Raw genomic sequence first — 144,179 nt, forward strand, 5'->3', positions numbered from 1 at the left:
GTTAATTTAGGACATTACTCGTTTTCGACCTTTTTTACTACTAAGGCCATAATGTGGCCGATTTGCATTGAATCTTAGCATGTGACAATTCGTTGGATAGGTAAACAACATAACTACGACTTCCATGGGATATTTTTGCATTCTCTAAAAATTCGGCCAAAATGGAGGTTAAGAAAATCTCCTCGTTAATTTAGGACATTACTCGTTTTCGACCTTTTTTACTACTAAGGCCATAATGTGGCCGATTTGCATTGAATCTTAGCATGTTACAATTTGTTGGATAGGTAAACAACATAACTACGACTTCCATGGGATATTTTTGCATTCTCTAAAAATTCGGCCAAAATGGAGGTTAAGAAAATCTCCTTGTTAATTTAGGACATTACTCGTTTTCGACCTTTTTTACTACTAAGGCCATAATGTGGCCGATTTGCATTGAATCTTAGCATGTGACAATTCGTTGGATAGGTAAACAACATAACTACGACTTCCATGGGATATTTTTGCATTCTCTAAAAATTCGGCCAAAATGGAGGTTAAGAAAATCTCCTCGTTAATTTAGGACATTACTCGTTTTCGACCTTTTTTACTACTAAGGCCATAATGTGGCCGATTTGCATTGAATCTTAGCATGTTACAATTCGTTGGATAGGTAAACAACATAACTACGACTTCCATGGGATATTTTTGCATTCTCTAAAAATTCGGCCAAAATGGAGGTTAAGAAAATCTCCTCGTTAATTTAGGACATTACTCGTTTTCGACCCTTTTTTACAAGGAAGGCCATAAAGTGGCCGATTTGCATTGAATATTAGCATGTGACAATTCGTTGGATAGGTAAACAACATAACTACGACTTCCATGGGATATTTTTGCATTCTCTAAAAATTCGGCCAAAATGGAGGTTAAGAAAATGTCCTCGTTAATTTAGGACATTACTCGTTTTCGACCCATTTTTACTAGGAAGGCCATAAAGTGGCCGATTTGCATTGAATCTTAGCGTGTGACAATTCGTTGGATAGGTAAACAACATAACTACGACTTCCATGGGATATTTTTGCATTCTCTAAAAATTCGGCCAAAATGGAGGTTATGAAAATCTCCTCGTTAATTTAGGACATTACTCGTTTTTGACCTTTTTTACTACTAAGGCCATAATGTGGCCGATTTGCATTGAATCTTAGCATGTGACAATTCGTTGGATAGGTAAACAACATAACTACGACTTCCATGGGATATTTTTGCATTCTCTAAAAATTCGGCCAAAATGGAGGTTAAGAAAATCTCCTTGTTAATTTAGGACATTACTCGTTTTCGACCTTTTTTACTACTAAGGCCATAATGTGGCCGATTTGCATTGAATCTTAGCATGTGACAATTCGTTGGATAGGTAAACAACATAACTACGACTTCCATGGGATATTTTTGCATTCTCTAAAAATTCGGCCAAAATGGAGGTTAAGAAAATCTCCTTGTTAATTTAGGACATTACTCGTTTTCGACCTTTTTTACTACTAAGGCCATAATGTGGCCGATTTGCATTGAATCTTAGCATGTGACAATTCGTTGGATAGGTAAACAACATAACTACGACTTCCATGGGATATTTTTGCATTCTCTAAAAATTCGGCCAAAATGGAGGTTAAGAAAATCTCCTCGTTAATTTAGGACATTACTCGTTTTCGACCTTTTTTACTACTAAGGCCATAATGTGGCCGATTTGCATTGAATCTTAGCATGTTACAATTCGTTGGATAGGTAAACAACATAACTACGACTTCCATGGGATATTTTTGCATTCTCTAAAAATTCGGCCAAAATGGAGGTTAAGAAAATCTCCTCGTTAATTTAGGACATTACTCGTTTTCGACCCTTTTTTACAAGGAAGGCCATAAAGTGGCCGATTTGCATTGAATATTAGCATGTGACAATTCGTTGGATAGGTAAACAACATAACTACGACTTCCATGGGATATTTTTGCATTCTCTAAAAATTCGGCCAAAATGGAGGTTAAGAAAATGTCCTCGTTAATTTAGGACATTACTCGTTTTCGACCCATTTTTACTAGGAAGGCCATAAAGTGGCCGATTTGCATTGAATCTTAGCGTGTGACAATTCGTTGGATAGGTAAACAACATAACTACGACTTCCATGGGATATTTTTGCATTCTCTAAAAATTCGGCCAAAATGGAGGTTATGAAAATCTCCTCGTTAATTTAGGACATTACTCGTTTTTGACCTTTTTTACTACTAAGGCCATAATGTGGCCGATTTGCATTGAATCTTAGCATGTGACAATTCGTTGGATAGGTAAACAACATAACTACGACTTCCATGGGATATTTTTGCATTCTCTAAAAATTCGGCCAAAATGGAGGTTAAGAAAATCTCCTTGTTAATTTAGGACATTACTCGTTTTCGACCTTTTTTACTACTAAGGCCATAATGTGGCCGATTTGCATTGAATCTTAGCATGTTACAATTCGTTGGATAGGTAAACAACATAACTACGACTTCCATGGGATATTTTTGCATTCTCTAAAAATTCGGCCAAAATGGAGGTTATGAAAATCTCCTCGTTAATTTAGGACATTACTCGTTTTTGACCTTTTTTACTACTAAGGCCATAATGTGGCCGATTTGCATTGAATCTTAGCATGTGACAATTCGTTGGATAGGTAAACAACATAACTACGACTTCCATGGGATATTTTTGCATTCTCTAAAAATTCGGCCAAAATGGAGGTTAAGAAAATCTCCTTGTTAATTTAGGACATTACTCGTTTTCGACCTTTTTTACTACTAAGGCCATAATGTGGCCGATTTGCATTGAATCTTAGCATGTTACAATTCGTTGGATAGGTAAACAACATAACTACGACTTCCATGGGATATTTTTGCATTCTCTAAAAATTCGGCCAAAATGGAGGTTAAGAAAATGTCCTCGTTAATTTAGGACATTACTCGTTTTCGACCTTTTTTACTACTAAGGCCATAATGTGGCCGATTTGCATTGAATATTAGCATGTGACAATTCGTTGGATAGGTAAACAACATAACTACGACTTCCATGGGATATTTTTGCATTCTCTAAAAATTCGGCCAAAATGGAGGTTAAGAAAATCTCCTCGTTAATTTAGGACATTACTCGTTTTCGACCTTTTTTACTACTAAGGCCATAATGTGGCCGATTTGCATTGAATCTTAGCATGTTACAATTCGTTGGATAGGTAAACAACATAACTACGACTTCCATGGGATATTTTTGCATTCTCTAAAAATTCGGCCAAAATGGAGGTTAAGAAAATCTCCTCGTTAATTTAGGACATTACTCGTTTTCGACCCTTTTTTACAAGGAAGGCCATAAAGTGGCCGATTTGCATTGAATATTAGCATGTGACAATTCGTTGGATAGGTAAACAACATAACTACGACTTCCATGGGATATTTTTGCATTCTCTAAAAATTCGGCCAAAATGGAGGTTAAGAAAATGTCCTCGTTAATTTAGGACATTACTCGTTTTCGACCCATTTTTACTAGGAAGGCCATAAAGTGGCCGATTTGCATTGAATCTTAGCGTGTGACAATTCGTTGGATAGGTAAACAACATAACTACGACTTCCATGGGATATTTTTGCATTCTCTAAAAATTTGGCCAAAATGGAGGTTATGAAAATCTCCTCGTTAATTTAGGACATTACTCGTTTTTGACCTTTTTTACTACTAAGGCCATAATGTGGCCGATTTGCATTGAATCTTAGCATGTGACAATTCGTTGGATAGGTAAACAACATAACTACGACTTCCATGGGATATTTTTGCATTCTCTAAAAATTCGGCCAAAATGGAGGTTAAGAAAATCTCCTTGTTAATTTAGGACATTACTCGTTTTCGACCTTTTTTACTACTAAGGCCATAATGTGGCCGATTTGCATTGAATCTTAGCATGTTACAATTCGTTGGATAGGTAAACAACATAACTACGACTTCCATGGGATATTTTTGCATTCTCTAAAAATTCGGCCAAAATGGAGGTTATGAAAATCTCCTCGTTAATTTAGGACATTACTCGTTTTTGACCTTTTTTACTACTAAGGCCATAATGTGGCCGATTTGCATTGAATCTTAGCATGTGACAATTCGTTGGATAGGTAAACAACATAACTACGACTTCCATGGGATATTTTTGCATTCTCTAAAAATTCGGCCAAAATGGAGGTTAAGAAAATCTCCTTGTTAATTTAGGACATTACTCGTTTTCGACCTTTTTTACTACTAAGGCCATAATGTGGCCGATTTGCATTGAATCTTAGCATGTTACAATTCGTTGGATAGGTAAACAACATAACTACGACTTCCATGGGATATTTTTGCATTCTCTAAAAATTCGGCCAAAATGGAGGTTAAGAAAATGTCCTCGTTAATTTAGGACATTACTCGTTTTCGACCTTTTTTACTACTAAGGCCATAATGTGGCCGATTTGCATTGAATATTAGCATGTGACAATTCGTTGGATAGGTAAACAACATAACTACGACTTCCATGGGATATTTTTGCATTCTCTAAAAATTCGGCCAAAATGGAGGTTAAGAAAATCTCCTCGTTAATTTAGGACATTACTCGTTTTCGACCTTTTTTACTACTAAGGCCATAATGTGGCCGATTTGCATTGAATCTTAGCATGTGACAATTCGTTGGATAGGTAAACAACATAACTACGACTTCCATGGGATATTTTTGCATTCTCTAAAAATTCGGCCAAAATGGAGGTTAAGAAAATCTCCTCGTTAATTTAGGACATTACTCGTTTTCGACCTTTTTTACTACTAAGGCCATAATGTGGCCGATTTGCATTGAATCTTAGCATGTGACAATTCGTTGGATAGGTAAACAACATAACTACGACTTCCATGGGATATTTTTGCATTCTCTAAAAATTCGGCCAAAATGGAGGTTAAGAAAATCTCCTCGTTAATTTGGGACATTACTCGTTTTCGACCTTTTTTACTACTAAGGCCATAATGTGGCCGATTTGCATTGAATCTTAGCATGTGACAATTCGTTGGATAGGTAAACAACATAACTACGACTTCCATGGGATATTTTTGCATTCTCTAAAAATTCGGCCAAAATGGAGGTTAAGAAAATCTCCTTGTTAATTTAGGACATTACTCGTTTTCGTCCTTTTTTACTACTAAGGCCATAATGTGGCCGATTTGCATTGAATCTTAGCATGTTACAATTCGTTGGATAGGTAAACAACATAACTACGACTTCCATGGGATATTTTTGCATTCTCTAAAAATTCGGCCAAAATGGAGGTTATGAAAATCTCCTCGTTAATTTAGGACATTACTCGTTTTTGACCTTTTTTACTACTAAGGCCATAATGTGGCCGATTTGCATTGAATCTTAGCATGTGACAATTCGTTGGATAGGTAAACAACATAACTACGACTTCCATGGGATATTTTTGCATTCTCTAAAAATTCGGCCAAAATGGAGGTTAAGAAAATCTCCTTGTTAATTTAGGACATTACTCGTTTTCGATCTTTTTTACTACTAAGGCCATAATGTGGCCGATTTGCATTGAATATTAGCATGTGACAATTCGTTGGATAGGTAAACAACATAACTACGACTTCCATGGGATATTTTTGCATTCTCTAAAAATTCGGCCAAAATGGAGGTTAAGAAAATCTCCTCGTTAATTTAGGACATTACTCGTTTTCGACCTTTTTTACTACTAAGGCCATAATGTGGCCGATTTGCATTGAATCTTAGCATGTGACAATTCGTTGGATAGGTAAACAACATAACTACGACTTCCATGGGATATTTTTGCATTCTCTAAAAATTCGGCCAAAATGGAGGTTAAGAAAATCTCCTCGTTAATTTAGGACATTACTCGTTTTCGACCTTTTTTACTACTAAGGCCATAATGTGGCCGATTTGCATTGAATATTAGCATGTGACAATTCGTTGGATAGGTAAACAACATAACTACGACTTCCATGGGATATTTTTGCATTCTCTAAAAATTCGGCCAAAATGGAGGTTAAGAAAATCTCCTCGTTAATTTAGGACATTACTCGTTTTCGACCTTTTTTACTACTAAGGCCATAATGTGGCCGATTTGCATTGAATATTAGCATGTGACAATTCGTTGGATAGGTAAACAACATAACTACGACTTCCATGGGATATTTTTGCATTCTCTAAAAATTCGGCCAAAATGGAGGTTAAGAAAATCTCCTCGTTAATTTAGGACATTACTCGTTTTCGACCTTTTTTACTACTAAGGCCATAATGTGGCCGATTTGCATTGAATCTTAGCATGTGACAATTCGTTGGATAGGTAAACAACATAACTACGACTTCCATGGGATATTTTTGCATTCTCTAAAAATTCGGCCAAAATGGAGGTTAAGAAAATCTCCTCGTTAATTTGGGACATTACTCGTTTTCGACCTTTTTTACTACTAAGGCCATAATGTGGCCGATTTGCATTGAATCTTAGCATGTGACAATTCGTTGGATAGGTAAACAACATAACTACGACTTCCATGGGATATTTTTGCATTCTCTAAAAATTCGGCCAAAATGGAGGTTAAGAAAATCTCCTTGTTAATTTAGGACATTACTCGTTTTCGACCTTTTTTACTACTAAGGCCATAATGTGGCCGATTTGCATTGAATCTTAGCATGTTACAATTCGTTGGATAGGTAAACAACATAACTACGACTTCCATGGGATATTTTTGCATTCTCTAAAAATTCGGCCAAAATGGAGGTTATGAAAATCTCCTCGTTAATTTAGGACATTACTCGTTTTTGACCTTTTTTACTACTAAGGCCATAATGTGGCCGATTTGCATTGAATCTTAGCATGTGACAATTCGTTGGATAGGTAAACAACATAACTACGACTTCCATGGGATATTTTTGCATTCTCTAAAAATTCGGCCAAAATGGAGGTTAAGAAAATCTCCTTGTTAATTTAGGACATTACTCGTTTTCGATCTTTTTTACTACTAAGGCCATAATGTGGCCGATTTGCATTGAATATTAGCATGTGACAATTCGTTGGATAGGTAAACAACATAACTACGACTTCCATGGGATATTTTTGCATTCTCTAAAAATTCGGCCAAAATGGAGGTTAAGAAAATCTCCTCGTTAATTTAGGACATTACTCGTTTTCGACCTTTTTTACTACTAAGGCCATAATGTGGCCGATTTGCATTGAATCTTAGCATGTGACAATTCGTTGGATAGGTAAACAACATAACTACGACTTCCATGGGATATTTTTGCATTCTCTAAAAATTCGGCCAAAATGGAGGTTAAGAAAATCTCCTCGTTAATTTAGGACATTACTCGTTTTCGACCTTTTTTACTACTAAGGCCATAATGTGGCCGATTTGCATTGAATATTAGCATGTGACAATTCGTTGGATAGGTAAACAACATAACTACGACTTCCATGGGATATTTTTGCATTCTCTAAAAATTCGGCCAAAATGGAGGTTAAGAAAATCTCCTCGTTAATTTAGGACATTACTCGTTTTCGACCTTTTTTACTACTAAGGCCATAATGTGGCCGATTTGCATTGAATCTTAGCATGTTACAATTCGTTGGATAGGTAAACAACATAACTACGACTTCCATGGGATATTTTTGCATTCTCTAAAAATTCGGCCAAAATGGAGGTTAAGAAAATGTCCTCGTTAATTTAGGACATTACTCGTTTTCGACCTTTTTTACTACTAAGGCCATAATGTGGCCGATTTGCATTGAATATTAGCATGTGACAATTCGTTGGATAGGTAAACAACATAACTACGACTTCCATGGGATATTTTTGCATTCTCTAAAAATTCGGCCAAAATGGAGGTTAAGAAAATCTCCTCGTTAATTTAGGACATTACTCGTTTTCGACCTTTTTTACTACTAAGGCCATAATGTGGCCGATTTGCATTGAATCTTAGCATGTGACAATTCGTTGGATAGGTAAACAACATAACTACGACTTCCATGGGATATTTTTGCATTCTCTAAAAATTCGGCCAAAATGGAGGTTAAGAAAATCTCCTCGTTAATTTAGGACATTACTCGTTTTCGACCTTTTTTACTACTAAGGCCATAATGTGGCCGATTTGCATTGAATCTTAGCATGTGACAATTCGTTGGATAGGTAAACAACATAACTACGACTTCCATGGGATATTTTTGCATTCTCTAAAAATTCGGCCAAAATGGAGGTTAAGAAAATCTCCTCGTTAATTTGGGACATTACTCGTTTTCGACCTTTTTTACTACTAAGGCCATAATGTGGCCGATTTGCATTGAATCCTAGCATGTTACAATTCGTTGGATAGGTAAACAACATAACTACGACTTCCATGGGATATTTTTGCATTCTCTAAAAATTCGGCCAAAATGGAGGTTAAGAAAATGTCCTCGTTAATTTAGGACATTACTCGTTTTCGACCTTTTTTACTACTAAGGCCATAATGTGGCCGATTTGCATTGAATATTAGCATGTGACAATTCGTTGGATAGGTAAACAACATAACTACGACTTCCATGGAATATTTTTGCATTCTCTAAAAATTCGGCCAAAACGGAGGTTAAGAAAATCTCCTCGTTAATTTAGGACATTACTCGTTTTCGACCTTTTTTACTACTAAGGCCATAATGTGGCCGATTTGCATTGAATCTTAGCATGTTACAATTTGTTGGATAGGTAAACAACATAACTACGACTTCCATGGGATATTTTTGCATTCTCTAAAAATTCGGCCAAAATGGAGGTTAAGAAAATCTCCTCGTTAATTTAGGACATTACTCGTTTTCGACCTTTTTTACTACTAAGGCCATAATGTGGCCGATTTGCATTGAATCTTAGCATGTGACAATTCGTTGGATAGGTAAACAACATAACTACGACTTCCATGGGATATTTTTGCATTCTCTAAAAATTCGGCCAAAATGGAGGTTAAGAAAATCTCCTCGTTAATTTAGGACATTACTCGTTTTCGACCTTTTTTACTACTAAGGCCATAATATGGCCGATTTGCATTGAATCTTAGCATGTTACAATTCGTTGGATAGGTAAACAACATAACTACGACTTCCATGGGATATTTTCGCATTCTCTAAAAATTCGGCCAAAATGGAGGTTAAGAAAATCTCCTCGTTAATTTAGGACATTACTCGTTTTCGACCCTTTTTTACAAGGAAGGCCATAAAGTGGCCGATTTGCATTGAATATTAGCATGTGACAATTCGTTGGATAGGTAAACAACATAACTACGACTTCCATGGGATATTTTTGTATTCTCTAAAAATTCGGCCAAAATGGAGGTTAAGAAAATGTCCTCGTTAATTTAGGACATTACTCGTTTTCGACCTTTTTTACTACTAAGGCCATAATGTGGCCGATTTGCATTGAATATTAGCATGTGACAATTTTTGGATAGGTAAACAACATAACTACGAATTCCATGGGATATTTTTGCATTCTCTTAAAAATTCGGCCAAAATGGAGGTTAAGAAAATCTCCTCGTTAATTTAGGACATTACTCGTTTTCGACCTTTTTTACTACTAAGGCCATAATGTGGCCGATTTGCATTGAATCTTAGCATGTGACAATTCGTTGGATAGGTAAACAACATAACTACGACTTCCATGGGATATTTTTGCATTCTCTAAAAATTCGGCCAAAATGGAGGTTAAGAAAATCTCCTCGTTAATTTAGGACATTACTCGTTTTCGACCTTTTTTACTACTAAGGCCATAATGTGGCCGATTTGCATTGAATCTTAGCATGTTACAATTCGTTGGATAGGTAAACAACATAACTACGACTTCCATGGGATATTTTTGCATTCTCTAAAAATTCGGCCAAAATGGAGGTTAAGAAAATCTCCTCGTTAATTTAGGACATTACTCGTTTTCGACCCTTTTTTACAAGGAAGGCCATAAAGTGGCCGATTTGCATTGAATATTAGCATGTGACAATTCGTTGGATAGGTAAACAACATAACTACGACTTCCATGGGATATTTTTGCATTCTCTAAAAATTCGGCCAAAATGGAGGTTAAGAAAATGTCCTCGTTAATTTAGGACATTACTCGTTTTCGACCCATTTTTACTAGGAAGGCCATAAAGTGGCCGATTTGCATTGAATCTTAGCGTGTGACAATTCGTTGGATAGGTAAACAACATAACTACGACTTCCATGGGATATTTTTGCATTCTCTAAAAATTCGGCCAAAATGGAGGTTATGAAAATCTCCTCGTTAATTTAGGACATTACTCGTTTTTGACCTTTTTTACTACTAAGGCCATAATGTGGCCGATTTGCATTGAATCTTAGCATGTGACAATTCGTTGGATAGGTAAACAACATAACTACGACTTCCATGGGATATTTTTGCATTCTCTAAAAATTCGGCCAAAATGGAGGTTAAGAAAATCTCCTTGTTAATTTAGGACATTACTCGTTTTCGACCTTTTTTACTACTAAGGCCATAATGTGGCCGATTTGCATTGAATCTTAGCATGTTACAATTCGTTGGATAGGTAAACAACATAACTACGACTTCCATGGGATATTTTTGCATTCTCTAAAAATTCGGCCAAAATGGAGGTTAAGAAAATGTCCTCGTTAATTTAGGACATTACTCGTTTTCGACCTTTTTTACTACTAAGGCCATAATGTGGCCGATTTGCATTGAATATTAGCATGTGACAATTCGTTGGATAGGTAAACAACATAACTACGACTTCCATGGGATATTTTTGCATTCTCTAAAAATTCGGCCAAAATGGAGGTTAAGAAAATCTCCTCGTTAATTTAGGACATTACTCGTTTTCGACCTTTTTTACTACTAAGGCCATAATGTGGCCGATTTGCATTGAATCTTAGCATGTGACAATTCGTTGGATAGGTAAACAACATAACTACGACTTCCATGGGATATTTTTGCATTCTCTAAAAATTCGGCCAAAATGGAGGTTAAGAAAATCTCCTCGTTAATTTAGGACATTACTCGTTTTCGACCTTTTTTACTACTAAGGCCATAATGTGGCCGATTTGCATTGAATCTTAGCATGTGACAATTCGTTGGATAGGTAAACAACATAACTACGACTTCCATGGGATATTTTTGCATTCTCTAAAAATTCGGCCAAAATGGAGGTTAAGAAAATCTCCTCGTTAATTTGGGACATTACTCGTTTTCGACCTTTTTTACTACTAAGGCCATAATGTGGCCGATTTGCATTGAATCTTAGCATGTTACAATTCGTTGGATAGGTAAACAACATAACTACGACTTCCATGGGATATTTTTGCATTCTCTAAAAATTCGGCCAAAATGGAGGTTAAGAAAATGTCCTCGTTAATTTAGGACATTACTCGTTTTCGACCTTTTTTACTACTAAGGCCATAATGTGGCCGATTTGCATTGAATATTAGCATGTGACAATTCGTTGGATAGGTAAACAACATAACTACGACTTCCATGGAATATTTTTGCATTCTCTAAAAATTCGGCCAAAACGGAGGTTAAGAAAATCTCCTCGTTAATTTAGGACATTACTCGTTTTCGACCTTTTTTACTACTATGGCCATAATGTGGCCGATTTGCATTGAATCTTAGCATGTTACAATTTGTTGGATAGGTAAACAACATAACTACGACTTCCATGGGATATTTTTGCATTCTCTAAAAATTCGGCCAAAATGGAGGTTAAGAAAATCTCCTCGTTAATTTAGGACATTACTCGTTTTCGACCTTTTTTACTACTAAGGCCATAATGTGGCCGATTTGCATTGAATCTTAGCATGTGACAATTCGTTGGATAGGTAAACAACATAACTACGACTTCCATGGGATATTTTTGCATTCTCTAAAAATTCGGCCAAAATGGAGGTTAAGAAAATCTCCTCGTTAATTTAGGACATTACTCGTTTTCGACCTTTTTTACTACTAAGGCCATAATATGGCCGATTTGCATTGAATCTTAGCATGTTACAATTCGTTGGATAGGTAAACAACATAACTACGACTTCCATGGGATATTTTCGCATTCTCTAAAAATTCGGCCAAAATGGAGGTTAAGAAAATCTCCTCGTTAATTTAGGACATTACTCGTTTTCGACCCTTTTTTACAAGGAAGGCCATAAAGTGGCCGATTTGCATTGAATATTAGCATGTGACAATTCGTTGGATAGGTAAACAACATAACTACGACTTCCATGGGATATTTTTGTATTCTCTAAAAATTCGGCCAAAATGGAGGTTAAGAAAATGTCCTCGTTAATTTAGGACATTACTCGTTTTCGACCTTTTTTACTACTAAGGCCATAATGTGGCCGATTTGCATTGAATATTAGCATGTGACAATTTTTGGATAGGTAAACAACATAACTACGAATTCCATGGGATATTTTTGCATTCTCTTAAAAATTCGGCCAAAATGGAGGTTAAGAAAATCTCCTCGTTAATTTAGGACATTACTCGTTTTCGACCTTTTTTACTACTAAGGCCATAATGTGGCCGATTTGCATTGAATCTTAGCATGTGACAATTCGTTGGATAGGTAAACAACATAACTACGACTTCCATGGGATATTTTTGCATTCTCTAAAAATTCGGCCAAAATGGAGGTTAAGAAAATCTCCTCGTTAATTTAGGAAATTACTCGTTTTCGACCTTTTTTACTACTAAGGCCATAATGTGGCCGATTTGCATTGAATCTTAGCATGTTACAATTCGTTGGATAGGTAAACAACATAACTACGACTTCCATGGGATATTTTTGCATTCTCTAAAAATTCGGCCAAAATGGAGGTTAAGAAAATCTCCTCGTTAATTTAGGACATTACTCGTTTTCGACCCTTTTTTACAAGGAAGGCCATAAAGTGGCCGATTTGCATTGAATATTAGCATGTGACAATTCGTTGGATAGGTAAACAACATAACTACGACTTCCATGGGATATTTTTGCATTCTCTAAAAATTCGGCCAAAATGGAGGTTAAGAAAATGTCCTCGTTAATTTAGGACATTACTCGTTTTCGACCCATTTTTACTAGGAAGGCCATAAAGTGGCCGATTTGCATTGAATCTTAGCGTGTGACAATTCGTTGGATAGGTAAACAACATAACTACGACTTCCATGGGATATTTTTGCATTCTCTAAAAATTCGGCCAAAATGGAGGTTATGAAAATCTCCTCGTTAATTTAGGACATTACTCGTTTTTGACCTTTTTTACTACTAAGGCCATAATGTGGCCGATTTGCATTGAATCTTAGCATGTGACAATTCGTTGGATAGGTAAACAACATAACTACGACTTCCATGGGATATTTTTGCATTCTCTAAAAATTCGGCCAAAATGGAGGTTAAGAAAATCTCCTTGTTAATTTAGGACATTACTCGTTTTCGACCTTTTTTACTACTAAGGCCATAATGTGGCCGATTTGCATTGAATCTTAGCATGTTACAATTCGTTGGATAGGTAAACAACATAACTACGACTTCCATGGGATATTTTTGCATTCTCTAAAAATTCGGCCAAAATGGAGGTTATGAAAATCTCCTCGTTAATTTAGGACATTACTCGTTTTTGACCTTTTTTACTACTAAGGCCATAATGTGGCCGATTTGCATTGAATCTTAGCATGTGACAATTCGTTGGATAGGTAAACAACATAACTACGACTTCCATGGGATATTTTTGCATTCTCTAAAAATTCGGCCAAAATGGAGGTTAAGAAAATCTCCTTGTTAATTTAGGACATTACTCGTCTTCGACCTTTTTTACTACTAAGGCCATAATGTGGCCGATTTGCATTGAATCTTAGCATGTTACAATTCGTTGGATAGGTAAACAACATAACTACGACTTCCATGGGATATTTTTGCATTCTCTAAAAATTCGGCCAAAATGGAGGTTAAGAAAATGTCCTCGTTAATTTAGGACATTACTCGTTTTCGACCTTTTTTACTACTAAGGCCATAATGTGGCCGATTTGCATTGAATATTAGCATGTGACAATTCGTTGGATAGGTAAACAACATAACTACGACTTCCATGGGATATTTTTGCATTCTCTAAAAATTCGGCCAAAATGGAGGTTAAGAAAATCTCCTCGTTAATTTAGGACATTACTCGTTTTCGACCTTTTTTACTACTAAGGCCATAATGTGGCCGATTTGCATTGAATCTTAGCATGTGACAATTCGTTGGATAGGTAAACAACATAACTACGACTTCCATGGGATATTTTTGCATTCTCTAAAAATTCGGCCAAAATGGAGGTTAAGAAAATCTCCTCGTTAATTTAGGACATTACTCGTTTTTGACCTTTTTTACTACTAAGGCCATAATGTGGCCGATTTGCATTGAATCTTAGCATGTGACAATTCGTTGGATAGGTAAACAACATAACTACGACTTCCATGGGATATTTTTGCATTCTCTAAAAATTCGGCCAAAATGGAGGTTAAGAAAATCTCCTCGTTAATTTAGGACATTACTCGTTTTCGACCTTTTTTACTACTAAGGCCATAATGTGGCCGATTTGCATTGAATCTTAGCATGTTACAATTCGTTGGATAGGTAAACAACATAACTACGACTTCCATGGGATATTTTTGCATTCTCTAAAAATTCGGCCAAAATGGAGGTTAAGAAAATCTCCTCGTTAATTTAGGACATTACTCGTTTTCGACCCTTTTTTACAAGGAAGGCCATAAAGTGGCCGATTTGCATTGAATATTAGCATGTGACAATTCGTTGGATAGGTAAACAACATAACTACGACTTCCATGGGATATTTTTGCATTCTCTAAAAATTCGGCCAAAATGGAGGTTAAGAAAATCTCCTCGTTAATTTAGGACATTACTCGTTTTCGACCTTTTTTACTACTAAGGCCATAATATGGCCGATTTGCATTGAATCTTAGCATGTTACAATTCGTTGGATAGGTAAACAACATAACTACGACTTCCATGGGATATTTTCGCATTCTCTAAAAATTCGGCCAAAATGGAGGTTAAGAAAATCTCCTCGTTAATTTAGGACATTACTCGTTTTCGACCCTTTTTTACAAGGAAGGCCATAAAGTGGCCGATTTGCATTGAATATTAGCATGTGACAATTCGTTGGATAGGTAAACAACATAACTACGACTTCCATGGGATATTTTTGTATTCTCTAAAAATTCGGCCAAAATGGAGGTTAAGAAAATGTCCTCGTTAATTTAGGACATTACTCGTTTTCGACCTTTTTTACTACTAAGGCCATAATGTGGCCGATTTGCATTGAATATTAGCATGTGACAATTTTTGGATAGGTAAACAACATAACTACGAATTCCATGGGATATTTTTGCATTCTCTTAAAAATTCGGCCAAAATGGAGGTTAAGAAAATCTCCTCGTTAATTTAGGACATTACTCGTTTTCGACCTTTTTTACTACTAAGGCCATAATGTGGCCGATTTGCATTGAATCTTAGCATGTGACAATTCGTTGGATAGGTAAACAACATAACTACGACTTCCATGGGATATTTTTGCATTCTCTAAAAATTCGGCCAAAATGGAGGTTAAGAAAATCTCCTCGTTAATTTAGGACATTACTCGTTTTCGACCTTTTTTACTACTAAGGCCATAATGTGGCCGATTTGCATTGAATCTTAGCATGTTACAATTCGTTGGATAGGTAAACAACATAACTACGACTTCCATGGGATATTTTTGCATTCTCTAAAAATTCGGCCAAAATGGAGGTTAAGAAAATCTCCTCGTTAATTTAGGACATTACTCGTTTTCGACCCTTTTTTACAAGGAAGGCCATAAAGTGGCCGATTTGCATTGAATATTAGCATGTGACAATTCGTTGGATAGGTAAACAACATAACTACGACTTCCATGGGATATTTTTGCATTCTCTAAAAATTCGGCCAAAATGGAGGTTAAGAAAATGTCCTCGTTAATTTAGGACATTACTCGTTTTCGACCCATTTTTACTAGGAAGGCCATAAAGTGGCCGATTTGCATTGAATCTTAGCGTGTGACAATTCGTTGGATAGGTAAACAACATAACTACGACTTCCATGGGATATTTTTGCATTCTCTAAAAATTCGGCCAAAATGGAGGTTATGAAAATCTCCTCGTTAATTTAGGACATTACTCGTTTTTGACCTTTTTTACTACTAAGGCCATAATGTGGCCGATTTGCATTGAATCTTAGCATGTGACAATTCGTTGGATAGGTAAACAACATAACTACGACTTCCATGGGATATTTTTGCATTCTCTAAAAATTCGGCCAAAATGGAGGTTAAGAAAATCTCCTTGTTAATTTAGGACATTACTCGTTTTCGACCTTTTTTACTACTAAGGCCATAATGTGGCCGATTTGCATTGAATCTTAGCATGTTACAATTCGTTGGATAGGTAAACAACATAACTACGACTTCCATGGGATATTTTTGCATTCTCTAAAAATTCGGCCAAAATGGAGGTTATGAAAATCTCCTCGTTAATTTAGGACATTACTCGTTTTTGACCTTTTTTACTACTAAGGCCATAATGTGGCCGATTTGCATTGAATCTTAGCATGTGACAATTCGTTGGATAGGTAAACAACATAACTACGACTTCCATGGGATATTTTTGCATTCTCTAAAAATTCGGCCAAAATGGAGGTTAAGAAAATCTCCTTGTTAATTTAGGACATTACTCGTTTTCGACCTTTTTTACTACTAAGGCCATAATGTGGCCGATTTGCATTGAATCTTAGCATGTTACAATTCGTTGGATAGGTAAACAACATAACTACGACTTCCATGGGATATTTTTGCATTCTCTAAAAATTCGGCCAAAATGGAGGTTAAGAAAATGTCCTCGTTAATTTAGGACATTACTCGTTTTCGACCCATTTTTACTAGGAAGGCCATAAAGTGGCCGATTTGCATTGAATCTTAGCGTGTGACAATTCGTTGGATAGGTAAACAACATAACTACGACTTCCATGGGATATTTTTGCATTCTCTAAAAATTCGGCCAAAATGGAGGTTATGAAAATCTCCTCGTTAATTTAGGACATTACTCGTTTTCGACCTTTTTTACTACTAAGGCCATAATGTGGCCGATTTGCATTGAATCTTAGCATGTTACAATTCGTTGGATAGGTAAACAACATAACTACGACTTCCATGGGATATTTTTGCATTCTCTAAAAATTCGGCCAAAATGGAGGTTAAGAAAATCTCCTCGTTAATTTAGGACATTACTCGTTTTCGACCCTTTTTTACAAGGAAGGCCATAAAGTGGCCGATTTGCATTGAATATTAGCATGTGACAATTCGTTGGATAGGTAAACAACATAACTACGACTTCCATGGGATATTTTTGCATTCTCTAAAAATTCGGCCAAAATGGAGGTTAAGAAAATCTCCTCGTTAATTTAGGACATTACTCGTTTTCGACCTTTTTTACTACTAAGGCCATAATATGGCCGATTTGCATTGAATCTTAGCATGTTACAATTCGTTGGATAGGTAAACAACATAACTACGACTTCCATGGGATATTTTCGCATTCTCTAAAAATTCGGCCAAAATGGAGGTTAAGAAAATCTCCTCGTTAATTTAGGACATTACTCGTTTTCGACCCTTTTTTACAAGGAAGGCCATAAAGTGGCCGATTTGCATTGAATATTAGCATGTGACAATTCGTTGGATAGGTAAACAACATAACTACGACTTCCATGGGATATTTTTGTATTCTCTAAAAATTCGGCCAAAATGGAGGTTAAGAAAATGTCCTCGTTAATTTAGGACATTACTCGTTTTCGACCTTTTTTACTACTAAGGCCATAATGTGGCCGATTTGCATTGAATATTAGCATGTGACAATTTTTGGATAGGTAAACAACATAACTACGAATTCCATGGGATATTTTTGCATTCTCTTAAAAATTCGGCCAAAATGGAGGTTAAGAAAATCTCCTCGTTAATTTAGGACATTACTCGTTTTCGACCTTTTTTACTACTAAGGCCATAATGTGGCCGATTTGCATTGAATCTTAGCATGTGACAATTCGTTGGATAGGTAAACAACATAACTACGACTTCCATGGGATATTTTTGCATTCTCTAAAAATTCGGCCAAAATGGAGGTTAAGAAAATCTCCTCGTTAATTTAGGACATTACTCGTTTTCGACCTTTTTTACTACTAAGGCCATAATGTGGCCGATTTGCATTGAATCTTAGCATGTTACAATTCGTTGGATAGGTAAACAACATAACTACGACTTCCATGGGATATTTTTGCATTCTCTAAAAATTCGGCCAAAATGGAGGTTAAGAAAATCTCCTCGTTAATTTAGGACATTACTCGTTTTCGACCCTTTTTTACAAGGAAGGCCATAAAGTGGCCGATTTGCATTGAATATTAGCATGTGACAATTCGTTGGATAGGTAAACAACATAACTACGACTTCCATGGGATATTTTTGCATTCTCTAAAAATTCGGCCAAAATGGAGGTTAAGAAAATGTCCTCGTTAATTTAGGACATTACTCGTTTTCGACCCATTTTTACTAGGAAGGCCATAAAGTGGCCGATTTGCATTGAATCTTAGCGTGTGACAATTCGTTGGATAGGTAAACAACATAACTACGACTTCCATGGGATATTTTTGCATTCTCTAAAAATTCGGCCAAAATGGAGGTTATGAAAATCTCCTCGTTAATTTAGGACATTACTCGTTTTTGACCTTTTTTACTACTAAGGCCATAATGTGGCCGATTTGCATTGAATCTTAGCATGTGACAATTCGTTGGATAGGTAAACAACATAACTACGACTTCCATGGGATATTTTTGCATTCTCTAAAAATTCGGCCAAAATGGAGGTTAAGAAAATCTCCTTGTTAATTTAGGACATTACTCGTTTTCGACCTTTTTTACTACTAAGGCCATAATGTGGCCGATTTGCATTGAATCTTAGCATGTTACAATTCGTTGGATAGGTAAACAACATAACTACGACTTCCATGGGATATTTTTGCATTCTCTAAAAATTCGGCCAAAATGGAGGTTATGAAAATCTCCTCGTTAATTTAGGACATTACTCGTTTTTGACCTTTTTTACTACTAAGGCCATAATGTGGCCGATTTGCATTGAATCTTAGCATGTGACAATTCGTTGGATAGGTAAACAACATAACTACGACTTCCATGGGATATTTTTGCATTCTCTAAAAATTCGGCCAAAATGGAGGTTAAGAAAATCTCCTTGTTAATTTAGGACATTACTCGTTTTCGACCTTTTTTACTACTAAGGCCATAATGTGGCCGATTTGCATTGAATCTTAGCATGTTACAATTCGTTGGATAGGTAAACAACATAACTACGACTTCCATGGGATATTTTTGCATTCTCTAAAAATTCGGCCAAAATGGAGGTTAAGAAAATGTCCTCGTTAATTTAGGACATTACTCGTTTTCGACCCATTTTTACTAGGAAGGCCATAAAGTGGCCGATTTGCATTGAATCTTAGCGTGTGACAATTCGTTGGATAGGTAAACAACATAACTACGACTTCCATGGGATATTTTTGCATTCTCTAAAAATTCGGCCAAAATGGAGGTTATGAAAATCTCCTCGTTAATTTAGGACATTACTCGTTTTTGACCTTTTTTACTACTAAGGCCATAATGTGGCCGATTTGCATTGAATCTTAGCATGTGACAATTCGTTGGATAGGTAAACAACATAACTACGACTTCCATGGGATATTTTTGCATTCTCTAAAAATTCGGCCAAAATGGAGGTTAAGAAAATCTCCTTGTTAATTTAGGACATTACTCGTTTTCGACCTTTTTTACTACTAAGGCCATAATGTGGCCGATTTGCATTGAATCTTAGCATGTTACAATTCGTTGGATAGGTAAACAACATAACTACGACTTCCATGGGATATTTTTGCATTCTCTAAAAATTCGGCCAAAATGGAGGTTATGAAAATCTCCTCGTTAATTTAGGACATTACTCGTTTTTGACCTTTTTTACTACTAAGGCCATAATGTGGCCGATTTGCATTGAATCTTAGCATGTGACAATTCGTTGGATAGGTAAACAACATAACTACGACTTCCATGGGATATTTTTGCATTCTCTAAAAATTCGGCCAAAATGGAGGTTAAGAAAATCTCCTTGTTAATTTAGGACATTACTCGTTTTCGACCTTTTTTACTACTAAGGCCATAATGTGGCCGATTTGCATTGAATCTTAGCATGTTACAATTCGTTGGATAGGTAAACAACATAACTACGACTTCCATGGGATATTTTTGCATTCTCTAAAAATTCGGCCAAAATGGAGGTTAAGAAAATGTCCTCGTTAATTTAGGACATTACTCGTTTTCGACCTTTTTTACTACTAAGGCCATAATGTGGCCGATTTGCATTGAATATTAGCATGTGACAATTCGTTGGATAGGTAAACAACATAACTACGACTTCCATGAGATATTTTTGCATTCTCTAAAAATTCGGCCAAAATGGAGGTTAAGAAAATCTCCTCGTTAATTTAGGACATTACTCGTTTTCGACCTTTTTTACTACTAAGGCCATAATGTGGCCGATTTGCATTGAATCTTAGCATGTGACAATTCGTTGGATAGGTAAACAACATAACTACGACTTCCATGGGATATTTTTGCATTCTCTAAAAATTCGGCCAAAATGGAGGTTAAGAAAATCTCCTCGTTAATTTAGGACATTACTCGTTTTTGACCTTTTTTACTACTAAGGCCATAATGTGGCCGATTTGCATTGAATCTTAGCATGTGACAATTCGTTGGATAGGTAAACAACATAACTACGACTTCCATGGGATATTTTTGCATTCTCTAAAAATTCGGCCAAAATGGAGGTTAAGAAAATCTCCTCGTTAATTTAGGACATTACTCGTTTTCGACCTTTTTTACTACTAAGGCCATAATGTGGCCGATTTGCATTGAATCTTAGCATGTTACAATTCGTTGGATAGGTAAACAACATAACTACGACTTCCATGGGATATTTTTGCATTCTCTAAAAATTCGGCCAAAATGGAGGTTAAGAAAATCTCCTCGTTAATTTAGGACATTACTCGTTTTCGACCCTTTTTTACAAGGAAGGCCATAAAGTGGCCGATTTGCATTGAATATTAGCATGTGACAATTCGTTGGATAGGTAAACAACATAACTACGACTTCCATGGGATATTTTTGCATTCTCTAAAAATTCGGCCAAAATGGAGGTTAAGAAAATGTCCTCGTTAATTTAGGACATTACTCGTTTTCGACCCATTTTTACTAGGAAGGCCATAAAGTGGCCGATTTGCATTGAATCTTAGCGTGTGACAATTCGTTGGATAGGTAAACAACATAACTACGACTTCCATGGGATATTTTTGCATTCTCTAAAAATTCGGCCAAAATGGAGGTTATGAAAATCTCCTCGTTAATTTAGGACATTACTCGTTTTTGACCTTTTTTACTACTAAGGCCATAATGTGGCCGATTTGCATTGAATCTTAGCATGTGACAATTCGTTGGATAGGTAAACAACATAACTACGACTTCCATGGGATATTTTTGCATTCTCTAAAAATTCGGCCAAAATGGAGGTTAAGAAAATCTCCTTGTTAATTTAGGACATTACTCGTTTTCGACCTTATTTACTACTAAGGCCATAATGTGGCCGATTTGCATTGAATCTTAGCATTATACAATTCGTTGGATAGGTAAACAACATAACTACGACTTCCATGGGATATTTTTGCATTCTCTAAAAATTCGGCCAAAATGGAGGTTAAGAAAATCTCCTCGTTAATTTAGGACATTACTCGTTTTCGACCCTTTTTTACAAGGAAGGCCATAAAGTGGCCGATTTGCATTGAATATTAGCATGTGACAATTTGTTGGATAGGTAAACAACATAACTACGACTTCCATGGGATATTTTTGCATTCTCTAAAAATTCGGCCAAAATGGAGGTTAAGAAAATGTCCTCGTTAATTTAGGACATTACTCGTTTTCGACCTTTTTTACTACTAAGGCCATAATGTGGCCGATTTGCATTGAATATTAGCATGTGACAATTCGTTGGATAGGTAAACAACATAACTACGACTTCCATGGGATATTTTTGCATTCTCTAAAAATTCGGCCAAAATGGAGGTTAAGAAAATCTCCTCGTTAATTTAGGACATTACTCGTTTTCGACCTTTTTTACTACTAAGGCCATAATGTGGCCGATTTGCATTGAATCTTAGCATGTGACAATTCGTTGGATAGGTAAACAACATAACTACGACTTCCATGGGATATTTTTGCATTCTCTAAAAATTCGGCCAAAATGGAGGTTAAGAAAATCTCCTCGTTAATTTAGGACATTACTCGTTTTTGACCCTTTTTTACAAGGAAGGCCATAAAGTGGCCGATTTGCATTGAATATTAGCATGTGACAATTCGTTGGATAGGTAAACAACATAACTACGACTTCCATGGGATATTTTTGCATTCTCTAAAAATTTGGCCAAAATGGAGGTTAAGAAAATGTCCTCGTTAATTTAGGACATTACTCGTTTTCGACCTTTTTTACTACTAAGGCCATAATGTGGCAGATTTGCATTGAATATTAGCATGTGACAATTCGTTGGATAGGTAAACAACATAACTACGATTTCCATGGAATATTTTTGCATTCTCTAAAAATTCGGCCAAAACGGAGGTTAAGAAAATCTCCTCGTTAATTTAGGACATTACTCGTTTTCGACCTTTTTTACTACTAAGGCCATAATGTGGCCGATTTGCATTGAATCTTAGCATGTGACAATTCGTTGGATAGGTAAACAACATAACTACGACTTCCATGGGATATTTTTGCATTCTCTAAAAATTCGGCCAAAATGGAGGTTAAGAAAATCTCCTCGTTAATTTAGGACATTACTCGTTTTCGACCTTTTTTACTACTAAGGCCATAATGTGGCAGATTTGCATTGAATATTAGCATGTGACAATTCGTTGGATAGGTAAACAACATAACTACGACTTCCATGGAATATTTTTGCATTCTCTAAAAATTCGGCCAAAACGGAGGTTAAGAAAATCTCCTCGTTAATTTAGGACATTACTCGTTTTCGACCTTTTTTACTACTAAGGCCATAATGTGGCCGATTTGCATTGAATCTTAGCATGTGACAATTCGTTGGATAGGTAAACAACATAACTACGACTTCCATGGGATATTTTTGCATTCTCTAAAAATTCGGCCAAAATGGAGGTTAAGAAAATCTCCTCGTTAATTTAGGACATTACTCGTTTTCGACCTTTTTTACTACTAAGGCCATAATGTGGCCGATTTGCATTGAATATTAGCATGTGACAATTCGTTGGATAGGTAAACAACATAACTACGACTTCCATGGGATATTTTTGCATTCTCTAAAAATTCGGCCAAAATGGAGGTTAAGAAAATCTCCTTGTTAATTTAGGACATTACTCGTTTTCGACCTTTTTTACTACTAAGGCCATAATGTGGCCGATTTGCATTGAATCTTAGCATGTTACAATTCGTTGGATAGGTAAACAACATAACTACGACTTCCATGGGATATTTTTGCATTCTCTAAAAATTCGGCCAAAATGGAGGTTATGAAAATCTCCTCGTTAATTTAGGACATTACTCGTTTTTGACCTTTTTTACTACTAAGGCCATAATGTGGCCGATTTGCATTGAATCTTAGCATGTGACAATTCGTTGGATAGGTAAACAACATAACTACGACTTCCATGGGATATTTTTGCATTCTCTAAAAATTCGGCCAAAATGGAGGTTAAGAAAATCTCCTTGTTAATTTAGGACATTACTCGTTTTCGACCTTTTTTACTACTAAGGCCATAATGTGGCCGATTTGCATTGAATCTTAGCATGTTACAATTCGTTGGATAGGTAAACAACATAACTACGACTTCCATGGGATATTTTTGCATTCTCTAAAAATTCGGCCAAAATGGAGGTTAAGAAAATGTCCTCGTTAATTTAGGACATTACTCGTTTTCGACCCATTTTTACTAGGAAGGCCATAAAGTGGCCGATTTGCATTGAATCTTAGCGTGTGACAATTCGTTGGATAGGTAAACAACATAACTACGACTTCCATGGGATATTTTTGCATTCTCTAAAAATTCGGCCAAAATGGAGGTTATGAAAATCTCCTCGTTAATTTAGGACATTACTCGTTTTTGACCTTTTTTACTACTAAGGCCATAATGTGGCCGATTTGCATTGAATCTTAGCATGTGACAATTCGTTGGATAGGTAAACAACATAACTACGACTTCCATGGGATATTTTTGCATTCTCTAAAAATTCGGCCAAAATGGAGGTTAAGAAAATCTCCTTGTTAATTTAGGACATTACTCGTTTTCGACCTTTTTTACTACTAAGGCCATAATGTGGCCGATTTGCATTGAATCTTAGCATGTTACAATTCGTTGGATAGGTAAACAACATAACTACGACTTCCATGGGATATTTTTGCATTCTCTAAAAATTCGGCCAAAATGGAGGTTATGAAAATCTCCTCGTTAATTTAGGACATTACTCGTTTTTGACCTTTTTTACTACTAAGGCCATAATGTGGCCGATTTGCATTGAATCTTAGCATGTGACAATTCGTTGGATAGGTAAACAACATAACTACGACTTCCATGGGATATTTTTGCATTCTCTAAAAATTCGGCCAAAATGGAGGTTAAGAAAATCTCCTTGTTAATTTAGGACATTACTCGTTTTCGACCTTTTTTACTACTAAGGCCATAATGTGGCCGATTTGCATTGAATCTTAGCATGTTACAATTCGTTGGATAGGTAAACAACATAACTACGACTTCCATGGGATATTTTTGCATTCTCTAAAAATTCGGCCAAAATGGAGGTTAAGAAAATGTCCTCGTTAATTTAGGACATTACTCGTTTTCGACCTTTTTTACTACTAAGGCCATAATGTGGCCGATTTGCATTGAATATTAGCATGTGACAATTCGTTGGATAGGTAAACAACATAACTACGACTTCCATGGGATATTTTTGCATTCTCTAAAAATTCGGCCAAAATGGAGGTTAAGAAAATCTCCTCGTTAATTTAGGACATTACTCGTTTTCGACCTTTTTTACTACTAAGGCCATAATGTGGCCGATTTGCATTGAATCTTAGCATGTGACAATTCGTTGGATAGGTAAACAACATAACTACGACTTCCATGGGATATTTTTGCATTCTCTAAAAATTCGGCCAAAATGGAGGTTAAGAAAATCTCCTCGTTAATTTAGGACATTACTCGTTTTTGACCTTTTTTACTACTAAGGCCATAATGTGGCCGATTTGCATTGAATCTTAGCATGTGACAATTCGTTGGATAGGTAAACAACATAACTACGACTTCCATGGGATATTTTTGCATTCTCTAAAAATTCGGCCAAAATGGAGGTTAAGAAAATCTCCTCGTTAATTTAGGACATTACTCGTTTTCGACCTTTTTTACTACTAAGGCCATAATGTGGCCGATTTGCATTGAATCTTAGCATGTTACAATTCGTTGGATAGGTAAACAACATAACTACGACTTCCATGGGATATTTTTGCATTCTCTAAAAATTCGGCCAAAATGGAGGTTAAGAAAATCTCCTCGTTAATTTAGGACATTACTCGTTTTCGACCCTTTTTTACAAGGAAGGCCATAAAGTGGCCGATTTGCATTGAATATTAGCATGTGACAATTCGTTGGATAGGTAAACAACATAACTACGACTTCCATGGGATATTTTTGCATTCTCTAAAAATTCGGCCAAAATGGAGGTTAAGAAAATGTCCTCGTTAATTTAGGACATTACTCGTTTTCGACCCATTTTTACTAGGAAGGCCATAAAGTGGCCGATTTGCATTGAATCTTAGCGTGTGACAATTCGTTGGATAGGTAAACAACATAACTACGACTTCCATGGGATATTTTTGCATTCTCTAAAAATTCGGCCAAAATGGAGGTTATGAAAATCTCCTCGTTAATTTAGGACATTACTCGTTTTTGACCTTTTTTACTACTAAGGCCATAATGTGGCCGATTTGCATTGAATCTTAGCATGTGACAATTCGTTGGATAGGTAAACAACATAACTACGACTTCCATGGGATATTTTTGCATTCTCTAAAAATTCGGCCAAAATGGAGGTTAAGAAAATCTCCTTGTTAATTTAGGACATTACTCGTTTTCGACCTTTTTTACTACTAAGGCCATAATGTGGCCGATTTGCATTGAATCTTAGCATTATACAATTCGTTGGATAGGTAAACAACATAACTACGACTTCCATGGGATATTTTTGCATTCTCTAAAAATTCGGCCAAAATGGAGGTTAAGAAAATCTCCTCGTTAATTTAGGACATTACTCGTTTTCGACCCTTTTTTACAAGGAAGGCCATAAAGTGGCCGATTTGCATTGAATATTAGCATGTGACAATTTGTTGGATAGGTAAACAACATAACTACGACTTCCATGGGATATTTTTGCATTCTCTAAAAATTCGGCCAAAATGGAGGTTAAGAAAATGTCCTCGTTAATTTAGGACATTACTCGTTTTCGACCTTTTTTACTACTAAGGCCATAATGTGGCCGATTTGCATTGAATATTAGCATGTGACAATTCGTTGGATAGGTAAACAACATAACTACGACTTCCATGGGATATTTTTGCATTCTCTAAAAATTCGGCCAAAATGGAGGTTAAGAAAATCTCCTCGTTAATTTAGGACATTACTCGTTTTCGACCTTTTTTACTACTAAGGCCATAATGTGGCCGATTTGCATTGAATCTTAGCATGTGACAATTCGTTGGATAGGTAAACAACATAACTACGACTTCCATGGGATATTTTTGCATTCTCTAAAAATTCGGCCAAAATGGAGGTTAAGAAAATCTCCTCGTTAATTTAGGACATTACTCGTTTTCGACCCTTTTTTACAAGGAAGGCCATAAAGTGGCCGATTTGCATTGAATATTAGCATGTGACAATTCGTTGGATAGGTAAACAACATAACTACGACTTCCATGGGATATTTTTGCATTCTCTAAAAATTTGGCCAAAATGGAGGTTAAGAAAATGTCCTCGTTAATTTAGGACATTACTCGTTTTCGACCTTTTTTACTACTAAGGCCATAATGTGGCAGATTTGCATTGAATATTAGCATGTGACAATTCGTTGGATAGGTAAACCACATAACTACGATTTCCATGGAATATTTTTGCATTCTCTAAAAATTCGGCCAAAACGGAGGTTAAGAAAATCTCCTCGTTAATTTAGGACATTACTCGTTTTCGACCTTTTTTACTACTAAGGCCATAATGTGGCCGATTTGCATTGAATCTTAGCATGTGACAATTCGTTGGATAGGTAAACAACATAACTACGACTTCCATGGGATATTTTTGCATTCTCTAAAAATTCGGCCAAAACGGAGGTTAAGAAAATCTCCTCGTTAATTTAGGACATTACTCGTTTTCGACCTTTTTTACTACTAAGGCCATAATGTGGCCGATTTGCATTGAATATTAGCATGTGACAATTCGTTGGATAGGTAAACAACATAACTACGACTTCCATGGGATATTTTTGCATTCTCTAAAAATTCGGCCAAAATGGAGGTTAAGAAAATCTCCTCGTTAATTTAGGACATTACTCGTTTTCGACCTTTTTTACTACTAAGGCCATAATGTGGCCGATTTGCATTGAATCTTAGCATGTGACAATTCGTTGGATAGGTAAACAACATAACTACGACTTCCATGGGATATTTTTGCATTCTCTAAAAATTCGGCCAAAATGGAGGTTAAGAAAATCTCCTCGTTAATTTAGGACATTACTCGTTTTCGACCTTTTTTACTACTAAGGCCATAATGTGGCCGATTTGCATTGAATCTTAGCATGTTACAATTCGTTGGATAGGTAAACAACATAACTACGACTTCCATGGGATATTTTTGCATTCTCTAAAAATTCGGCCAAAATGGAGGTTAAGAAAATCTCCTCGTTAATTTAGGACATTACTCGTTTTCGACCTTTTTTACTACTAAGGCCATAATGTGGCCGATTTGCATTGAATCTTAGCATGTTACAATTCGTTGGATAGGTAAACAACATAACTACGACTTCCATGGGATATTTTTGCATTCTCTAAAAATTCGGCCAAAATGGAGGTTAAGAAAATCTCCTCGTTAATTTAGGACATTACTCGTTTTCGACCTTTTTTACTACTAAGGCCATAATGTGGCCGATTTGCATTGAATCTTAGCATGTGACAATTCGTTGGATAGGTAAACAACATAACTACGACTTCCATGGGATATTTTTGCATTCTCTAAAAATTCGGCCAAAATGGAGGTTAAGAAAATCTCCTCGTTAATTTAGGACATTACTCGTTTTCGACCTTTTTTACTACTAAGGCCATAATGTGGCCGATTTGCATTGAATCTTAGCATGTTACAATTCGTTGGATAGGTAAACAACATAACTACGACTTCCATGGGATATTTTTGCATTCTCTAAAAATTCGGCCAAAATGGAGGTTATGAAAATCTCCTCGTTAATTTAGGACATTACTCGTTTTTGACCTTTTTTACTACTAAGGCCATAATGTGGCCGATTTGCATTGAATCTTAGCATGTGACAATTCGTTGGATAGGTAAACAACATAACTACGACTTCCATGGGATATTTTTGCATTCTCTAAAAATTCGGCCAAAATGGAGGTTAAGAAAATCTCCTTGTTAATTTAGGACATTACTCGTTTTCGACCTTTTTTACTACTAAGGCCATAATGTGGCCGATTTGCATTGAATCTTAGCATGTTACAATTCGTTGGATAGGTAAACAACATAACTACGACTTCCATGGGATATTTTTGCATTCTCTAAAAATTCGGCCAAAATGGAGGTTAAGAAAATGTCCTCGTTAATTTAGGACATTACTCGTTTTCGACCTTTTTTACTACTAAGGCCATAATGTGGCCGATTTGCATTGAATATTAGCATGTGACAATTCGTTGGATAGGTAAACAACATAACTACGACTTCCATGGGATATTTTTGCATTCTCTAAAAATTCGGCCAAAATGGAGGTTAAGAAAATCTCCTCGTTAATTTAGGACATTACTCGTTTTCGACCTTTTTTACTACTAAGGCCATAATGTGGCCGATTTGCATTGAATCTTAGCATGTGACAATTCGTTGGATAGGTAAACAACATAACTACGACTTCCATGGGATATTTTTGCATTCTCTAAAAATTCGGCCAAAATGGAGGTTAAGAAAATCTCCTCGTTAATTTAGGACATTACTCGTTTTTGACCTTTTTTACTACTAAGGCCATAATGTGGCCGATTTGCATTGAATCTTAGCATGTGACAATTCGTTGGATAGGTAAACAACATAACTACGACTTCCATGGGATATTTTTGCATTCTCTAAAAATTCGGCCAAAATGGAGGTTAAGAAAATCTCCTCGTTAATTTAGGACATTACTCGTTTTCGACCTTTTTTACTACTAAGGCCATAATGTGGCCGATTTGCATTGAATCTTAGCATGTTACAATTCGTTGGATAGGTAAACAACATAACTACGACTTCCATGGGATATTTTTGCATTCTCTAAAAATTCGGCCAAAATGGAGGTTAAGAAAATCTCCTCGTTAATTTAGGACATTACTCGTTTTCGACCCTTTTTTACAAGGAAGGCCATAAAGTGGCCGATTTGCATTGAATATTAGCATGTGACAATTCGTTGGATAGGTAAACAACATAACTACGACTTCCATGGGATATTTTTGCATTCTCTAAAAATTCGGCCAAAATGGAGGTTAAGAAAATGTCCTCGTTAATTTAGGACATTACTCGTTTTCGACCCATTTTTACTAGGAAGGCCATAAAGTGGCCGATTTGCATTGAATCTTAGCGTGTGACAATTCGTTGGATAGGTAAACAACATAACTACGACTTCCATGGGATATTTTTGCATTCTCTAAAAATTCGGCCAAAATGGAGGTTATGAAAATCTCCTCGTTAATTTAGGACATTACTCGTTTTTGACCTTTTTTACTACTAAGGCCATAATGTGGCCGATTTGCATTGAATCTTAGCATGTGACAATTCGTTGGATAGGTAAACAACATAACTACGACTTCCATGGGATATTTTTGCATTCTCTAAAAATTCGGCCAAAATGGAGGTTAAGAAAATCTCCTTGTTAATTTAGGACATTACTCGTTTTCGACCTTTTTTACTACTAAGGCCATAATGTGGCCGATTTGCATTGAATCTTAGCATTATACAATTCGTTGGATAGGTAAACAACATAACTACGACTTCCATGGGATATTTTTGCATTCTCTAAAAATTCGGCCAAAATGGAGGTTAAGAAAATCTCCTCGTTAATTTAGGACATTACTCGTTTTCGACCCTTTTTTACAAGGAAGGCCATAAAGTGGCCGATTTGCATTGAATATTAGCATGTGACAATTTGTTGGATAGGTAAACAACATAACTACGACTTCCATGGGATATTTTTGCATTCTCTAAAAATTCGGCCAAAATGGAGGTTAAGAAAATGTCCTCGTTAATTTAGGACATTACTCGTTTTCGACCTTTTTTACTACTAAGGCCATAATGTGGCCGATTTGCATTGAATATTAGCATGTGACAATTCGTTGGATAGGTAAACAACATAACTACGACTTCCATGGGATATTTTTGCATTCTCTAAAAATTCGGCCAAAATGGAGGTTAAGAAAATCTCCTCGTTAATTTAGGACATTACTCGTTTTCGACCTTTTTTACTACTAAGGCCATAATGTGGCCGATTTGCATTGAATCTTAGCATGTGACAATTCGTTGGATAGGTAAACAACATAACTACGACTTCCATGGGATATTTTTGCATTCTCTAAAAATTCGGCCAAAATGGAGGTTAAGAAAATCTCCTCGTTAATTTAGGACATTACTCGTTTTCGACCCTTTTTTACAAGGAAGGCCATAAAGTGGCCGATTTGCATTGAATATTAGCATGTGACAATTCGTTGGATAGGTAAACAACATAACTACGACTTCCATGGGATATTTTTGCATTCTCTAAAAATTTGGCCAAAATGGAGGTTAAGAAAATGTCCTCGTTAATTTAGGACATTACTCGTTTTCGACCTTTTTTACTACTAAGGCCATAATGTGGCAGATTTGCATTGAATATTAGCATGTGACAATTCGTTGGATAGGTAAACCACATAACTACGATTTCCATGGAATATTTTTGCATTCTCTAAAAATTCGGCCAAAACGGAGGTTAAGAAAATCTCCTCGTTAATTTAGGACATTACTCGTTTTCGACCTTTTTTACTACTAAGGCCATAATGTGGCCGATTTGCATTGAATCTTAGCATGTGACAATTCGTTGGATAGGTAAACAACATAACTACGACTTCCATGGGATATTTTTGCATTCTCTAAAAATTCGGCCAAAACGGAGGTTAAGAAAATCTCCTCGTTAATTTAGGACATTACTCGTTTTCGACCTTTTTTACTACTAAGGCCATAATGTGGCCGATTTGCATTGAATATTAGCATGTGACAATTCGTTGGATAGGTAAACAACATAACTACGACTTCCATGGGATATTTTTGCATTCTCTAAAAATTCGGCCAAAATGGAGGTTAAGAAAATCTCCTCGTTAATTTAGGACATTACTCGTTTTCGACCTTTTTTACTACTAAGGCCATAATGTGGCCGATTTGCATTGAATCTTAGCATGTGACAATTCGTTGGATAGGTAAACAACATAACTACGACTTCCATGGGATATTTTTGCATTCTCTAAAAATTCGGCCAAAATGGAGGTTAAGAAAATCTCCTCGTTAATTTAGGACATTACTCGTTTTCGACCTTTTTTACTACTAAGGCCATAATGTGGCCGATTTGCATTGAATCTTAGCATGTTACAATTCGTTGGATAGGTAAACAACATAACTACGACTTCCATGGGATATTTTTGCATTCTCTAAAAATTCGGCCAAAATGGAGGTTAAGAAAATCTCCTCGTTAATTTAGGACATTACTCGTTTTCGACCTTTTTTACTACTAAGGCCATAATGTGGCCGATTTGCATTGAATCTTAGCATGTTACAATTCGTTGGATAGGTAAACAACATAACTACGACTTCCATGGGATATTTTTGCATTCTCTAAAAATTCGGCCAAAATGGAGGTTAAGAAAATCTCCTCGTTAATTTAGGACATTACTCGTTTTCGACCTTTTTTACTACTAAGGCCATAATGTGGCCGATTTGCATTGAATCTTAGCATGTGACAATTCGTTGGATAGGTAAACAACATAACTACGACTTCCATGGGATATTTTTGCATTCTCTAAAAATTCGGCCAAAATGGAGGTTAAGAAAATCTCCTCGTTAATTTAGGACATTACTCGTTTTCGACCTTTTTTACTACTAAGGCCATAATGTGGCCGATTTGCATTGAATCTTAGCATGTGACAATTCGTTGGATAGGTAAACAACATAACTACGACTTCCATGGAATATTTTTGCATTCTCTAAAAATTCGGCCAAAACGGAGGTTAAGAAAATCTCCTCGTTAATTTAGGACATTACTCGTTTTCGACCTTTTTTACTACTAAGGCCATAATGTGGCCGATTTGCATTGAATCTTAGCATGTGACAATTCGTTGGATAGGTAAACAACATAACTACGACTTCCATGGGATATTTTTGCATTCTCTAAAAATTCGGCCAAAATGGAGGTTAAGAAAATCTCCTCGTTAATTTAGGACATTACTCGTTTTCGACCTTTTTTACTACTAAGGCCATAATGTGGCCGATTTGCATTGAATATTAGCATGTGACAATTCGTTGGATAGGTAAACAACATAACTACGACTTCCATGGGATATTTTTGCATTCTCTAAAAATTCGGCCAAAATGGAGGTTAAGAAAATCTCCTCGTTAATTTAGGACATTACTCGTTTTCGACCTTTTTTACTACTAAGGCCATAATGTGGCCGATTTGCATTGAATCTTAGCATGTGACAATTCGTTGGATAGGTAAACAACATAACTACGACTTCCATGGGATATTTTTGCATTCTCTAAAAATTCGGCCAAAATGGAGGTTAAGAAAATCTCCTCGTTAATTTAGGACATTACTCGTTTTCGACCTTTTTTACTACTAAGGCCATAATGTGGCCGATTTGCATTGAATCTTAGCATGTTACAATTCGTTGGATAGGTAAACAACATAACTACGACTTCCATGGGATATTTTTGCATTCTCTAAAAATTCGGCCAAAATGGAGGTTAAGAAAATCTCCTCGTTAATTTAGGACATTACTCGTTTTCGACCCTTTTTTACAAGGAAGGCCATAAAGTGGCCGATTTGCATTGAATATTAGCATGTGACAATTCGTTGGATAGGTAAACAACATAACTACGACTTCCATGGGATATTTTTGCATTCTCTAAAAATTCGGCCAAAATGGAGGTTAAGAAAATGTCCTCGTTAATTTAGGACATTACTCGTTTTCGACCTTTTTTACTACTAAGGCCATAATGTGGCAGATTTGCATTGAATATTAGCATGTGACAATTCGTTGGATAGGTAAACAACATAACTACGACTTCCATGGAATATTTTTGCATTCTCTAAAAATTCGGCCAAAACGGAGGTTAAGAAAATCTCCTCGTTAATTTAGGACATTACTCGTTTTCGACCTTTTTTACTACTAAGGCCATAATGTGGCCGATTTGCATTGAATCTTAGCATGTGACAATTCGTTGGATAGGTAAACAACATAACTACGACTTCCATGGGATATTTTTGCATTCTCTAAAAATTCGGCCAAAATGGAGGTTAAGAAAATCTCCTCGTTAATTTAGGACATTACTCGTTTTCGACCTTTTTTACTACTAAGGCCATAATGTGGCCGATTTGCATTGAATCTTAGCATGTTACAATTCGTTGGATAGGTAAACAACATAACTACGACTTCCATGGGATATTTTTGCATTCTCTAAAAATTCGGCCAAAATGGAGGTTAAGAAAATCTCCTCGTTAATTTAGGACATTACTCGTTTTCGACCCTTTTTTACAAGGAAGGCCATAAAGTGGCCGATTTGCATTGAATATTAGCATGTGACAATTCGTTGGATAGGTAAACAACATAACTACGACTTCCATGGGATATTTTTGCATTCTCTAAAAATTCGGCCAAAATGGAGGTTAAGAAAATCTCCTCGTTAATTTAGGACATTACTCGTTTTCGACCCTTTTTTACAAGGAAGGCCATAAAGTGGCCGATTTGCATTGAATATTAGCATGTGACAATTCGTTGGATAGGTAAACAACATAACTACGACTTCCATGGGATATTTTTGCATTCTCTAAAAATTCGGCCAAAATGGAGGTTAAGAAAATCTCCTCGTTAATTTAGGACATTACTCGTTTTTGACCTTTTTTACTACTAAGGCCATAATGTGGCCGATTTGCATTGAATCTTAGCATGTGACAATTCGTTGGATAGGTAAACAACATAACTACGACTTCCATGGGATATTTTTGCATTCTCTAAAAATTCGGCCAAAATGGAGGTTAAGAAAATCTCCTCGTTAATTTAGGACATTACTCGTTTTCGACCTTTTTTACTACTAAGGCCATAATGTGGCCGATTTGCATTGAATCTTAGCATGTTACAATTCGTTGGATAGGTAAACAACATAACTACGACTTCCATGGGATATTTTTGCATTCTCTAAAAATTCGGCCAAAATGGAGGTTAAGAAAATCTCCTCGTTAATTTAGGACATTACTCGTTTTCGACCCTTTTTTACAAGGAAGGCCATAAAGTGGCCGATTTGCATTGAATATTAGCATGTGACAATTCGTTGGATAGGTAAACAACATAACTACGACTTCCATGGGATATTTTTGCATTCTCTAAAAATTCGGCCAAAATGGAGGTTAAGAAAATGTCCTCGTTAATTTAGGACATTACTCGTTTTCGACCCATTTTTACTAGGAAGGCCATAAAGTGGCCGATTTGCATTGAATCTTAGCGTGTGACAATTCGTTGGATAGGTAAACAACATAACTACGACTTCCATGGGATATTTTTGCATTCTCTAAAAATTCGGCCAAAATGGAGGTTATGAAAATCTCCTCGTTAATTTAGGACATTACTCGTTTTTGACCTTTTTTACTACTAAGGCCATAATGTGGCCGATTTGCATTGAATCTTAGCATGTGACAATTCGTTGGATAGGTAAACAACATAACTACGACTTCCATGGGATATTTTTGCATTCTCTAAAAATTCGGCCAAAATGGAGGTTAAGAAAATCTCCTCGTTAATTTAGGACATTACTCGTTTTCGACCCTTTTTTACAAGGAAGGCCATAAAGTGGCCGATTTGCATTGAATCTTAGCATGTTACAATTCGTTGGATAGGTAAACAACATAACTACGACTTCCATGGGATATTTTTGCATTCTCTAAAAATTCGGCCAAAATGGAGGTTAAGAAAATCTCCTCGTTAATTTAGGACATTACTCGTTTTCGACCTTTTTTACTACTAAGGCCATAATGTGGCCGATTTGCATTGAATCTTAGCATGTTACAATTCGTTGGATAGGTAAACAACATAACTACGACTTCCATGGGATATTTTTGCATTCTCTAAAAATTCGGCCAAAATGGAGGTTAAGAAAATCTCCTCGTTAATTTAGGACATTACTCGTTTTCGACCCTTTTTTACATGGAAGGCCATAAAGTGGCCGATTTGCATTGAATATTAGCATGTGACAATTCGTTGGATAGGTAAACAACATAACTACGACTTCCATGGGATATTTTTGCATTCTCTAAAAATTCGGCCAAAATGGAGGTTAAGAAAATGTCCTCGTTAATTTAGGACATTACTCGTTTTCGACCCATTTTTACTAGGAAGGCCATAAAGTGGCCGATTTGCATTGAATCTTAGCGTGTGACAATTCGTTGGATAGGTAAACAACATAACTACGACTTCCATGGGATATTTTTGCATTCTCTAAAAATTCGGCCAAAATGGAGGTTATGAAAATCTCCTCGTTAATTTAGGACATTACTCGTTTTTGACCTTTTTTACTACTAAGGCCATAATGTGGCCGATTTGCATTGAATATTAGCATGTGACAATTCGTTGGATAGGTAAACAACATAACTACGACTTCCATGGAATATTTTTGCATTCTCTAAAAATTCGGCCAAAACGGAGGTTAAGAAAATCTCCTCGTTAATTTAGGACATTACTCGTTTTCGACCTTTTTTACTACTAAGGCCATAATGTGGCCGATTTGCATTGAATCTTAGCATGTGACAATTCGTTGGATAGGTAAACAACATAACTACGACTTCCATGGGATATTTTTGCATTCTCTAAAAATTCGGCCAAAATGGAGGTTAAGAAAATCTCCTCGTTAATTTAGGACATTACTCGTTTTCGACCTTTTTTACTACTAAGGCCATAATGTGGCCGATTTGCATTGAATCTTAGCATGTTACAATTCGTTGGATAGGTAAACAACATAACTACGACTTCCATGGGATATTTTTGCATTCTCTAAAAATTCGGCCAAAATGGAGGTTAAGAAAATCTCCTCGTTAATTTAGGACATTACTCGTTTTCGACCCTTTTTTACAAGGAAGGCCATAAAGTGGCCGATTTGCATTGAATATTAGCATGTGACAATTCGTTGGATAGGTAAACAACATAACTACGACTTCCATGGGATATTTTTGCATTCTCTAAAAATTCGGCCAAAATGGAGGTTAAGAAAATGTCCTCGTTAATTTAGGACATTACTCGTTTTCGACCCATTTTTACTAGGAAGGCCATAAAGTGGCCGATTTGCATTGAATCTTAGCGTGTGACAATTCGTTGGATAGGTAAACAACATAACTACGACTTCCATGGGATATTTTTGCATTCTCTAAAAATTCGGCCAAAATGGAGGTTATGAAAATCTCCTCGTTAATTTAGGACATTACTCGTTTTTGACCTTTTTTACTACTAAGGCCATAATGTGGCCGATTTGCATTGAATCTTAGCATGTGACAATTCGTTGGATAGGTAAACAACATAACTACGACTTCCATGGGATATTTTTGCATTCTCTAAAAATTCGGCCAAAATGGAGGTTAAGAAAATCTCCTCGTTAATTTAGGACATTACTCGTTTTCGACCCTTTTTTACAAGGAAGGCCATAAAGTGGCCGATTTGCATTGAATCTTAGCATGTTACAATTCGTTGGATAGGTAAACAACATAACTACGACTTCCATGGGATATTTTTGCATTCTCTAAAAATTCGGCCAAAATGGAGGTTAAGAAAATCTCCTCGTTAATTTAGGACATTACTCGTTTTCGACCTTTTTTACTACTAAGGCCATAATGTGGCCGATTTGCATTGAATCTTAGCATGTTACAATTCGTTGGATAGGTAAACAACATAACTACGACTTCCATGGGATATTTTTGCATTCTCTAAAAATTCGGCCAAAATGGAGGTTAAGAAAATCTCCTCGTTAATTTAGGACATTACTCGTTTTCGACCCTTTTTTACATGGAAGGCCATAAAGTGGCCGATTTGCATTGAATATTAGCATGTGACAATTTGTTGGATAGGTAAACAACATAACTACGACTTCCATGGGATATTTTTGCATTCTCTAAAAATTCGGCCAAAATGGAGGTTAAGAAAATGTCCTCGTTAATTTAGGACATTACTCGTTTTCGACCCATTTTTACTAGGAAGGCCATAAAGTGGCCGATTTGCATTGAATCTTAGCGTGTGACAATTCGTTGGATAGGTAAACAACATAACTACGACTTCCATGGGATATTTTTGCATTCTCTAAAAATTCGGCCAAAATGGAGGTTATGAAAATCTCCTCGTTAATTTAGGACATTACTCGTTTTTGACCTTTTTTACTACTAAGGCCATAATGTGGCCGATTTGCATTGAATCTTAGCATGTGACAATTCGTTGGATAGGTAAACAACATAACTACGACTTCCATGGGATATTTTTGCATTCTCTAAAAATTCGGCCAAAATGGAGGTTAAGAAAATCTCCTTGTTAATTTAGGACATTACTCGTTTTCGACCTTTTTTACTACTAAGGCCATAATGTGGCCGATTTGCATTGAATCTTAGCATGTTACAATTCGTTGGATAGGTAAACAACATAACTACGACTTCCATGGGATATTTTTGCATTCTCTAAAAATTCGGCCAAAATGGAGGTTAAGAAAATCTCCTCGTTAATTTAGGACATTACTCGTTTTCGACCCTTTTTTACAAGGAAGGCCATAAAGTGGCCGATTTGCATTGAATATTAGCATGTGACAATTCGTTGGATAGGTAAACAACATAACTACGACTTCCATGGGATATTTTTGCATTCTCTAAAAATTCGGCCAAAATGGAGGTTAAGAAAATCTCCTCGTTAATTTAGGACATTACTCGTTTTCGACCCTTTTTTACAAGGAAGGCCATAAAGTGGCCGATTTGCATTGAATATTAGCATGTGACAATTCGTTGGATAGGTAAACAACATAACTACGACTTCCATGGGATATTTTTGCATTCTCTAAAAATTCGGCCAAAATGGAGGTTAAGAAAATCTCCTCGTTAATTTAGGACATTACTCGTTTTTGACCTTTTTTACTACTAAGGCCATAATGTGGCCGATTTGCATTGAATCTTAGCATGTGACAATTCGTTGGATAGGTAAACAACATAACTACGACTTCCATGGGATATTTTTGCATTCTCTAAAAATTCGGCCAAAATGGAGGTTAAGAAAATCTCCTCGTTAATTTAGGACATTACTCGTTTTCGACCTTTTTTACTACTAAGGCCATAATGTGGCCGATTTGCATTGAATCTTAGCATGTTACAATTCGTTGGATAGGTAAACAACATAACTACGACTTCCATGGGATATTTTTGCATTCTCTAAAAATTCGGCCAAAATGGAGGTTAAGAAAATCTCCTCGTTAATTTAGGACATTACTCGTTTTCGACCCTTTTTTACAAGGAAGGCCATAAAGTGGCCGATTTGCATTGAATATTAGCATGTGACAATTCGTTGGATAGGTAAACAACATAACTACGACTTCCATGGGATATTTTTGCATTCTCTAAAAATTCGGCCAAAATGGAGGTTAAGAAAATGTCCTCGTTAATTTAGGACATTACTCGTTTTCGACCCATTTTTACTAGGAAGGCCATAAAGTGGCCGATTTGCATTGAATCTTAGCGTGTGACAATTCGTTGGATAGGTAAACAACATAACTACGACTTCCATGGGATATTTTTGCATTCTCTAAAAATTCGGCCAAAATGGAGGTTATGAAAATCTCCTCGTTAATTTAGGACATTACTCGTTTTTGACCTTTTTTACTACTAAGGCCATAATGTGGCCGATTTGCATTGAATCTTAGCATGTGACAATTCGTTGGATAGGTAAACAACATAACTACGACTTCCATGGGATATTTTTGCATTCTCTAAAAATTCGGCCAAAATGGAGGTTAAGAAAATCTCCTCGTTAATTTAGGACATTACTCGTTTTCGACCCTTTTTTACAAGGAAGGCCATAAAGTGGCCGATTTGCATTGAATCTTAGCATGTTACAATTCGTTGGATAGGTAAACAACATAACTACGACTTCCATGGGATATTTTTGCATTCTCTAAAAATTCGGCCAAAATGGAGGTTAAGAAAATCTCCTCGTTAATTTAGGACATTACTCGTTTTCGACCTTTTTTACTACTAAGGCCATAATGTGGCCGATTTGCATTGAATCTTAGCATGTTACAATTCGTTGGATAGGTAAACAACATAACTACGACTTCCATGGGATATTTTTGCATTCTCTAAAAATTCGGCCAAAATGGAGGTTAAGAAAATCTCCTCGTTAATTTAGGACATTACTCGTTTTCGACCCTTTTTTACATGGAAGGCCATAAAGTGGCCGATTTGCATTGAATATTAGCATGTGACAATTCGTTGGATAGGTAAACAACATAACTACGACTTCCATGGGATATTTTTGCATTCTCTAAAAATTCGGCCAAAATGGAGGTTAAGAAAATGTCCTCGTTAATTTAGGACATTACTCGTTTTCGACCCATTTTTACTAGGAAGGCCATAAAGTGGCCGATTTGCATTGAATCTTAGCGTGTGACAATTCGTTGGATAGGTAAACAACATAACTACGACTTCCATGGGATATTTTTGCATTCTCTAAAAATTCGGCCAAAATGGAGGTTATGAAAATCTCCTCGTTAATTTAGGACATTACTCGTTTTTGACCTTTTTTACTACTAAGGCCATAATGTGGCCGATTTGCATTGAATCTTAGCATGTGACAATTCGTTGGATAGGTAAACAACATAACTACGACTTCCATGGGATATTTTTGCATTCTCTAAAAATTCGGCCAAAATGGAGGTTAAGAAAATCTCCTCGTTAATTTAGGACATTACTCGTTTTCGACCCTTTTTTACAAGGAAGGCCATAAAGTGGCCGATTTGCATTGAATATTAGCATGTGACAATTCGTTGGATAGGTAAACAACATAACTACGACTTCCATGGGATATTTTTGCATTCTCTAAAAATTCGGCCAAAATGGAGGTTAAGAAAATGTCCTCGTTAATTTAGGACATTACTCGTTTTCGACCCATTTTTACTAGGAAGGCCATAAAGTGGCCGATTTGCATTGAATCTTAGCGTGTGACAATTCGTTGGATAGGTAAACAACATAACTACGACTTCCATGGGATATTTTTGCATTCTCTAAAAATTCGGCCAAAATGGAGGTTATGAAAATCTCCTCGTTAATTTAGGACATTACTCGTTTTTGACCTTTTTTACTACTAAGGCCATAATGTGGCCGATTTGCATTGAATCTTAGCATGTGACAATTCGTTGGATAGGTAAACAACATAACTACGACTTCCATGGGATATTTTTGCATTCTCTAAAAATTCGGCCAAAATGGAGGTTAAGAAAATCTCCTCGTTAATTTAGGACATTACTCGTTTTCGACCCTTTTTTACAAGGAAGGCCATAAAGTGGCCGATTTGCATTGAATCTTAGCATGTTACAATTCGTTGGATAGGTAAACAACATAACTACGACTTCCATGGGATATTTTTGCATTCTCTAAAAATTCGGCCAAAATGGAGGTTAAGAAAATCTCCTCGTTAATTTAGGACATTACTCGTTTTCGACCTTTTTTACTACTAAGGCCATAATGTGGCCGATTTGCATTGAATCTTAGCACGTTACAATTCGTTGGATAGGTAAACAACATAACTACGACTTCCATGGGATATTTTTGCATTCTCTAAAAATTCGGCCAAAATGGAGGTTAAGAAAATCTCCTCGTTAATTTAGGACATTACTCGTTTTCGACCCTTTTTTACATGGAAGGCCATAAAGTGGCCGATTTGCATTGAATATTAGCATGTGACAATTCGTTGGATAGGTAAACAACATAACTACGACTTCCATGGGATATTTTTGCATTCTCTAAAAATTCGGCCAAAATGGAGGTTAAGAAAATGTCCTCGTTAATTTAGGACATTACTCGTTTTCGACCCATTTTTACTAGGAAGGCCATAAAGTGGCCGATTTGCATTGAATCTTAGCGTGTGACAATTCGTTGGATAGGTAAACAACATAACTACGACTTCCATGGGATATTTTTGCATTCTCTAAAAATTCGGCCAAAATGGAGGTTATGAAAATCTCCTCGTTAATTTAGGACATTACTCGTTTTTGACCTTTTTTACTACTAAGGCCATAATGTGGCCGATTTGCATTGAATCTTAGCATGTGACAATTCGTTGGATAGGTAAACAACATAACTACGACTTCCATGGGATATTTTTGCATTCTCTAAAAATCCGGCCAAAATGGAGGTTAAGAAAATCTCCTTGTTAATTTAGGACATTACTCGTTTTCGACCTTTTTTACTACTAAGGCCATAATGTGGCCGATTTGCATTGAATCTTAGCATGTTACAATTCGTTGGATAGGTAAACAACATAACTACGACTTCCATGGGATATTTTTGCATTCTCTAAAAATTCGGCCAAAATGGAGGTTAAGAAAATCTCCTCGTTAATTTAGGACATTACTCGTTTTCGACCCTTTTTTACAAGGAAGGCCATAAAGTGGCCGATTTGCATTGAATATTAGCATGTGACAATTTGTTGGATAGGTAAACAACATAACTACGACTTCCATGGGATATTTTTGCATTCTCTAAAAATTCGGCCAAAATGGAGGTTAAGAAAATCTCCTCGTTAATTTAGGACATTACTCGTTTTCGACCTTTTTTACTACTAAGGCCATAATGTGGCCGATTTGCATTGAATCTTAGCATGTGACAATTCGTTGGATAGGTAAACAACATAACTACGACTTCCATGGGATATTTTTGCATTCTCTAAAAATTCGGCCAAAATGGAGGTTAAGAAAATCTCCTCGTTAATTTAGGACATTACTCGTTTTCGACCTTTTTTACTACTAAGGCCATAATGTGGCCGATTTGCATTGAATCTTAGCATGTTACAATTCGTTGGATAGGTAAACAACATAACTACGACTTCCATGGGATATTTTTGCATTCTCTAAAAATTCGGCCAAAATGGAGGTTAAGAAAATCTCCTCGTTAATTTAGGACATTACTCGTTTTCGACCCTTTTTTACAAGGAAGGCCATAAAGTGGCCGATTTGCATTGAATATTAGCATGTGACAATTCGTTGGATAGGTAAACAACATAACTACGACTTCCATGGGATATTTTTGCATTCTCTAAAAATTCGGCCAAAATGGAGGTTAAGAAAATGTCCTCGTTAATTTAGGACATTACTCGTTTTCGACCTTTTTTACTACTAAGGCCATAATGTGGCAGATTTGCATTGAATATTAGCATGTGACAATTCGTTGGATAGGTAAACAACATAACTACGACTTCCATGGAATATTTTTGCATTCTCTAAAAATTCGGCCAAAACGGAGGTTAAGAAAATCTCCTCGTTAATTTAGGACATTACTCGTTTTCGACCTTTTTTACTACTAAGGCCATAATGTGGCCGATTTGCATTGAATCTTAGCATGTGACAATTCGTTGGATAGGTAAACAACATAACTACGACTTCCATGGGATATTTTTGCATTCTCTAAAAATTCGGCCAAAATGGAGGTTAAGAAAATCTCCTCGTTAATTTAGGACATTACTCGTTTTCGACCTTTTTTACTACTAAGGCCATAATGTGGCCGATTTGCATTGAATCTTAGCATGTTACAATTCGTTGGATAGGTAAACAACATAACTACGACTTCCATGGGATATTTTTGCATTCTCTAAAAATTCGGCCAAAATGGAGGTTAAGAAAATCTCCTCGTTAATTTAGGACATTACTCGTTTTCGACCCTTTTTTACAAGGAAGGCCATAAAGTGGCCGATTTGCATTGAATATTAGCATGTGACAATTCGTTGGATAGGTAAACAACATAACTACGACTTCCATGGGATATTTTTGCATTCTCTAAAAATTCGGCCAAAATGGAGGTTAAGAAAATGTCCTCGTTAATTTAGGACATTACTCGTTTTCGACCTTTTTTACTACTAAGGCCATAATGTGGCCGATTTGCATTGAATCTTAGCATGTTACAATTCGTTGGATAGGTAAACAACATAACTACGACTTCCATGGGATATTTTTGCATTCTCTAAAAATTCGGCCAAAATGGAGGTTAAGAAAATCTCCTCGTTAATTTAGGACATTACTCGTTTTCGACCTTTTTTACTACTAAGGCCATAATGTGGCCGATTTGCATTGAATCTTAGCATGTTACAATTCGTTGGATAGGTAAACAACATAACTACGACTTCCATGGGATATTTTTGCATTCTCTAAAAATTCGGCCAAAATGGAGGTTAAGAAAATCTCCTCGTTAATTTAGGACATTACTCGTTTTCGACCCTTTTTTACAAGGAAGGCCATAAAGTGGCCGATTTGCATTGAATATTAGCATGTGACAATTCGTTGGATAGGTAAATGATAGACGTGTGGCAAGTGCACCAAATACTATCGAAGTAGTAAAAATATCGATCCCACGAGGACTGTTTTTAACTTCAATAATTCAATTTCGTTATAAAAGTAGGATGTATAAAAGTTTATTTTGTTTTGCCACTAGGCAGTAGATTTGGTTTGATTTTAAGAAATCAAATAAAATAGTAAAGATTTGATTAAGAAAATAGGAGAGAGATGAGATCAGGTCTTCGAATCCTCTATGTTTCCCCTAATTGGTTACTGCACCTATTATTACTAATGATTCTCTAGTTTCACGATAGTTAACAAATTAGCCCTAATCAATCCCTTGAGTTAGGACCCTCTTTTTAAACTATAGCCCCTAATTCCTTAGGTGGTCTAATAATCATCAAAGGTTTAAGCACGTTAACCTAATATCACTAACAAACGATTATCCATTCCTAGACTAACCATGTTTATTAGAACAATTCAATTAGGTCTAAGTCGAAAGCTATGGTCAGTAGTCATTCGATCTCACAAAATCATGTTTATATTTGATCAGGATATAAAAAGCAGTAAGAACAGTTGAATTGAATGAAAACTAGAATATCATTAATAAGTAATAGAGTTTCACAGCAACATATGATCAATTAGGGTTGCATAGATTCATCTCTGACCTAATCTCTGAGAGATTTAGCTACTCATAATCGAGTTTACAAATAGCATAATCAATGAAATAATTAAAACATACATGAATTGGTAAAAGGATGAAGAAATCGCCCTTCTAGCCGTCTCTGATGTCTCAAAATCGCACTTTGCTCTCCAAAATCGTAACCCTTGTTCTTCAGCTTGAGTGCAGTATTTATAGAAGTTATGGGCCTGACCCATCAAAATCGCGCCGCGCCTTGTATTATGGCGTGCCGCGATTTCCTCTTTACAGGAAGTGTGTAATTTTGCTTCAAAAATCGCAGCACGGCTTGAAATTGGCGTGGCGCGATTTCCTTCGAACAGACTTCAAATTTTAAGCTTTTTGCACTCCAGAACAGTATAAATTGCATGAGAACTCTATCAAAATGTCACAATAAGTCCCTAATATTACGTAATGACAGGATGTCATCACAACCCCAAACTTAAACCATTCCTTGTCCTCAAGGAATTTGCTTGCAACAGTGACAAATGACAGTAAAATAACAGTTACCTGACAAAACGATAGTACCCAAAAGTTCATTCTCCTTCTAGCTAAAGATGAGCTAGTTTGACTTGTTCGCATCCACCAATTCACAACTCCTCGCATCAAATTGAAACAGGGTTCTACCAGTCGACATGCAGGTCTACATATTACCATACGCTTGAAAAGTTTCTAAATATCAATCAAAGTCAATATCATTACACACTTTTGAGGTCTTTAGGGTTATAACGGGGCTTAGGTGAAAGGTGGGATATATTTGGATGAGTAGGCTACACAAAATTTGAGTTAGGCATTCCTACGGAAATTAAAGCACAAAATTCAATCCTTCGATCATTCACCTTGTGGAAATACAATCAATGCAAAGGTACTAGAGAATATTTTTAACATTTAGGGACAATCGAGTTTGAAGTTACTCGGATTTTCAATGTTTTGTCCCTTTTTCATCATTCAATTTCTTTTTTTTTTTTTTTGATACACCATTTTTATGTGTATATTTTGCATGACAATTTCATATTTTATTCATTTTTGTTCTCTAATTCTCTAGTACCCCCACCCCAAACTTAGTTGGTTGCAAATTCCAATAGCAACCCCAAACTTAATCTTTAGCAACATTCTACAATGCCTTAACTCAGAAATTCATTAATGGACAAGTCCTAAAAGTCTCTAGGCTTGTAATGTAGTTTGTCACCGAACAAAAAGTTCTAATCCTACCGGCTCACAATTGGTTAAGAAAGGATAAATTCAATTAATATCAGGGTAGGCTTCAAAAAGGCTCACAGGACCAAGCACTTTTGCCTCAGTGTGTAATTGACAAAGACCAATCAATAATAGAGAAACAATGCAAGTTCTAGAAATGTAGTTGCATGGAAAACTAATCTAAATATAAGTAAATTGAAAAAAAAGATTTGGCAATGAACCTTATGGCTGAGATTTCTGGGAGTATGTGACTACCTAGCAACGCCGTACACTTCGCCTTTGAATCAAGTCACCCCTCCTTTAGAACTTTTGGAATACCGTTTCATCAAACAACTGTTACTAAACTGGAATAGGTCACATGAAACAAAACAAATTCATTAATAATAAACAAGTGCAGGAGCAATTACAATAGGGAAATAAGTTCAATGGACTTCGACATTAAAAAGAAAAGAAAGAAAATACATCAAAAGAAAAATGACTGAAAATAAAATACAAAGCAGAAAATGCTAATCCATCAGTAGATCAGCCCATGTTCACATCATCGTGGTAACATCTCAGCATAGGTAAGCATCCGGGACTTTTTCCAAGTAGACCCAGGCCTACACATCGTGGTAATGATGTCTTAAAATGTATCCTCTGTCATACCAAATCTCTCCCTCCTTTGTTTCTCAACCCAACACTCCTCCGGTGGTTGAACGTTCAGCCATTCATTAAGCGCTTCAGGGCTGAAATCAATGGTCTTGCCCCGAACAAAAGATTGAAAGGGTGTATCGGAAACCCGTGCATTTGCAAAGAATTCAACGATCACGGTTTTGTTGTTCGCTTCATCGATCATCTCATTCAACTTCGTCCACCCTCTCCTTCGTAACTCAGCCTCAAAGAACGGATAATTCACAAGCTTTGTGAATTCAAACTTCCTCTCCCCCACAACTTCAAAACTTTTCATGGCTTTGTGGAACTCTCGGGCTTGGTCATTGATAAAATGAATGGCGTTTTCCGGTGGTTCGGATGCGGTACGAGGGCGTTTGGCTTTGCTTGTGGATGGCTTGGGGTTGGTGGCTTTCTTTGAGCGGGTGTTTCGTTGGTTAGAGGCCATTTGTGGTTTAGGAAGATGGTGAAAGGGGAGTTTTGTGAAGTTTGGGAAAGTTGGGAATGATTGTGGTTTGATGGTGGTTTGGATTGATGAATTTGTGATAGGATTGTGATTTGATGATGTTTAGTAAGTGAATAAGGAGATGAATATGAGAAAAATTCGTGAATGGGAAGTTTAGGGAAGTTTTGGTAGAGAAAGGTAGGAAGAATGGAATGGGAAAAATGGTGGAAAAGCTGGGTTTTTATAGACTGGTAGGCGAAATCGCGGCACGCCATATAACAAGGCGCGGCGCGATTTTGATCAAACAGGGAGCATGCCTTGCTTCCTCAGGCCAAAAATTTTGTTTTCTTGAAAAATGCCTGAGTTCATTGAATTTTTGAAAAACTTTTGAAGAGAGAATCATGCAAGACATCAGTACCTTGCATGATTTTCTTGATAGGAGGTACTAGAACAATTTTTCGAAAACTTTCCTGCCTCATATTAAAAAGAAAAGAAAAATATTTTTGTGTTTTTGTTTTTGAAAGCAATAAAATCATACCTGAAAATAAATAGTGGGTTGCCTCCCACCCAGCGCTTTCTTTTACGTCATTGAGCTTGACGCTTCAACCACTGTTAGGGCGGCAAATATGTCAGAAAGAATATATCATCCTTCTTTTTCCTCTTGTTTGGTAGGAATTCCATGAATTTGTAGCAAAGAAGTAGATGCTCCCATGCTCTCACTGTTAAACCTTTAGAGTTTAAACTCTCCCACCGTAGAGAAGGACGTGCATCCATCTGCACATGAGTGATTTCCTCAACCTCCATTGGTTCAGACTTTGGGAAAATGTCAGCACTCCTCACTTTTGGATTTTCTTCCACCACAACCTTGTGACACTCAATCTCCATCTGAACCAGCTTCCTCTGAGACTCATGTGCTTTCTCAACAAGATCACCACACTGAACATCAAACTTTTCAAATAAAACTTGATTTGACACCAAGAAATCATCTAAAATATTCTGAAGTTGAGTATTGTAATCGATGTTGATCACCTCTTTCTTCCCTTCACCATCACTACCTGGTTGATTCACCTCATAATGACCACAACTCGAGATTTTGTTGTCCAAAATTTTGATCTTAAAAGATAGCATATATTTTTCATACTGCAACTTAGCAATCTCTTCTGTGTCATAGAGGAGTAACCTGTCTATTATAGCTGCAAAACTTGGATAAACTTTTCAGTAGCACAGTACAATGAGAAGAAAACAAAGAGCATAATATTTTTTTTTTTTAATATATATATACAAAAATATAAAAGACAGAAATCCTAAATAATAACGTAATTGCCAAATTGAAATGACTCAACAGTCCCCGGCAACGGCGCCAAAAACTTGATAGACGTGTGGCAAGTGCACCAAATACTATCGAAGTAGTAAAAATATCGATCCCACGAGGACTGTTTTTAACTTCAATAATTCAATTTCGTTATAAAAGTAGGATGTATAAAAGTTTATTTTGTTTTGCCACTAGGCAGTAGATTTGGTTTGATTTTAAGAAATCAAATAAAATAGTAAAGATTTGATTAAGAAAATAGGAGAGAGATGAGATCAGGTCTTCGAATCCTCTATGTTTCCCCTAATTGGTTACTGCACCTATTATTACTAATGATTCTCTAGTTTCACGATAGTTAACAAATTAGCCCTAATCAATCCCTTGAGTTAGGACCCTCTTTTTAAACTACAGCCCCTAATTCCTTAGGTGGTCTAATAATCATCAAAGGTTTAAGCACGTTAACCTAATATCACTAACAAACGATTATCCATTCCTAGACTAACCATGTTTATTAGAACAATTCAATTAGGTCTAAGTCGAAAGCTATGGTCAGTAGTCATTCGATCTCACAAAATCATGTTTATATTTGATCAGGATATAAAAAGCAGTAAGAACAATTGAATTGAATGAAAACTAGAATATCATTAATAAGTAATAGAGTTTCACAGCAACATATGATCAATTAGGGTTGCATAGATTCATCTCTGACCTAATCTCTGAGAGATTTAGCTACTCATAATCGAGTTTACAAATAGCATAATCAATGAAATAATTAAAACATACATGAATTGGTAAAAGGATGAAGAAATCGCCCTTCTAGCCGTCTCTGATGTCTCAAAATCGCACTTTGCTCTCCAAAATCGTAACCCTTGTTCTTCAGCTTGAGTGCAGTATTTATAGAAGTTATGGGCCTGACCCATCAAAATCGCGCCGCGCCTTGTATTATGGCGTGCCGCGATTTCCTCTTTACAGGAAGTGTGTAATTTTGCTTCAAAAATCGCAGCACGGCTTGAAATTGGCGTGGCGCGATTTCCTTCGAACAGACTTCAAATTTTAAGCTTTTTGCACTCCAGAACAGTATAAATTGCATGAGAACTCTATCAAAATGTCACAATAAGTCCCTAATATTACGTAATGACAGGATGTCATCAGTAAACAACATAACTACGACTTCCATGGGATATTTTTGCATTCTCTAAAAATTCGGCCAAAATGGAGGTTAAGAAAATGTCCTCGTTAATTTAGGACATTACTCGTTTTCGACCTTTTTTACTACTAAGGCCATAATGTGGCAGATTTGCATTGAATATTAGCATGTGACAATTCGTTGGATAGGTAAACAACATAACTACGACTTCCATGGAATATTTTTGCATTCTCTAAAAATTCGGCCAAAACGGAGGTTAAGAAAATCTCCTCGTTAATTTAGGACATTACTCGTTTTCGACCTTTTTTACTACTAAGGCCATAATGTGGCCGATTTGCATTGAATCTTAGCATGTGACAATTCGTTGGATAGGTAAACAACATAACTATGACTTCCATGGGATATTTTTGCATTCTCTAAAAATTCGGCCAAAATGGAGGTTAAGAAAATCTCCTCGTTAATTTAGGACATTACTCGTTTTCGACCTTTTTTACTACTAAGGCCATAATGTGGCCGATTTGCATTGAATCTTAGCATGTTACAATTCGTTGAATAGGTAAACAACATAACTACGACTTCCATGGGATATTTTTGCATTCTCTAAAAATTCGGCCAAAATGGAGGTTAAGAAAATCTCCTCGTTAATTTAGGACATTACTCGTTTTCGACCCATTTTTACAAGGAAGGCAATAAAGTGGCCGATTTGCATTGAATATTAGCATGTGACAATTCGTTGGATAGGTAAACAACATAACTACGACTTCCATGGAATTTTTTTGCATTCTCTAAAAATTCGGCCAAAACGGAGGTTAAGAAAATCTCCTCGTTAATTTAGGACATTACTCGTTTTCGACCTTTTTTACTACTAAGGCCATAATGTGGCCGATTTGCATTGAATCTTAGCATGTGACTATTCGTTGGATAGGTAAACAACATAACTACGACTTCCATGGGATATTTTTGCATTCTCTAAAAATTCGGCCAAAATGGAGGTTAAGAAAATGTCCTCGTTAATTTAGGACATTACTCGTTTTCGACCTTTTTTACTACTAAGGCCATAATGTGGCCGATTTGCATTGAATCTTAGCATGTGACAATTCGTTGGATAGGTAAACAACATAACTACGACTTCCATGGGATATTTTTGCATCCTCTAAAAATTCGGCCAAAATGGAGGTTAAGAAAATCTCCTCGTTAATTTAGGACATTACTCGTTTTCGACTTTTTTACTACTAAGGCCATAATGTGGCCGATTTGCATTGAATCTTAGCATGTGACAATTCGTTGGATAGGTAAACAACATAACTACGACTTCCATGGGATATTTTTGCATTCTCTAAAAATTCGGCCAAAACGGAGGTTAAGAAAATCTCCTCGTTAATTTAGGACATTACTCGTTTTCGACCTTTTTTACTACTAAGGCCATAATGTGGCAGATTTGCATTGAATATTAGCATGTGACAATTCGTTGGATAGGTAAACAACATAACTACGACTTCCATGGAATATTTTTGCATTCTCTAAAAATTCGGCCAAAACGGAGGTTAAGAAAATCTCCTCGTTAATTTAGGACATTACTCGTTTTCGACCTTTTTTACTACTAAGGCCATAATGTGGCCGATTTGAATTGAATCTTAGCATGTGACAATTCGTTGGATAGGTAAACAACATAACTACGACTTCCATGGGATATTTTTGCATTCTCTAAAAATTCGGCCAAAATGGAGGTTAAGAAAATGTCCTCGTTAATTTAGGACATTACTCGTTTTCGACCTTTTTTACTACTAAGGCCATAATGTGGCCGATTTGCATTGAATCTTAGCATGTTACAATTCGTTGGATAGGTAAACAACATAACTACGACTTCCATGGGATATTTTTGCATTCTCTAAAAATTCGGCCAAAACGGAGGTTAAGAAAATCTCCTCGTTAATTTAGGACATTACTCGTTTTCGACCCTTTTTTACAAGGAAGGCCATAAAGTGGCCGATTTGCATTGAATATTAGCATGTGACAATTCGTTGGATAGGTAAACAACATAACTACGACTTCCATGGGATATTTTTGCATTCTCTAAAAATTCGGCCAAAATGGAGGTTAAGAAAATGTCCTCGTTAATTTAGGACATTACTCGTTTTCGACCTTTTTTACTATTAAGGCCATAATGTGGCCGATTTGCATTGAATATTAGCATGTGACAATTCGTTGGATAGGTAAACAACATAACTACGACTTCCATGGAATATTTTTGCATTCTCTAAAAATTCGGCCAAAATGGAGGTTAAGAAAATCTCCTCGTTAATTTAGGACATTACTCGTTTTCGACCTTTTTTACTACTAAGGCCATAATGTGGCAGATTTGCATTGAATATTAGCATGTGACAATTCGTTGGATAGGTAAACAACATAACTACGACTTCCATGGAATATTTTTGCATTCTCTAAAAATTCGGCCAAAACGGAGGTTAAGAAAATCTCCTCGTTAATTTAGGACATTACTCGTTTTCGACCTTTTTTACTACTAAGGCCATAATGTGGCCGATTTGAATTGAATCTTAGCATGTGACAATTCGTTGGATAGGTAAACAACATAACTACGACTTCCATGGGATATTTTTGCATTCTCTAAAAATTCGGCCAAAATGGAGGTTAAGAAAATGTCCTCGTTAATTTAGGACATTACTCGTTTTCGACCTTTTTTACTACTAAGGCCATAATGTGGCCGATTTGCATTGAATCTTAGCATGTTACAATTCGTTGGATAGGTAAACAACATAACTACGACTTCCATGGGATATTTTTGCATTCTCTAAAAATTCGGCCAAAATGGAGGTTAAGAAAATCTCCTCGTTAATTTAGGACATTACTCGTTTTCGACCCTTTTTTACAAGGTAGGCCATAAAGTGGCCGATTTGCATTGAATATTAGCATGTGACAATTCGTTGGATAGGTAAACAACATAACTACGACTTCCATGGGATATTTTTGCATTCTCTAAAAATTCGGCCAAAATGGAGGTTAAGAAAATCTCCTCGTTAATTTAGGACATTACTCGTTTTCGACCCTTTTTTACAAGGAAGGCCATAAAGTGGCCGATTTGCATTGAATATTAGCATGTGACAATTCGTTGGATAGGTAAACAACATAACTACGACTTCCATGGGATATTTTTGCATTCTCTAAAAATTCGGCCAAAACGGAGGTTAAGAAAATCTCCTCGTTAATTTAGGACATTACTCGTTTTCGACCTTTTTTACTACTAAGGCCATAATGTGGCCGATTTGCATTGAATCTTAGCATGTGACAATTCGTTGGATAGGTAAACAACATAACTACGACTTCCATGGGATATTTTTGCATTCTCTAAAAATTCGGCCAAAATGGAGGTTAAGAAAATCTCCTCGTTAATTTAGGACATTACTCGTTTTCGACCTTTTTTACTACTAAGGCCATAATGTGGCCGATTTGCATTGAATCTTAGCATGTGACAATTCGTTGGATAGGTAAACAACATAACTACGACTTCCATGGGATATTTTTGCATTCTCTAAAAATTCGGCCAAAACGGAGGTTAAGAAAATCTCCTCGTTAATTTAGGACATTACTCGTTTTCGACCTTTTTTACTACTAAGGCCATAATGTGGCCGATTTGCATTGAATCTTAGCATGTGACAATTCGTTGGATAGGTAAACAACATAACTACGACTTCCATGGGATATTTTTGCATTCTCTAAAAATTCGGCCAAAATGGAGGTTAAGAAAATCTCCTCGTTAATTTAGGACATTACTCGTTTTCGACCTTTTTTACTACTAAGGCCATAATGTGGCCGATTTGCATTGAATCTTAGCATGTGACAATTCGTTGGATAGGTAAACAACATAACTACGACTTCCATGGGATATTTTTGCATTCTCTAAAAATTAGGCCAAAATGGAGGTTAAGAAAATCTCCTCGTTAATTTAGGACATTACTCGTTTTCGACCCTTTTTTACAAGGAAGGCCATAAAGTGGCCGATTTGCATTGAATCTTAGCATGTGACAATTCGTTGGATAGGTAAACAACATAACTACGACTTCCATGGGATATTTTTGCATTCTCTAAAAATTCGGCCAAAATGGAGGTTAAGAAAATCTCCTCGTTAATTTAGGACATTACTCGTTTTCGACCTTTTTTACTACTAAGGCCATAATGTGGCCGATTTGCATTGAATCATAGCATGTGACAATTCGTTGGATAGGTAAACAACATAACTACGACTTCCATGGGATATTTTTGCATTCTCTAAAAATTCGGCCAAAACGGAGGTTAAGAAAATCTCCTCGTTAATTTAGGACATTACTCGTTTTCGACCTTTTTTACTACTGAGGCCATAATGTGGCCGATTTGCATTGAATCTTAGCATGTGACAATTCGTTGGATAGGTAAACAACATAACTACGACTTCCATGGGATATTTTTGCATTCTCTAAAAATTCGGCCAAAATGGAGGTTAAGAAAATCTCCTCGTTAATTTAGGACATTACTCGTTTTCGACCTTTTTTACTACTAAGGCCATAATGTGGCCGATTTGCATTGAATCTTAGCATGTTACAATTCGTTGGATAGGTAAACAACATAACTACGACTTCCATGGGATATTTTTGCATTCTCTAAAAATTCGGCCAAAATGGAGGTTAAGAAAATCTCCTCGTTAATTTAGGACATTACTCGTTTTCGACCCTTTTTTACAAGGAAGGCCATAAAGTGGCCGATTTGCATTGAATATTAGCATGTGACAATTCGTTGGATAGGTAAACAAAATAACTACGACTTCCATGGAATATTTTTGCATTCTCTAAAAATTCGGCCAAAACGGAGGTTAAGAAAATCTCCTCGTTAATTTAGGACATTACTCGTTTTCGACCTTTTTTACTACTAAGGCCATAATGTGGCCGATTTGCATTGAATCTTAGCATGTGACTATTCGTTGGATAGGTAAACAACATAACTACGACTTCCATGGGATATTTTTGCATTCTCTAAAAATTCGGCCAAAATGGAGGTTAAGAAAATGTCCTCGTTAATTTAGGACATTACTCGTTTTTGACCTTTTTTACTACTAAGGCCATAATGTGGCCGATTTGCATTGAATCTTAGCATGTGACAATTCGTTGGATAGGTAAACAACATAACTACGACTTCCATGGGATATTTTTGCATCCTCTAAAAATTCGGCCAAAATGGAGGTTAAGAAAATCTCCTCGTTAATTTAGGACATTACTCGTTTTTGACCTTTTTTACTACTAAGGCCATAATGTGGCCGATTTGCATTGAATCTTAGCATGTGACAATTCGTTGGATAGGTAAACAACATAACTACGACTTCCATGGGATATTTTTGCATTCTCTAAAAATTCGGCCAAAACGGAGGTTAAGAAAATCTCCTCGTTAATTTAGGACATTACTCGTTTTCGACCTTTTTTACTACTAAGGCCATAATGTGGCAGATTTGCATTGAATATTAGCATGTGACAATTCGTTGGATAGGTAAACAACATAACTACGACTTCCATGGAATATTTTTGCATTCTCTAAAAATTCGGTTAAAACGGAGGTTAAGAAAATCTCCTCGTTAATTTAGGACATTACTCGTTTTCGACCTTTTTTACTACTAAGGCCATAATGTGGCCGATTTGAATTGAATCTTAGCATGTGACAATTCGTTGGATAGGTAAACAACATAACTACGACTTCCATGGGATATTTTTGCATTCTCTAAAAATTCGGCCAAAATGGAGGTTAAGAAAATGTCCTCGTTAATTTAGGACATTACTCGTTTTCGACCTTTTTTACTACTAAGGCCATAATGTGGCCGATTTGCATTGAATCTTAGCATGTTACAATTCGTTGGATAGGTAAACAACATAACTACGACTTCCATGGGATATTTTTGCATTCTCTAAAAATTCGGCCAAAATGGAGGTTAAGAAAATCTCCTCGTTAATTTAGGACATTACTCGTTTTCGACCCTTTTTTACAAGGTAGGCCATAAAGTGGCCGATTTGCATTGAATATTAGCATGTGACAATTCGTTGGATAGGTAAACAACATAACTACGACTTCCATGGGATATTTTTGCATTCTCTAAAAATTCGGCCAAAATGGAGGTTAAGAAAATCTCCTCGTTAATTTAGGACATTACTCGTTTTCGACCCTTTTTTACAAGGAAGGCCATAAAGTGGCCGATTTGCATTGAATATTAGCATGTGACAATTCGTTGGATAGGTAAACAACATAACTACGACTTCCATGGGATATTTTTGCATTCTCTAAAAATTCGGCCAAAATGGAGGTTAAGAAAATGTCCTCGTTAATTTTGGACATTACTCGTTTTCGACCTTTTTTACTACTAAGGCCATAATGTGGCAGATTTGCATTGAATATTAGCATGTGACAATTCGTTGGATAGGTAAACAACATAACTACGACTTCCATGGAATATTTTTGCATTCTCTAAAAATTCGGCCAAAACGGAGGTTAAGAAAATCTCCTCGTTAATTTAGGACATTACTCGTTTTCGACCCTTTTTTACAAGGAAGGCCATAAAGTGGCCGATTTGCATTGAATATTAGCATGTGACAATTCGTTGGATAGGTAAACAAAATAACTACGACTTCCATGGAATATTTTTGCATTCTCTAAAAATTCGGCCAAAACGGAGGTTAAGAAAATCTCCTCGTTAATTTTGGACATTACTCGTTTTCGACCTTTTTTACTACTAAGGCCATAATGTGGCCGATTTGCATTGAATCTTAGCATGTGACTATTCGTTGGATAGGTAAACAACATAACTACGACTTCCATGGGATATTTTTGCATTCTCTAAAAATTCGGCCAAAATGGAGGTTAAGAAAATGTCCTCGTTAATTTAGGACATTACTCGTTTTTGACCTTTTTTACTACTAAGGCCATAATGTGGCCGATTTGCATTGAATCTTAGCATGTGACAATTCGTTGGATAGGTAAACAACATAACTACGACTTCCATGGGATATTTTTGCATCCTCTAAAAATTCGGCCAAAATGGAGGTTAAGAAAATCTCCTCGTTAATTTAGGACATTACTCGTTTTCGACCTTTTTTACTACTAAGGCCATAATGTGGCCGATTTGCATTGAATCTTAGCATGTGACAATTCGTTGGATAGGTAAACAACATAACTACGACTTCCATGGGATATTTTTGCATTCTCTAAAAATTCGGCCAAAACGGAGGTTAAGAAAATCTCCTCGTTAATTTAGGACATTACTCGTTTTCGACCTTTTTTACTACTAAGGCCATAATGTGGCAGATTTGCATTGAATATTAGCATGTGACAATTCGTTGGATAGGTAAACAACATAACTACGACTTCCATGGAATATTTTTGCATTCTCTAAAAATTCGGCCAAAACGGAGGTTAAGAAAATCTCCTCGTTAAATTAGGACATTACTCGTTTTCGACCTTTTTTACTACTAAGGCCATAATGTGGCCGATTTGAATTGAATCTTAGCATGTGACAATTCGTTGGATAGGTAAACAACATAACTATGACTTCCATGGGATATTTTTGCATTCTCTAAAAATTCGGCCAAAATGGAGGTTAAGAAAATGTCCTCGTTAATTTAGGACATTACTCGTTTTCGACCTTTTTTACTACTAAGGCCATAATGTGGCCGATTTGCATTGAATCTTAGCATGTTACAATTCGTTGGATAGGTAAACAACATAACTACGACTTCCATGGGATATTTTTGCATTCTCTAAAAATTCGGCCAAAATGGAGGTTAAGAAAATCTCCTCGTTAATTTAGGACATTACTCGTTTTCGACCCTTTTTTACAAGGTAGGCCATAAAGTGGCCGATTTGCATTGAATATTAGCATGTGACAATTCGTTGGATAGGTAAACAACATAACTACGACTTCCATGGGATATTTTTGCATTCTCTAAAAATTCGGCCAAAATGGAGGTTAAGAAAATCTCCTCGTTAATTTAGGACATTACTCGTTTTCGACCCTTTTTTACAAGGAAGGCCATAAAGTGGCCGATTTGCATTGAATATTAGCATGTGACAATTCGTTGGATAGGTAAACAACATAACTACGACTTCCATGGGATATTTTTGCATTCTCTAAAAATTCGGCCAAAATGGAGGTTAAGAAAATGTCCTCGTTAATTTTGGACATTACTCGTTTTCGACCTTTTTTACTACTAAGGCCATAATGTGGCAGATTTGCATTGAATATTAGCATGTGACAATTCGTTGGATAGGTAAACAACATAACTACGACTTCCATGGAATATTTTTGCATTCTCTAAAAATTCGGCCAAAACGGAGGTTAAGAAAATCTCCTCGTTAATTTAGGACATTACTCGTTTTCGACCTTTTTTACTACTAAGGCCATAATGTGGCCGATTTGCATTGAATCTTAGCATGTGACAATTCGTTGGATAGGTAAACAACATAACTACGACTTCCATGGGATATTTTTGCATTCTCTAAAAATTCGGCCAAAATGGAGGTTAAGAAAATCTCCTCGTTAATTTAGGACATTACTCGTTTTCGACCTTTTTTACTACTAAGGCCATAATGTGGCCGATTTGCATTGAATCTTAGCATGTGACAATTCGTTGGATAGGTAAACAACATAACTACGACTTCCATGGGATATTTTTGCATTCTCTAAAAATTCGGCCAAAACGGAGGTTAAGAAAATCTCCTCGTTAATTTAGGACATTACTCGTTTTCGACCTTTTTTACTACTAAGGCCATAATGTGGCAGATTTGCATTGAATATTAGCATGTGACAATTCGTTGGATAGGTAAACAACATAACTACGACTTCCATGGAATATTTTTGCATTCTCTAAAAATTCGGCCAAAACGGAGGTTAAGAAAATCTCCTCGTTAATTTAGGACATTACTCGTTTTCGACCTTTTTTACTACTAAGGCCATAATGTGGCCGATTTGAATTGAATCTTAGCATGTGACAATTCGTTGGATAGGTAAACAACATAACTACGACTTCCATGGGATATTTTTGCATTCTCTAAAAATTCGGCCAAAATGGAGGTTAAGAAAATGTCCTCGTTAATTTAGGACATTACTCGTTTTCGACCTTTTTTACTACTAAGGCCATAATGTGGCCGATTTGCATTGAATCTTAGCATGTTACAATTCGTGGGATAGGTAAACAACATAACTACGACTTCCATGGGATATTTTTGCATTCTCTAAAAATTCGGCCAAAATGGAGGTTAAGAAAATCTCCTCGTTAATTTAGGACATTACTCGTTTTCGACCCTTTTTTACAAGGACGGCCATAAAGTGGCCGATTTGCATTGAATATTAGCATGTGACAATTCGTTGGATAGGTAAACAACATAACTACGACTTCCATGGGATATTTTTGCATTCTCTAAAAATTCGGCCAAAATGGAGGTTAAGAAAATCTCCTCGTTAATTTAGGACATTACTCGTTTTCGACCCTTTTTTACAAGGAAGGCCATAAAGTGGCCGATTTGCATTGAATATTAGCATGTGACAATTCGTTGGATAGGTAAACAACATAACTACGACTTCCATGGGATATTTTTGCATTCTCTAAAAATTCGGCCAAAATGGAGGTTAAGAAAATGTCCTCGTTAATTTAGGACATTACTCGTTTTCGACCTTTTTTACTACAAAGGCCATAATGTGGCAGATTTGCATTGAATATTAGCATGTGACAATTCGTTGGATAGGTAAACAACATAACTACGACTTCCATGGAATATTTTTCCATTCTCTAAAAATTCGGCCAAAACGGAGGTTAAGAAAATCTCCTCGTTAATTTAGGACATTACTCGTTTTCGACCTTTTTTACTACTAAGGCCATAATGTGGCCGATTTGCATTGAATCTTAGCATGTGACAATTCGTTGGATAGGTAAACAACATAACTACGACTTCCATGGAATATTTTTGCATTCTCTAAAAATTCGGCCAAAATGGAGGTTAAGAAAATCTCCTCGTTAATTTAGGACATTACTCGTTTTCGACCTTTTTTACTACTAAGGCCATAATGTGGCCGATTTGCATTGAATCTTAGCATGATACAATTCGTTGGATAGGTAAACAACATAACTACGACTTCCATGGAATATTTTTGCATTCTCTAAAAATTCGGCCAAAATGGAGGTTAAGAAAATCTCCTCGTTAATTTAGGACATTACTCGTTTTCGACCCTTTTTTACAAGGAAGGCCATAAAGTGGCCGATTTGCATTGAATATTAGCATGTGACAATTCGTTGGATAGGTAAACAACATAACTACGACTTCCATGGGATATTTTTGCATTCTCTAAAAATTCGGCCAAAATGGAGGTTAAGAAAATGTCCTCGTTAATTTAGGACATTACTCGTTTTCGACCTTTTTTACTACTAAGGCCATAATGTGGCCGATTTGCATTGAATATTAGCATGTGACAATTCGTTGGATAGGTAAACAACATAACTACGACTTCCATGGAATATTTTTGCATTCTCTAAAAATTCGGCCAAAACGGAGGTTAAGAAAATCTCCTCGTTAATTTAGGACATTACTCGTTTTCGACCCTTTTTTACAAGGAAGGCCATAAAGTGGCCGATTTGCATTGAATATTAGCATGTGACAATACGTTGGATAGGTAAACAACATAACTACGACTTCCATGGGATATTTTTGCATTCTCTAAAAATTCGGCCAAAATGGAGGTTAAGAAAATGTCCTCGTTAATTTAGGACATTACTCGTTTTCGACCTTTTTTACTACTAAGGCCATAATGTGGCCGATTTGCATTGAATCTTAGCATGTGACAATTCGTTGGATAGGTAAACAACATAACTACGACTTCCATGGGATATTTTTGCATCCTCTAAAAATTCGGCCAAAATGGAGGTTAAGAAAATCTCCTCGTTAATTTAGGACATTACTCGTTTTCGACCTTTTTTACTACTAAGGCCATAATGTGGCCGATTTGCATTGAATCTTAGCATGTGACAATTCGTTGGATAGGTAAACAACATAACTACGACTTCCATGGGATATTTATGCATTCTCTAAAAATTCGGCCAAAACGGAGGTTAAGAAAATCTCCTCGTTAATTTAGGACATTACTCGTTTTCGACCTTTTTTACTACTAAGGCCATAATGTGGCAGATTTGCATTGAATATTAGCATGTGACAATTCGTTGGATAGGTAAACAACATAACTACGACTTCCATGGAATATTTTTGCATTCTCTAAAAATTCGGCCAAAACGGAGGTTAAGAAAATCTCCTCGTTAATTTAGGACATTACTCGTTTTCGACCTTTTTTACTACTAAGGCCATAATGTGGCCGATTTGAATTGAATCTTAGCATGTGACAATTCGTTGGATAGGTAAACAACATAACTACGACTTCCATGGGATATTTTTGCATTCTCTAAAAATTCGGCCAAAATGGAGGTTAAGAAAATGTCCTCGTTAATTTAGGACATTACTCGTTTTCGACCTTTTTTACTACTAAGGCCATAATGTGGCCGATTTGCATTGAATCTTAGCATGTTACAATTCGTTGGATAGGTAAACAACATAACTACGACTTCCATGGGATATTTTTGCATTCTCTAAAAATTCGGCCAAAATGGAGGTTAAGAAAATCTCCTCGTTAATTTAGGACATTACTCGTTTTCGACCCTTTTTTACAAGGAAGGCCATAAAGTGGCCGATTTGCATTGAATATTAGCATGTGACAATTCGTTGGATAGGTAAACAACATAACTACGACTTCCATGGGATATTTTTGCATTCTCTAAAAATTCGGCCAAAATGGAGGTTAAGAAAATCTCCTCGTTAATTTAGGACATTACTCGTTTTCGACCCTTTTTTACAAGGAAGGCCATAAAGTGGCCGATTTGCATTGAATATTAGCATGTGACAATTCGTTGGATAGGTAAACAACATAACTACGACTTCCATGGGATATTTTTGCATTCTCTAAAAATTCGGCCAAAATGGAGGTTAAGAAAATCTCCTCGTTAATTTAGGACATTACTCGTTTTCGACCTTTTTTACTACTAAGGCCATAATGTGGCCGATTTGCATTGAATCTTAGCATGTGACAATTCGTTGGATAGGTAAACAACATAACTACGACTTCCATGGGATATTTTTGCATTCTCTAAAAATTCGGCCAAAACGGAGGTTAAGAAAATCTCCTCGTTAATTTAGGACATTACTCGTTTTCGACCTTTTTTACTACTAAGGCCATAATGTGGCAGATTTGCATTGAATATTAGCATGTGACAATTCGTTGGATAGGTAAACAACATAACTACGACTTCCATGGAATATTTTTGCATTCTCTAAAAATTCGGCCAAAACGGAGGTTAAGAAAATCTCCTCGTTAATTTAGGACATTACTCGTTTTCGACCTTTTTTACTACTAAGGCCATAATGTGGCCGATTTGAATTGAATCTTAGCATGTGACAATTCGTTGGATAGGTAAACAACATAACTACGACTTCCATGGGATATTTTTGCATTCTCTAAAAATTCGGCCAAAATGGAGGTTAAGAAAATGTCCTCGTTAATTTAGGACATTACTCGTTTTCGACCTTTTTTACTACTAAGGCCATAATGTGGCCGATTTGCATTGAATCTTAGCTTGTTACAATTCGTTGGATAGGTAAACAACATAACTACGACTTCCATGGGATATTTTTGCATTCTCTAAAAATTCGGCCAAAATGGAGGTTAAGAAAATCTCCTCGTTAATTTAGGACATTACTCGTTTTCGACCCTTTTTTACAAGGAAGGCCATAAAGTGGCCGATTTGCATTGAATATTAGCATGTGACAATTCGTTGGATAGGTAAACAACATAACTACGACTTCCATGGGATATTTTTGCATTCTCTAAAAATTCGGCCAAAATGGAGGTTAAGAAAATCTCCTCGTTAATTTAGGACATTACTCGTTTTCGACCCTTTTTTACAAGGAAGGCCATAAAGTGGCCGATTTGCATTGAATATTAGCATGTGACAATTCGTTGGATAGGTAAACAACATAACTACGACTTCCAAGGGATATTTTTGCATTCTCTAAAAATTCGGCCAAAATGGAGGTTAAGAAAATGTCCTCGTTAATTTAGGACATTACTCGTTTTCGACCTTTTTTACTACTAAGGCCATAATGTGGCAGATTTGCATTGAATATTAGCATGTGACAATTCGTTGGATAGGTAAACAACATAACTACGACTTCCATGGAATATTTTTGCATTCTCTAAAAATTCGGCCAAAACGGAGGTTAAGAAAATCTCCTCGTTAATTTAGGACATTACTCGTTTTCGACCTTTTTTACTACTAAGGCCATAATGTGGCCGATTTGCATTGAATCTTAGCATGTGACAATTCGTTGGATAGGTAAACAACATAACTACGACTTCCATGGGATATTTTTGCATTCTCTAAAAATTCGGCCAAAATGGAGGTTAAGAAAATCTCCTCGTTAATTTAGGACATTACTCGTTTTCGACCTTTTTTACTACTAAGGCCATAATGTGGCCGATTTGCATTGAATCTTAGCATGATACAATTCGTTGGATAGGTAAACAACATAACTACGACTTCCATGGAATATTTTTGCATTCTCTAAAAATTCGGCCAAAATGGAGGTTAAGAAAATCTCCTCGTTAATTTAGGACATTGTTTTATCTTGGTTTTCGGGTGTCAAACATTGATTACGTTTGAACCTTTTTAACCGGTGATATCTTATTTTTTCTTGGGAAGGGAAAAAGTAAGCAAAACCCTTGAGAATCGAGGTCCGGGAGTTGTTTTCGCTACGGGAAGGTGTTAGGCACCCATAACGACTATAGTAACCTATAGGAACCGTCTTTAATTTCTACGCGCGCGCTTTATTTTTAAATGCTATTTTGAAAGTGTTTATTTAAACCTAAGAGTTTCTAAGTGAAGAATTGGAGGGAGAAGAATGTTTTTGGATTTTTATTTTAGTTGAATTGAAGGAATTTTGTTCCTTGCCTACGTACCCGATTAAGGGATCAAATCCACCGTAGTTCTCTCTCAAAAAATGTTTTTGTTTTTGTTGGTTGATTTTAAGTTTGAAAATTGGATTTTGAAGAATAGAAAGAGGCCTCAAGGGCATGAGATTAGGAAATAGTGAGGTTGGATTAGTCATTTGCAAAAGAGGTCAAAGTTTGATTATTTTCATTGAAATTTGATTAAGAAAATGGAAAAGAAAATACAATGGGATGTTGGATCCCATGGTTTATTTGGAAAAGCTTTGAGTGAAGTTGTTCACATTTGTTTGGAAAATTGGTTTTCTCTAAGTATAAGTCCTAGGCATTCATCTAAACATACAATCCTAAGCATACATCTAAACATGCATATTCTAGCTATATAGTGATGTGTGTGCATGTGTCGGTGCTTGTGTCGGTGTACATTATTAGAGTCCATTGTCCTTTACATCATACCCTAGATACATTCTATGGCCTCTTTGCCAAGAAGAATAAAAGCATGAAAGTAAAAATATTACAAGAAGCTCCTAAATGTTTACTGATAGATCTCTGGCAAGTGCACCAAATACTATCGAAGTAGTAAAAATATCGATCCCACGAGGACTGTTTTTAACTTCAATAATTCAATTTCGTTATAAAAGTAGGATGTATAAAAGTTTATTTTGTTTTGCCACTAGGCAGTAGATTTGGTTTGATTTTAAGAAATCAAATAAAATAGTAAAGATTTGATTAAGAAAATATGGAGAGAGATGAGATCAGGTCTTCGAATCCTCTATGTTTCCCCTAATTGGTTACTGCACCTATTATTACTAATGATTCTCTAGTTTCACGATAGTTAACAAATTAGCCCTAATCAATCCCTTGAGTTAGGACCCTCTTTTTAAACTACAGCCCCTAATTCCTTAGGTGGTCTAATAATCATCAAAGGTTTAAGCACGTTAACCTAATATCACTAACAAACGATTATCCATTCCTAGACTAACCATGTTTATTAGAACAATTCAATTAGGTCTAAGTCGAAAGCTATGGTCAGTAGTCATTCGATCTCACAAAATCATGTTTATATTTGATCAGGATATAAAAAGCAGTAAGAACAATTGAATTGAATGAAAACTAGAATATCATTAATAAGTAATAGAGTTTCACAGCAACATATGATCAATTAGGGTTACATAGGTTCATCTCCGACCTAATCTCTAAGAGATTTAGCTACTCATAATTGAGTTTACAAATAGCATAATCAATGAAAGAATTAAAACATACATAAACTGGGTTAGAGATGATGAAATCCTCTCCGCTGCAGCCTTCTGGGTGTTAAAATCGCACTTTCGTTCTCCAAAATCGTAACCCTTGTTCTTCAGATTGAGTGCAGTATTTATAGAAGTCATGGGCCTGACCCGTCAAAATCGCGCCGCGCCATGTATATAGGCGTGCCGCGATTTCCCTCAAACAGGGAGGATGTAATTTTGCTTCAAAAATCGCAGCACGGCTTGAAATTGGCGTGGCGCGATTTCCTTCGAACAGACTTCAATATTTAAGCTTTTTGCACTCCAGAACAGTATAAATTGCATGAGAACTCTATCAAAATGTCACAATAAGTCCCTAATATTACGTAATGACAGAATGTCATCATTTACATTCTAACTTTGGTACAAATCATATTGCAAGAAGAATAGAGATGAAAATGGGATGAAATGATGATGCTTATGGTGAATATGAAATATGAAATGGAAAGGTTAGTAGCATAGAGCAATATCAAAGGAAATAAAGCAAGAGAAGTACTAGGACATGAAAAATAGAGGCAAAAGAGTGCAAATATAGCTAAAATTTATTCATAAAATGCAAGAACCAAGTGACCTATAATTCTCACATTCCAATTTCATTTTAAAAGGTTTATAATAAAGTCTTGGAATGGAAATTAAGGCCACATGATTTACTTGACATTTTAAAACAAATTTGAGGCATATTTACATCATTTAACTACACAATTAACTTGTAAGCTAAGTAACCTATCAAGACTCATATTCATGCATTAATACCAACACAAACAGTAGCTAAAACTCCCTCAAAATCATATAACATATATCACACACAACTATCAAGAATTTGAAATGGAATTGGACAAAATTTTCATGAATTTTCAAACAATCAAGGAAATAAAGCAAGAAAAATGCAATAATATTTTTCATCAAGATTTTCAGTAAACAAAATGCACAAAAACATCACAACAATTAACAAGAACATGTACAAAAATTTGTAGAATTTTTCAAGTAATTTTGATCATAAACAGAGGTGTAAAAAGGAAAATAGTGTTAGGAAATAGCAAAAGTGCATAAGAAAGAACGAAATCTGCAGAAACACAAGCCCAGGCCCAAAGTCTTGATGGATATGGACTATCCAAACGCATCAGGAGCGTTAGATTGATCCAGATCCATCAAACCCTAGATCTGAGAGTCCAGGACAAGCAGCGCATGACAAGCTCAGATAGACACGCAGCAAAAACGAATCAGGACCACACATCTAATCTGAATACAAGATCAACGGTTGACATGAAGTCTAGAAATGAACCAAACCGGTTTCTATGAACCAGACCGGTTCACCTCCGTATAAAAAGCAAGCACAACCGGTTCAGTTCATTTCTAAACCCTATCTCTTTCCTTCTTCTCTTCGTTCTCTCGTTCTCTCATCCTAACCCTAACGGCGCCGTTCATCTTCTTCCTATCACTCATGGATCCACACACGTATGATGAACAAAACCACACACTTACATAGCCTGGCCAAAACGCTTACGAATCTGGGTACTTTTTCGAAGAGGATCCATTCGAAATGCTTCGATGTTGTTGCTTTCTGAAGGAAATCGTTTGAAACGTTTCGATCTAAGCATCTCTCCAAGGAATCAGTATGAAACGTTTCGATTCTTGCTCTTTTTGACGAAAATCACTTGAAATGGTTCGATCTGGATACTTTTCGTTTTGAAATGCTTCGATTTGGAAACTTTTGAAGAAAACCACTCGAAACGTTTTAAACTTGGTGTCTTCTTGAAGAACACCGTTTAAAATGTTTCGATCCAGATTTTTCGAAGGAAATTTGTTTGAATCTCTTTAAACTTGATGTTTTTTGTGGAAAATTGAATTGAAACGTTTCACACCATACTGATTCGAACAGATTCTATCCTAATTCTTCGCAAGTTCGAAGCGTTTTGGATTTTGAGGCTTTCTTGGAACTGAAACCCTAATTCGATTCGTAAATGATGAAATTACATTCTGGATTGAAAAGTGAACGGTGAATCTTCCTGATTTTGTGTTTTTTTTTTTTAGGGTTTCAATGTTCAATTTGTTCGAATTTTTCAAGTTTTCAAACGAATTCACCGTTCATTTTTCAACACGAAGTTTCGATGATGATTATGAGAAAGTTTCTTTGTGTTTTTACCTGAATTACTTGGAGATTTGAACAATTGGATCCTTGCGAGCTTTTGATCCCTCTGGTAAGCTTTGAAACCGAAAATAAATCGGTATTCAAACTTCTTCTTCTTCGAACCGGTTTGATTCTTCTTCAATCTCTCTTCTTCTCTTCCTCCAATTTTCTTGTGATCGTCCTTTGGACTTGAATTGCGAGAAAAACGAAGGAAAACCGTTCAGTGATGATGATTTTCGCAGAAAATCTCTGAGAACGAACCAAACTCAAAAGAACTTCGTTGAATTTTTCGCCTCCGTTTTGATTTTCCAAAAGTTCATGTTGATTCTGTATTTTTGATGATGAATGTGGTGGAACTGGTATGCAATTGAGAATTTGTGCGGTGGTTTTGATTCTATTACGGTGGTTCAAAGGCTGAAAAAGTTTGTTAGAGTTTTTGTTAGGGCGGCGCGTGGGCGCGTGGAAATGAATGGTGTCAGTTTTTTGGTGAGTTGGCAATGAATGTGTGGCTCTGTGATGATGATGTGTTGTATTTATAGCTGACATGTGTACTTGTGAGCCAGTGGCAAGCTGCCACGTGTTTCTTGACTTGCTTGGACTGAAACCTGGACTTTTGGGCCTGAGGGACTAATCTGCAATTTAAGAAAACTAAAGGACAAAACTGAAACATGGAAAAAGGACTTAATTGCAATAATAAAAAAAACTTAAAAAGAAAATTGAAATAAGAAGGACCATTATGCAGAAAATGTGAAATTAAAGTCCTAAAAAGAAAATTACGAGGGACTTGAATGAAATTTTGGACATTTTGGACTTAGAGAGAAAAAAAACTAAAAATAAAATTGTAATAAAAAATGGTAACTTGACTAAACGTAAAGCGAAACGTCTAAAATTTGACAAAACGGACTAAAACGAACCAATGGCTTAAATGAGGTACTTTAAAGTACCTCTCTGCCGAAATTTTGTGTGAAATGACCAAAATGCCCCTGGGGCTAAAACGACTGAAAATGACTCAGATGCAAACTTAAAATGGATTTTTAACAGAGAAATGAAACAAAGGCTTATACAAGCAAAATTAAAAGACTGAGAGACAATTTTTAGGATTTAAACAGTGACTTGACACTTGAAATGACCAAAATGCCCCTAGGGGCAAAAACTGACTCAAAATGACTTCAAATGCAAATTTTTGAGATGGATTTTGACATAGAATGATACAGAGACTTATTCACACTACTTGAAAGGACTTCAAACAAAATTTTGAAAGACTGAGAGACACTTGACATAGGAAATGACTAAAATGCCCCTGCATGTGAATTTTGCAAATAAAATTGAAATAAAATGCAGAGAAAGATGCAACTGATCAGAGACATATCAAATGACTTATAATGCAAGAAAAGAAGAATTGGACTAGTATTTTTAGGTCCAAAATTAGGGTATAACAGCTGCCCCTATTTAAGTTTCTTTGTCCGGAGAGTCAAGAGACGAAGTCTTAGAGTTGACGGGACGAAGATACTTAAATATTAGCATTTGCACCGTTTTTGGACGTAAAAATACGCTTTCAGATTTTCAAAATTATGAATGCTACGCAATATTTGATTATGAATGCAAGACAAGCAACTGGAGTCTATGGAACCTATCATGTCACTGGGGATTCAGGTGGCCACTAACAGGGTAGAGAAACCAGGGATAGAAAATAAGGTACAAGTTGTTCTTTGGGTCGAACTAGTCACTTGACCGAGGAATACGAAACAAGAGATAGGTGCAAGCTGTTCTTGGGATTGAACTTGGCACTTGACCGGAAACATAGACATATAGGCAGATACAAGCGGTTCTTTGGATCGAACTTGACACTTGGTTGAAAACACGAACAGATAGGCAGACACAAACTGTTCTCTTGGATTGAACTGGCTGTTTGGCTGGAGACATAGACAAAAGGATTGATACAAGCTGTTTCTTTGGATCGAACTTGCTTGTTGGATTATCACCACATCATGTGGGAGAGTGCAGACTGTTCTCTTAGAACGAACTTGTCGTTTGACCGATACAAAGCATAAGCTGGGGTACAAACTGTTCCTCAGGTTGAACTTGTCGTCTGACTGATAACAAAGCATGATCTGGGTACAAACTGTTCTTTCAAATCGAACTTGCCGTTTGACCGATAACAAAGCATAAGCTGGGTACAAACTGTTCTATCGAACTTGCCGTTTGTCCGGAAGCATAGGTATACAAGCAGGTACAGGTGGTTCTTTTTTGGATCGAACCTGGCACTTGACCAGTAACAAGATACCAATTGAAAGTCTGGCTTAACAAGATACCAATTGAGGGTAAATTGTCATTGACTTGATTTGAACGTAGACATGACCATTTTTGTTGGCCCAAGAGTAAATTGAGAGTAAATTGACATTGATTTGAACTGAATTGAAAGTTGAAATTGACATTGACAGTTGAGATTGAACAGAGACATAGACATAGACATTGGAAATTGGAATTAGATTGAGACATAGACATTGACATTGGATTGGAGAGTTGCAATTGATATTGAAATTGGATTGAAATTGGATTGAAAATTGACATTGACATTGGATATTGACATTGACATTGAAATTGGAATTGAAATTGGAAATTGACATTGAAATTGACATTGGAATTGGAAATTGGCATTGGAATTGGAATTAGAGATTAGCATTGGAATTGGAATTGGAGATTGACATTGACACTGTCACTGGATGTCAACATTGGAATTGGAGATTGACATTGACATTGTCATTGGATGCCAACATTGGAATTGGAGATTGACATTGACATTGTCATAGGATGTCAACATTGACATTGTTATTGAAGTTGAGATTGCTTCGGATTCGACATTTGACATGGTTTGGAATTGAGATTGGAAGGTTGAGATTGCATCGAATTTGACAATTGACATTGAGTTGAATTTGACAGTTTGACATTGAAATTGAGATTGGAATTGACATTGGAGATTGGAAATTGCTTCGAATTTGACAGTAGACATGATTGGATTTGACAGTTAGTATTGAAATTGAAATTGACAATTGGAGTTGGAATTGAAATTGACAGTTGGAATTGGGTTCGACAGTTGAAACTTGGGTTGAATTTGGCAGTTGAAAGTTGGATATGCAATATGTATGTATGGTATAGCAAGATTATTGGATGTATGAGCACATAAAATGCATGATTATGCATGTATGAATGCTTGGAATGCATGATTGGTTGGCAGTTTGACAGAGAAGTTTCTCAAAGGCAGACGAAACATTGGAAGATTGGGCACGTAGTGGCTCGTGCCGCAACATATTCACAGGGGAAAAACCTCTTTGGAGAGACCGTCGTTGAGAGACGTATTGAATCCATGGCTGAGGGCAATAAAACTTGTAAAGGAGGAACCTTCGGAAAGTCCTTGGATACAGGTCGCCGTTGCTAGGCGTGTCAGTGCTGGGTAGACATTGGATGTTCGCATCTGTGGTCAATGCTTTTATATTTTTCATTCTTTCATTTTTTCATTTTCAAACCCCACTTTTGCCTGAACCGCCCTTTCGGGTTTTCGATTCACCGGGGAATAAATTCTTTTCATTGCCCCATTTTTGCCTGAATTGCCTTCATAGGTTGTCAATCAGCGGGGTGCTCATTTTTGCCTAAGCCACCCTTTCGGGTTTTCAACTTAGTGAGCTTTTCACTTTTATTATTTTTTTCAATTTTTCATTTCCATTCTGTTTTTTCATTCTTGCCATTGACCACAGATCATCCTGGGGAGTAACCTGCTTGTAACATGTATTGAAAGGGACATTGACACTCATTCATTCATGCATATTTCATTGAAATGTACCCTGTTGCTCAGGTTTGCTTTCAAAATAGACAGAAAAAGATTTTTTTTAATTTTCAAAAATGTTTGTTTCAGACATTAACATTATCAAAATAGAAAGAAAACATTTGTATATAGTATTGAAAGTAGCAAGAAAAACAGAGTTTCAAACAATAGCACAGGCTCAAATTGATGTAGAAGAGTGAAAGTTAGCCAAAGGCATGACTTCACGGATTTACAAAGCTTGGAAAATGGTAATTTTATTGGTTGGTGATACATTGAACACGATGACCGCTACATTTCATAGAAATTTTGAATTCACAAGTACAGAAGCCTCTGATGAAGACGATCATTGACAGTTGCAGATGTCCCAAGGGGTGATGGTGATTTGCCAGATATAGTTACTTGTCTTTTATTGTTAACCTCATTTTTGCATGAACCGCCCTTTCGGGTTTTCGGCTCATCGAGGCGCCCATTCTTGCCTGAGTTGCGTACAATCTCAGCGAGCTCTTTCATATTCATTTTTTTTGTCCCTAACTTTTGCCTGGATCGCCCTTTCGGGTTTTCGATCCACCGGGAAGCGCATTTTTGCCTAGGCCGCCCTTTCGGGTTTTCGACCTACCACGCTGTTCTTTTCTTTTTAGACAAAGTATTTCTTGACTATATCGGCATTAACAGGATTTGGGAGTTCAACACCATCCATGTGTGTGAGAATCAAAGCACCACCAGAGAAGGCCTTCTTGACAACATAAGGACCTTCATAGTTAGGTGTCCACTTGCCCCTTGGGTCGGGTTGCTGACTTATCCTTCGTTTCAATACAAGTTCGCCTTCCTTGAATTCTCGAGGTCGGACTTTCTTGTCAAAAGCATTCTTCATTCGCACTTGATACAACTGTCCATGAGCCATAGCATCCATACGTTTCTCTTCGATCAGATTCAATTGATCATAACGACTTTGACACCATTCAGCCTCAGTTAATTTTGCTTCCATGATTACTCGAAGAGATGGAATCTCCACTTCCAGAGGGAGGACTGCTTCCATACCATATACAAGAGAGAAAGGAGTTGCCCCGGTTGAACTGCGCACTGTAGTACGGTAACCATGCAGGGCAAAAGGTAGCATTTCATGCCAGTCTTTGTAAGTAGTGACCATCTTCTGAACAATCTTCTTGATGTTCTTGTTAGCGGCCTCAACTGCACCATTCATCTGAGGTCTATAAGGAGAAGAGTTGTGATGTTCAATTTTGAATTCTTCACATAAAGCCTGCATCATGCTATTGTTCAGATTGGAACCATTGTCAGTGATGATCTTGTTGGGAACACCATATCGACAGATGATGTTATTCTTGATAAACTTGACAACCACTTGCTTGGTCACATTGGCATAGGAGGCAGCTTCAACCCACTTGGTGAAGTAGTCAATTGCCACTAGAATGAAACGATGTCCATTGGACGCTTTTGGTTCAATTCTTCCGATCATGTCAATGCCCCACATAGAGAAGGGCCATGGGGAAGATATAACATTGAGAGCGTGTGGAGGCACATGAATCTTGTCAGCATAAACTTGACATTTGTGGCATCTTTTAGCATGTTTGTGGCAGTCACGCTCCATGGTTATCCAGTAATAGCCGGCTCTTAACAGTTTCTTTGACATGGTGTGGCCCGAAGCATGGGTCCCAAAGGTACCGTCATGTACATCATGCATCAGTTTCTCAGCTTCTTGTTTGTCAACACATCTCAACAAGACCATGTCATAGTTCCTCTTGTATAGGATTTCTCCGTCCAGAAGGAACTTGCTAGCCCATCGTCTCAAAGTCTTTTTATCCCTGTTGGAAGCACCAGGTGGATATTCACGATTCTGCAAGAATTGTTTGATGTTGTAATACCAAGGCTTTTTGTCATTCACATCTTCATTAGCTTGATCTGGCATATTTTCAACAGTAAACACGTGAGCGGGTCTATCAAGACGCTGCACTTTTATCACAGGCACGTCATTCCAGTGATTGACACGAAACATAGAAGACAAAGTAGCAAGCGCGTCAGCCATTTGATTTTCATCCCGAGGGATATGGTGCAGCTCAACCTTTGTAAAGTACGTCAACAGACGTCTTGCATAGTCACGGTATGGGATCAGCTTCTCATGATGAGTCTCCCATTCACCCTTTATCTGATTGATAACAAGTGCAGAATCTCCATAGATGTCAAGGTGCTTAATTCTCAGATCAAGGGCTTCTTCAATGCCCAAGATGCATGCTTCATATTCAGCTATGTTGTTTGTGCATTCAAAAGTTATTCGAGCAGTGAAAGGGATGTGGTGCCCCTGCGGAGTTACAATGATGGCTCCAATTCCTTTACCATAAGCATTAACAGCACCATCAAACACCAATCCCCATTTGCTATTGGGATCCGGCCCTTCATTGATCAGTGGTTCTTCACAGTCTTTTGCTTTCAGATACATAATCTCTTCATCAGGGAAATCAAACTTAATTGGCTGGTAATCATCAAGAGGCTGACAAGCAAGATGCTCAGCAAGGACACTTCCTTTGATTGCTTTCTGAGCTTTGTACACAATATCATATTCGGACAACAACATTTGCCAACGTGCGATCTTTCCAGTAACAGCAGGCTTTTCAAAGATGTACTTGATTGGATCCATTCGGGATATCAACCAAGTTGTATGATTCACCATATAATGACGCAGGCGTTTGGCAGCCCAAGCTAAAGCACAACAAGTCTTTTCGAGCATTGTATACCGAGTCTCGCAGTCGGTGAACTTCTTGCTCAGATAGTAGATAGCATGCTCTTTCTTACCAGTCTCATCTTGTTGACCGAGAACACAGCCCACTGAATCATCTAACACTGACAGATACATAATCAAAGGCCTTCCTTCCACTGGCGGGACAAGGATAGGTGGCTCTAACAGGTATTCTTTGATGCTATCAAAAGCTTTCTGACATTCATCATTCCATACAACAGGCTGATTCTTTCTGAGCAATTTGAAAATTGGACCACAGGTAGTAGTCATGTGAGATATGAATCTTGAAATATAGTTTAGACGTCCGAGGAAACCTCTGACTTGCTTCTCAGTTTGAGGGGCCGGCATCTCTCTGATAGCTCGAACTTTGTCGGGATCAACTTCAATGCCTCTTTGGCTGACAATGAAGCCTAGCAACTTTCCAGATCGTACGCCGAATGTACACTTGTTAGGATTCAACCGCAGCTTGTACTTTCTCAGTCTTTCAAACATCTTTTCCAAGTACACAACATGCTGCTCTTCATCACTTGACTTCACAATCATATCATCAACATATACTTCAATCTCTTTGTGAATCATATCGTGAAACAGAGTTGTCATACCCCTTTGATAGGTAGCACCAGCATTTATCAGGCCAAATGGCATAACTTTATAACAGAACGTTCCCCACGGAGTGATGAAGGACGTCTTTTCTCTATCTTCAGGAGACATTCGTATCTGATTATAGCCGGAGAAACCATCCATAAAAGAGAATACTTTGGATTGAGCAGTACTGTCAACAAGAACATCAATATGAGGCAATGGGAAGTTATCTTTTGGACTGGCTTTATTCAGATCTCTGTAATCAACACACATTCGAACTTTCCCATCTTTCTTTGGTACTGGTACGATGTTGGCAATCCACTCAGGGTATTCAGCTGTCATGAGGAAACCTGCATCAATTTGCTTTTGTACTTCAGCCTTGATCTTAAGAGCCATGTCTGGACGAGACCTTCTCAATTTCTGTTTGACAGGAGGACATTCAGGTCTTGTCGGTATCCGATGTTCCACAATCTGGGGATCTAGACCCGGCATATCTTCATAAGACCATGCAAAGACATCTGGATAGTCATGGAGAAGCTGAGTAATCTTCCTTTTCACTTCTGGCTCAAGTGCAGCACCAATCTTGATCTCTTGCTTGTTTTCTTCAGTACCCAGGTTGATAAGCTCAATCTCTTCCTGGTGAGGCTGAATGGCTCTTCTTTCTTGCTCAAGCAGTCGAGTGATCTCGTACGGTATCTCTTCATAATCATCATCCTCATCTTCAGCTTCATATACAGGGAATTCAAAATTTGGAAGAACCATAGGGTCACTGTGTTCAACGGGTTTATTATGGTTCAATCTGCATAATATGATTGGGATGATTTTAGAAAAGGTTTTTCATGCAGATTTTTGAAATTAATAGGAAAATACAAATGTTTTGGTTTTTTCTGGCATTACCATTATTTCCAAGAAAAAGGCACTAAAAAGTAAAAAACAAAGAGTCGTGAGAAAGACGACAACTTTTTATTGATTAACGGCAATGCCGAAACAAACACGCCCTTACAAAGATATCACTTTCGCCTTGGGCAGAGCGAAAGGATTGTTATTTTGAAAACAGAAAACATGAGCAACAAAACACATTACATGGAAGCATGCATGACCAAAGGAACATCAATGGCTTCCCAATTTCTCACAGTGCCTCCTGGTATAACAAATGCAGGCACGTGACCACCTTCAGCAGCATCTTCAGTAATAGCATTGATGAACCCAGCACTGTAAAAGGTTCCCTTTGAAACAGCAGATGTTGGGGAGAATCCAAGGCCTTCTTTACGCTTGTTTTCCAAAATCTGAATCACTTTGCCCCAGCCAGCAGCTTGTCCTGCTTGAACAGCCTTCTGGGCGTCTTTCAGCGAAGCTATGCTAGCACCAGCTCTCCGGGGTTCTGCACCCTCGACAGTCAAGCCTTGAAATGACGTCCCTTCTGCGGACCCTGCTTCAACACAAGAGAACGATGATATTTGGCTAACCAGAAATGCCTCCTCACCATATACGGTGACAACCTTACCGTTTCTCATGAACTTGAGCTTCTGATGCAAAGTGGATGTGACTGCTCCAGCGTCGTGGATCCATGGTCTTCCGAGGAGACAGCTGTAAGAGGCATTGATATCCATGACTTGGAAGGTTATTTGGAATGTCTCGGGTCCAACGGTAATTGGCAAGTCCACTTCCCCGAGAACATCCTTGCGGGATCCATCAAAAGCTTTAACCAGATAACTGCTACCCCTCAGAGAAATTCCATGATGGCTCAATTGCCTTAGCGTGGATTCGGGCATTACATTCAGAGACGATCCAGTGTCTACCAATACGTTGGATATCAGGTCAGATCCACAATGTACTGAAATATGTAGAGCCAAGTTGTGGCGTTTCCCTGCTTCGGGGAGCTCATCGTCACCGAACCCCAAGTTGTTGCAGGCAGTAATATTACTCACTATCCCATCAAACTGATCCACAGAGACCTCGTGGTCAACATAAGCTTGCTCGAGTATCTTCATTAACACTTTCCTATGAGCCTCAGAGCTCATGAGCAGAGACAGGATGGATATCTTTGAAGGAGTCTGTAGCAGCTGGTCAACAATCTTATAGTCACTTTTCTTGATAAGTCTCAGGATTTCGTCCAGATTGGACTCTTCAATAGATTGGCCTGCTGGGCCGGTGTTCTTGTCAACAGGAGGGACAACTGGTGGAGTTACCGTAGCAATGGGTGTTACTACCTTCTTTTGAAACAACGGTGGACGGACTTTTCCACTTCTCAGAGTTGTAATTTCACTAGCAACATTATCAACTGTAGCTGGGGATACGAGAGGCACCTCCACTCCATTCTCAATCATGGTTGCATTGTATTTGTAGGGAATTGCTTTGGTAGAGGTATACGATACCGGACCAGGTAGCCTGATCACCAAAGGCTCAACATTCTTTGCCTGAGATACACTTTCAACAGGAGAGTCATGGAACACTGGCACAATCACACATACATCACTGGCAATCAGGTACTTGTCATCCATCAGGCTCTGGATATCATTTTGCACAACACAACAGCCCATAGGATTCTGCAGACATTCTGAACAAGAATCATGATCATGTTTGAACAGAGAAGCCTGGCAAAGCTTGACATGTAATGGCACCAAGGGAGTAACGACATTGCGGACATCCAGCATGGGATCCTCTTGAGGAACGGGAACCCCTTCAAAGGCCTCAATCATGTTAACAGCAGCATGGTTTGGGAGCGGATTGTCAAGGACATGAGGAACACTGTTCTCAAAAGTCAAACGTCCTTTTTCTATCAGATCCTTCACAATATATTTCAGAGCAAAACAACCTTCAACATCATGGCCTTGAGCACCCTGATGGAATTCACATGTTAGGTCCTGACGGAACCTGGGAGGCAATGGATTAGGCGGAGGCTTGCCTGGTCTAGTAACACAGTGTCCCTTAGCTAGTAGAGTTGGGAGTAGCTCACCATACCGCATTGGTATTGTTGGAAAAGAAGGTTTGGGTCGGGGACCCTGTTGTTGCTGCCGTTGCTGTTGAGCAGGAGGCTGTTGTTGTGCTTGCTGGGGGATAGCATTGACGGGCATTGGTGGTTGACCCGGTGGCAGAGGATATTGCTGGTAGAATGGTGGGAAAAAAGGATGCTGAGAGTATTGCATGTAGTGATAAGGCAGGGGTAATTGTGTGGCTGCTGCAGACGGGTTACCAGACACCATCCCTACGTCAGATTCTTTCCTCTTGTGGTGACCGTTACCGTACTTCTTTGGTGCACTGTTTGAAGATTCACCCTTCTCAAGGACAATAATACCATCTCGGACGGCCTCCTCTAGACGGGTTCCCATTGTAACCATATCAGAGAAGTTGTTCGGAGCAGAGACTATCATTCTCTCCTTATATTCCTTCTTTAGAGTCTTCAGGAATGTCTGCGTTAATTCTTCCTCATCAAGTCGAGGAGAAACACGAGCAGCTGCCCCTCTCCACCTCTGAGCATATTCTCGGAAGGTTTCATCTGATTTCTGAGATAGGGCTTTGAGAGAGTCCCTGTTTGGCCTTAGACGGGTATTGAATTCATATTGACCTTCAAAAGCAGCAGCGAGTTCCTCAAAGGTATGGATGTTATCTTTGCTCAGACTAGTGTACCAATCTGCTGCATCATCTGTCAAGCTACTCTGGAAGTAGTGGATCATCAGTGCATCATTGTCGGCATAGTTAGCCATCTTTCGGACATACCGGATAACATGGTTATGTGGGCAAGAAGTCCCATTGTACTTGTCAAATTCTGGCTCTTTGAATTTCTTCGGAACCTCAAATCGGGATACCAAGCACAGGTCACGAGCTTTAGCAGGAGCACCATTGTTTCCTCGGCTAGCCTTGACCTCACGGAGTTCTCCAGCCAACTCCCTTAACTGTCTCTTCATAGCTTCCATTGCGGGATCTTGTCCACGCGGAGTATCAACATCAACCACCTGTTGCACAGTGTGTACAATAGGGTCGGTAACAACAGTGGTTACTTGAGGCATAGCAGTAGACACAGGAATCTGTCCTTGACCAGCAAAACCAGAGACACCAGCAGCAGTATTAGGAGAGTAGTAAGCTGAGAGGCCATAAGGACGGCCGTTGGGCATAACAAAACGAGCATCAGTAGCCACAGTAGATAGTGGGATAGAGGGAATCACCTCAGCAGTAACTGGAATAGAAGTGGCTGGCTGTTCCTGTGAAGCCATCATAGCGGACATAGCGTCATGAGCCTTAGCCAAGTCTTCTTTCATAGCAGCCAGTTCGGCACGGAGCTGAGCATTCTCTTCTTCAAAATTAGCCATCATCCTTCTCTTGTGAAATCTTGTTTGATGAATTCTATCTGGTTGGTAGACTTTGCGAATACGAGCCACCTTTCAGACTGCGGCGGACAAAACCAGGAGGCGATGAGCACGAGAGAAGTTTTTTGTGGTCGATGAATGCATATGATGCATGAAATGTGTTGATGTATATGCAAAAAGACTCTTTTTAGGTTATCGAAGGGTTTTAGACAAATTATGAACTCGTAAACATTACTAAACAACAATTAACATAAACGGGAATCAAACAACTAACATATAGTTTTACAAGACAAATCCAACATGGAAATAACAACAGGAAATGGAAATCCTCAAGCATAGGAAGTGGAAGCGTCGTCCTCAGAGTCGGACTCATAGTCGCAGTATCGTGCGTAGAAGTCACGGGCACCCCTAGCTCTCTTGGAGTCCCTCATAAGCAACCTGTCTTTCTCCTCGATCTCTCTCTTAGCCTTAGCTAACTCTTTCTTCAGTGTCAAGACCTCATGAGTCTGCTGCTCACCTTTTCCATCCAAAGTCATGATCAAGTTCTCAGCCTCATAGTATCTAGCTCTCCACTGATGCTTCTCCCGACTCTCCATAGCTAGGTGCTCCTGATACATCTCCTGGGTAGGTGGGAGTAGAGGCAAAGGCATGGTAGGGACAGATGCAGACACATATCTCATAGAGGGGTAAGGCGTACCAGCCTCCTCAGCTCGGTTTATCACCCACTGTGTATAGGCCTCATGAGCAATACCGGACCTTACACCCATATGCTTTACCTCTTTCTTCCGAAGCTTAGTCCAAGCTTCCATGAAATCCTCTCTAATTCCCGTGGGGGCATTGGAGTAGTGAAAGAAGTAGGGAGCTGTAGCAAGATTGATGGGCTTATCTTTCATCGGAAAACCAAATTGTCGCAAAGCAAGCTCCGGGTTGTAGTTGATTCCACCCCGGGTACCAAGAAGAGGTACATTAAGAAACTTTCCACCACCAAAGATGATTTCCTTGACTCCAGAAGCGGGAGTGAGCCAAACCACTTCATTAGGAGTGAGAGCCATAATCCTCTGTGAAATAGACCAATTCCTCGGATTGTCGTGGAAAGACTGCGGAAGGTGCGAAATAAACCACCTATAGAGGAGAGGCACACAACAAAGAATGTATCCACGACCTTTGTTGGAACGATCGTGAATAGCATGGTATGTGTCAGCTAGCAAAGTAGGAACCGGATTCTTGGAGTGGAAGATCATAATAGCATTCATGTCCACGAAGCCATCAAGATTCGGAAAGAGAATAAGCCCATAGATGAGAAGTGCAAGAATAGCCTCAAGAGTGTCCTGACAAGTGGTATTGAGGTTGGCCTTCCCAAGAAGATACTTTGAAGTGAACCCTCGGATGTGTGCCTTAGTGACAAGATTCTTGGAGACATCGGTGGTCTTGAGATAGAGGTCCTTAGCAATAACCAATGGAGGAGGAGGATTTTCAGGTCCTGAGAAAGGTATCCCCTTAGCAATAGATAAACCCATCAAGGAAGAATAAGCCTCTAGAGTAGGCACCAACTGAAAGTCTGGAAAAGTGAAGCACCGATACCCCGGATCATAGAATTGCACTAGAGTGTGCACAAGCTTCTCATCCACATTAGTATGGAGAATAGGAAGTAAAGCCCCGTAACGGCGTCGGAAACCAGTCGGATCCTCAATCTTGAGTGCCAAATCCCTCAAACTAGCCAAATCCACTTCCTTGAACTTGTAGGACTTAGTCATCTTCATCCCTACAATGTTTACAATTTCAACTTGTCTAAGCCCTTCGATAACGATGCATGACAAAAAGTTTATGCATGTATGCATGTATGCATGATTATGTTCAAGTTCGGAGAAAACATGGTGGGTTAAAGTTCAAAGTCGAGGAGTCATGGGTGGACACGGTGTCCGGTGAAACTAGGGTTTTAGGATAATAGTAACCGGGTTCTAAAAAGGTTCCCAAGTTGCAACCTCTCCGACGTATCTCATGGTGTCACGAGACAACCCTCGCTCCATGATTATACGTGGAAGGTCTAACTTGAGTGTAGTATCGCGTGACTACTAAAACTCGAGACAACACCCGGTTTAGCCTCCGCATTACATCCTAGAAAATGGCCATGGATGGGTTTGGTTATCTACGGTTCATAGCGTCATAGAACAATTAGAAGCAAAGTGCCTAAACGCGACAACTCGCGCCGACAACATCACCCCCAAAATGCCTCAGCTATGTGGGATTGATCGCGTAATCCAAAACACGAGGCAACCCCCGAAATGAATTGTCGATTATATCCCTCCTAAATCCTAAGTTCACTCAGCCCGGGTGCATGACTTTTTGATATTCTCACCCCACACGTTTGCAAGAATTTAAACATTTATTCACATAGGAAAGCAAGTAAAGAAACAAGTAAAAAGAGCGCAAGCGTGGAAATAAAGACTAGGCGTAACTCTCGAATCTCCCCAGTGAAGTCGCCAGCTGTTTTATCTTGGTTTTCGGGTGTCAAACATTGATTACGTTTGAACCTTTTTAACCGGTGATATCTTATTTTTTCTTGGGAAGGGAAAAAGTAAGCAAAACCCTTGAGAATCGAGGTCCGGGAGTTGTTTTCGCTACGGGAAGGTGTTAGGCACCCATAACGACTATAGTAACCTATAGGAACCGTCTTTAATTTCTACGCGCGCGCTTTATTTTTAAATGCTATTTTGAAAGTGTTTATTTAAACCTAAGAGTTTCTAAGTGAAGAATTGGAGGGAGAAGAATGTTTTTGGATTTTTATTTTAGTTGAATTGAAGGAATTTTGTTCCTTGCCTACGTACCCGATTAAGGGATCAAATCCACCGTAGTTCTCTCTCAAAAAATGTTTTTGTTTTTGTTGGTTGATTTTAAGTTTGAAAATTGGATTTTGAAGAATAGAAAGAGGCCTCAAGGGCATGAGATTAGGAAATAGTGAGGTTGGATTAGTCATTTGCAAAAGAGGTCAAAGTTTGATTATTTTCATTGAAATTTGATTAAGAAAATGGAAAAGAAAATACAATGGGATGTTGGATCCCATGGTTTATTTGGAAAAGCTTTGAGTGAAGTTGTTCACATTTGTTTGGAAAATTGGTTTTCTCTAAGTATAAGTCCTAGGCATTCATCTAAACATACAATCCTAAGCATACATCTAAACATGCATATTCTAGCTATATAGTGATGTGTGTGCATGTGTCGGTGCTTGTGTCGGTGTACATTATTAGAGTCCATTGTCCTTTACATCATACCCTAGATACATTCTATGGCCTCTTTGCCAAGAAGAATAAAAGCATGAAAGTAAAAATATTACAAGAAGCTCCTAAATGTTTACTGATAGATCTCTGGCAAGTGCACCAAATACTATCGAAGTAGTAAAAATATCGATCCCACGAGGACTGTTTTTAACTTCAATAATTCAATTTCGTTATAAAAGTAGGATGTATAAAAGTTTATTTTGTTTTGCCACTAGGCAGTAGATTTGGTTTGATTTTAAGAAATCAAATAAAATAGTAAAGATTTGATTAAGAAAATATGGAGAGAGATGAGATCAGGTCTTCGAATCCTCTATGTTTCCCCTAATTGGTTACTGCACCTATTATTACTAATGATTCTCTAGTTTCACGATAGTTAACAAATTAGCCCTAATCAATCCCTTGAGTTAGGACCCTCTTTTTAAACTACAGCCCCTAATTCCTTAGGTGGTCTAATAATCATCAAAGGTTTAAGCACGTTAACCTAATATCACTAACAAACGATTATCCATTCCTAGACTAACCATGTTTATTAGAACAATTCAATTAGGTCTAAGTCGAAAGCTATGGTCAGTAGTCATTCGATCTCACAAAATCATGTTTATATTTGATCAGGATATAAAAAGCAGTAAGAACAATTGAATTGAATGAAAACTAGAATATCATTAATAAGTAATAGAGTTTCACAGCAACATATGATCAATTAGGGTTACATAGGTTCATCTCCGACCTAATCTCTAAGAGATTTAGCTACTCATAATTGAGTTTACAAATAGCATAATCAATGAAAGAATTAAAACATACATAAACTGGGTTAGAGATGATGAAATCCTCTCCGCTGCAGCCTTCTGGGTGTTAAAATCGCACTTTCGTTCTCCAAAATCGTAACCCTTGTTCTTCAGATTGAGTGCAGTATTTATAGAAGTCATGGGCCTGACCCGTCAAAATCGCGCCGCGCCATGTATATAGGCGTGCCGCGATTTCCCTCAAACAGGGAGGATGTAATTTTGCTTCAAAAATCGCAGCACGGCTTGAAATTGGCGTGGCGCGATTTCCTTCGAACAGACTTCAATATTTAAGCTTTTTGCACTCCAGAACAGTATAAATTGCATGAGAACTCTATCAAAATGTCACAATAAGTCCCTAATATTACGTAATGACAGAATGTCATCACAACCCCAAACTTAAACCATTCCTTGTCCTCAAGGAATTTGCTTGCAACAGTGACAAATGACAGTAAAATAACAGTTACCTGACAAAACGATAGTACCCAAAAGTTCATTCTCCTTCTAGCTAAAGATGAGCTAGTTTGACTTGTTCGCATCCACCAATTCACAACTCCTCGCATCAAATTGAAACAGGGTTCTACGAGTCGACATGCAGGTCTACATATTACCATACGCTTGAAAAGTTTCTAAACATCAATCAAAGTCAATATCATTACACACTTTTGAGGTCTTTAGGGTTATAACGGGGCTTAGGTGAAAGGTGGGATATATTTGGATAAGTAGGCTACACAAAATTTGAGTTAGGCATTCCTACGGAAATTAAAGCACAAAATTCAATCCTTCGATCATTCACCTTTTGAAATAACAATCAATGCAAAGGTACTAGAGAATATTTTTAACATTTAGGGACAATCGAGTTTGAAGTTACTCGGATTTTCAATGTTTTGTCCCTTTTTCATCATTCAATTTCTTTTTTTTTTTTTAATACACCATTTTTGTGTATATTTTGCATAACAATTTCATATTTCTTTTCATTTTTGTTCTCTTATTCTCTAGTACCCCCACCCCAAACTTAGTTGGTTGCAAATTCCAATAGCAACCCCAAACTTAATCTTTAGCAACATTCTACAATGCCTTAACTCAGAAATTCATTAAGGGACAAGTCCTAAAAGTCTCTAGGCTTGTAATGTAGTTTGTCACCGAACAAAAAGTTCTAATCCTACCGGCTCACAATTGGTTAAGAAAGGATAAATTCAACAAATTAAAACAGGGTAGGCTTCAAAAAGGCTCACAGGACCAAGCACTTTTGCCTCAGTGTGTAATTGACAAAGACCAATCAATAATAGAGAAACAATGCAAGTTCTAGAAATGTAGTTGCATGGAAAACTAATCTAAATATAAGTAAATTGAAAAACAAAATTTGGCAATGAACCTTATGGCTGAGATTTCTGGGAGTATGTGACTACCTAGCAACGCCGTACACTTCGCCTTTGAATCAAGTCACCCCTCCTTTAGAACTTTTGGAATACCGTTTCATCAAACAACTGTTACTAAACTGGAATAGGTCACATGAAACAAAACAAATTCATTAATAAAACAAGTGCAGGAGCAATTACAATAGGGAAATAAGTTCAATGGACTTTGACATAAAAAGAAAATAAAGAAAATACATCATAAGAAAAATAACTGAAAATAAAATACAAAGCAGAAAATGCTAATCCATCAGTAGATCAGCCCATGTTCACATCATCATCCGAGTGTCCAGCCCCTGGTGTCCTCAATCCTTCAAAGATGCCATCCCCTTGATCTTGCTCGGTAGCATTGAAACCATCAGTGATTTCCCTCCTCAATTTCTAAACCCAACACTCCTCTGGTGGTTGAACATTCAGCCATGCATTAAGAGCTTCATGGCTGAAATCAATGTTCTTGCCTTGTACAAAAGATTGAAAGGGTGTATCGGAAACCCGTGCATTTGCAAAGAATTCGACGATCACAGTTTTTTTGTTCGCTTCATCGATCATCTCATTCAACCTCGTCCACCCTCTCCTTCGTAATTCAGCCTCAAAGAATGGATACTTAACAAGCCTTGTGAAGTCAAATTTTCTCTCCCCCACAACTTCGAAACTTTTCATGGATTGGTGGAACTCTTGGGCTTGGTCATTGATGAAATGGATGGCGTTTTCGGGTGGTTCAGATGCGGTACGAGGGCGTTTGGCTTTGCTTGTGGATGGCTTGGGGTTGGTGGCTTTCTTTGAGTGGGTGTTTCGTTGGTTAGAGGCCATTTGTGGTTTAGGAAGATGGTGAAAGGGAAGTTTTGTGAAGTTTGGGAAAGTTGGGAATGATTGTGGTTTGATGGTGGTTTGGATTGATGAATGTGTGATAGGATTGTGATTTGATGATGTTTAGGAAGTGAATAAGGAGATGAATATGAGAAAAATTCGTGAATGGGAAGTTTAGGGAAGTTTTGGTAGAGAAAGGTAGGAAGAATGGAATGGGAAAAATGGTGGAAAAGCTGGGTTTTTATAGACTGGTAGGCAAAATCGCGGCACGCCATATAACAAGGCGCGGCGCGATTTTGATCAAACAGGGAGCATGCTTTGCTTCCTCAGGCCAAAAATTTTGTTTTCTTGAAAAATGCCTGAGTTCATTGAATTTTTTGAAAAAAACTTTTGAGGAAAGAATCATGCAAGACATCAGTACCTTGCATGATTTTCTTTGCAGGAGGTATACTTGAACAATTTTTTTAAAAACTTTCCTGCCTCGTATTAAAAAGAAAAGAAAAATATTTTTGTATTTTTGTATTTGAAAGCAATAAAATCATACCTGAAAAATAAATAGTGGGTTGCCTCCCACCAAGCGCTTTCTTTTACGTCATTGAGCTTGACGCTTCAACCACTGTTAGGGTGGCAAATATGTCAGAAAGAACACATCATCCTTCTTCTTCCTCTTGTTTGGTAGGAATTCCATGAATTTGTAGCAAAGAAGTAGATGCTCCCATGCTCTCACTGTTAAACCTTTAGAGTTTAAGCTCTCCCACCGTAGAGAAGGACGTGCATCCATCTGCACACGAGTGATTTCCTCAACCTCCGTTGGTTCAGACTTCGGGAAAATGTCAACACTCCTTACTTTGGGATTTTCTTCCACAACAACCTTGTGACATTCAGTCTCCATCTGAACTAGCTTCCTCTGAGACTCATGTGCTTTCTCAACAAGATCACCACACTGAACATCAAATTTCTCAAATGAAACTTGATTTGACACCAAGAAATCATCTAAAATATTCTGAAGTTGAGTATTGTAATCGATGTTGATCACCTCTTTCTTCCCTTCACCATCACTACCTGGTTGATTCGCCTCATAATGACCACAACTCGAGATTTTGTTGTCCAAAATTTTGATCTTAAAAGATAGCATATATTTTTCATACTGCAACTTAGCAATCTCTTCTGTGTCATAGAGGAGTACCCTGTCTATCATAGCTGCAAAACTTGGATAAACTTTTCAGTAGCACAGTACAATGAGAAGAAAACAAAGAGCATAATATTTTTTCTTTTTTTATAAATATATACAAAAATATAAATGACAGAAATCCTAAATAAAAACAAAATTGAAAAATTGAAATGACTCAACAGTCCCCGGCAACGGCGCCAAAAACTTGATAGATCTCTGGCAAGTGCACCAAATACTATCGAAGTAGTAAAAATATCGATCCCACGAGGACTGTTTTTAACTTCAATAATTCAATTTCGTTATAAAAGTAGGATGTATAAAAGTTTATTTTGTTTTGCCACTAGGCAGTAGATTTGGTTTGATTTTAAGAAATCAAATAAAATAGTAAAGATTTGATTAAGAAAATATGGAGAGAGATGAGATCAGGTCTTCGAATCCTCTATGTTTCCCCTAATTGGTTACTGCACCTATTATTACTAATGATTCTCTAGTTTCACGATAGTTAACAAATTAGCCCTAATCAATCCCTTGAGTTAGGACCCTCTTTTTAAACTACAGCCCCTAACAAACGATTATCCATTCCTAGACTAACCATGTTTATTAGAACAATTCAATTAGGTCTAAGTCGAAAGCTATGGTCAGTAGTCATTCGATCTCACAAAATCATGTTTATATTTGATCAGGATATAAAAAGCAGTAAGAACAATTGAATTGAATGAAAACTAGAATATCATTAATAAGTAATAGAGTTTCACAGCAACATATGATCAATTAGGGTTACATAGGTTCATCTCCGACCTAATCTCTAAGAGATTTAGCTACTCATAATTGAGTTTACAAATAGCATAATCAATGAAAGAATTAAAACATACATAAACTGGGTTAGAGATGATGAAATCCTCTCCGCTGCAGCCTTCTGGGTGTTAAAATCGCACTTTCGTTCTCCAAAATCGTAACCCTTGTTCTTCAGATTGAGTGCAGTATTTATAGAAGTCATGGGCCTGACCCGTCAAAATCGCGCCGCGCCATGTATATAGGCGTGCCGCGATTTCCCTCAAACAGGGAGGATGTAATTTTGCTTCAAAAATCGCAGCACGGCTTGAAATTGGCGTGGCGCGATTTCCTTCGAACAGACTTCAATATTTAAGCTTTTTGCACTCCAGAACAGTATAAATTGCATGAGAACTCTATCAAAATGTCACAATAAGTCCCTAATATTACGTAATGACAGAATGTCATCATTTACATTCTAACTTTGGTACAAATCATATTGCAAGAAGAATAGAGATGAAAATGGGATGAAATGATGATGCTTATGGTGAATATGAAATATGAAATGGAAAGGTTAGTAGCATAGAGCAATATCAAAGGAAATAAAGCAAGAGAAGTACTAGGACATGAAAAATAGAGGCAAAAGAGTGCAAATATAGCTAAAATTTATTCATAAAATGCAAGAACCAAGTGACCTATAATTCTCACATTCCAATTTCATTTTAAAAGGTTTATAATAAAGTCTTGGAATGGAAATTAAGGCCACATGATTTACTTGACATTTTAAAACAAATTTGAGGCATATTTACATCATTTAACTACACAATTAACTTGTAAGCTAAGTAACCTATCAAGACTCATATTCATGCATTAATACCAACACAAACAGTAGCTAAAACTCCCTCAAAATCATATAACATATATCACACACAACTATCAAGAATTTGAAATGGAATTGGACAAAATTTTCATGAATTTTCAAACAATCAAGGAAATAAAGCAAGAAAAATGCAATAATATTTTTCATCAAGATTTTCAGTAAACAAAATGCACAAAAACATCACAACAATTAACAAGAACATGTACAAAAATTTGTAGAATTTTTCAAGTAATTTTGATCATAAACAGAGGTGTAAAAAGGAAAATAGTGTTAGGAAATAGCAAAAGTGCATAAGAAAGAACGAAATCTGCAGAAACACAAGCCCAGGCCCAAAGTCTTGATGGATATGGACTATCCAAACGCATCAGGAGCGTTAGATTGATCCAGATCCATCAAACCCTAGATCTGAGAGTCCAGGACAAGCAGCGCATGACAAGCTCAGATAGACACGCAGCAAAAACGAATCAGGACCACACATCTAATCTGAATACAAGATCAACGGTTGACATGAAGTCTAGAAATGAACCAAACCGGTTTCTATGAACCAGACCGGTTCACCTCCGTATAAAAAGCAAGCACAACCGGTTCAGTTCATTTCTAAACCCTATCTCTTTCCTTCTTCTCTTCGTTCTCTCGTTCTCTCATCCTAACCCTAACGGCGCCGTTCATCTTCTTCCTATCACTCATGGATCCACACACGTATGATGAACAAAACCACACACTTACATAGCCTGGCCAAAACGCTTACGAATCTGGGTACTTTTTCGAAGAGGATCCATTCGAAATGCTTCGATGTTGTTGCTTTCTGAAGGAAATCGTTTGAAACGTTTCGATCTAAGCATCTCTCCAAGGAATCAGTATGAAACGTTTCGATTCTTGCTCTTTTTGACGAAAATCACTTGAAATGGTTCGATCTGGATACTTTTCGTTTTGAAATGCTTCGATTTGGAAACTTTTGAAGAAAACCACTCGAAACGTTTTAAACTTGGTGTCTTCTTGAAGAACACCGTTTAAAATGTTTCGATCCAGATTTTTCGAAGGAAATTTGTTTGAATCTCTTTAAACTTGATGTTTTTTGTGGAAAATTGAATTGAAACGTTTCACACCATACTGATTCGAACAGATTCTATCCTAATTCTTCGCAAGTTCGAAGCGTTTTGGATTTTGAGGCTTTCTTGGAACTGAAACCCTAATTTGATTCGTAAATGATGAAATTACATTCTGAATTGAAAAGTGAACGGTGAATCTTCCTGATTTTGTGTTTTTTTTTTTAGGGTTTCAATGTTCAATTTGTTCGAATTTTTCAAGTTTTCAAACGAATTCACCGTTCATTTTTCAACACGAAGTTTCGATGATGATTATGAGAAAGTTTCTTTGTGTTTTTACCTGAATTACTTGGAGATTTGAACAATTGGATCCTTGCGAGCTTTTGATCCCTCTGGTAAGCTTTGAAACCGAAAATAAATCGGTATTCAAACTTCTTCTTCTTCGAACCGGTTTGATTCTTCTTCAATCTCTCTTCTTCTCTTCCTCCAATTTTCTTGTGATCGTCCTTTGGACTTGAATTGCGAGAAAAACGAAGGAAAACCGTTCAGTGATGATGATTTTCGCAGAAAATCTCTGAGAACGAACCAAACTCAAAAGAACTTCGTTGAATTTTTCGCCTCCGTTTTGATTTTCCAAAAGTTCATGTTGATTCTGTATTTTTGATGATGAATGTGGTGGAACTGGTATGCAATTGAGAATTTGTGCGGTGGTTTTGATTCTGTTACGGTGGTTCAAAGGCTGAAAAAGTTTGTTAGAGTTTTTGTTAGGGCGGCGCGTGGGCGCGTGGAAATGAATGGTGTCAGTTTTTTGGTGAGTTGGCAATGAATGTGTGGCTCTGTGATGATGATGTGTTGTATTTATAGCTGACATGTGTACTTGTGAGCCAGTGGCAAGCTGCCACGTGTTTCTTGACTTGCTTGGACTGAAACCTGGACTTTTGGGCCTGAGGGACTAATCTGCAATTTAAGAAAACTAAAGGACAAAACTGAAACATGGAAAAAGGACTTAATTGCAATAATAAAAAAAACTTAAAAAGAAAATTGAAATAAGAAGGACCATTATGCAGAAAATGTGAAATTAAAGTCCTAAAAAGAAAATTACGAGGGACTTGAATGAAATTTTGGACATTTTGGACTTAGAGAGAAAAAAAACTAAAAATAAAATTGTAATAAAAAATGGTAACTTGACTAAACGTAAAGCGAAACGTCTAAAATTTGACAAAACGGACTAAAACGAACCAATGGCTTAAATGAGGTACTTTAAAGTACCTCTCTGCCGAAATTTCGTGTGAAATGACCAAAATGCCCCTGGGGCTAAAACGACTGAAAATGACTCAGATGCAAACTTAAAATGGATTTTTAACAGAGAAATGAAACAAAGGCTTATACAAGCAAAATTAAAAGACTGAGAGACAATTTTTAGGATTTAAACAGTGACTTGACACTTGAAATGACCAAAATGCCCCTAGGGGCAAAAACTGACTCAAAATGACTTCAAATGCAAATTTTTGAGATGGATTTTGACATAGAATGATACAGAGACTTATTCACACTACTTGAAAGGACTTCAAACAAAATTTTGAAAGACTGAGAGACACTTGACATAGGAAATGACTAAAATGCCCCTGCATGTGAATTTTGCAAATAAAATTGAAATAAAATGCAGAGAAAGATGCAACTGATCAGAGACATATCAAATGACTTATAATGCAAGAAAAGAAGAATTGGACTAGTATTTTTAGGTCCAAAATTAGGGTATAACAGACATTACTCGTTTTCGACCCTTTTTTACAAGGAAGGCCATAAAGTGGCCGATTTGCATTGAATATTAGCATGTGACAATTCGTTGGATAGGTAAACAACATAACTACGACTTCCATGGGATATTTTTGCATTCTCTAAAAATTCGGCCAAAATGGAGGTTAAGAAAATGTCCTCGTTAATTTAGGACATTACTCGTTTTCGACCTTTTTTACTATTAAGGCCATAATGTGGCCGATTTGCATTGAATATTAGCATGTGACAATTCGTTGGATAGGTAAACAACATAACTACGACTTCCATGGAATATTTTTGCATTCTCTAAAAATTCGGCCAAAACGGAGGTTAAGAAAATCTCCTCGTTAATTTAGGACATTACTCGTTTTCGACCTTTTTTACTACTAAGGCCATAATGTGGCCGATTTGCATTGAATCTTAGCATGTGACAATTCGTTGGATAGGTAAACAACATAACTACGACTTCCATGGGATATTTTTGCATTCTCTAAAAATTCGGCCAAAATGGAGGTTAAGAAAATGTCCTCGTTAATTTAGGACATTACTCGTTTTCGACCTTTTTTACTACTAAGGCCATAATGTGGCCGATTTGCATTGAATCTTAGCATGTTACAATTCGTTGGATAGGTAAACAACATAACTACGACTTCCATGGGATATTTTTGCATTCTCTAAAAATTCGGCCAAAATGGAGGTTAAGAAAATCTCCTCGTTAATTTAGGACATTACTCGTTTTCGACCCTTTTTTACAAGGAAGGCCATAAAGTGGCCGATTTGCATTGAATATTAGCATGTGACAATTCGTTGGATAGGTAAACAACATAACTACGACTTCCATGGGATATTTTTGCATTCTCTAAAAATTCGGCCAAAATGGAGGTTAAGAAAATCTCCTCGTTAATTTAGGACATTACTCGTTTTCGACCCTTTTTTACAAGGAAGGCCATAAAGTGGCCGATTTGCAATGAATATTAGCATGTGACAATTCGTTGGATAGGTAAACAACATAACTACGACTTCCATGGGATATTTTTGCATTCTCTAAAAATTCGGCCAAAATGGAGGTTAAGAAAATGTCCTCGTTAATTTAGGACATTACTCGTTTTCGACCTTTTTTACTACTAAGGCCATAATGTGGCAGATTTGCATTGAATATTAGCATGTGACAATTCGTTGGATAGGTAAACAACATAACTACGACTTCCATGGAATATTTTTGCATTCTCTAAAAATTCGGCCAAAACGGAGGTTAAGAAAATCTCCTCGTTAATTTAGGACATTACTCGTTTTCGACCTTTTTTACTACTAAGGCCATAATGTGGCCGATTTGCATTGAATCTTAGCATGTGACAATTCGTTGGATAGGTAAACAACATAACTACGACTTCCATGGGATATTTTTGCATTCTCTAAAAATTCGGCCAAAATGGAGGTTAAGAAAATCTCCTCGTTAATTTAGGACATTACTCGTTTTCGACCTTTTTTACTACTAAGGCCATAATGTGGCCGATTTGCATTGAATCTTAGCATGATACAATTCGTTGGATAGGTAAACAACATAACTACGACTTCCATGGAATATTTTTGCATTCTCTAAAAATTCGGCCAAAATGGAGGTTAAGAAAATCTCCTCGTTAATTTAGGACATTACTCGTTTTCGACCCTTTTTTACAAGGAAGGCCATAAAGTGGCCGATTTGCATTGAATATTAGCATGTGACAATTCGTTGGATAGGTAAACAACATAACTACGACTTCCATGGGATATTTTTGCATTCTCTAAAAATTCGGCCAAAATGGAGGTTAAGAAAATGTCCTCGTTAATTTAGGACATTACTCGTTTTCGACCTTTTTTACTATTAAGGCCATAATGTGGCCGATTTGCATTGAATATTAGCATGTGACAATTCGTTGGATAGGTAAACAACATAACTACGACTTCCATGGAATATTTTTGCATTCTCTAAAAATTCGGCCAAAACGGAGGTTAAGAAAATCTCCTCGTTAATTTAGGACATTACTCTTTTTCGACCTTTTTTACTACTAAGGCCATAATGTGGCCGATTTGCATTGAATCTTAGCATGTGACAATTCGTTGGATAGGTAAACAACATAACTACGACTTCCATGGGATATTTTTGCATTCTCTAAAAATTCGGCCAAAATGGAGGTTAAGAAAATGTCCTCGTTAATTTAGGACATTACTCGTTTTCGACCTTTTTTACTACTAAGGCCATAATGTGGCCGATTTGCATTGAATCTTAGCATGTTACAATTCGTTGGATAGGTAAACAACATAACTACGACTTCCATGGGATATTTTTGCATTCTCTAAAAATTCGGCCAAAACGGAGGTTAAGAAAATCTCCTCGTTAATTTAGGACATTACTCGTTTTCGACCTTTTTTACTACTAAGGCCATAATGTGGCCGATTTGCATTGAATCTTAGCATGTGACAATTCGTTGGATAGGTAAACAACATAACTACGACTTCCATGGGATATTTTTGCATTCTCTAAAAATTCGGCCAAAATGGAGGTTAAGAAAATCTCCTCGTTAATTTAGGACATTACTCGTTTTCGACCTTTTTTACTATTAAGGCCATAATGTGGCCGATTTGCATTGAATATTAGCATGTGACAATTCGTTGGATAGGTAAACAACATAACTACGACTTCCATGGAATATTTTTGCATTCTCTAAAAATTCGGCCAAAACGGAGGTTAAGAAAATCTCCTCGTTAATTTAGGACATTACTCGTTTTCGACCTTTTTTACTACTAAGGCCATAATGTGGCCGATTTGCATTGAATCTTAGCATGTGACAATTCGTTGGATAGGTAAACAACATAACTACGACTTCCATGGGATATTTTTGCATTCTCTAAAAATTCGGCCAAAATTGAGGTTAAGAAAATCTCCTCGTTAATTTAGGACATTACTCGTTTTCGACCCTTTTTTACAAGGAAGGCCATAAAGTGGCCGATTTGCAATGAATATTAGCATGTGACAATTCGTTGGATAGGTAAACAACATAACTACGACTTCCATGGGATATTTTTGCATTCTCTAAAAATTCGGCCAAAATGGAGGTTAAGAAAATGTCCTCGTTAATTTAGGACATTACTCGTTTTCGACCTTTTTTACTACTAAGGCCATAATGTGGCAGATTTGCATTGAATATTAGCATGTGACAATTCGTTGGATAGGTAAACAACATAACTACGACTTCCATGGAATATTTTTGCATTCTCTAAAAATTCGGCCAAAACGGAGGTTAAGAAAATCTCCTCGTTAATTTAGGACATTACTCGTTTTCGACCTTTTTTACTACTAAGGCCATAATGTGGCCGATTTGCATTGAATCTTAGCATGTGACAATTCGTTGGATAGGTAAACAACATAACTACGACTTCCATGGGATATTTTTGCATTCTCTAAAAATTCGGCCAAAATGGAGGTTAAGAAAATCTCCTCGTTAATTTAGGACATTACTCGTTTTCGACCTTTTTTACTACTAAGGCCATAATGTGGCTGATTTGCATTGAATCTTAGCATGATACAATTCGTTGGATAGGTAAACAACATAACTACGACTTCCATGGAATATTTTTGCATTCTCTAAAAATTCGGCCAAAATGGAGGTTAAGAAAATCTCCTCGTTAATTTAGGACATTACTCGTTTTCGACCCTTTTTTACAAGGAAGGCCATAAAGTGGCCGATTTGCATTGAATATTAGCATGTGACAATTCGTTGGATAGGTAAACAACATAACTACGACTTCCATGGGATATTTTTGCATTCTCTAAAAATTCGGCCAAAATGGAGGTTAAGAAAATGTCCTCGTTAATTTAGGACATTACTCGTTTTCGACCTTTTTTACTATTAAGGCCATAATGTGGCCGATTTGCATTGAATATTAGCATGTGACAATTCGTTGGATAGGTAAACAACATAACTACGACTTCCATGGAATATTTTTGCATTCTCTAAAAATTCGGCCAAAACGGAGGTTAAGAAAATCTCCTCGTTAATTTAGGACATTACTCTTTTTCGACCTTTTTTACTACTAAGGCCATAATGTGGCCGATTTGCATTGAATCTTAGCATGTGACAATTCGTTGGATAGGTAAACAACATAACTACGACTTCCATGGGATATTTTTGCATTCTCTAAAAATTCGGCCAAAATGGAGGTTAAGAAAATGTCCTCGTTAATTTAGGACATTACTCGTTTTCGACCTTTTTTACTACTAAGGCCATAATGTGGCCGATTTGCATTGAATCTTAGCATGTTACAATTCGTTGGATAGGTAAACAACATAACTACGACTTCCATGGGATATTTTTGCATTCTCTAAAAATTCGGCCAAAACGGAGGTTAAGAAAATCTCCTCGTTAATTTAGGACATTACTCGTTTTCGACCTTTTTTACTACTAAGGCCATAATGTGGCCGATTTGCATTGAATCTTAGCATGTGACAATTCGTTGGATAGGTAAACAACATAACTACGACTTCCATGGGATATTTTTGCATTCTCTAAAAATTCGGCCAAAATGGAGGTTAAGAAAATCTCCTCGTTAATTTAGGACATTACTCGTTTTCGACCTTTTTTACTATTAAGGCCATAATGTGGCCGATTTGCATTGAATATTAGCATGTGACAATTCGTTGGATAGGTAAACAACATAACTACGACTTCCATGGAATATTTTTGCATTCTCTAAAAATTCGGCCAAAACGGAGGTTAAGAAAATCTCCTCGTTAATTTAGGACATTACTCGTTTTCGACCTTTTTTACTACTAAGGCCATAATGTGGCCGATTTGCATTGAATCTTAGCATGTGACAATTCGTTGGATAGGTAAACAACATAACTACGACTTCCATGGGATATTTTTGCATTCTCTAAAAATTCGGCCAAAATGGAGGTTAAGAAAATGTCCTCGTTAATTTAGGACATTACTCGTTTTCGACCTTTTTTACTACTAAGGCCATAATGTGGCCGATTTGCATTGAATCTTAGCATGTTACAATTCGTTGGATAGGTAAACAACATAACTACGACTTCCATGGGATATTTTTGCATTCTCTAAAAATTCGGCCAAAACGGAGGTTAAGAAAATCTCCTCGTTAATTTAGGACATTACTCGTTTTCGACCCTTTTTTACAAGGAAGGCCATAAAGTGGCCGATTTGCATTGAATATTAGCATGTGACAATTCGTTGGATAGGTAAACAACATAACTACGACTTCCATGGGATATTTTTGCATTCTCTAAAAATTCGGCCAAAATGGAGGTTAAGAAAATGTCCTCGTTAATTTAGGACATTACTCGTTTTCGACCTTTTTTACTATTAAGGCCATAATGTGGCCGATTTGCATTGAATATTAGCATGTGACAATTCGTTGGATAGGTAAACAACATAACTACGACTTCCATGGAATATTTTTGCATTCTCTAAAAATTCGGCCAAAACGGAGGTTAAGAAAATCTCCTCGTTAATTTAGGACATTACTCGTTTTCGACCTTTTTTACTACTAAGGCCATAATGTGGCCGATTTGCATTGAATCTTAGCATGTGACAATTCGTTGGATAGGTAAACAACATAACTACGACTTCCATGGGATATTTTTGCATTCTCTAAAAATTCGGCCAAAATGGAGGTTAAGAAAATGTCCTCGTTAATTTAGGACATTACTCGTTTTCGACCTTTTTTACTACTAAGGCCATAATGTGGCCGATTTGCATTGAATCTTAGCATGTTACAATTCGTTGGATAGGTAAACAACATAACTACGACTTCCATGGGATATTTTTGCATTCTCTAAAAATTCGGCCAAAACGGAGGTTAAGAAAATCTCCTCGTTAATTTAGGACATTACTCGTTTTCGACCTTTTTTACTACTAAGGCCATAATGTGGCCGATTTGCATTGAATCTTAGCATGTGACAATTCGTTGGATAGGTAAACAACATAACTACGACTTCCATGGGATATTTTTGCATTCTCTAAAAATTCGGCCAAAATGGAGGTTAAGAAAATCTCCTCGTTAATTTAGGACATTACTCGTTTTCGACCTTTTTTACTATTAAGGCCATAATGTGGCCGATTTGCATTGAATATTAGCATGTGACAATTCGTTGGATAGGTAAACAACATAACTACGACTTCCATGGAATATTTTTGCATTCTCTAAAAATTCGGCCAAAACGGAGGTTAAGAAAATCTCCTCGTTAATTTAGGACATTACTCGTTTTCGACCTTTTTTACTACTAAGGCCATAATGTGGCCGATTTGCATTGAATCTTAGCATGTGACAATTCGTTGGATAGGTAAACAACATAACTACGACTTCCATGGGATATTTTTGCATTCTCTAAAAATTCGGCCAAAATGGAGGTTAAGAAAATGTCCTCGTTAATTTAGGACATTACTCGTTTTCGACCTTTTTTACTACTAAGGCCATAATGTGGCCGATTTGCATTGAATCTTAGCATGTTACAATTCGTTGGATAGGTAAACAACATAACTACGACTTCCATGGGATATTTTTGCATTCTCTAAAAATTCGGCCAAAACGGAGGTTAAGAAAATCTCCTCGTTAATTTAGGACATTACTCGTTTTCGACCTTTTTTACTACTAAGGCCATAATGTGGCCGATTTGCATTGAATCTTAGCATGTGACAATTCGTTGGATAGCTAAACAACATAACTACGACTTCCATGGGATATTTTTGCATTCTCTAAAAATTCGGCCAAAATGGAGGTTAAGAAAATCTCCTCGTTAATTTAGGACATTACTCGTTTTCGACCTTTTTTACTACTAAGGCCATAATGTGGCCGATTTGCATTGAATCTTAGCATGTGACAATTCGTTGGATAGGTAAACAACATAACTACGACTTCCATGGGATATTTTTGCATTCTCTAAAAATTCGGCCAAAATGGAGGTTAAGAAAATGTCCTCGTTAATTTAGGACATTACTCGTTTTCGACCTTTTTTACTACTAAGGCCATAATGTGGCCGATTTGCATTGAATCTTAGCATGTTACAATTCGTTGGATAGGTAAACAACATAACTACGACTTCCATGGGATATTTTTGCATTCTCTAAAAATTCGGCCAAAACGGAGGTTAAGAAAATCTCCTCGTTAATTTAGGACATTACTCGTTTTCGACCTTTTTTACTACTAAGGCCATAATGTGGCCGATTTGCATTGAATCTTAGCATGTGACAATTCGTTGGATAGGTAAACAACATAACTACGACTTCCATGGGATATTTTTGCATTCTCTAAAAATTCGGCCAAAATGGAGGTTAAGAAAATCTCCTCGTTAATTTAGGACATTACTCGTTTTCGACCTTTTTTACTATTAAGGCCATAATGTGGCCGATTTGCATTGAATATTAGCATGTGACAATTCGTTGGATAGGTAAACAACATAACTACGACTTCCATGGAATATTTTTGCATTCTCTAAAAATTCGGCCAAAACGGAGGTTAAGAAAATCTCCTCGTTAATTTAGGACATTACTCGTTTTCGACCTTTTTTACTACTAAGGCCATAATGTGGCCGATTTGCATTGAATCTTAGCATGTGACAATTCGTTGGATAGGTAAACAACATAACTACGACTTCCATGGGATATTTTTGCATTCTCTAAAAATTCGGCCAAAATGGAGGTTAAGAAAATGTCCTCGTTAATTTAGGACATTACTCGTTTTCGACCTTTTTTACTACTAAGGCCATAATGTGGCCGATTTGCATTGAATCTTAGCATGTTACAATTCGTTGGATAGGTAAACAACATAACTACGACTTCCATGGGATATTTTTGCATTCTCTAAAAATTCGGCCAAAACGGAGGTTAAGAAAATCTCCTCGTTAATTTAGGACATTACTCGTTTTCGACCTTTTTTACTACTAAGGCCATAATGTGGCCGATTTGCATTGAATCTTAGCATGTGACAATTCGTTGGATAGGTAAACAACATAACTACGACTTCCATGGGATATTTTTGCATTCTCTAAAAATTCGGCCAAAATGGAAGTTAAGAAAATCTCCTCGTTAATTTAGGACATTACTCGTTTTCGACCTTTTTTACTACTAAGGCCATAATGTGGCCGATTTGCATTGAATCTTAGCATGTTACAATTCGTTGGATAGGTAAACAACATAACTACGACTTCCATGGGATATTTTTGCATTCTCTAAAAATTCGGCCAAAATGGAGGTTAAGAAAATCTCCTCGTTAATTTAGGATATTACTCGTTTTCGACCTTTTTTACTACTAAGGCCATAATGTGGCCGATTTGCATTGAATCTTAGCATGTGACAATTCGTTGGATAGGTAAACAACATAACTACGACTTCCATGGGATATTTTTGCATTCTCTAAAAATTCGGCCAAAATGGAGGTAAAGAAAATCTCCTCGTTAATTTTGGACATTACTCGTTTTCGACCTTTTTTACTACTAAGGCCATAATGTGGCCGATTTGCATTGAATCTTAGCATGTTACAATTCGTTGGATAGGTAAACAACATAACTACGACTTCCATGGGATATTTTTGCATTCTCTAAAAATTCGGCCAAAATGGAGGTTAAGAAAATCTCCTCGTTAATTTAGGACATTACTCGTTTTCGACCTTTTTTACTACTAAGGCCATAATGTGGCCGATTTGCATTGAATCTTAGCATGTTACAATTCGTTGGATAGGTAAACAACATAACTACGACTTCCATGGGATATTTTTGCATTCTCTAAAAATTCGGCCAAAACGGAGGTTAAGAAAATCTCCTTGTTAATTTAGGACATTACTCGTTTTCGACCTTTTTTACTACTAAGGCCATAATGTGGCCGATTTGCATTGAATCTTAGCATGTGACAATTCGTTGGATAGGTAAACAACATAACTACGACTTCCATGGGATATTTTTGCATTCTCTAAAAATTCGGCCAAAATGGAGGTTAAGAAAATCTCCTCGTTAATTTAGGACATTACTCGTTTTCGACCTTTTTTACTACTAAGGCCATAATGTGGCCGATTTGCATTGAATCTTAGCATGTTACAATTCGTTGGATAGGTAAACAACATAACTACGACTTCCATGGGATATTTTTGCATTCTCTAAAAATTCGGCCAAAATGGAGGTTAAGAAAATCTCCTCGTTAATTTAGGACATTACTCGTTTTCGACCTTTTTTACTACTAAGGCCATAATGTGGCCGATTTGCATTGAATCTTAGCATGTGACAATTCGTTGGATAGGTAAACAACATAACTACGACTTCCATGGGATATTTTTGCATTCTCTAAAAATTCGGCCAAAATGGAGGTTAAGAAAATCTCCTCGTTAATTTAGGACATTACTCGTTTTCGACCTTTTTTACTACTAAGGCCATAATGTGGCCGATTTGCATTGAATCTTAGCATGTTACAATTCGTTGGATAGGTAAACAACATAACTACGACTTCCATGGGATATTTTTGCATTCTCTAAAAATTCTGCCAAAATGGAGGTTAAGAAAATCTCCTCGTTAATTTAGGACATTACTCGTTTTCGACCCTTTTTTACAAGGAAGGCCATAAAGTGGCCGATTTGCATTGAATATTAGCATGTGACAATTCGTTGGATAGGTAAACAACATAACTACGACTTCCATGGGATATTTTTGCATTCTCTAAAAATTCGGCCAAAATGGAGGTTAAGAAAATGTCCTCGTTAATTTAGGACATTACTCGTTTTCGACCTTTTTTACTACTAAGGCCATAATGTGGCCGATTTGCATTGAATCTTAGCATGTGACAATTCGTTGGATAGGTAAACAACATAACTACGACTTCCATGGGATATTTTTGCATTCTCTAAAAATTCGGCCAAAATGGAAGTTAAGAAAATCTCCTCGTTAATTTAGGACATTACTCGTTTTCGACCTTTTTTACTACTAAGGCCATAATGTGGCCGATTTGCATTGAATCTTAGCATGTTACAATTCGTTGGATAGGTAAACAACATAACTACGACTTCCATGGGATATTTTTGCATTCTCTAAAAATTCGGCCAAAATGGAGGTTAAGAAAATGTCCTCGTTAATTTAGGATATTACTCGTTTTCGACCTTTTTTACTACTAAGGCCATAATGTGGCCGATTTGCATTGAATCTTAGCATGTGACAATTCGTTGGATAGGTAAACAACATAACTACGACTTCCATGGGATATTTTTGCATTCTCTAAAAATTCGGCCAAAATGGAGGTTAAGAAAATCTCCTCGTTAATTTAGGACATTACTCGTTTTCGACCTTTTTTACTACTAAGGCCATAATGTGGCCGATTTGCATTGAATCTTAGCATGTTACAATTCGTTGGATAGGTAAACAACATAACTACGACTTCCATGGGATATTTTTGCATTCTCTAAAAATTCGGCCAAAATGGAGGTTAAGAAAATCTCCTCGTTAATTTAGGACATTACTCGTTTTCGACCTTTTTTACTACTAAGGCCATAATGTGGCCGATTTGCATTGAATCTTAGCATGTTACAATTCGTTGGATAGGTAAACAACGTAACTACGACTTCCATGGGATATTTTTGCATTCTCTAAAAATTCGGCCAAAACGGAGGTTAAGAAAATCTCCTTGTTAATTTAGGACATTACTCGTTTTCGACCTTTTTTACTACTAAGGCCATAATGTGGCCGATTTGCATTGAATCTTAGCATGTGACAATTCGTTGGATAGGTAAACAACATAACTACGACTTCCATGGGATATTTTTGCATTCTCTAAAAATTCGGCCAAAATGGAGGTTAAGAAAATCTCCTCGTTAATTTAGGACATTACTCGTTTTCGACCTTTTTTACTACTAAGGCCATAATGTGGCCGATTTGCATTGAATCTTAGCATGTTACAATTCGTTGGATAGGTAAACAACATAACTACGACTTCCATGGGATATTTTTGCATTCTCTAAAAATTCGGCCAAAATGGAGGTTAAGAAAATCTCCTCGTTAATTTAGGACATTACTCGTTTTCGACCTTTTTTACTACTAAGGCCATAATGTGGCCGATTTGCATTGAATCTTAGCATGTGACAATTCGTTGGATAGGTAAACAACATAACTACGACTTCCATGGGATATTTTTGCATTCTCTAAAAATTCGGCCAAAATGGAGGTTAAGAAAATCTCCTCGTTAATTTAGGACATTACTCGTTTTCGACCTTTTTTACTACTAAGGCCATAATGTGGCCGATTTGCATTGAATCTTAGCATGTTACAATTCGTTGGATAGGTAAACAACATAACTGCGACTTCCATGGGATATTTTTGCATTCTCTAAAAATTCTGCCAAAATGGAGGTTAAGAAAATCTCCTCGTTAATTTAGGACATTACTCGTTTTCGACCCTTTTTTACAAGGAAGGCCATAAAGTGGCCGATTTGCATTGAATATTAGCATGTGACAATTCGTTGGATAGGTAAACAACATAACTACGACTTCCATGGGATATTTTTGCATTCTCTAAAAATTCGGCCAAAATGGAGGTTAAGAAAATGTCCTCGTTAATTTAGGACATTACTCGTTTTCGACCTTTTTTACTACTAAGGCCATAATGTGGCCGATTTGCATTGAATATTAGCATGTGACAATTCGTTGGATAGGTAAACAACATAACTACGACTTCCATGGGATATATTTGCATTCTCTAAAAATTCGGCCAAAATGGAGGTTAAGAAAATCTCCTCGTTAATTTAGGACATTACTCGTTTTCGACCTTTTTTACTACTAAGGCCATAATGTGGCCGATTTGCATTGAATCTTAGCATGTGACAATTCGTTGGATAGGTAAACAACATAACTACGACTTCCATGGGATATTTTTGCATTCTCTAAAAATTCGGCCAAAATGGAGGTTAAGAAAATCTCCTCGTTAATTTAGGACATTACTCGTTTTCGACCTTTTTTACTACTAAGGCCATAATGTGGCCGATTTGCATTGAATCTTAGCATGTTACAATTCGTTGGATAGGTAAACAACATAACTACGACTTCCATGGGATATTTTTGCATTCTCTAAAAATTCGGCCAAAATGGAGGTTAAGAAAATCTCCTCGTTAATTTAGGACATTACTCGTTTTCGACCCTTTTTTACAAGGAAGGCCATAAAGTGGCCGATTTGCATTGAATATTAGCATGTGACAATTCGTTGGATAGGTAAACAACATAACTACGACTTCCATGGGATATTTTTGCATTCTCTAAAAATTCGGCCAAAATGGAGGTTAAGAAAATGTCCTCGTTAATTTAGGACATTACTCGTTTTCGACCTTTTTTACTACTAAGGCCATAATGTGGCCGATTTGCATTGAATATTAGCATGTGACAATTCGTTGGATAGGTAAACAACATAACTACGACTTCCATGGAATATTTTTGCATTCTCTAAAAATTCGGCCAAAACGGAGGTTTAGAAAATCTCCTCGTTAATTTAGGACATTACTCGTTTTCGACCTTTTTTACTACTAAGGCCATAATGTGGCCGATTTGCATTGAATCTTAGCATGTGACAATTCGTTGGATAGGTAAACAACATAACTACGACTTCCATGGGATATTTTTGCATTCTCTAAAAATTCGGCGAAAATGGAGGTTAAGAAAATCTCCTCGTTAATTTAGGACATTACTCGTTTTCGACCATTTTTACTACTAAGGCCATAATGTGGCCGATTTGCATTGAATCTTAGCATGTGACAATTCGTTGGATAGGTAAACAACATAACTACGACTTCCATGGGATATTTTTGCATTCTCTAAAAATTCGGCCAAAATGGAGGTTAAGAAAATCTCCTCGTTAATTTAGGACATTACTCGTTTTCGACCTTTTTTACTACTAAGGCCATAATGTGGCCGATTTGCATTGAATCTTAGCATGTTACAATTCGTTGGATAGGTAAACAACATAACTACGACTTCCATGGGATATTTTTGCATTCTCTAAAAATTCGGCCAAAATGGAGGTTAAGAAAATCTCCTCGTTAATTTAGGACATTACTCGTTTTCGACCTTTTTTACTACTAAGGCCATAATGTGGCCGATTTGCATGGAATCTTAGCATGTTACAATTCGTTGGATAGGTAAACAACATAACTACGACTTCCATGGGATATTTTTGCATTCTCTAAAAATTCGGCCAAAATGGAGGTTAAGAAAATCTCCTCGTTAATTTAGGACATTACTCGTTTTCGACCCTTTTTTACAAGGAAGGCCATAAAGTGGCCGATTTGCATTGAATATTAGCATGTGACAATTCGTTGGATAGGTAAACAACATAACTACGACTTCCATGGGATATTTTTGCATTCTCTAAAAATTCGGCCAAAATGGAGGTTAAGAAAATGTCCTCGTTAATTTAGGACATTACTCGTTTTCGACCTTTTTTACTACTAAGGCCATAATGTGGCCGATTTGCATTGAATATTAGCATGTGACAATTCGTTGGATAGGTAAACAACATAACTACGACTTCCATGGAATATTTTTGCATTCTCTAAAAATTCGGCCAAAACGGAGGTTTAGAAAATCTCCTCGTTAATTTAGGACATTACTCGTTTTCGACCTTTTTTACTACTAAGGCCATAATGTGGCCGATTTGCATTGAATCTTAGCATGTGACAATTCGTTGGATAGGTAAACAACATAACTACGACTTCCATGGGATATTTTTGCATTCTCTAAAAATTCGGCGAAAATGGAGGTTAAGAAAATCTCCTCGTTAATTTAGGACATTACTCGTTTTCGACCATTTTTACTACTAAGGCCATAATGTGGCCGATTTGCATTGAATCTTAGCATGTGACAATTCGTTGGATAGGTAAACAACATAACTACGACTTCCATGGGATATTTTTGCATTCTCTAAAAATTCGGCCAAAATGGAGGTTAAGAAAATCTCCTCGTTAATTTAGGACATTACTCGTTTTCGACCTTTTTTACTACTAAGGCCATAATGTGGCCGATTTGCATTGAATCTTAGCATGTTACAATTCGTTGGATAGGTAAACAACATAACTGCGACTTCCATGGGATATTTTTGCATTCTCTAAAAATTCTGCCAAAATGGAGGTTAAGAAAATCTCCTCGTTAATTTAGGACATTACTCGTTTTCGACCCTTTTTTACAAGGAAGGCCATAAAGTGGCCGATTTGCATTGAATATTAGCATGTGACAATTCGTTGGATAGGTAAACAACATAACTACGACTTCCATGGGATATTTTTGCATTCTCTAAAAATTCGGCCAAAATGGAGGTTAAGAAAATGTCCTCGTTAATTTAGGACATTACTCGTTTTCGACCTTTTTTACTACTAAGGCCATAATGTGGCCGATTTGCATTGAATATTAGCATGTGACAATTCGTTGGATAGGTAAACAACATAACTACGACTTCCATGGGATATATTTGCATTCTCTAAAAATTCGGCCAAAATGGAGGTTAAGAAAATCTCCTCGTTAATTTAGGACATTACTCGTTTTCGACCTTTTTTACTACTAAGGCCATAATGTGGCCGATTTGCATTGAATCTTAGCATGTGACAATTCGTTGGATAGGTAAACAACATAACTACGACTTCCATGGGATATTTTTGCATTCTCTAAAAATTCGGCCAAAATGGAGGTTAAGAAAATCTCCTCGTTAATTTAGGACATTACTCGTTTTCGACCTTTTTTACTACTAAGGCCATAATGTGGCCGATTTGCATTGAATCTTAGCATGTTACAATTCGTTGGATAGGTAAACAACATAACTACGACTTCCATGGGATATTTTTGCATTCTCTAAAAATTCGGCCAAAATGGAGGTTAAGAAAATCTCCTCGTTAATTTAGGACATTACTCGTTTTCGACCCTTTTTTACAAGGAAGGCCATAAAGTGGCCGATTTGCATTGAATATTAGCATGTGACAATTCGTTGGATAGGTAAACAACATAACTACGACTTCCATGGGATATTTTTGCATTCTCTAAAAATTCGGCCAAAATGGAGGTTAAGAAAATGTCCTCGTTAATTTAGGACATTACTCGTTTTCGACCTTTTTTACTACTAAGGCCATAATGTGGCCGATTTGCATTGAATATTAGCATGTGACAATTCGTTGGATAGGTAAACAACATAACTACGACTTCCATGGAATATTTTTGCATTCTCTAAAAATTCGGCCAAAACGGAGGTTTAGAAAATCTCCTCGTTAATTTAGGACATTACTCGTTTTCGACCTTTTTTACTACTAAGGCCATAATGTGGCCGATTTGCATTGAATCTTAGCATGTGACAATTCGTTGGATAGGTAAACAACATAACTACGACTTCCATGGGATATTTTTGCATTCTCTAAAAATTCGGCGAAAATGGAGGTTAAGAAAATCTCCTCGTTAATTTAGGACATTACTCGTTTTCGACCATTTTTACTACTAAGGCCATAATGTGGCCGATTTGCATTGAATCTTAGCATGTGACAATTCGTTGGATAGGTAAACAACATAACTACGACTTCCATGGGATATTTTTGCATTCTCTAAAAATTCGGCCAAAATGGAGGTTAAGAAAATCTCCTCGTTAATTTAGGACATTACTCGTTTTCGACCTTTTTTACTACTAAGGCCATAATGTGGCCGATTTGCATTGAATCTTAGCATGTTACAATTCGTTGGATAGGTAAACAACATAACTACGACTTCCATGGGATATTTTTGCATTCTCTAAAAATTCGGCCAAAATGGAGGTTAAGAAAATCTCCTCGTTAATTTAGGACATTACTCGTTTTCGACCTTTTTTACTACTAAGGCCATAATGTGGCCGATTTGCATGGAATCTTAGCATGTTACAATTCGTTGGATAGGTAAACAACATAACTACGACTTCCATGGGATATTTTTGCATTCTCTAAAAATTCGGCCAAAATGGAGGTTAAGAAAATCTCCTCGTTAATTTAGGACATTACTCGTTTTCGACCCTTTTTTACAAGGAAGGCCATAAAGTGGCCGATTTGCATTGAATATTAGCATGTGACAATTCGTTGGATAGGTAAACAACATAACTACGACTTCCATGGGATATTTTTGCATTCTCTAAAAATTCGGCCAAAATGGAGGTTAAGAAAATGTCCTCGTTAATTTAGGACATTACTCGTTTTCGACCTTTTTTACTACTAAGGCCATAATGTGGCCGATTTGCATTGAATATTAGCATGTGACAATTCGTTGGATAGGTAAACAACATAACTACGACTTCCATGGAATATTTTTGCATTCTCTAAAAATTCGGCCAAAACGGAGGTTTAGAAAATCTCCTCGTTAATTTAGGACATTACTCGTTTTCGACCTTTTTTACTACTAAGGCCATAATGTGGCCGATTTGCATTGAATCTTAGCATGTGACAATTCGTTGGATAGGTAAACAACATAACTACGACTTCCATGGGATATTTTTGCATTCTCTAAAAATTCGGCGAAAATGGAGGTTAAGAAAATCTCCTCGTTAATTTAGGACATTACTCGTTTTCGACCATTTTTACTACTAAGGCCATAATGTGGCCGATTTGCATTGAATCTTAGCATGTGACAATTCGTTGGATAGGTAAACAACATAACTACGACTTCCATGGGATATTTTTGCATTCTCTAAAAATTCGGCCAAAATGGAGGTTAAGAAAATCTCCTCGTTAATTTAGGACATTACTCGTTTTCGACCTTTTTTACTACTAAGGCCATAATGTGGCCGATTTGCATTGAATCTTAGCATGTTACAATTCGTTGGATAGGTAAACAACATAACTACGACTTCCATGGGATATTTTTGCATTCTCTAAAAATTCGGCCAAAATGGAGGTTAAGAAAATCTCCTCGTTAATTTAGGACATTACTCGTTTTCGACCTTTTTTACTACTAAGGCCATAATGTGGCCGATTTGCATGGAATCTTAGCATGTTACAATTCGTTGGATAGGTAAACAACATAACTACGACTTCCATGGGATATTTTTGCATTCTCTAAAAATTCGGCCAAAATGGAGGTTAAGAAAATCTCCTCGTTAATTTAGGACATTACTCGTTTTCGACCCTTTTTTACAAGGAAGGCCATAAAGTGGCCGATTTGCATTGAATATTAGCATGTGACAATTCGTTGGATAGGTAAACAACATAACTACGACTTCCATGGGATATTTTTGCATTCTCTAAAAATTCGGCCAAAATGGAGGTTAAGAAAATGTCCTCGTTAATTTAGGACATTACTCGTTTTCGACCTTTTTTACTACTAAGGCCATAATGTGGCCGATTTGCATTGAATATTAGCATGTGACAATTCGTTGGATAGGTAAACAACATAACTACGACTTCCATGGAATATTTTTGCATTCTCTAAAAATTCGGCCAAAACGGAGGTTTAGAAAATCTCCTCGTTAATTTAGGACATTACTCGTTTTCGACCTTTTTTACTACTAAGGCCATAATGTGGCCGATTTGCATTGAATATTAGCATGTGACAATTCGTTGGATAGGTAAACAACATAACTACGACTTCCATGGAATATTTTTGCATTCTCTAAAAATTCGGCCAAAACGGAGGTTTAGAAAATCTCCTCGTTAATTTAGGACATTACTCGTTTTCGACCTTTTTTACTACTAAGGCCATAATGTGGCCGATTTGCATTGAATCTTAGCATGTGACAATTCGTTGGATAGGTAAACAACATAACTACGACTTCCATGGGATATTTTTGCATTCTCTAAAAATTCGGCGAAAATGGAGGTTAAGAAAATCTCCTCGTTAATTTAGGACATTACTCGTTTTCGACCATTTTTACTACTAAGGCCATAATGTGGCCGATTTGCATTGAATCTTAGCATGTGACAATTCGTTGGATAGGTAAACAACATAACTACGACTTCCATGGGATATTTTTGCATTCTCTAAAAATTCGGCCAAAATGGAGGTTAAGAAAATCTCCTCGTTAATTTAGGACATTACTCGTTTTCGACCTTTTTTACTACTAAGGCCATAATGTGGCCGATTTGCATTGAATCTTAGCATGTTACAATTCGTTGGATAGGTAAACAACATAACTACGACTTCCATGGGATATTTTTGCATTCTCTAAAAATTCGGCCAAAATGGAGGTTAAGAAAATCTCCTCGTTAATTTAGGACATTACTCGTTTTCGACCTTTTTTACTACTAAGGCCATAATGTGGCCGATTTGCATGGAATCTTAGCATGTTACAATTCGTTGGATAGGTAAACAACATAACTACGACTTCCATGGGATATTTTTGCATTCTCTAAAAATTCGGCCAAAATGGAGGTTAAGAAAATCTCCTCGTTAATTTAGGACATTACTCGTTTTCGACCCTTTTTTACAAGGAAGGCCATAAAGTGGCCGATTTGCATTGAATATTAGCATGTGACAATTCGTTGGATAGGTAAACAACATAACTACGACTTCCATGGGATATTTTTGCATTCTCTAAAAATTCGGCCAAAATGGAGGTTAAGAAAATGTCCTCGTTAATTTAGGACATTACTCGTTTTCGACCTTTTTTACTACTAAGGCCATAATGTGGCCGATTTGCATTGAATATTAGCATGTGACAATTCGTTGGATAGGTAAACAACATAACTACGACTTCCATGGAATATTTTTGCATTCTCTAAAAATTCGGCCAAAACGGAGGTTTAGAAAATCTCCTCGTTAATTTAGGACATTACTCGTTTTCGACCTTTTTTACTACTAAGGCCATAATGTGGCCGATTTGCATTGAATCTTAGCATGTGACAATTCGTTGGATAGGTAAACAACATAACTACGACTTCCATGGGATATTTTTGCATTCTCTAAAAATTCGGCGAAAATGGAGGTTAAGAAAATCTCCTCGTTAATTTAGGACATTACTCGTTTTCGACCATTTTTACTACTAAGGCCATAATGTGGCCGATTTGCATTGAATCTTAGCATGTGACAATTCGTTGGATAGGTAAACAACATAACTACGACTTCCATGGGATATTTTTGCATTCTCTAAAAATTCGGCCAAAATGGAGGTTAAGAAAATCTCCTCGTTAATTTAGGACATTACTCGTTTTCGACCTTTTTTACTACTAAGGCCATAATGTGGCCGATTTGCATTGAATCTTAGCATGTTACAATTCGTTGGATAGGTAAACAACATAACTACGACTTCCATGGGATATTTTTGCATTCTCTAAAAATTCGGCCAAAATGGAGGTTAAGAAAATCTCCTCGTTAATTTAGGACATTACTCGTTTTCGACCTTTTTTACTACTAAGGCCATAATGTGGCCGATTTGCATGGAATCTTAGCATGTTACAATTCGTTGGATAGGTAAACAACATAACTACGACTTCCATGGGATATTTTTGCATTCTCTAAAAATTCGGCCAAAATGGAGGTTAAGAAAATCTCCTCGTTAATTTAGGACATTACTCGTTTTCGACCCTTTTTTACAAGGAAGGCCATAAAGTGGCCGATTTGCATTGAATATTAGCATGTGACAATTCGTTGGATAGGTAAACAACATAACTACGACTTCCATGGTATATTTTTGCATTCTCTAAAAATTCGGCCAAAATGGAGGTTAAGAAAATCTCCTCGTTAATTTAGGACATTACTCGTTTTCGACCCTTTTTTACAAGGAAGGCCATAAAGTGGCCGATTTGCATTGAATATTAGCATGTGACAATTCGTTGGATAGGTAAACAACATAACTACGATTTCCATGGGATATTTTTGCATTCTCTAAAAATTCGGCCAAAATGGAGGTTAAGAAAATCTCCTCGTTAATTTAGGACATTACTCGTTTTCGACCCTTTTTTACAAGGAAGGCCATAAAGTGGCCGATTTGCATTGAATATTAGCATGTGACAATTCGTTGGATAGGTAAACAACATAACTACGACTTCCATGGGATATTTTTGCATTCTCTAAAAATTCGGCCAAAATGGAGGTTAAGAAAATGTCCTCGTTAATTTAGGACATTACTCGTTTTCGACCTTTTTTACTACTAAGGCCATAATGTGGCCGATTTGCATTGAATATTAGCATGTGACAATTCGTTGGATAGGTAAACAACATAACTACGACTTCCATGGAATATTTTTGCATTCTCTAAAAATTCGGCCAAAACGGAGGTTTAGAAAATCTCCTCGTTAATTTAGGACATTACTCGTTTTCGACCTTTTTTACTACTAAGGCCATAATGTGGCCGATTTGCATTGAATCTTAGCATGTGACAATTCGTTGGATAGGTAAACAACATAACTACGACTTCCATGGGATATTTTTGCATTCTCTAAAAATTCGGCGAAAATGGAGGTTAAGAAAATCTCCTCGTTAATTTAGGACATTACTCGTTTTCGACCATTTTTACTACTAAGGCCATAATGTGGCCGATTTGCATTGAATCTTAGCATGTGACAATTCGTTGGATAGGTAAACAACATAACTACGACTTCCATGGGATATTTTTGCATTCTCTAAAAATTCGGCCAAAATGGAGGTTAAGAAAATCTCCTCGTTAATTTAGGACATTACTCGTTTTCGACCTTTTTTACTACTAAGGCCATAATGTGGCCGATTTGCATTGAATCTTAGCATGTTACAATTCGTTGGATAGGTAAACAACATAACTACGACTTCCATGGGATATTTTTGCATTCTCTAAAAATTCGGCCAAAATGGAGGTTAAGAAAATCTCCTCGTTAATTTAGGACATTACTCGTTTTCGACCTTTTTTACTACTAAGGCCATAATGTGGCCGATTTGCATTGAATCTTAGCATGTTACAATTCGTTGGATAGGTAAACAACATAACTACGACTTCCATGGGATATTTTTGCATTCTCTAAAAATTCGGCCAAAATGGAGGTTAAGAAAATCTCCTCGTTAATTTAGGACATTACTCGTTTTCGACCCTTTTTTACAAGGAAGGCCATAAAGTGGCCGATTTGCATTGAATATTAGCATGTGACAATTCGTTGGATAGGTAAACAACATAACTACGACTTCCATGGGATATTTTTGCATTCTCTAAAAATTCGGCCAAAATGGAGGTTAAGAAAATCTCCTCGTTAATTTAGGACATTACTCGTTTTCGACCCTTTTTTACAAGGAAGGCCATAAAGTGGCCGATTTGTATTGAATATTAGCATGTGACAATTCGTTGGATAGGTAAACAACATAACTACGACTTCCATGGGATATTTTTGCATTCTCTAAAAATTCGGCCAAAATGGAGGTTAAGAAAATCTCCTCGTTAATTTAGGACATTACTCGTTTTCGACCCTTTTTTACAAGGAAGGCCATAAAGTGGCCGATTTGCATTGAATATTAGCATGTGACAATTCGTTGGATAGGTAAACAACATAACTACGACTTCCATGGGATATTTTTGCATTCTCTAAAAATTCGGCCAAAATGGAGGTTAAGAAAATGTCCTCGTTAATTTAGGACATTACTCGTTTTCGACCTTTTTTACTACTAAGGCCATAATGTGGCCGATTTGCATTGAATATTAGCATGTGACAATTCGTTGGATAGGTAAACAACATAACTACGACTTCCATGGGATATTTTTGCATTCTCTAAAAATTCGGCCAAAATGGAGGTTAAGAAAATCTCCTCGTTAATTTAGGACATTACTCGTTTTCGACCTTTTTTACTACTAAGGCCATAATGTGGCCGATTTGCATTGAATATTAGCATGTGACAATTCGTTGGATAGGTAAACAACATAACTACGACTTCCATGGAATATTTTTGCATTCTCTAAAAATTCGGCCAAAACGGAGGTTTAGAAAATCTCCTCGTTAATTTAGGACATTACTCGTTTTCGACCTTTTTTACTACTAAGGCCATAATGTGGCCGATTTGCATTGAATCTTAGCATGTGACAATTCGTTGGATAGGTAAACAACATAACTACGACTTCCATGGGATATTTTTGCATTCTCTAAAAATTCGGCGAAAATGGAGGTTAAGAAAATCTCCTCGTTAATTTAGGACATTACTCGTTTTCGACCATTTTTACTACTAAGGCCATAATGTGGCCGATTTGCATTGAATCTTAGCATGTGACAATTCGTTGGATAGGTAAACAACATAACTACGACTTCCATGGGATATTTTTGCATTCTCTAAAAATTCGGCCAAAATGGAGGTTAAGAAAATCTCCTCGTTAATTTAGGACATTACTCGTTTTCGACCTTTTTTACTACTAAGGCCATAATGTGGCCGATTTGCATTGAATCTTAGCATGTTACAATTCGTTGGATAGGTAAACAACATAACTACGACTTCCATGGGATATTTTTGCATTCTCTAAAAATTCGGCCAAAATGGAGGTTAAGAAAATCTCCTCGTTAATTTAGGACATTACTCGTTTTCGACCTTTTTTACTACTAAGGCCATAATGTGGCCGATTTGCATTGAATCTTAGCATGTTACAATTCGTTGGATAGGTAAACAACATAACTACGACTTCCATGGGATATTTTTGCATTCTCTAAAAATTCGGCCAAAATGGAGGTTAAGAAAATCTCCTCGTTAATTTAGGACATTACTCGTTTTCGACCCTTTTTTACAAGGAAGGCCATAAAGTGGCCGATTTGCATTGAATATTAGCATGTGACAATTCGTTGGATAGGTAAACAACATAACTACGACTTCCATGGGATATTTTTGCATTCTCTAAAAATTCGGCCAAAATGGAGGTTAAGAAAATCTCCTCGTTAATTTAGGACATTACTCGTTTTCGACCCTTTTTTACAAGGAAGGCCATAAAGTGGCCGATTTGCATTGAATATTAGCATGTGACAATTCGTTGGATAGGTAAACAACATAACTACGACTTCCATGGGATATTTTTGCATTCTCTAAAAATTCGGCCAAAATGGAGGTTAAGAAAATCTCCTCGTTAATTTAGGACATTACTCGTTTTCGACCCTTTTTTACAAGGAAGGCCATAAAGTGGCCGATTTGCATTGAATATTAGCATGTGACAATTCGTTGGATAGGTAAACAACATAACTACGACTTCCATGGGATATTTTTGCATTCTCTAAAAATTCGGCCAAAATGGAGGTTAAGAAAATGTCCTCGTTAATTTAGGACATTACTCGTTTTCGACCTTTTTTACTACTAAGGCCATAATGTGGCCGATTTGCATTGAATATTAGCATGTGACAATTCGTTGGATAGGTAAACAACATAACTACGACTTCCATGGGATATTTTTGCATTCTCTAAAAATTCGGCCAAAATGGAGGTTAAGAAAATCTCCTCGTTAATTTAGGACATTACTCGTTTTCGACCTTTTTTACTACTAAGGCCATAATGTGGCCGATTTGCATTGAATCTTAGCATGTGACAATTCGTTGGATAGGTAAACAACATAACTACGACTTCCATGGGATATTTTTGCATTCTCTAAAAATTCGGCCAAAATGGAGGTTAAGAAAATCTCCTCGTTAATTTAGGACATTACTCGTTTTCGACCTTTTTTACTACTAAGGCCATAATGTGGCCGATTTGCATTGAATCTTAGCATGTTACAATTCGTTGGATAGGTAAACAACATAACTACGACTTCCATGGGATATTTTTGCATTCTCTAAAAATTCGGCCAAAATGGAGGTTAAGAAAATCTCCTCGTTAATTTAGGACATTACTCGTTTTCGACCTTTTTTACTACTAAGGCCATAATGTGGCCGATTTGCATTGAATCTTAGCATGTTACAATTCGTTGGATAGGTAAACAACATAACTACGACTTCCATGGGATATTTTTGCATTCTCTAAAAATTCGGCCAAAATGGAGGTTAAGAAAATCTCCTCGTTAATTTAGGACATTACTCGTTTTCGACCCTTTTTTACAAGGATGGCCATAAAGTGGCCGATTTGCATTGAATATTAGCATGTGACAATTCGTTGGATAGGTAAACAACATAACTACGACTTCCATGGGATATTTTTGCATTCTCTAAAAATTCGGCCAAAATGGAGGTTAAGAAAATCTCCTCGTTAATTTAGGACATTACTCGTTTTCGACCCTTTTTTACAAGGAAGGCCATAAAGTGGCCGATTTGCATTGAATATTAGCATGTGACAATTCGTTGGATAGGTAAACAACATAACTACGACTTCCATGGGATATTTTTGCATTCTCTAAAAATTCGGCCAAAATGGAGGTTAAGAAAATCTCCTCGTTAATTTAGGACATTACTCGTTTTCGACCCTTTTTTACAAGGAAGGCCATAAAGTGGCCGATTTGCATTGAATATTAGCATGTGACAATTCGTTGGATAGGTAAACAACATAACTACGACTTCCATGGGATATTTTTGCATTCTCTAAAAATTCGGCCAAAATGGAGGTTAAGAAAATGTCCTCGTTAATTTAGGACATTACTCGTTTTCGACCTTTTTTACTACTAAGGCCATAATGTGGCCGATTTGCATTGAATATTAGCATGTGACAATTCGTTGGATAGGTAAACAACATAACTACGACTTCCATGGGATATTTTTGCATTCTCTAAAAATTCGGCCAAAATGGAGGTTAAGAAAATCTCCTCGTTAATTTAGGACATTACTCGTTTTCGACCTTTTTTACTACTAAGGCCATAATGTGGCCGATTTGCATTGAATCTTAGCATGTGACAATTCGTTGGATAGGTAAACAACATAACTACGACTTCCATGGGATATTTTTGCATTCTCTAAAAATTCGGCCAAAATGGAGGTTAAGAAAATCTCCTCGTTAATTTAGGACATTACTCGTTTTCGACCTTTTTTACTACTAAGGCCATAATGTGGCCGATTTGCATTGAATCTTAGCATGTTACAATTCGTTGGATAGGTAAACAACATAACTACGACTTCCATGGGATATTTTTGCATTCTCTAAAAATTCGGCCAAAATGGAGGTTAAGAAAATCTCCTCGTTAATTTAGGACATTACTCGTTTTCGACCCTTTTTTACAAGGAAGGCCATAAAGTGGCCGATTTGCATTGAATATTAGCATGTGACAATTCGTTGGATAGGTACACAACATAACTACGACTTCCATGGGATATTTTTGCATTCTCTAAAAATTCGGCGAAAATGGAGGTTAAGAAAATCTCCTCGTTAATTTAGGACATTACTCGTTTTCGACCTTTTTTACTACTAAGGCCATAATGTGGCCGATTTGCATTGAATCTTAGCATGTGACAATTCGTTGGATAGGTAAACAACATAACTACGACTTCCATGGGATATTTTTGCATTCTCTAAAAATTCGGCCAAAATGGAGGTTAAGAAAATGTCCTCGTTAATTTAGGACATTACTCGTTTTCGACCTTTTTTACTACTAAGGCCATAATGTGGCCGATTTGCATTGAATATTAGCATGTGACAATTCGTTGGATAGGTAAACAACATAACTACGACTTCCATGGGATATTTTTGCATTCTCTAAAAATTCGGCCAAAATGGAGGTTAAGAAAATCTCCTCGTTAATTTAGGACATTACTCGTTTTCGACCTTTTTTACTACTAAGGCCATAATGTGGCCGATTTGCATTGAATATTAGCATGTGACAATTCGTTGGATAGGTAAACAACATAACTACGACTTCCATGGAATATTTTTGCATTCTCTAAAAATTCGGCCAAAACGGAGGTTTAGAAAATCTCCTCGTTAATTTAGGACATTACTCGTTTTCGACCTTTTTTACTACTAAGGCCATAATGTGGCCGATTTGCATTGAATCTTAGCATGTGACAATTCGTTGGATAGGTAAACAACATAACTACGACTTCCATGGGATATTTTTGCATTCTCTAAAAATTCGGCGAAAATGGAGGTTAAGAAAATCTCCTCGTTAATTTAGGACATTACTCGTTTTCGACCATTTTTACTACTAAGGCCATAATGTGGCCGATTTGCATTGAATCTTAGCATGTGACAATTCGTTGGATAGGTAAACAACATAACTACGACTTCCATGGGATATTTTTGCATTCTCTAAAAATTCGGCCAAAATGGAGGTTAAGAAAATCTCCTCGTTAATTTAGGACATTACTCGTTTTCGACCTTTTTTACTACTAAGGCCATAATGTGGCCGATTTGCATTGAATCTTAGCATGTTACAATTCGTTGGATAGGTAAACAACATAACTACGACTTCCATGGGATATTTTTGCATTCTCTAAAAATTCGGCCAAAATGGAGGTTAAGAAAATCTCCTCGTTAATTTAGGACATTACTCGTTTTCGACCTTTTTTACTACTAAGGCCATAATGTGGCCGATTTGCATTGAATCTTAGCATGTTACAATTCGTTGGATAGGTAAACAACATAACTACGACTTCCATGGGATATTTTTGCATTCTCTAAAAATTCGGCCAAAATGGAGGTTAAGAAAATCTCCTCGTTAATTTAGGACATTACTCGTTTTCGACCCTTTTTTACAAGGAAGGCCATAAAGTGGCCGATTTGCATTGAATATTAGCATGTGACAATTCGTTGGATAGGTAAACAACATAACTACGACTTCCATGGGATATTTTTGCATTCTCTAAAAATTCGGCCAAAATGGAGGTTAAGAAAATCTCCTCGTTAATTTAGGACATTACTCGTTTTCGACCCTTTTTTACAAGGAAGGCCATAAAGTGGCCGATTTGCATTGAATATTAGCATGTGACAATTCGTTGGATAGGTAAACAACATAACTACGACTTCCATGGGATATTTTTGCATTCTCTAAAAATTCGGCCAAAATGGAGGTTAAGAAAATCTCCTCGTTAATTTAGGACATTACTCGTTTTCGACCCTTTTTTACAAGGAAGGCCATAAAGTGGCCGATTTGCATTGAATATTAGCATGTGACAATTCGTTGGATAGGTAAACAACATAACTACGACTTCCATGGGATATTTTTGCATTCTCTAAAAATTCGGCCAAAATGGAGGTTAAGAAAATGTCCTCGTTAATTTAGGACATTACTCGTTTTCGACCTTTTTTACTACTAAGGCCATAATGTGGCCGATTTGCATTGAATATTAGCATGTGACAATTCGTTGGATAGGTAAACAACATAACTACGACTTCCATGGGATATTTTTGCATTCTCTAAAAATTCGGCCAAAATGGAGGTTAAGAAAATCTCCTCGTTAATTTAGGACATTACTCGTTTTCGACCTTTTTTACTACTAAGGCCATAATGTGGCCGATTTGCATTGAATCTTAGCATGTGACAATTCGTTGGATAGGTAAACAACATAACTACGACTTCCATGGGATATTTTTGCATTCTCTAAAAATTCGGCCAAAATGGAGGTTAAGAAAATCTCCTCGTTAATTTAGGACATTACTCGTTTTCGACCTTTTTTACTACTAAGGCCATAATGTGGCCGATTTGCATTGAATCTTAGCATGTTACAATTCGTTGGATAGGTAAACAACATAACTACGACTTCCATGGGATATTTTTGCATTCTCTAAAAATTCGGCCAAAATGGAGGTTAAGAAAATCTCCTCGTTAATTTAGGACATTACTCGTTTTCGACCTTTTTTACTACTAAGGCCATAATGTGGCCGATTTGCATTGAATCTTAGCATGTTACAATTCGTTGGATAGGTAAACAACATAACTACGACTTCCATGGGATATTTTTGCATTCTCTAAAAATTCGGCCAAAATGGAGGTTAAGAAAATCTCCTCGTTAATTTAGGACATTACTCGTTTTCGACCCTTTTTTACAAGGATGGCCATAAAGTGGCCGATTTGCATTGAATATTAGCATGTGACAATTCGTTGGATAGGTAAACAACATAACTACGACTTCCATGGGATATTTTTGCATTCTCTAAAAATTCGGCCAAAATGGAGGTTAAGAAAATCTCCTCGTTAATTTAGGACATTACTCGTTTTCGACCCTTTTTTACAAGGAAGGCCATAAAGTGGCCGATTTGCATTGAATATTAGCATGTGACAATTCGTTGGATAGGTAAACAACATAACTACGACTTCCATGGGATATTTTTGCATTCTCTAAAAATTCGGCCAAAATGGAGGTTAAGAAAATCTCCTCGTTAATTTAGGACATTACTCGTTTTCGACCCTTTTTTACAAGGAAGGCCATAAAGTGGCCGATTTGCATTGAATATTAGCATGTGACAATTCGTTGGATAGGTAAACAACATAACTACGACTTCCATGGGATATTTTTGCATTCTCTAAAAATTCGGCCAAAATGGAGGTTAAGAAAATGTCCTCGTTAATTTAGGACATTACTCGTTTTCGACCTTTTTTACTACTAAGGCCATAATGTGGCCGATTTGCATTGAATATTAGCATGTGACAATTCGTTGGATAGGTAAACAACATAACTACGACTTCCATGGGATATTTTTGCATTCTCTAAAAATTCGGCCAAAATGGAGGTTAAGAAAATCTCCTCGTTAATTTAGGACATTACTCGTTTTCGACCTTTTTTACTACTAAGGCCATAATGTGGCCGATTTGCATTGAATCTTAGCATGTGACAATTCGTTGGATAGGTAAACAACATAACTACGACTTCCATGGGATATTTTTGCATTCTCTAAAAATTCGGCCAAAATGGAGGTTAAGAAAATCTCCTCGTTAATTTAGGACATTACTCGTTTTCGACCTTTTTTACTACTAAGGCCATAATGTGGCCGATTTGCATTGAATCTTAGCATGTTACAATTCGTTGGATAGGTAAACAACATAACTACGACTTCCATGGGATATTTTTGCATTCTCTAAAAATTCGGCCAAAATGGAGGTTAAGAAAATCTCCTCGTTAATTTAGGACATTACTCGTTTTCGACCCTTTTTTACAAGGAAGGCCATAAAGTGGCCGATTTGCATTGAATATTAGCATGTGACAATTCGTTGGATAGGTACACAACATAACTACGACTTCCATGGGATATTTTTGCATTCTCTAAAAATTCGGCGAAAATGGAGGTTAAGAAAATCTCCTCGTTAATTTAGGACATTACTCGTTTTCGACCTTTTTTACTACTAAGGCCATAATGTGGCCGATTTGCATTGAATCTTAGCATGTGACAATTCGTTGGATAGGTAAACAACATAACTACGACTTCCATGGGATATTTTTGCATTCTCTAAAAATTCGGCCAAAATGGAGGTTAAGAAAATCTCCTCGTTAATTTAGGACATTACTCGTTTTCGACCTTTTTTACTACTAAGGCCATAATGTGGCCGATTTGCATTGAATCTTAGCATGTTACAATTCGTTGGATAGGTAAACAACATAACTACGACTTCCATGGGATATTTTTGCATTCTCTAAAAATTCGGCCAAAATGGAGGTTAAGAAAATCTCCTCGTTAATTTAGGACATTACTCGTTTTCGACCTTTTTTACTACTAAGGCCATAATGTGGCCGATTTGCATTGAATCTTAGCATGTTACAATTCGTTGGATAGGTAAACAACATAACTACGACTTCCATGGGATATTTTTGCATTCTCTAAAAATTCGGCCAAAATGGAGGTTAAGAAAATCTCCTCGTTAATTTAGGACATTACTCGTTTTCGACCCTTTTTTACAAGGAAGGCCATAAAGTGGCCGATTTGCATTGAATATTAGCATGTGACAATTCGTTGGATAGGTAAACAACATAACTACGACTTCCATGGGATATTTTTGCATTCTCTAAAAATTCGGCCAAAATGGAGGTTAAGAAAATCTCCTCGTTAATTTAGGACATTACTCGTTTTCGACCTTTTTTACTACTAAGGCCATAATGTGGCCGATTTGCATTGAATCTTAGCATGTTACAATTCGTTGGATAGGTAAACAACATAACTACGACTTCCATGGGATATTTTTGCATTCTCTAAAAATTTGGCCAAAATGGAGGTTAAGAAAATCTCCTCGTTAATTTAGGACATTACTCGTTTTCGACCCTTTTTTACAAGGAAGGCCATAAAGTGGCCGATTTGCATTGAATATTAGCATGTGACAATTCGTTGGATAGGTAAACAACATAACTACGACTTCCATGGGATATTTTTGCATTCTCTAAAAATTCGGCCAAAATGGAGGTTAAGAAAATGTCCTCGTTAATTTAGGACATTACTCGTTTTCGACCTTTTTTACTACTAAGGCCATAATGTGGCCGATTTGCATTGAATATTAGCATGTGACAATTCGTTGGATAGGTAAACAACATAACTACGACTTCCATGGAATATTTTTGCATTCTCTAAAAATTCGGCCAAAACGGAGGTTTAGAAAATCTCCTCGTTAATTTAGGACATTACTCGTTTTCGACCTTTTTTACTACTAAGGCCATAATGTGGCCGATTTGCATTGAATCTTAGCATGTGACAATTCGTTGGATAGGTAAACAACATAACTACGACTTCCATGGGATATTTTTGCATTCTCTAAAAATTCGGCGAAAATGGAGGTTAAGAAAATCTCCTCGTTAATTTAGGACATTACTCGTTTTCGACCTTTTTTACTACTAAGGCCATAATGTGGCCGATTTGCATTGAATCTTAGCATGTTACAATTCGTTGGATAGGTAAACAACATAACTACGACTTCCATGGGATATTTTTGCATTCTCTAAAAATTCGGCCAAAATGGAGGTTAAGAAAATCTCCTCGTTAATTTAGGACATTACTCGTTTTCGACCTTTTTTACTACTAAGGCCATAATGTGGCCGATTTGCATTGAATCTTAGCATGTTACAATTCGTTGGATAGGTAAACAACATAACTACGACTTCCATGGGATATTTTTGCATTCTCTAAAAATTCGGCCAAAATGGAGGTTAAGAAAATCTCCTCGTTAATTTAGGACATTACTCGTTTTCGACCCTTTTTTACAAGGATGGCCATAAAGTGGCCGATTTGCATTGAATATTAGCATGTGACAATTCGTTGGATAGGTAAACAACATAACTACGACTTCCATGGGATATTTTTGCATTCTCTAAAAATTCGGCCAAAATGGAGGTTAAGAAAATCTCCTCGTTAATTTAGGACATTACTCGTTTTCGACCCTTTTTTACAAGGAAGGCCATAAAGTGGCCGATTTGCATTGAATATTAGCATGTGACAATTCGTTGGATAGGTAAACAACATAACTACGACTTCCATGGGATATTTTTGCATTCTCTAAAAATTCGGCCAAAATGGAGGTTAAGAAAATCTCCTCGTTAATTTAGGACATTACTCGTTTTCGACCCTTTTTTACAAGGAAGGCCATAAAGTGGCCGATTTGCATTGAATATTAGCATGTGACAATTCGTTGGATAGGTAAACAACATAACTACGACTTCCATGGGATATTTTTGCATTCTCTAAAAATTCGGCCAAAATGGAGGTTAAGAAAATGTCCTCGTTAATTTAGGACATTACTCGTTTTCGACCTTTTTTACTACTAAGGCCATAATGTGGCCGATTTGCATTGAATATTAGCATGTGACAATTCGTTGGATAGGTAAACAACATAACTACGACTTCCATGGGATATTTTTGCATTCTCTAAAAATTCGGCCAAAATGGAGGTTAAGAAAATCTCCTCGTTAATTTAGGACATTACTCGTTTTCGACCTTTTTTACTACTAAGGCCATAATGTGGCCGATTTGCATTGAATCTTAGCATGTGACAATTCGTTGGATAGGTAAACAACATAACTACGACTTCCATGGGATATTTTTGCATTCTCTAAAAATTCGGCCAAAATGGAGGTTAAGAAAATCTCCTCGTTAATTTAGGACATTACTCGTTTTCGACCTTTTTTACTACTAAGGCCATAATGTGGCCGATTTGCATTGAATCTTAGCATGTTACAATTCGTTGGATAGGTAAACAACATAACTACGACTTCCATGGGATATTTTTGCATTCTCTAAAAATTCGGCCAAAATGGAGGTTAAGAAAATCTCCTCGTTAATTTAGGACATTACTCGTTTTCGACCCTTTTTTACAAGGAAGGCCATAAAGTGGCCGATTTGCATTGAATATTAGCATGTGACAATTCGTTGGATAGGTACACAACATAACTACGACTTCCATGGGATATTTTTGCATTCTCTAAAAATTCGGCGAAAATGGAGGTTAAGAAAATCTCCTCGTTAATTTAGGACATTACTCGTTTTCGACCTTTTTTACTACTAAGGCCATAATGTGGCCGATTTGCATTGAATCTTAGCATGTGACAATTCGTTGGATAGGTAAACAACATAACTACGACTTCCATGGGATATTTTTGCATTCTCTAAAAATTCGGCCAAAATGGAGGTTAAGAAAATCTCCTCGTTAATTTAGGACATTACTCGTTTTCGACCTTTTTTACTACTAAGGCCATAATGTGGCCGATTTGCATTGAATCTTAGCATGTTACAATTCGTTGGATAGGTAAACAACATAACTACGACTTCCATGGGATATTTTTGCATTCTCTAAAAATTCGGCCAAAATGGAGGTTAAGAAAATCTCCTCGTTAATTTAGGACATTACTCGTTTTCGACCTTTTTTACTACTAAGGCCATAATGTGGCCGATTTGCATTGAATCTTAGCATGTTACAATTCGTTGGATAGGTAAACAACATAACTACGACTTCCATGGGATATTTTTGCATTCTCTAAAAATTCGGCCAAAATGGAGGTTAAGAAAATCTCCTCGTTAATTTAGGACATTACTCGTTTTCGACCCTTTTTTACAAGGAAGGCCATAAAGTGGCCGATTTGCATTGAATATTAGCATGTGACAATTCGTTGGATAGGTAAACAACATAACTACGACTTCCATGGGATATTTTTGCATTCTCTAAAAATTCGGCCAAAATGGAGGTTAAGAAAATCTCCTCGTTAATTTAGGACATTACTCGTTTTCGACCTTTTTTACTACTAAGGCCATAATGTGGCCGATTTGCATTGAATCTTAGCATGTTACAATTCGTTGGATAGGTAAACAACATAACTACGACTTCCATGGGATATTTTTGCATTCTCTAAAAATTTGGCCAAAATGGAGGTTAAGAAAATCTCCTCGTTAATTTAGGACATTACTCGTTTTCGACCCTTTTTTACAAGGAAGGCCATAAAGTGGCCGATTTGCATTGAATATTAGCATGTGACAATTCGTTGGATAGGTAAACAACATAACTACGACTTCCATGGGATATTTTTGCATTCTCTAAAAATTCGGCCAAAATGGAGGTTAAGAAAATGTCCTCGTTAATTTAGGACATTACTCGTTTTCGACCTTTTTTACTACTAAGGCCATAATGTGGCCGATTTGCATTGAATATTAGCATGTGACAATTCGTTGGATAGGTAAACAACATAACTACGACTTCCATGGAATATTTTTGCATTCTCTAAAAATTCGGCCAAAACGGAGGTTTAGAAAATCTCCTCGTTAATTTAGGACATTACTCGTTTTCGACCTTTTTTACTACTAAGGCCATAATGTGGCCGATTTGCATTGAATCTTAGCATGTGACAATTCGTTGGATAGGTAAACAACATAACTACGACTTCCATGGGATATTTTTGCATTCTCTAAAAATTCGGCGAAAATGGAGGTTAAGAAAATCTCCTCGTTAATTTAGGACATTACTCGTTTTCGACCTTTTTTACTACTAAGGCCATAATGTGGCCGATTTGCATTGAATCTTAGCATGTGACAATTCGTTGGATAGGTAAACAACATAACTACGACTTCCATGGGATATTTTTGCATTCTCTAAAAATTCGGCCAAAATGGAGGTTAAGAAAATCTCCTCGTTAATTTAGGACATTACTCGTTTTCGACCTTTTTTACTACTAAGGCCATAATGTGGCCGATTTGCATTGAATCTTAGCATGTTACAATTCGTTGGATAGGTAAACAACATAACTACGACTTCCATGGGATATTTTTGCATTCTCTAAAAATTCGGCCAAAATGGAGGTTAAGAAAATCTCCTCGTTAATTTAGGACATTACTCGTTTTCGACCTTTTTTACTACTAAGGCCATAATGTGGCCGATTTGCATTGAATCTTAGCATGTTACAATTCGTTGGATAGGTAAACAACATAACTACGACTTCCATGGGATATTTTTGCATTCTCTAAAAATTCGGCCAAAATGGAGGTTAAGAAAATCTCCTCGTTAATTTAGGACATTACTCGTTTTCGACCCTTTTTTACAAGGAAGGCCATAAAGTGGCCGATTTGCATTGAATATTAGCATGTGACAATTCGTTGGATAGGTAAACAACATAACTACGACTTCCATGGGATATTTTTGCATTCTCTAAAAATTCGGCCAAAATGGAGGTTAAGAAAATCTCCTCGTTAATTTAGGACATTACTCGTTTTCGACCTTTTTTACTACTAAGGCCATAATGTGGCCGATTTGCATTGAATCTTAGCATGTTACAATTCGTTGGATAGGTAAACAACATAACTACGACTTCCATGGGATATTTTTGCATTCTCTAAAAATTTGGCCAAAATGGAGGTTAAGAAAATCTCCTCGTTAATTTAGGACATTACTCGTTTTCGACCCTTTTTTACAAGGAAGGCCATAAAGTGGCCGATTTGCATTGAATATTAGCATGTGACAATTCGTTGGATAGGTAAACAACATAACTACGACTTCCATGGGATATTTTTGCATTCTCTAAAAATTCGGCCAAAATGGAGGTTAAGAAAATGTCCTCGTTAATTTAGGACATTACTCGTTTTCGACCTTTTTTACTACTAAGGCCATAATGTGGCCGATTTGCATTGAATATTAGCATGTGACAATTCGTTGGATAGGTAAACAACATAACTACGACTTCCATGGAATATTTTTGCATTCTCTAAAAATTCGGCCAAAACGGAGGTTTAGAAAATCTCCTCGTTAATTTAGGACATTACTCGTTTTCGACCTTTTTTACTACTAAGGCCATAATGTGGCCGATTTGCATTGAATCTTAGCATGTGACAATTCGTTGGATAGGTAAACAACATAACTACGACTTCCATGGGATATTTTTGCATTCTCTAAAAATTCGGCGAAAATGGAGGTTAAGAAAATCTCCTCGTTAATTTAGGACATTACTCGTTTTCGACCTTTTTTACTACTAAGGCCATAATGTGGCCGATTTGCATTGAATCTTAGCATGTGACAATTCGTTGGATAGGTAAACAACATAACTACGACTTCCATGGGATATTTTTGCATTCTCTAAAAATTCGGCCAAAATGGAGGTTAAGAAAATCTCCTCGTTAATTTAGGACATTACTCGTTTTCGACCTTTTTTACTACTAAGGCCATAATGTGGCCGATTTGCATTGAATCTTAGCATGTTACAATTCGTTGGATATGTAAACAACATAACTACGACTTCCATGGAATATTTTTGCATTCTCTAAAAATTCGGCCAAAACGGAGGTTTAGAAAATCTCCTCGTTAATTTAGGACAATACTCGTTTTCGACCTTTTTTACTACTAAGGCCATAATGTGGCCGATTTGCATTGAATCTTAGCATGTTACAATTCGTTGGATAGGTAAACAACATAACTACGACTTCCATGGGATATTTTTGCATTCTCTAAAAATTCGGCCAAAACGGAGGTTAAGAAAATCTCCTCGTTAATTTAGGACATTACTCGTTTTCGACCTTTTTTACTACTAAGGCCATAATGTGGCCGATTTGCATTGAATCTTAGCATGTGACAATTCGTTGGATAGGTAAACAACATAACTACGACTTCCATGGGATATTTTTGCATTCTCTAAAAATTCGGCCAAAATGGAGGTTAAGAAAATCTCCTCGTTAATTTAGGACATTACTCGTTTTCGACCCTTTTTTACAAGGAAGGCCATAAAGTGGCCGATTTGCATTGAATATTAGCATGTGACAATTCGTTGGATAGGTAAACAACATAACTACGACTTCCATGGGATATTTTTGCATTCTCTAAAAATTCGGCCAAAATGGAGGTTAAGAAAATCTCCTCGTTAATTTAGGACATTACTCGTTTTCGACCTTTTTTACTACTAAGGCCATAATGTGGCCGATTTGCATTGAATCTTAGCATGTTACAATTCGTTGGATAGGTAAACAACATAACTACGACTTCCATGGGATATTTTTGCATTCTCTAAAAATTTGGCCAAAATGGAGGTTAAGAAAATCTCCTCGTTAATTTAGGACATTACTCGTTTTCGACCCTTTTTTACAAGGAAGGCCATAAAGTGGCCGATTTGCATTGAATATTAGCATGTGACAATTCGTTGGATAGGTAAACAACATAACTACGACTTCCATGGGATATTTTTGCATTCTCTAAAAATTCGGCCAAAATGGAGGTTAAGAAAATGTCCTCGTTAATTTAGGACATTACTCGTTTTCGACCTTTTTTACTACTAAGGCCATAATGTGGCCGATTTGCATTGAATATTAGCATGTGACAATTCGTTGGATAGGTAAACAACATAACTACGACTTCCATGGAATATTTTTGCATTCTCTAAAAATTCGGCCAAAACGGAGGTTTAGAAAATCTCCTCGTTAATTTAGGACATTACTCATTTTCGACCTTTTTTACTACTAAGGCCATAATGTGGCCGATTTGCATTGAATCTTAGCATGTGACAATTCGTTGGATAGGTAAACAACATAACTACGACTTCCATGGGATATTTTTGCATTCTCTAAAAATTCGGCGAAAATGGAGGTTAAGAAAATCTCCTCGTTAATTTAGGACATTACTCGTTTTCGACCTTTTTTACTACTAAGGCCATAATGTGGCCGATTTGCATTGAATCTTAGCATGTGACAATTCGTTGGATAGGTAAACAACATAACTACGACTTCCATGGGATATTTTTGCATTCTCTAAAAATTCGGCCAAAATGGAGGTTAAGAAAATCTCCTCGTTAATTTAGGACATTACTCGTTTTCGACCTTTTTTACTACTAAGGCCATAATGTGGCCGATTTGCATTGAATCTTAGCATGTTACAATTCGTTGGATAGGTAAACAACATAACTACGACTTCCATGGGATATTTTTGCATTCTCTAAAAATTCGGCCAAAATGGAGGTTAAGAAAATCTCCTCGTTAATTTAGGACATTACTCGTTTTCGACCTTTTTTACTACTAAGGCCATAATGTGGCCGATTTGCATTGAATCTTAGCATGTTACAATTCGTTGGATAGGTAAACAACATAACTACGACTTCCATGGGATATTTTTGCATTCTCTAAAAATTCGGCCAAAATGGAGGTTAAGAAAATCTCCTCGTTAATTTAGGACATTACTCGTTTTTGACCCTTTTTTACAAGGAAGGCCATAAAGTGGCCGATTTGCATTGAATATTAGCATGTGACAATTCGTTGGATAGGTAAACAACATAACTACGACTTCCATGGGATATTTTTGCATTCTCTAAAAATTCGGCCAAAATGGAGGTTAAGAAAATCTCCTCGTTAATTTAGGACATTACTCGTTTTCGACCTTTTTTACTACTAAGGCCATAATGTGGCCGATTTGCATTGAATCTTAGCATGTTACAATTCGTTGGATAGGTAAACAACATAACTACGACTTCCATGGGATATTTTTGCATTCTCTAAAAATTTGGCCAAAATGGAGGTTAAGAAAATCTCCTCGTTAATTTAGGACATTACTCGTTTTCGACCCTTTTTTACAAGGAAGGCCATAAAGTGGCCGATTTGCATTGAATATTAGCATGTGACAATTCGTTGGATAGGTAAACAACATAACTACGACTTCCATGGGATATTTTTGCATTCTCTAAAAATTCGGCCAAAATGGAGGTTAAGAAAATGTCCTCGTTAATTTAGGACATTACTCGTTTTCGACCTTTTTTACTACTAAGGCCATAATGTGGCCGATTTGCATTGAATATTAGCATGTGACAATTCGTTGGATAGGTAAACAACATAACTACGACTTCCATGGAATATTTTTGCATTCTCTAAAAATTCGGCCAAAACGGAGGTTTAGAAAATCTCCTCGTTAATTTAGGACATTACTCGTTTTCGACCTTTTTTACTACTAAGGCCATAATGTGGCCGATTTGCATTGAATCTTAGCATGTGACAATTCGTTGGATAGGTAAACAACATAACTACGACTTCCATGGGATATTTTTGCATTCTCTAAAAATTCGGCGAAAATGGAGGTTAAGAAAATCTCCTCGTTAATTTAGGACATTACTCGTTTTCGACCTTTTTTACTACTAAGGCCATAATGTGGCCGATTTGCATTGAATCTTAGCATGTGACAATTCGTTGGATAGGTAAACAACATAACTACGACTTCCATGGGATATTTTTGCATTCTCTAAAAATTCGGCCAAAATGGAGGTTAAGAAAATCTCCTCGTTAATTTAGGACATTACTCGTTTTCGACCTTTTTTACTACTAAGGCCATAATGTGGCCGATTTGCATTGAATCTTAGCATGTTACAATTCGTTGGATATGTAAACAACATAACTACGACTTCCATGGAATATTTTTGCATTCTCTAAAAATTCGGCCAAAACGGAGGTTTAGAAAATCTCCTCGTTAATTTAGGACAATACTCGTTTTCGACCTTTTTTACTACTAAGGCCATAATGTGGCCGATTTGCATTGAATCTTAGCATGTTACAATTCGTTGGATAGGTAAACAACATAACTACGACTTCCATGGGATATTTTTGCATTCTCTAAAAATTCGGCCAAAACGGAGGTTAAGAAAATCTCCTCGTTAATTTAGGACATTACTCGTTTTCGACCTTTTTTACTACTAAGGCCATAATGTGGCCGATTTGCATTGAATCTTAGCATGTGACAATTCGTTGGATAGGTAAACAACATAACTACGACTTCCATGGGATATTTTTGCATTCTCTAAAAATTCGGCCAAAATGGAGGTTAAGAAAATCTCCTCGTTAATTTAGGACATTACTCGTTTTCGACCTTTTTTACTACTAAGGCCATAATGTGGCCGATTTGCATTGAATCTTAGCATGTTACAATTCGTTGGATAGGTAAACAACATAACTACGACTTCCATGGGATATTTTTGCATTCTCTAAAAATTCGGCCAAAATGGAGGTTAAGAAAATCTCCTCGTTAATTTAGGACATTACTCGTTTTCGACCTTTTTTACTACTAAGGCCATAATGTGGTCGATTTGCATTGAATCTTAGCATGTGACAATTCGTTGGATAGGTAAACAACATAACTACGACTTCCATGGGATATTTTTGCATTCTCTAAAAATTCGGCCAAAATGGAGGTTAAGAAAATCTCCTCGTTAATTTAGGACATTACTCGTTTTCGACCTTTTTTACTACTAAGGCCATAATGTGGCCGATTTGCATTGAATCTTAGCATGTTACAATTCGTTGGATAGGTAAACAACATAACTACGACTTCCATGGGATATTTTTGCATTCTCTAAAAATTCGGCCAAAATGGAGGTTAAGAAAATCTCCTCGTTAATTTAGGACATTACTCGTTTTCGACCCTTTTTTACAAGGAAGGCCATAAAGTGGCCGATTTGCATTGAATATTAGCATGTGACAATTCGTTGGATAGGTAAACAACATAACTACGACTTCCATGGGATATTTTTGCATTCTCTAAAAATTCGGCCAAAATGGAGGTTAAGAAAATGTCCTCGTTAATTTAGGACATTACTCGTTTTCGACCTTTTTTACTACTAAGGCCATAATGTGGCCGATTTGCATTGAATATTAGCATGTGACAATTCGTTGGATAGGTAAACAACATAACTACGACTTCCATGGGATATTTTTGCATTCTCTAAAAATTCGGCCAAAATGGAGGTTAAGAAAATCTCCTCGTTAATTTAGGACATTACTCGTTTTCGACCTTTTTTACTACTAAGGCCATAATGTGGCCGATTTGCATTGAATCTTAGCATGTGACAATTCGTTGGATAGGTAAACAACATAACTACGACTTCCATGGGATATTTTTGCATTCTCTAAAAATTCGGCCAAAATGGAGGTTAAGAAAATCTCCTCGTTAATTTAGGACATTACTCGTTTTCGACCTTTTTTACTACTAAGGCCATAATGTGGCCGATTTGCATTGAATCTTAGCATGTTACAATTCGTTGGATAGGTAAACAACATAACTACGACTTCCATGGGATATTTTTGCATTCTCTAAAAATTCGACAAAATGGAGGTTAAGAAAATCTCCTCGTTAATTTAGGACATTACTCGTTTTCGACCCTTTTTTACAAGGAAGGCCATAAAGTGGCCGATTTGCATTGAATATTAGCATGTGACAATTCGTTGGATAGGTAAACAACATAACTACGACTTCCATGGGATATTTTTGCATTCTCTAAAAATTCGGCCAAAATGGAGGTTAAGAAAATGTCCTCGTTAATTTAGGACATTACTCGTTTTCGACCTTTTTTACTACTAAGGCCATAATGTGGCCGATTTGCATTGAATATTAGCATGTGACAATTCGTTGGATAGGTAAACAACATAACTACGACTTCCATGGAATATTTTTGCATTCTCTAAAAATTCGGCCAAAACGGAGGTTTAGAAAATCTCCTCGTTAATTTAGGACATTACTCGTTTTCGACCTTTTTTACTACTAAGGCCATAATGTGGCCGATTTGCATTGAATCTTAGCATGTGACAATTCGTTGGATAGGTAAACAACATAACTACGACTTCCATGGGATATTTTTGCATTCTCTAAAAATTCGGCGAAAATGGAGGTTAAGAAAATCTCCTCGTTAATTTAGGACATTACTCGTTTTCGACCTTTTTTACTACTAAGGCCATAATGTGGCCGATTTGCATTGAATCTTAGCATGTGACAATTCGTTGGATAGGTAAACAACATAACTACGACTTCCATGGGATATTTTTGCATTCTCTAAAAATTCGGCCAAAATGGAGGTTAAGAAAATGTCCTCGTTAATTTAGGACATTACTCGTTTTCGACCTTTTTTACTACTAAGGCCATAATGTGGCCGATTTGCATTGAATATTAGCATGTGACAATTCGTTGGATAGGTAAACAACATAACTACGACTTCCATGGAATATTTTTGCATTCTCTAAAAATTCGGCCAAAACGGAGGTTTAGAAAATCTCCTCGTTAATTTAGGACATTACTCGTTTTCGACCTTTTTTACTACTAAGGCCATAATGTGGCCGATTTGCATTGAATCTTAGCATGTGACAATTCGTTGGATAGGTAAACAACATAACTACGACTTCCATGGGATATTTTTGCATTCTCTAAAAATTCGGCGAAAATGGAGGTTAAGAAAATCTCCTCGTTAATTTAGGACATTACTCGTTTTCGACCTTTTTTACTACTAAGGCCATAATGTGGCCGATTTGCATTGAATCTTAGCATGTGACAATTCGTTGGATAGGTAAACAACATAACTACGACTTCCATGGGATATTTTTGCATTCTCTAAAAATTCGGCCAAAATGGAGGTTAAGAAAATCTCCTCGTTAATTTAGGACATTACTCGTTTTCGACCTTTTTTACTACTAAGGCCATAATGTGGCCGATTTGCATTGAATCTTAGCATGTTACAATTCGTTGGATATGTAAACAACATAACTACGACTTCCATGGAATATTTTTGCATTCTCTAAAAATTCGGCCAAAACGGAGGTTTAGAAAATCTCCTCGTTAATTTAGGACAATACTCGTTTTCGACCTTTTTTACTACTAAGGCCATAATGTGGCCGATTTGCATTGAATCTTAGCATGTTACAATTCGTTGGATAGGTAAACAACATAACTACGACTTCCATGGGATATTTTTGCATTCTCTAAAAATTCGGCCAAAACGGAGGTTAAGAAAATCTCCTCGTTAATTTAGGACATTACTCGTTTTCGACCTTTTTTACTACTAAGGCCATAATGTGGCCGATTTGCATTGAATCTTAGCATGTGACAATTCGTTGGATAGGTAAACAACATAACTACGACTTCCATGGGATATTTTTGCATTCTCTAAAAATTCGGCCAAAATGGAGGTTAAGAAAATCTCCTCGTTAATTTAGGACATTACTCGTTTTCGACCTTTTTTACTACTAAGGCCATAATGTGGCCGATTTGCATTGAATCTTAGCATGTTACAATTCGTTGGATAGGTAAACAACATAACTACGACTTCCATGGGATATTTTTGCATTCTCTAAAAATTCGGCCAAAATGGAGGTTAAGAAAATCTCCTCGTTAATTTAGGACATTACTCGTTTTCGACCTTTTTTACTACTAAGGCCATAATGTGGTCGATTTGCATTGAATCTTAGCATGTGACAATTCGTTGGATAGGTAAACAACATAACTACGACTTCCATGGGATATTTTTGCATTCTCTAAAAATTCGGCCAAAATGGAGGTTAAGAAAATCTCCTCGTTAATTTAGGACATTACTCGTTTTCGACCTTTTTTTTCTACTAAGGCCATAATGTGGCCGATTTGCATTGAATCTTAGCATGTTACAATTCGTTGGATAGGTAAACAACATAACTACGACTTCCATGGGATATTTTTGCATTCTCTAAAAATTCGGCCAAAATGGAGGTTAAGAAAATCTCCTCGTTAATTTAGGACATTACTCGTTTTCGACCCTTTTTTACAAGGAAGGCCATAAAGTGGCCGATTTGCATTGAATATTAGCATGTGACAATTCGTTGGATAGGTAAACAACATAACTACGACTTCCATGGGATATTTTTGCATTCTCTAAAAATTCGGCCAAAATGGAGGTTAAGAAAATGTCCTCGTTAATTTAGGACATTACTCGTTTTCGACCTTTTTTACTACTAAGGCCATAATGTGGCCGATTTGCATTGAATATTAGCATGTGACAATTCGTTGGATAGGTAAACAACATAACTACGACTTCCATGGGATATTTTTGCATTCTCTAAAAATTCGGCCAAAATGGAGGTTAAGAAAATCTCCTCGTTAATTTAGGACATTACTCGTTTTCGACCTTTTTTACTACTAAGGCCATAATGTGGCCGATTTGCATTGAATCTTAGCATGTGACAATTCGTTGGATAGGTAAACAACATAACTACGACTTCCATGGGATATTTTTGCATTCTCTAAAAATTCGGCCAAAATGGAGGTTAAGAAAATCTCCTCGTTAATTTAGGACATTACTCGTTTTCGACCTTTTTTACTACTAAGGCCATAATGTGGCCGATTTGCATTGAATCTTAGCATGTTACAATTCGTTGGATAGGTAAACAACATAACTACGACTTCCATGGGATATTTTTGCATTCTCTAAAAATTCGGCCAAAATGGAGGTTAAGAAAATCTCCTCGTTAATTTAGGACATTACTCGTTTTCGACCCTTTTTTACAAGGAAGGCCATAAAGTGGCCGATTTGCATTGAATATTAGCATGTGACAATTCGTTGGATAGGTAAACAACATAACTACGACTTCCATGGGATATTTTTGCATTCTCTAAAAATTCGGCCAAAATGGAGGTTAAGAAAATGTCCTCGTTAATTTAGGACATTACTCGTTTTCGACCTTTTTTACTACTAAGGCCATAATGTGGCCGATTTGCATTGAATATTAGCATGTGACAATTCGTTGGATAGGTAAACAACATAACTACGACTTCCATGGAATATTTTTGCATTCTCTAAAAATTCGGCCAAAACGGAGGTTTAGAAAATCTCCTCGTTAATTTAGGACATTACTCGTTTTCGACCTTTTTTACTACTAAGGCCATAATGTGGCCGATTTGCATTGAATCTTAGCATGTGACAATTCGTTGGATAGGTAAACAACATAACTACGACTTCCATGGGATATTTTTGCATTCTCTAAAAATTCGGCGAAAATGGAGGTTAAGAAAATCTCCTCGTTAATTTAGGACATTACTCGTTTTCGACCTTTTTTACTACTAAGGCCATAATGTGGCCGATTTGCATTGAATCTTAGCATGTGACAATTCGTTGGATAGGTAAACAACATAACTACGACTTCCATGGGATATTTTTGCATTCTCTAAAAATTCGGCCAAAATGGAGGATAAGAAAATCTCCTCGTTAATTTAGGACATTACTCGTTTTCGACCTTTTTTACTACTAAGGCCATAATGTGGCCGATTTGCATTGAATCTTAGCATGTTACAATTCGTTGGATAGGTAAACAACATAACTACGACTTCCATGGGATATTTTTGCATTCTCTAAAAATTCGGCCAAAATGGAGGTTAAGAAAATCTCCTCGTTAATTTAGGACATTACTCGTTTTCGACCTTTTTTACTACTAAGGCCATAATGTGGCCGATTTGCATTGAATCTTAGCATGTTACAATTCGTTGGATAGGTAAACAACATAACTACGACTTCCATGGGATATTTTTGCATTCTCTAAAAATTCGGCCAAAATGGAGGTTAAGAAAATCTCCTCGTTAATTTAGGACATTACTCGTTTTCGACCCTTTTTTACAAGGAAGGCCATAAAGTGGCCGATTTGCATTGAATATTAGCATGTGACAATTCGTTGGATAGGTAAACAACATAACTACGACTTCCATGGGATATTTTTGCATTCTCTAAAAATTCGGCCAAAATGGAGGTTAAGAAAATCTCCTCGTTAATTTAGGACATTACTCGTTTTCGACCTTTTTTACTACTAAGGCCATAATGTGGCCGATTTGCATTGAATCTTAGCATGTTACAATTCGTTGGATAGGTAAACAACATAACTACGACTTCCATGGGATATTTTTGCATTCTCTAAAAATTCGGCCAAAATGGAGGTTAAGAAAATCTCCTCGTTAATTTAGGACATTACTCGTTTTCGACCCTTTTTTACAAGGAAGGCCATAAAGTGGCCGATTTGCATTGAATATTAGCATGTGACAATTCGTTGGATAGGTAAACAACATAACTACGACTTCCATGGGATATTTTTGCATTCTCTAAAAATTCGGCGAAAATGGAGGTTAAGAAAATCTCCTCGTTAATTTAGGACATTACTCGTTTTCGACCTTTTTTACTACTAAGGCCATAATGTGGCCGATTTGCATTGAATCTTAGCATGTGACAATTCGTTGGATAGGTAAACAACATAACTACGACTTCCATGGGATATTTTTGCATTCTCTAAAAATTCGGCCAAAATGGAGGTTAAGAAAATCTCCTCGTTAATTTAGGACATTACTCGTTTTCGACCTTTTTTACTACTAAGGCCATAATGTGGCCGATTTGCATTGAATCTTAGCATGTTACAATTCGTTGGATAGGTAAACAACATAACTACGACTTCCATGGGATATTTTTGCATTCTCTAAAAATTCGGCCAAAATGGAGGTTAAGAAAATCTCCTCGTTAATTTAGGACATTACTCGTTTTCGACCTTTTTTACTACTAAGGCCATAATGTGGCCGATTTGCATTGAATCTTAGCATGTTACAATTCGTTGGATAGGTAAACAACATAACTACGACTTCCATGGGATATTTTTGCATTCTCTAAAAATTCGGCCAAAATGGAGGTTAAGAAAATCTCCTCGTTAATTTAGGACATTACTCGTTTTCGACCCTTTTTTACAAGGAAGGCCATAAAGTGGCCGATTTGCATTGAATATTAGCATGTGACAATTCGTTGGATAGGTAAACAACATAACTACGACTTCCATGGGATATTTTTGCATTCTCTAAAAATTCGGCCAAAATGGAGGTTAAGAAAATCTCCTCGTTAATTTAGGACATTACTCGTTTTCGACCTTTTTTACTACTAAGGCCATAATGTGGCCGATTTGCATTGAATCTTAGCATGTTACAATTCGTTGGATAGGTAAACAACATAACTACGACTTCCATGGGATATTTTTGCATTCTCTAAAAATTCGGCCAAAATGGAGGTTAAGAAAATCTCCTCGTTAATTTAGGACATTACTCGTTTTCGACCCTTTTTTACAAGGAAGGCCATAAAGTGGCCGATTTGCATTGAATATTAGCATGTGACAATTCGTTGGATAGGTAAACAACATAACTACGACTTCCATGGGATATTTTTGCATTCTCTAAAAATTCGGCCAAAATGGAGGTTAAGAAAATGTCCTCGTTAATTTAGGACATTACTCGTTTTCGACCTTTTTTACTACTAAGGCCATAATGTGGCCGATTTGCATTGAATATTAGCATGTGACAATTCGTTGGATAGGTAAACAACATAACTACGACTTCCATGGAATATTTTTGCATTCTCTAAAAATTCGGCCAAAACGGAGGTTTAGAAAATCTCCTCGTTAATTTAGGACATTACTCGTTTTCGACCTTTTTTACTACTAAGGCCATAATGTGGCCAATTTGCATTGAATCTTAGCATGTGACAATTCGTTGGATAGGTAAACAACATAACTACGACTTCCATGGGATATTTTTGCATTCTCTAAAAATTCGGCGAAAATGGAGGTTAAGAAAATCTCCTCGTTAATTTAGGACATTACTCGTTTTCGACCTTTTTTACTACTAAGGCCATAATGTGGCCGATTTGCATTGAATCTTAGCATGTGACAATTCGTTGGATAGGTAAACAACATAACTACGACTTCCATGGGATATTTTTGCATTCTCTAAAAATTCGGCCAAAATGGAGGTTAAGAAAATCTCCTCGTTAATTTAGGACATTACTCGTTTTCGACCTTTTTTACTACTAAGGCCATAATGTGGCCGATTTGCATTGAATCTTAGCATGTTACAATTCGTTGGATATGTAAACAACATAACTACGACTTCCATGGAATATTTTTGCATTCTCTAAAAATTCGGCCAAAACGGAGGTTTAGAAAATCTCCTCGTTAATTTAGGACAATACTCGTTTTCGACCTTTTTTACTACTAAGGCCATAATGTGGCCGATTTGCATTGAATCTTAGCATGTTACAAATCGTTGGATAGGTAAACAACATAACTACGACTTCCATGGGATATTTTTGCATTCTCTAAAAATTCGGCCAAAACGGAGGTTAAGAAAATCTCCTCGTTAATTTAGGACATTACTCGTTTTCGACCTTTTTTACTACTAAGGCCATAATGTGGCCGATTTGCATTGAATCTTAGCATGTGACAATTCGTTGGATAGGTAAACAACATAACTACGACTTCCATGGGATATTTTTGCATTCTCTAAAAATTCGGCCAAAATGGAGGTTAAGAAAATCTCCTCGTTAATTTAGGACATTACTCGTTTTCGACCTTTTTTACTACTAAGGCCATAATGTGGCCGATTTGCATTGAATCTTAGCATGTTACAATTCGTTGGATAGGTAAACAACATAACTACGACTTCCATGGGATATTTTTGCATTCTCTAAAAATTCGGCCAAAATGGAGGTTAAGAAAATCTCCTCGTTAATTTAGGACATTACTCGTTTTCGACCTTTTTTACTACTAAGGCCATAATGTGGCCGATTTGCATTGAATCTTAGCATGTGACAATTCGTTGGATAGGTAAACAACATAACTACGACTTCCATGGGATATTTTTGCATTCTCTAAAAATTCGGCCAAAATGGAGGTTAAGAAAATCTCCTCGTTAATTTAGGACATTACTCGTTTTCGACCTTTTTTACTACTAAGGCCATAATGTGGCCGATTTGCATTGAATCTTAGCATGTTACAATTCGTTGGATATGTAAACAACATAACTACGACTTCCATGGAATATTTTTGCATTCTCTAAAAATTCGGCCAAAACGGAGGTTTAGAAAATCTCCTCGTTAATTTAGGACAATACTCGTTTTCGACCTTTTTTACTACTAAGGCCATAATGTGGCCGATTTGCATTGAATCTTAGCATGTTACAAATCGTTGGATAGGTAAACAACATAACTACGACTTCCATGGGATATTTTTGCATTCTCTAAAAATTCGGCCAAAACGGAGGTTAAGAAAATCTCCTCGTTAATTTAGGACATTACTCGTTTTCGACCTTTTTTACTACTAAGGCCATAATGTGGCCGATTTGCATTGAATCTTAGCATGTGACAATTCGTTGGATAGGTAAACAACATAACTACGACTTCCATGGGATATTTTTGCATTCTCTAAAAATTCGGCCAAAATGGAGGTTAAGAAAATCTCCTCGTTAATTTAGGACATTACTCGTTTTCGACCTTTTTTACTACTAAGGCCATAATGTGGCCGATTTGCATTGAATCTTAGCATGTTACAATTCGTTGGATAGGTAAACAACATAACTACGACTTCCATGGGATATTTTTGCATTCTCTAAAAATTCGGCCAAAATGGAGGTTAAGAAAATCTCCTCGTTAATTTAGGACATTACTCGTTTTCGACCTTTTTTACTACTAAGGCCATAATGTGGCCGATTTGCATTGAATCTTAGCATGTGACAATTCGTTGGATAGGTAAACAACATAACTACGACTTCCATGGGATATTTTTGCATTCTCTAAAAATTCGGCCAAAATGGAGGTTAAGAAAATCTCCTCGTTAATTTAGGACATTACTCGTTTTCGACCTTTTTTACTACTAAGGCCATAATGTGGCCGATTTGCATTGAATCTTAGCATGTTACAATTCGTTGGATAGGTAAACAACATAACTACGACTTCCATGGGATATTTTTGCATTCTCTAAAAATTCGGCCAAAATGGAGGTTAAGAAAATCTCCTCGTTAATTTAGGACATTACTCGTTTTCGACCCTTTTTTACAAGGAAGGCCATAAAGTGGCCGATTTGCATTGAATATTAGCATGTGACAATTCGTTGGATAGGTAAACAACATAACTACGACTTCCATGGGATATTTTTGCATTCTCTAAAAATTCGGCCAAAATGGAGGTTAAGAAAATGTCCTCGTTAATTTAGGACATTACTCGTTTTCGACCTTTTTTACTACTAAGGCCATAATGTGGCCGATTTGCATTGAATATTAGCATGTGACAATTCGTTGGATAGGTAAACAACATAACTACGACTTCCATGGGATATTTTTGCATTCTCTAAAAATTCGGCCAAAATGGAGGTTAAGAAAATCTCCTCGTTAATTTAGGACATTACTCGTTTTCGACCTTTTTTACTACTAAGGCCATAATGTGGCCGATTTGCATTGAATCTTAGCATGTGACAATTCGTTGGATAGGTAAACAACATAACTACGACTTCCATGGGATATTTTTGCATTCTCTAAAAATTCGGCCAAAATGGAGGTTAAGAAAATCTCCTCGTTAATTTAGGACATTACTCGTTTTCGACCTTTTTTACTACTAAGGCCATAATGTGGCCGATTTGCATTGAATCTTAGCATGTTACAATTCGTTGGATAGGTAAACAACATAACTACGACTTCCATGGGATATTTTTGCATTCTCTAAAAATTCGGCCAAAATGGAGGTTAAGAAAATCTCCTCGTTAATTTAGGACATTACTCGTTTTCGACCCTTTTTTACAAGGAAGGCCATAAAGTGGCCGATTTGCATTGAATATTAGCATGTGACAATTCGTTGGATAGGTAAACAACATAACTACGACTTCCATGGGATATTTTTGCATTCTCTAAAAATTCGGCCAAAATGGAGGTTAAGAAAATGTCCTCGTTAATTTAGGACATTACTCGTTTTCGACCTTTTTTACTACTAAGGCCATAATGTGGCCGATTTGCATTGAATATTAGCATGTGACAATTCGTTGGATAGGTAAACAACATAACTACGACTTCCATGGAATATTTTTGCATTCTCTAAAAATTCGGCCAAAACGGAGGTTTAGAAAATCTCCTCGTTAATTTAGGACATTACTCGTTTTCGACCTTTTTTACTACTAAGGCCATAATGTGGCCGATTTGCATTGAATCTTAGCATGTGACAATTCGTTGGATAGGTAAACAACATAACTACGACTTCCATGGGATATTTTTGCATTCTCTAAAAATTCGGCGAAAATGGAGGTTAAGAAAATCTCCTCGTTAATTTAGGACATTACTCGTTTTCGACCTTTTTTACTACTAAGGCCATAATGTGGCCGATTTGCATTGAATCTTAGCATGTGACAATTCGTTGGATAGGTAAACAACATAACTACGACTTCCATGGGATATTTTTGCATTCTCTAAAAATTCGGCCAAAATGGAGGTTAAGAAAATGTCCTCGTTAATTTAGGACATTACTCGTTTTCGACCTTTTTTACTACTAAGGCCATAATGTGGCCGATTTGCATTGAATATTAGCATGTGACAATTCGTTGGATAGGTAAACAACATAACTACGACTTCCATGGAATATTTTCTCATTCTCTAAAAATTCGGCCAAAACGGAGGTTAAGAAAATCTCCTCGTTAATTTAGGACATTACTCGTTTTCGACCTTTTTTACTACTAAGGCCATAATGTGGCCGATTTGCATTGAATCTTAGCATGTTACAATTCGTTGGATAGGTAAACAACATAACTACGACTTCCATGGGATATTTTTGCATTCTCTAAAAATTCGGCCAAAATGGAGGTTAAGAAAATCTCCTCGTTAATTTAGGACATTACTCGTTTTCGACCTTTTTTACTACTAAGGCCATAATGTGGCCGATTTGCATTGAATCTTAGCATGTTACAATTCGTTGGATAGGTAAACAACATAACTACGACTTCCATGGGATATTTTTGCATTCTCTAAAAATTCGGCCAAAATGGAGGTTAAGAAAATCTCCTCGTTAATTTAGGACATTACTCGTTTTCGACCCTTTTTTACAAGGAAGGCCATAAAGTGGCCGATTTGCATTGAATCTTAGCATGTTACAATTCGTTGGATAGGTAAACAACATAACTACGACTTCCATGGGATATTTTTGCATTCTCTAAAAATTCGGCCAAAATGGAGGTTAAGAAAATCTCCTCGTTAATTTAGGACATTACTCGTTTTCGACCTTTTTTACTACTAAGGCCATAATGTGGCCGATTTGCATTGAATCTTAGCATGTTACAATTCGTTGGATAGGTAAACAACATAACTACGACTTCCATGGGATATTTTTGCATTCTCTAAAAATTCGGCCAAAATGGAGGTTAAGAAAATCTCCTCGTTAATTTAGGACATTACTCGTTTTCGACCCTTTTTTACAAGGAAGGCCATAAAGTGGCCGATTTGCATTGAATATTAGCATGTGACAATTCGTTGGATAGGTAAACAACATAACTACGACTTCCATGGGATATTTTTGCATTCTCTAAAAATTCGGCCAAAATGGAGGTTAAGAAAATGTCCTCGTTAATTTAGGACATTACTCGTTTTCGACCTTTTTTACTACTAAGGCCATAATGTGGCCGATTTGCATTGAATATTAGCATGTGACAATTCGTTGGATAGGTAAACAACATAACTACGACTTCCATGGGATATTTTTGCATTCTCTAAAAATTCGGCCAAAATGGAGGTTAAGAAAATCTCCTCGTTAATTTAGGACATTACTCGTTTTCGACCTTTTTTACTACTAAGGCCATAATGTGGCCGATTTGCATTGAATCTTAGCATGTGACAATTCGTTGGATAGGTAAACAACATAACTACGACTTCCATGGGATATTTTTGCATTCTCTAAAAATTCGGCCAAAATGGAGGTTAAGAAAATCTCCTCGTTAATTTAGGACATTACTCGTTTTCGACCTTTTTTACTACTAAGGCCATAATGTGGCCGATTTGCATTGAATCTTAGCATGTTACAATTCGTTGGATAGGTAAACAACATAACTACGACTTCCATGGGATATTTTTGCATTCTCTAAAAATTCGGCCAAAATGGAGGTTAAGAAAATCTCCTCGTTAATTTAGGACATTACTCGTTTTCGACCCTTTTTTACAAGGAAGGCCATAAAGTGGCCGATTTGCATTGAATATTAGCATGTGACAATTCGTTGGATAGGTAAACAACATAACTACGACTTCCATGGGATATTTTTGCATTCTCTAAAAATTCGGCCAAAATGGAGGTTAAGAAAATGTCCTCGTTAATTTAGGACATTACTCGTTTTCGACCTTTTTTACTACTAAGGCCATAATGTGGCCGATTTGCATTGAATATTAGCATGTGACAATTCGTTGGATAGGTAAACAACATAACTACGACTTCCATGGAATATTTTTGCATTCTCTAAAAATTCGGCCAAAACGGAGGTTAAGAAAATCTCCTCGTTAATTTAGGACATTACTCGTTTTCGACCTTTTTTACTACTAAGGCCATAATGTGGCCGATTTGCATTGAATCTTAGCATGTGACAATTCGTTGGATAGGTAAACAACATAACTACGACTTCCATGGGATATTTTTGCATTCTCTAAAAATTCGGCCAAAATGGAGGTTAAGAAAATCTCCTCGTTAATTTAGGACATTACTCGTTTTCGACCCTTTTTTACAAGGAAGGCCATAAAGTGGCCGATTTGCATTGAATATTAGCATGTGACAATTCGTTGGATAGGTAAACAACATAACTACGACTTCCATGGGATATTTTTGCATTCTCTAAAAATTCGGCCAAAATGGAGGTTAAGAAAATGTCCTCGTTAATTTAGGACATTACTCGTTTTCGACCTTTTTTACTACTAAGGCCATAATGTGGCCGATTTGCATTGAATATTAGCATGTGACAATTCGTTGGATAGGTAAACAACATAACTACGACTTCCATGGAATATTTTTGCATTCTCTAAAAATTCGGCCAAAACGGAGGTTAAGAAAATCTCCTCGTTAATTTAGGACATTACTCGTTTTCGACCTTTTTTACTACTAAGGCCATAATGTGGCCGATTTGCATTGAATCTTAGCATGTGACAATTCGTTGGATAGGTAAACAACATAACTACGACTTCCATGGGATATTTTTGCATTCTCTAAAAATTCGGCCAAAATGGAGGTTAAGAAAATGTCCTCGTTAATTTAGGACATTACTCGTTTTCGACCTTTTTTACTACTAAGGCCATAATGTGGCCGATTTGCATTGAATATTAGCATGTGACAATTCGTTGGATAGGTAAACAACATAACTACGACTTCCATGGAATATTTTTGCATTCTCTAAAAATTCGGCCAAAACGGAGGTTAAGAAAATCTCCTCGTTAATTTAGGACATTACTCGTTTTCGACCTTTTTTACTACTAAGGCCATAATGTGGCCGATTTGCATTGAATCTTAGCATGTGACAATTCGTTGGATAGGTAAACAACATAACTACGACTTCCATGGGATATTTTTGCATTCTCTAAAAATTCGGCCAAAATGGAGGTTAAGAAAATGTCCTCGTTAATTTAGGACATTACTCGTTTTTGACCTTTTTTACTACTAAGGCCATAATGTGGCCGATTTGCATTGAATCTTAGCATGTTACAATTCGTTGGATAGGTAAACAACATAACTACGACTTCCATGGAATATTTTTGCATTCTCTAAAAATTCGGCCAAAACGGAGGTTTAGAAAATCTCCTCGT

This window comes from Medicago sativa, chromosome 5 (genome assembly GCF_051527215.1).
Source record: "Medicago sativa cultivar Bolivia chromosome 5, Bolivia_mono, whole genome shotgun sequence".
In the NCBI taxonomy this organism is placed as follows: domain Eukaryota; kingdom Viridiplantae; phylum Streptophyta; class Magnoliopsida; order Fabales; family Fabaceae; genus Medicago; species Medicago sativa.